Genomic DNA, 144,179 nt, shown 5'->3' on the forward strand with positions numbered 1-144,179 from the left:
TTTCACTTCATCCCTCAAAAACTGCATCTGTATGCCCCATTCAGAACGATTTCTTTTTTACATAACACATTACATATAATTGTAAGAAAATATGGATATGTATTAGCAATGATTATATTGATGTACATTTCTTGCTAGTTACAGAAGTGAACTAACTTGCTATTGTGATGGATTTTAGCAATTGGCGGTAACTAAACATGATCTTTAGTTTCCTATTATGGGAGGCTTTTTTAGATTGAACATATGGGGGGAAAATGTTAAATACCCTGGTCTAGTTAAAATATGAATTAACTATTCAGCTATTTTTGTCTTTTTATGGAAATGTGTATAGAGCGACTTTTGAATACAAGTTTTATATATTTATGTAAATTATGTTTTTTAGTCTGTAGCCATTTTATGTTTGGCAGAATGCAGATACTGACATTTGAAAGCTACCAAAAATTAATTGAGAGAGTCATAATGAATGTATCATTTAAGAGTGAAGATGAATAAACTATTAAATGTGTAAAAGGGGGATGAATGTCTCATCTATTTTCCCATACTACTAGTCGCATACAACAACTTTTTTGTAGCACAGCTATAGGTGGATTCGGCTTGTAGGTTCACAAATTAAATGAGAGTTGAACAAATTTCCAATAGGCAGTTGGGTCCTTAAAATACACACTAAGACAATTGGTCCCATTATAATTGTTTATACTGAGATCCAGGAGAGGTATTTGGAATACTTTCTTCCCCTGACTATTCCTATGCACTGTTTACAGAACAATTTATGTTAATGTTTTCTGAAAGGATTTGATAATATATTCATATTATATTTCTGAAGAATAGATTTGCTGCGTTCCTCACCCTGGCATCTGCAGTTGTCACAAATGCAAATGATTGAATTAGAAATTTGCAGTCGTTATCACCCAGCTGCTGAGAGGTTAGGGTAGCCTCAGCATACATTAAAACAGACCAGGACCTGGCGCTTTAGCTACTCTTTTAAGACAGAGATACATTTCTTTACCAGCTAGAATAGCTGTGTGCATGTATCACTTTAAGAACAATGTAAAATGTGACCAATCTTTTGGTAAATTCCATTTCCCAAGTCACTTCTTCAATGAAACAGTACAGGTACTAGGAAAGTAGGTATAAAGTAAGCCAGGGCCAACACTGGGGCTGCTGTAGAGAATGTGTGCAGTTGTTACGTGTGGCTTTAATGTTCATGTTCCCAAACACCAGTCTTTTCACAATGCCAGTAGAGAATTTGCTGCCACTTTTCTGCCTTACTCTAGGTTGCTTTATGCATGCATGGGCCTTGAAGGATAGTTTGTGATTGTCTAATAGTTGGCAAACATAAGAGCAGAGATAATGCAGAGGTAACTCTCTCATCCCATACTTATTTTGAGCCAAGGTTAAAATGCTTTACTCAAAATACATTATGCAGAACAAAACACTGTATGCAAATTTTGCTAGTTTTACATAAACATGGTTGGCCTATGTGTTTTATCTTGATGTTTTGGGTTTCTCCTGCAGTAGAAAGTTGTGCATAAATGAATGGCAGAGGTGTCTTTTCAAATAATAATAATGAACTGGCAGCGGTGGGGGGAGAACAGGAGTATCCGAGAAGGCAAATACAGCCATATTTCTTGAAGGAGGAACAGGTAGCAAAGCAAGGCACAGAAGCTCAATCCAGTCTTAACTGTAGAGCAGCATTCCCAACCTGGGGTCCCCAGATGGTGTTGGACTACAACTCCCATCACCCTCAAGCAGCATGCCCATTGGTCAGGGATGATGGGAGCTGTAGTCTAACAGCATCTGGGGACCCCAGGTTGGGAAAGGCTGCTGTAGAGCCTCTTGTGGACTGAGCATGCATGCTTTCAAATACCTCTCTACAACTATGGAAGCTAAACTTGAGTAGAGAAACCAACAACAACCTCAAAAGCTAAGATTTTTCAAGAATCCAAGTTCTTCACAGATGCATATACCAGATTATACATGCTTGTGATCAAGACAAGAAGACAAGACATTAGTTATTGTTTTCACTAAATGCTGTTCCTGAGCAATGTGAAACATCACTACAGGAAGCTAATTCACATAAAACAGTATTTCTGAAGAAAAAATCTTGTTCAGATTTGATAGCACTGTGAGCCCCATGTGAATTTTCAGCTGCCTTTAATGTTGAAAGAAAAGGTTCTTAGCATATTTGAGGAATAAGGCCACATTCAAATATATGGCTTTGTCTCATTTTACACATTGAGAATAGTTTTGGTTTAACTTTTGGCAATTGTAACTTCCAGTAATATGCCTTGATCAGCTGGAGTTATAAAATTATCTTCAGACAATCCTATATAAGAAATCTTATACTACTGTTTATTTTATAGTGTGGAATTAATACAATCCTTGGACTCTCTGCACTATCAGACATACATAAAGCTATACCTGTCAAATAACAGCAAATGTGACAATACATCAGTGCTTTGAGATGCATACATGTTCTGGATCAGAGCACAAGTCATCTTTTTAGAGTACTGTTACGCACACATTGCTGGAAATTGGGTTTTACTTCATGCAGACATCATACCTGCTATGGAACACTGAAAATAAATTAGCATTTACACTTTTAAAAAGCAAACCCATTATTCAGCCACTTCTATACAATATAATGTGGACCATTATAGTAATAAACAGGCAATTTAAAAGATGCTCACATTTAAGGGAATGGCCATTCAGAGAATACACATACAGTATTCTTTATTCATGAATACATTTATCATTTTTCTGGGCCAGGTTGGAATTATCTGAGTCGACACAAAAATAGTTTTGGGAGTGGTTTCATATGGAGGGCTGTTAAGGTAAAAAAAAAAAAAAAGGGGGGCCTCTTTTCATCAGCACATATTCAGATGTTAATAGCAAACTTCTTATTAATGGCATAAAATCCACAGTTATAAAATGATTTTTAAGACTGAAACCTAGTTTATGAGAAGAATTCCCTAAAATGCACTTACAAGGCAACAGCTTATTAATTGACTGACAAGGTTCTGTTAAGCTGCAGGTGAGCTGTCCAATAGCAAGTGGCTTCTTTACTCCAGAGGTAGCACTTGGTATTTAACTTCTCACTCCTCTCTAATGTCAATGCAGCAAATCTGAGGTGGCCACTTTGTAACCCTGTAACTATTGTGTACAGCTGTGGTGCCCTCCAAACAGAAATAGTTTGCTTCAGAGAATCGGGGTGTGGGGGGGTCATCTTGTAGGCCATCTTATCCAACCCCCAATCCAGAGATAGAGGATCCCCAACAGGTGGCTGTCCAGCCTCCACCTGAAGACCTCCAGTGAGGAAGAGCTTCCCTAGGTAATTTGTTCCACCGTCAAACTGTTCTTAGCATTAAGATGTTTCTCCTAACGTTCAATCAAAATCTACCATCCTGTAACTTAAGCCCATGAGATCCTGCCCTGCTCTCTGAGGTAGCAGAGAACAAGCCTTTCCCCTCTTTTGTGTGACAGCCTTTCAGGTATTTGAAGAGTGCTATCGGTCTTCTCTTCTCCTAGCTAAACATAACCAGTTCCTTAAGCATGTCCTCACAGGACTTGTTTTCCATACTTCTGACCATCTTTGTTGCCCTCCTCTGAACCCATTCCAGTTTGTCTACGTGGTGCCCAGAACTGGACACAATACTCTGGACAAGGTCTGTAAAGTACGGAACAAATTAGAACTATTTCTTTCTGTGTCTTGGTAACACTGGTTCTGTTAATGTAAGCTAAAACTGCATTAGCTTATTTTGCTGCCACATCACACTGCTAACTCATGTTCAGCGTGGGATCAACTACAATCCTGAGATCTTTTTCACATGTACTACTGGCAAGCCAGATACTTGTACTTGTGCATTTGATTATTATTTTTGCCTAAATGCAGAACTTTGCATTTTTCTCTGTTGAATTTCATTTTAGCCCATTTTACAGTGTCATCAATTTGAATTATCATTTGCTAATGAAAATATAATGGAGAATTTTGTCAAATGCTTCCCTGAAACTAAGATAAATTATGTCTGTAACATTCCCATAATCCATTAAGCTAATAACCCAATCAAAAAGAGAGATAAGATTAGTCCTGCAGGATTTATTCTTGACAAATCCAAGCTGGCATCCACTAATCACTGCATTGTTCTCAAAATGGTTACAGACTAACTGCTTTATAATTTGTTTTAATATTTTCTCCAGTATTGAAGTCAGACTGACTGGTTTGTAGTTTCCTAGATTCTTCTTCCCTCTCGGTCCCCTTTTTGGGATAGCACTTGCCTGTCTCCAGTTTTGTGGCACCTCAGTCATCCTTCAGCGGTGTTCAGAAAAAGTCCATAAATAAAATGGCCTCTCACTTTCCATTTGGATGCTGGAGCCTGTTATGGGAAAAGCCCCCAACATATCTAATGGGTTCAAATATTGCAGCCACCATGCAGCAGCCACCAAAAACACCTTCTATATCATGGCTCTGAATGCAGAAACTGAAAAGTTTGTAAACAACTTACTACATTGGCTGAGATTGATAACATGATGCCATTTGTATACAGCCACTTGCCTGGTTGTGTCTGGTAAATAAGAAACTGTCCAAGTGAGGAGGCAAAGCTTTTCCCTTCTCTCTTTTCTGTCCTTTCCACTTTAGGTACAAATTATTAGCAAAAGTCTATGGGGATAGGCAAGCAAGCATACATTTTTCTAATAACTTTTGTGAATGTATTTGTAAAGCTGGCATAAACGTTCATGCTAGCACTAGCTGCAAGATGTCATTATACAAGATGTCATTATAAATGGAAAGAACATAAGAGAATATAAGCACGCTTTCAAGCAGTGATAATACAGGTGACCAAGTTGCCTGACCAAGTTGCATCCAAGATGCAAAGATGGCCTCATTCAAAGAAAGCACCAGTGTCAGATTCTGAGCAGCCCCAAGGGGAGTCTTAAGAGATGCCACTGCATAAACACTCAGAAGGGGAAATCAACAATCTAGCTAAATTACTATTCAAACATATCCCAGTGTCTAATGACTGCTTTATTGTTCAACAGAGTGCCAGTTCAGACTTTGATCGCTGTGCTAAAATTTTACATATGGTGGGAGATAGACGTGGCTCTCTGGATTGCTCCTATCAGCCACTGCATGTGAGAAGTAACATGTGACATGCACACGCACACATATGTCACACAGATAGCCCAATTTCTGCTTTCCTTCCAGGCCTTTTTGTAGATGAAAGGATCATGGAATTTGGTTGAATCATAAGTAAGAGCGTCACATATCTTTTTACATGTGGTGGCAGGTACATGTGGTTCTGAGACCAAGCTCATCCCATGTAGGAAATTACTGCATTTGTCAGTATCTGAATTGGTGACATCTATGATGTAACCCTGTAATGTAATCCTTTGTTATAAAACAAAACTCTAATTACGAAAACAAATGTTTGCACATCTTACCCCAATTCTTCTACATAGTAAGCAATGGGAACTTTGTATTTGGCTTCCATTCTGTAACTCATACTAAAATTATTAAGACTCTGTAAGGTTACATCTGTTTCATATGAAAGTACAATTAAGCAATTATTACTTAGTATCTGTATTATGCAGCAACTCCCATATCTCTATCAAACACCATGACAGACATGATAAGTGGCTTACTGTTCCCACAGATAAAAGCAGTGACCATACTTCATACCTAAACAGGGGAACAGTAAAACAAGAAATCCATCTTATGAACTGTGTGGTGACAATTCTTGCACTATAGTGCAACATTTCATAAGAGTGAAAAGTGTTCTCTCGAATGCACTGGAAATAACAGCCCAAATATCAAGCAATTCCCCTTCTCAAATATTCTTTGCCTCAGACATGAAGACAAAATGAGTAGGGGAAAGGGGAAAAAATACTGCGAGAGCCCTTAACAGGTTCATCTTCGATTAACTGTCAGTGAGGTAAGGCCCCTTGAAAATGATTCTCTCAACCATCAGTTAACTGAACTAGATAATATGCGACATGCTTTATATAGAGGTAAGTCAAACTGAAAGCCGTTTACTTCATCATAACAGCTTAGGAGTTGACTATATATTAGAGGGAAAATATTACAATTCATACCCAAACAGAAGGAGAAATAATGAATGTTTGCAGCTGCAATGCTTCTGTATTTAAAGAAAAACCTGGGCAGGCTTTGCATGGGTTCCATACTGATGTGGTCTTAACTTAAGTCTTTTATCTCCTGCTGTCAGAATGCTGTTCACTGAGGCTGAAGATTGTGGAGGGAGAACAAGGCAGCATGTAAGTAGATGAATGCTGTGTTTGGCAGAATTTACTTTTGACAGCGCTCAGAGCGTTACTGTCCAATACACCCTGCTTCACCCTGCTTCTGAGATACACACCCTGTACCTTTCCAGTGGAGACAGTTTGGAGTTCGCAGCACCATGACTCCCCTTGCCTTTTGCTCTTCCTTCAGAGAGACAAGTTTATACAGTGATAAGGACTTAGTTCTGGTACAGCCATGAACAAGCCACCTATCAGGCTTTCGCTGTAGAGAGTAGCTAGAAAAAATCACTGTGTGTGCAGTAAAAAGACATCTCTGATAGGTCTAGTGGATGAATCTAGTTAATCACATTAAAAAGTCCAAAAATGCACACAAAAATTCAGAAAAAATCTCCAAAATCCCAAATAGGCATCTTTGGAACCAATAGTGCAAAGTCGTTTTGCTGATCTATTTTGTCCTACTGCAGTTAAAGATCATTATCTTCAAGTCTTTCCTAAGATAGTTGATCTGCAAAGTAGAAACATGAGAATAGTAAAAAGAGAGAAAAAAACATTGTGGCATAGAGTTATTCAGAATTAGTTTGGCCACATTCCCTATTTCTGCACTGAGCAGATGGTTGGCTATACCTGATGCCCCAGTGAGGTAACAGGAGTCAAGGAGAAACTCATCCCAGAGGTAAGAAGAAATGGTGTAAGCCCAACTTCAGGAGAAGATATCATACTAGGTGACTTCTTAACTGATCAAACCTTAATGAAACCTTTCAGTTTTCATATTACCTTTTTCCTACATATATTATTTTGACACATTATCAAATAGTTCGGACACACACATACATGCAACGTCCAGTCATTTCCCTCCATGTGCCTTATAGTCTGTGGCCCAGACTAAAAATCAGTATGAAGTAAGGTGGCAAAAACTTCATTATGATTTTTTGAAAGGTGTATGTCTCTGGATTGTATTTTCATTTGACAGCCCATTCTGACTTGTTGCTTAAGCTTTTTATGATGTCATCAAGATGGCTGAAGCCATCTTTTTCTAACTTTTCTAATTTAAGCTGTAACATGTAAACTAAGAGTCTGGTTTAAAATTTTAAAACTGCTTTGGAAAGCTAATGAATTCTCTTACAAATAACTAATTGTAATAATGACTTTATCTGTTACTGTTTTCATGGTACAAGCCATATATCAAGAAAAAGTTAAATTTTCCCTCATTTTTATACAGTTTACTGCATATGACATGTTTCCTGATCCCGATATGCACCTAAAGGGTAATAATCAATTGTATGGTACTATTTTACCTTTCCAACAAGCCATAGCTTGAGCACATCGATTTTGATATGCCATAGTTAGACACATGTGAGCATATCCACGTTTCATGTAATTTTCCCCAACGTGTGGATAACAGATAACTTTGTGTTATTGCAAAGAAACATCTAGTAGTTTTATGAGTTCAGCAACTGTTCAATATGCATGCTTTTATTTACAAATGTTACAGTGTTAAAATTTCCCAACTAATAACATTGAATCTTTAATTTAATATTAATGTTTGTCACCACTGCAGTCATCTTCTGAGTTGTTCCTCAAGTTTATTTGCAAAGTCTGCATCTGTTTTCATGGTTGCTACATAACTGTAGTTTACAAACAGCAGTGCAAGCAAGTCCACTGGATAGGCATGAGCAGTAGGCGCTGGTGGTTCATGCATCCACTCAATTACAAAACTGCCATCTCTGTCTGCCACCTGCCCATAATCATTTCATACTCCCAACTTCTAGTGATTGATACAGCTCTCTGCATGCAAAAGCTTGCCATGTCAGAAGAAGGTGTTGCACCTCCATTCAATATTTATATGTCATATGCAATAAACTGTAGAAAAATGAGGGGAAATCTAACTTTTTTCTTGATCTATATCTTGTGCCACAAAAATGGTAACAGATAAGGTCATGATTACAATTAGTTATTTGTAAGAGAATTCATTAGCTTTCCAAAGCAGTTTTAAAATTTTAAACCAGACTCTTGGTTCACATGTTATTGGGCAGTATAGAAGTAAATAAATAAATAAAATGTTACAGGTAAAATTAGAAAAGTTAGAAAAAGATGGCTTTAGCCATCTTGATGACATCATAAAAAACTTAAGCGACCAGTCAGAATAGGCTATCACATGAAAATACAATCCAGAGACATACACCTTTCAAAAAATCATAATGAAGCTTTGCCACCTTACTTGATACCTATTTGACAATTTTCAGCTCTTGGCCCATGGACTATAAGGGACCCCAGAAACTCCAGGGATATACCCCCATATGATCACTGGTAGTTTGATGGAAGTAAAAACAAAAATGTTCCTGAGAGCGTCAGAGACTTGATTCAAAATTCCTGAATCCAACCAGTGCCGACTGTGTGCTGGGCCACTAGTGTACTTTTATTTATTAAAAAAAAATTTAAACCAGCCTTCATCTTTGTGGATACTGAGGCTGTGTACAATAAACATGAACAAAACAAACCATACAAAACAAAAATACACAATAAAAAACAGTAAAACAAAATCCCCCACTTGAAATGCCTGTACAAATACAAAAGTTTTGACCTGGCTCTGAAAATATTGCAAAGTTGGCATCAGTCATACCTCTATGGGAAAGGTATTTCACAATTGGGGCACTACCACAGAGAAAGCTCTCTTTATAATTGTCACATGACCTATTTCCCCTAACAAGGATACTTGGAGAAGAGCCTCTCCTGAAGATCTCCTTCAGGTATTTGGGTCCTAAGCCACTGAAGACTTTAAAGAGAAGCACATGCACCTTGAATGGGGCTCAGAAGGCAATAGGGAGCCAGTTCAGCTCCTTCAGATTCAATGTAATATGGTTCTATCTGGCCATCACAATTAAAGTTCTGGTAACTGGGCGGTCTTCAAGGGTAGCCCCGTGTATAATACATTACAGTAATCTAATCAGGAGGTTTAACAGAGTATAGATCACTGTGGCCAGACTATTCCTGTCTGGGAATGATCACAGCTGGCAAACCAGGTGAAGCTGGTAAAGGAGACTCCGAGCCACATAGGCTACCTGGGCATCAAGTGACAAAAATGGATCGAGGAGTACCCCGAAGCTACGTGTCTGCTCTTTCAGGGGGAGTGCAACCCCATCTAGAACAGACTGCACACTCATTTCTAGGACATGAGAACCACCTACCCCCAGAGCCTCCATCTTGTCAGGATTCAAGTTCAGTTTACTGGCCCTCCTCTAACCCAGTACCAAATCCAGACACAGGTTCAGCACCTGTACAGCCTCATCTTATTCAGATAAGAGAAAGAGAGTTGAGCATCATCAGCATACTGATGACACTTCACTCCAAACACTATGATGACTTTGCTCAGTGATTTCTTATAGACGTTAAAAAGCATGGGTGATAAGATAGAACTTTGGATGACGCCAGAACAGAAATGCCATGGAGTTGAGTAGAAACACCCCCACTGCTATCTTCTGAATCCAATCCTGAAGGTAGGAACAAAACACCATTATCACCATGCCCCCTACATCCGACCAACAGAGCCAGTCCAGCAAGATAACATGGTCGATGGTATCAAAACCACCGAGAGGTCAAAGAGCACCAACTGGATTATGAACCCACTGTCCCTCTCCTGACAGAGGTCATCCATCAGGACAACCAACGCAGTTTCAGTACCAAACTTGAGCTTGATCCCATATTGAAACGGGTCTAGATAATCCTCTTTTTCCAAAAGTGGCTGGAGTTGAACCTCCTTGAGTACCTTGCCCCCAAAGTGGATATTGGCAACTGGGGAATTGTTGGTACAATCTCCCAGGTCCAAAGAGGATTTCTTAAGACGTGGTCACACAACTGCCTCCTTCAAGACAGCTGGCACCGCTCCCTTTCCTAAAGAAGCATTAATTACCTCTTGGACCCACCCAAACTCTTTCTGGTAGCACTATGCAACCTCTTCCTACACTCCATCTTAAGACTATGACCAATGCAGAAATTATGACTTTAACATCAAGCCAGCTTCTCCTTCCTTCCCCACTGCTTTGCTTAACATCCAGCCTGATGAAGAGTTTTGGAGAACTTGAAAGCTTGTTCGCTATTTTGTGACATTTTGGTTGTAATGTGCTGCCTTCCTGTGGATTTGAAAATGTTTCTTATGGGTCAACATGGCTGCCTTGCTTTTTCTGAGATTGTAAGTGGTTTTTCCAAGAACTAGCTTTGGCTACTGAACAGCATTGAAATGTAGTAAGCAAGCAAATATTTAAATAAAATCCCACTACATATCCAGATGCATTTCATTTGTTAAGCAATCATTTCTTCTGGGTTCACTTGTAAATCACCCTTCCAGGACCATCCCGCTGTTCTGTGAGTCTTTTGCCACCTAGATCTATCACTGCCTTGAACATCAGAATCCCCCAGAGTTCCTCTTTCCCTCCAGAGTTCTCTCTCCCTGCTGAGTCTCCCTATGGCCCTTCCAGTGTGCTCTTTGTTAGTTTTGTTGGCTGACATTCTGCCTGATTAGCCTTTGGAACTCCTAGCTGGCTGCCCACTCTTGCACCCCACTTTCATCCGGTTCTACCTGAAAAAGCCTTGGTGTGGCTAAGGACAGCTTCTGCTTTCTATCCTTTGGGATTTATCCTGATGCCTTGGATCCCTGCACCCTCCTTCTGTGTTTGGACAGAGCATAAAAGGAAGTATAGATACATTTCTCTCCCTCTTTAAGTTTTTTTCTAACTGCTTGTCAAACTGCAACCCCCCCCCACTCCCCACTCTTCAATTGCTATTTTGTTATATTTTCCTCATTAAGACTCAATTTTCTGGGAAAGCTCTGATCCTATCAATGTTGCTCTCCCAAGTACATTATGTGAGCACTTCACTACCTAGACTATGTAATCCTAAATTACTTCTGTATCCCAAGCAAGCGTAGTAATGAAAGTGTTATCATGCTACCATTACACATGTGTGTGTATAGTTTGATCCTTACACTTCCATGTAATTTTCAGCCAAGCTTTTGGTTACTATGGAAAAGACAGGAAGCGGCAATGTTCTTCAGCATTGTACCTGCCGCATCTACACCCATATGCAACCACTTCCCACTGTGGGAAATCCTGACTCAGCAGAAATGAATGAATACCTCAAGGTTTTCCACCTCTCTTTTTCAGTTTGGTTTTCTGGACTTTCACTTTCATAGGAAGCCAGATACAAACCTAAAAGAAAAAGAAAAACAACACTGGTTATTGAAACAGTCTCAGTAGCCCATGTGTTAGTATTCTAAGAGAACAAAAAGAGATTTAAAAAACCACAGGTTGCAATCCTATAGAGTCATAGGATTTATCAGATCTCCTCCTCCAAGGGTAGAGAAAGATGTCTGCCCTTGGAGGGGAAGATTTGACCTCAGATGCCCCCTTCCTACCCCCCTTGGAAACCACCACAGCCTTACCTCTCCTACAGCAGAGCTCTGATGCTGGGGTGGGGGGAGGAAGTGTGGCAGGGCTGGGCCAGCGGGTATTCTGGAATAAGTTGTGGATTCACAGCATCCACACCTCGCCTGGCTCCCAGATATACCCCAAACAGGCTCCTGATCTATGCTAGCCCTGGAGCTTTTGTTCATAAAAACAAAAGAAAAAACCTGCTGGGGTGGAAACAAAACAGCAGAACTGCTGCTTCTCCCTTCTTGGACTCTAACAGCAGATCTCACAACATGCACTTTGCTGTTCTGAAGGATCCTGAGCAGTGCCAGAGCTATCCTGTTCTTGTTCCCTTCCTATCAGGCTTGCTATAATTCTTTATTCGTTAGTTTTGACAGCTGTTCCTTGAGTATAATTCTCCTTGCTACATTATAAATTCATGTGTGGTCAATGAAGTCCCAGCTATTGGATGAGATTAATGTAGATGAGTTTTAAAGACTGCTCTTTAAAAATCAAAAGTTCAAAAACAAACCAAAAGTCAGTCAAACCTATGGGCATGTGTAGGCAAAGCTAACAAATTCAGCCCTTACCTCTGACATGATGATAATAGGATAGGACTGAATTAACCCATTATAAAATGGTACAGAGAAACATGACACACTGGATGGGTAGGAAGAGAAATCAGACAGGAACTCATTTGCAAAGGGGAGTGATTAATTTCATGATGAAAGAACTACATCGAAAGGCTCCCTCCCCGCTTCAAGCACAGTTTAAAAGATAAATATCTCTCTGCTGAGAGCCGTGCTTTTTCCCTGCCTGCAGACATCACAAACTTGACTTGTTCTGTCTCAGAATGCTTTCAGCTGCAGCATGACCAACATTTATGACAGCCCCTTCATAGTATGGCTATCAGGCCAATTCCTCTCTGGGTAGCACAGGGATGATTTTTTACAAGAACATGCCTGGTTCAAAAGTTATTGAAAAGATAAAGGCTCAAATAATCACTATAGCAACCTTTTGTAGACAATGTCAGTGTGTGCAAGGTCAGATTCTGAAAAGCACATTTTCAATCAATAATGATGGAATAATGACAATTGTGTACCAATACAGCATTTGTCAAAACAGGATTTTCTTACCGTCTTCACTAAAGATGGGTGCAGTATGTAAATAATGGATGATGTTATCATCTCGTTCAAATGGACATTCTACTTGTTTCCATGTTATAAATTCTCCTACTTGTTTAGCTAGTTCCAGGAATTTCTACAGAGATTTTAAAAAGAAACATCTAGGTAAAAGGAAATCGTATATCATTGAAACTATTTCTGTGGCTCCAATACTCCTCAAACAAGTTAACTATTGTATGTATGTATGTATGTATGTATGTATTGCATTTCTATACAGCCCAATAGCTGAAGCTCTCTGGGCAGTTCAGAAAAATTAAAACCAGAAGAACAGCATAGAGATCCAGTGTGGTATAGTGGCAAGAGTGTTAGACTAGGAGCTGGGAGATCTGGGTTCTAGTCCCCACTCGGCCATGGAAGCTCACTGGGTGACTTTGGGCCAGTCACACACTCTCAGCCCAACCCACCTCACAGGGTTGTTGTTGTGAGGATAAAATGGAGAGGAGGAGGATAATGTAAGCCGCCTTGGGTTCCTTGCAAGAGGAAAAAAGGCGGGGTATAAATGCAATAAATAAATAAATAAAACAATATAAAATATAAAAGCTTAAAATGACAGTATACAAGTACAACCAAAATAAAACCTACAGCAATGCAGAGATTTAAAATACTGTAACAGATTTAAAACAGCAGAGCTAAATGACTAAAATGCTAAAATGCTAAAAAGGTCTTTACCTGGTGCCAGAAAGAGTACAACATAGGCACCAGGCAAACCTCTCCAGGGAGCTTGTTCCACAATTGGGGTGCCACAGCAGAAAGGGCCCTCTTTGTGGTGGCCACCAGCCTCACTTCCTTTGGCAGGGGTTCCTGGTTAATGGATCTGATATATTATTTAAAAAGGTATATGTGTGTATGTATAATTTTTTCAGTTCCGCTTTCCCTATGTTTCTGGAATATGCCAATGGAAATAAAGTTGGAATGGGATATATTAGTTTTTAGCTATAACAAAATCCTCAGATCTCAGCTCACAATACATAGGCTATGCTTTTGCTCTGACGCTATTTTGATAGCCTTTTTTATGCATATCACTGACTAACATTAAATACATGATACATGTATAAATGTATTATTACATCAACATACTGAGAAAACTATATAATAACTTAATTAATACAGACTTACTACTATCTTATTCAATTAGCAATTATTACATCTATGGGGTAAAAAACAAATGTACCATTAGCAGAAGAAAATGACTACACTAGCAGAACTCCACTGCCTTTTCCTGTTGCTCAAGTCCTAGCAGACCACTTTGTGAACCTAAGACTCACAAGCGGTTGCACAAGTGGAACCCCTTGCACATAGCTCAGAACTTGGTTTCTGCTAGCACAATGTCATTTATGCTAGTGGAATGACACCATTAGCTAGAACCCTATATTTTCAACCTATACGCTGTCCCCATCTTCTCTACAATTGCACATCTTACAGTGCAATCCTATGTATGCCTACTCAAAATTAAATCCCATTGTGTTCAGTGGGACTTACTCTGAGGTAATTTATCTGGAAGTATGATTCACTGAATTCAGTGGGACTTACTTATGAGTAGACATGGCTAAGATTGCACTGCCAGTTTTCTTAATATAGTAACAATCTCTGTTTTTATTAAAACATCAAATAGTCATAGGTATAGCTATAATAAAAATCATACTTTGACATAAAGAAATATAAATACTATCAGCAGTCATAGAAGCTAACCATAAGTAGTCATATTTAAATTGTCATTAATAAATCAAAAATAGACATAGTCAAATAGTAAAAACAAAGTCATATTTAAACAGTCAGAAAAATGCCGTAAATATTCATGAATAATCACACAGAAAAGAATAAATACCAGCAAATTTCCCTGATGCTATTAAACTGAGTAAAGTGCCTGTCATTTAAACACAACACTTGGAATTTAAAATTACTGCAGCTTCAGTAGTGAGTATGGATGAAATATTTTATCCCCCAAATGGCTATATCTGTAAAACAGAATTAAAAATATCTAATAAACATGTAAATGAAAGCATAAAGGCACATCCTCATTTCTTGTTCTTATTCTCAAATGGGTGATACAAACAGATTCTCCCTCCTCAGAGCCAATTTGCACAGGAGCCTGTGGATCGAGACTGTGTACAGGTTCCTAGGGCAGCTATAGCAGCTGCCATCTCTGAAAGTTTCTGTAGCAGGGCAGAGAGCTCCATCCTAGCCTCTCTGCAGTGTCACCACTGCTGGTACTCATCTCATAACCCTCTTCAGCACTGGTTGGCTTCTTCAGGGAGCAGAGAGAAGGAACACAGAAGTTGCTGTGACTTTTCTTTATTGCAACTTCCTCGTCTCCACTGCCTGAAGAAATCAGGTGCCGCTAAAGAGGGTGAGTAGGCATAGGGTAGTAATGGCTGTGCTGCTGCTAAGAGGGCTGGGATACAAAGAACCCTGCTGATGAGCAGAAAACACTTTAGCATGGTGGGAGTAAATATTTTTGCTTCTGACTCCATCCCCTTGTATCACATCAAATCCTTCTCCACAGGGTCTCTTGACCTTCAGAAGAGGGCTTTCAGGTAGTTTGAGGGGTTGTTGTGGGAAGGGTGCTGGGAAAAGCCCTGGTGTACATGTAATGTTTTGCACATGACCTTTTAGATCCTGGCCTTTGAAACTGAAAAGAATTTATCAACTCATTTCTCTTAAAAAGTTCTGCTGGCATTTACTTTTGAGGAAATCCTGGGAAATGATCCTTTTTTGTTTGGCCATGGTCTTTGTTACATCACACTGAAACCTAAGCACAAAGAACTCATCAGCCATGAACTTGATAAAGATGCTTGCTGTCCTTACTTCAAAGTTGACATGTCCATTTGGAAGACGGTTAGCACATCCTTCATTTAAAAAGTAAATATCTTTGATCAGTAGGCTGAAGAAGGGGATCACAATCTGTGAAGAGAATGACATAACTATTATCTTTGCAGTTCTGTTATGCATGACAGAACAGCTCATTCACAAGAAGAAAAGAGAGATTAACTTTTCAATGTACAATACCCTAATGAAGCAACACTAATACTAGCTAGGCCTAGAGGAGGTGGAATATAAGAGATAACTTTAACAGCCTATAAAATAACTGCAACGCTGAACAGATTTTCCCTGTGCACTGCATACTGGCAAGCTAATTCCACAAAGATTAAACATATTGTAAGGTTTCAGTTATTACCTGTTCATATTTCAGTGGCACTCATTTTTAAGCAATGATAAGTCTTTTTGTCAATAGGAACATTTTCAAAAGCAAACTGATTAACTTTCAACAGTCTACAGCTGGACAGGAACAAGCCAAAAAATACAATAAGGTTGTGACATGCTACAGACATGGTAAAGTGAACATTAACATTTAAACTCAAACAAGCAAACATAGTGAAGTGACTGAAAGATGATAATTTATGTTGCAAAGTTAGTGGATGTTTCATACAGACCACCTGATGTAAATACCACAAACATCAAATGAAGCAACACTTATTTACTCTGGGTATCTTGTCTTATACCATGTACTGTTTCATCTTTTGGGGATTGTGAACTGTTCCATTAAGCTTATAACCTACCAGTTCTGGGGCTCAGTCCATGTAGAAACAAACAAAATTCCAACAGATGCAGGAGAATAATGTAAAGATCTAAGTAATACAAATCCCAGTCGAATTCACAACACATTTTGAGCATCAAGCTCTTCATCAGGGCACAGACAAAGCTAACAACCAGCGCTGCTTCTTTAGAAGAATAACCCTGGGAGGCCCAGAAGGCACTACTGACAATTATTGCTTTACAAACTAGATGCCCAAACTGCAATCATATATATGGTATTCTGAAGCAGTACTTATTTCCAGATAACCCAAAGATACCAGGAATGTGCTGCTGAGGCAGGGGATGATTTTGTGCTACACCATGGGCAGCAAAAATGTCTTGGCCAGCCTTAACTTTGCCCAAAATGTCTCTTATCTCTTCTACAAATACTTCTCCAAATAAAAACAAAAATGGAATTTATTTTCTGCTATGTTATGTTCGTAATCTGAAAGGCATATATAATGCCTATTCCTGTGCTACTGCCTTCACACTAGACCAGCCTTCCCCCATGTGGTGCCCTCCAGACTACAACTCCCAGCATTCCTGACTATTGGCCATGTTATCTGGGGCTGATGGGAGTTGAAGTCCAAAACATCTGGAGGGTACCATGTTGGGAAGGCTGCACTGAACACTGTTCTTGGATTAGGTAAGCCTGACAGTGGTCCCCAGAAGCAATATTCACCCCATTATAGCTTCACCTGTACTGTAGCTTGCAAGAGTCATCTATGGCAAGCTCCTCTTCAGCCATAATGCCTTGTATTGTTGTATGCAATACAACACTTTGTATTGTATTTTGAAGATTACAATTCATCTGGATAGCAAGTTCCTGTCTCTTCTACAGGAGCTATATTTTCCATTGAAGTGAGAATGAATATGTCAGGTTGGCATAACTGTCAAGTATATTCTCTGGTCTTTTTGTAAATGAACAACTATAACCTGCTAAGTACACACCGAGGTACTGCAGCTTTGAGGAAAAGTAAGGCTCTGGGAAAGAGTGACCAAAAAAGTAGTAATTTGATTTGGCACCGAATGTCCTCAAGTTATTGATGGTACTTTTGTGCTGAGCAGTATGCTAAGCATCCAAAAAAAGATGAGAGAGAGAAAATCCCAGGAGGGGATTTGCCCTTTCTGATCCTACAGCATTCAGGAGGATGCAGGACAGGAGTGAGTAAGTGTTTGATAAGTTGATAGTGTATCAGCTGCTTTTCTCCAGTCATCATCCCCTATCATAAATCCAACTGTAACCTTAAAAAAAATAGTCCAAATGTGGTGCCACAAGTTACAGAGCTGTAACAAGGTATAATTATCTGTGCTTCTTCACATACAAATTGCAGCATGGGTGGCAATAATCCACACTGAAACCCTGGCATAAATGCTGGTTATAGCAGCATCCATTTCAATGGGTGCTCAGAGCTGCAAGTGAACATGTCAGTCAGTCCCAGTGACCCTTTTGACCCTATTTGCACTTGTGCCTAGGGGTATGTGCAATTGTCCACAGGAACAGGAGCCTCTGAAGAATATATATAGTACCCTGAAAGCCATATCTTCCTATGGCCTCTGCATCATCAAATAACTAAGTAGGATGATTGGAACAACCACTGCACTGGCGTACCCTGCTGTCTTGTGCTGGCACAGCAAGGTGGGTTGGTGCAACTATGCTTGACATAGTGTTAAAGAACATGAGAACATCCTGTGGGTGTCCATTTTGCTACAATTATACTGGTGTAAATGCTTCTGCAGGGCTTCCAAGCACACACTGGTGGTATTAATCTAGCTATGGACAGGATCCTCCTACTTTTCCTAGACCGGGGTGGGCAATATGTGACCATCCAGATGTTGTTAGACTGCAACTCCCATCATGACTTACATTAACTATGCTGGCTAGGGCTGATGGGAATTGTAATCCAACAATATCTGGAGGGCCATGAGTTGTCCACTCCTGTTCTTGACTCCTCACCCCAATTACTTTTTATCTCTACCAGACTCACTTCTGGTATTGGTTGGGAAATAAGTACCTGGAGGAAAGGCTGCAGGGCGGTAAGCTATACAGGTGGGGGCGATGGTTCTGTATTGCTTACCTCGATGCCCCTTTTGTTGCTTCTATCAGATTCCCCCCACTCTGCTTTCTTCACAATTGTGGCAGATCCAGTCCAAACAAACAATTCTGCCGCTGCCACAACTAGTTTGCACTTTTTATGATGCCATAAGATTTGGTGGGGATTCAGGATATATTGGCCCTGTTCAGATGCACATTGGGGAAGGGTGGTTAGGCTAAACCTGATGCCTAGTGGTTACTGCTAACCACTACAAGTGCTATTGCTACATGTTCAGGTAACCATGTTCCGCAATGTGGTTAGACTAGCCATTTCCTAACCACCCTCCCTCCCTCAGTCTTCTGGATGGGCAGCCATGCATCCCAACGACCGTTGCACTGTCGGCCATTTTGGTGCTTGGTGCTGCCAGCCATTGTGGTGCTCAGTGGTTCAGCAGCCTGCTGCCCCCTGTGCTGCGGCACACGGGCACATCCTGCAGCATGGATTCACATGGTCTGAGATCCGTCTTTCCTATAATTGCTGCTCACCACCGTAATCCATCCCTCTGACACACTGTGTATTTAAGCATCCCCTGCAGCACAAACAGACATGGTGGCCATCAGGGATCAGCTGCCATCGCTTCCGCTGACCATTTATGCCACTGCAGGTGCAGTGCCGGAGTCCATACTGCCTCTGCAGTTGCATTGTAGCAGGTGTCATTGCACCCAGAGGCACCTAACCGTGTCCACAGCATGCCCATAGTGGAGGAAGGCCAGGGCACAAGTGGCCATGAGCCGCAGTTCTATGCTTGCTTCTCTGCTGGCATGCAGTGGGCTGTTGCAGGCGCAGTGTATTGGCAGGCTCATGGCATCTGCATCATCTGCTGCTAGGCAGATCTCAACCACAGGGATCTACCACTCAGGCATGAGCGGCTACTCCTTCTTTGGCTGCACTTGCCATGGAGCTCTATGGCAGCTGTCAATTAACCATGGTGGCTGTTCAGACATCACACTAAGCCATGGTAGAGCCCACTAACCATCTTGCAGCAAGTGGTTAGTGAACGTGGTTAGTCCATGGTTAATAAACCACCATGGTTGGGACAGATGCCTGTTCAGATGTCACACTAAGCCAACATGGTTAGTTCAAAACTCCTAACCATCATGGCTTAGTGTGATGTCTGAAGAGGGCCACTGAGTTCTAATCCTTCCTTACCAGGAAGTCACTGCAGGCCACATTGGGTGAATATGGTTTGCTTGTAGCATACTACAGGATTCTATTTTGTCACCGATGCCAGTTAATATTTACATTAATCCACTAGGAGAGATTATCCAGAGATTTGGAGCGGGATTGTTATCCATATGCTGATGATACCCAACTCTATTTTTATGTTTACATCCAATTGAGATGTAGTCCTGTAAGCCCTGAAGCAGTGCCTGAAGGCTAAAAAGGGACTGGAGCAATGCTAAGAAACTGATGACAGAGGTCAAGGATCCATGTGATCTAGGGGAAGTAGGTGAACATATTCCAGGAAATAATAGCAAGTTCGTGACGTGGGAGAACCCCTGGTCCTAGAACCTCAAGTGGCAGCAATGGACAAGAGTGTTTTCTATTAATTGCACCTGACAGTCTGGACAACAAGGGCATGACAATTGCCATTCACATCTCAGTAACCTCAGTGATTGACTATTGCAATGTGATCTACATAAGACTGTCCTTGAATAAGGTTCAGAAGTTTCAGCTAGTGAAAATGTAGCTCATTCCTAATGGGGTGCGTGTGTTACTGACTGGAAAGCATATAAAACAAGTTCTGTTGGTCGTACTGGATGCCTGGGTTCTAGGCGCAATTTAAACTTTAAATTATAAGACACTGGTCATATGCTACAAAGCTCTATTGAGCCTTGACCCAGCAGATATTACAGATTAATTATCTCACATACATTTTCATATACACTCCTCTCAATGGGAGAAGCACTGCTAGAAGTATCATTGCCCTGTGGGTTCCTTCTTGGTGATGACCCGGCAGCTATGGATTCCCTTTTGAAAAGACACCTTCCTAAACTCCACCGCTTTGGTCACTTGGAAAGCAAGTGCAAATTCTCTGCTTAGTCAAGTATTTTTAATTAATTTCAGTAGCCTTTTTGTTAATTTTTTTTTATTGTTGTATTTGTCAAGACATTTAACGGTATTTGTAGTGTTTTATATTGCATTTTACGGTCATTGTATAAAGGTGCTGTAGGCTTCCCTGTTCTGGAAGGAAAGGGGAGGTACAAGACCTAAAAATATATATAAAAATTGGAATGGCTTTTCAGAGATAGTGCATTTGGTTCTAGCCCTTTCTGCAAGTAGATTGAGACTTTTCTGTTTTTATTGCTAGTTCTTATATTTGGTTTGCTGCCACTACTTTTTGTTGCTGGATTTTAAAAATCTCTATTTTATTTGGATTGTCTTCAATTGTTGCATTGTTCTCTTGATTTTATTATACTGCAAACTAATTCCACATCCTTGTAAAATATAAATTCGTATCTACTGACTTCCCGTAAGAATTCGGACTGTTGCCTATGCTCTGGTAACCTCCAAGTTAGATTACTGCAATGTGCTCTATGTGGGGCTGCCTTTGAAGACAGTTCGGAAGCTGCAGCTCGTGCAAAATGCAGCGGCCAGATTGATAACGGGGACCCGAAGGTCCGAACATATAAGACCAACTCTGGCCCGCTTGCACTGGCTGCCTATATGCTTCCGAGCTCAATTCAAGGTGCTGGCTTTAACGTATAAAGCCCTACAGGTCTAGGTCTACAATACCTGATGCACGCCTCTCCCAAAATGAGGTCCGCCTGGCACCAACACTGTTATCTTTTCGGTGCCAGGTTAAGACCTATCTCTTTTCCCAGGCATTTGGCAGCACATGATGACATTTATAGGTTCTGGATGTGTCTTTAGTTATGACTGACAATTCAAAGTTGTTTTTAGTTATATGTTGTTCGTGTATATTGTCTGTGTGCCTTTTTATGTAAATGGCTTTTAAACCTTTTATACTGCATTTAATGTTTTAACTTCTTTAAACCACCCAGAGAGCTTCAGCTATGGGGCAGTATAGAAATGTAATAAATAACAACAACAACAACAACAACTCCACTTGATCCCAGTAAGTTTCTGAGTTCAGTGCAAAGTACTGGTCTTTAAAGCCCTACATGGCCTAGGACCCAAATACTGGTTGAATCAAATTCTCCTGCATCAGTCTGCCCATCCATCGAGATAATCTTCTGAGGTCTTTCTCTGGGTGCTCCCACCATCTGAAGTGTGACTGATGGCGACTGTAGAAAGCACTTTTTCAGTGGTGACTCCTCACTTTTGGAATGTCCTTTTCAGGGGCATCTGACCAGAGCCTTCTTTACTGTTGTTTAGGCTCTAGGCAAAAATGTTTGTGTTCCTAGGCTTTCAAGAACTGGTAATGATAGCATTTTAAACTTGGAACAGTTGTTATTTTACTGACTGCTTGAAGGGCTGTTGCTGTTTTATATGTTGTTTTAGTTTGTATATTGTATATTATTATTTTCTTTTTTAACTGTACTTTTATTGTTTCTAACTACTTTGTTAGCAATGCTGGGAACATAAATGCATGTCCTGCACTGAGCAGGGGGTTGGACTCGATGGCCTTGTAGGCCCCTTCCAACCCTACTATTCTATGATTCTATGAAGATGCAGAATATAAATTATGTCAATAACAAATAAATTTAGTAAATAATAACAAGAAGAATACAATACTGTCGACGAATGTACCCTAGCCTCCAAAGAGTACAGAGTGCCAATATGCATTGACAGATCATTGCTTTGGCTTCTCTGTTCAGCTTCTCTTCTTCTACACTGCCCTAAATTAAATTCTCCACACAGTTAACTTTGTGATAACAGTCCATTGGAATGCATGACACATTGAGTGTGTAGTCTACTGTTTGAATGTGCTAAGAATTTGCAAGTCAAATCAGATAGTCAATTAACGTCTTAGGATATTCATCTCCTTCACGTGCCTGAAAAATTCTATTTCATCATGTAATATACACTTCCATTCAAACAGCAGATACTGTGTGTGTGTGTGTGTGTGTGTGTGTGTGATTCCTAGAGCAATTCACAACTCAAAAATCTCAAAGCTGAGGGTTTTTTTTAACTTTTGAAAAAGACATATTTAGCCACTGCCCAACCTAATAAATGAATATGACAAAATTCACCTCTTTCTTCAAGCTGTAAAAAATATATATCCCCAACACTATATTATAAATATATTTCAAAAAAACAAGAACAGAACTTTGGTATAAGATCAGCAATGGATGCCATGGCCCTTTAAATGAGTAGAGATCACATTTCTTTGAATTTTATCCAGGGTTAGTAAAAAATATTACCATATTGTATATATTTTAGGAAGTAGTAAAATTAAGACTTGGAGATTGGAAATTACTAGCTTTAGTGGGCTGTGGGATTTGAAAGCACATAACTATGATTAGATTGTGGGCTGGTTGTATAAATACATTCCCAACAACTATCATGTTATGCATTCAGATAAAGTAGGAAGTAGTCTTTATCTCTTATAAAATAAATTTCTATCCAACTATTAACCTTCTGTCACCCTTGGTCTTAAAGAGATACTTCTCTGTTCCGTGTAATCAGCACAGGAAATGAGATTGAGCAGCAAGGCTTGCATATCTATACCTAAGCAGCAGACTGCATAAGCATTTTAAAAGTATCCACTTCTCCTTCAAGTGCATGTGGGTTTATTATATCAATTTCCCTGCTCTTCCCACTAGTCATCATCTCACCATGAAGCAGGAGCTCTGAGTTCAGGCCAGTGGAAAAGATCCCTGCTAGCTTTTCCCCATGCAGCTGAAGCAGCCAATAAGCCAAATTTTGATCCTGCATTATTGCAAAATCTTCATTTTGGAACCGCACCACATTTCAACTGGTGCGAGATCCAAATCCGTCCTGCTTCCTCCAATCAATGAATATTTCTTTGTATGTGACACATTTGAATCAGGTATTTGTAGTAATTTGGCTCTGCTGAGCCTATAGAGCATTCCTCAGTTTAGGAAAAAAATATTTCCTAGTAGAGATAAAATTAGAATAAGTAACATGGGGGAGCAAGTACAGAACCACAGAACATTAGGGTTGGAAAGGACCTTGGAGGTCATCTAGTACAACCTGTTACTCCATGCAGGAATCTTGCAACTACAGCATCCCTGACAGAAGGCTGTCCAGCTTCTGCTTAAAGGAGAGTCCACCATCTTCCAAGGCAGTTAACGGTTTCACTGTCAAATAACTCTTACTGTTAGGACATTTCTCCTAAGTATGGCCTGGCCATCATGCAACAGGATTCTACAGCACAGCTAATACGGTCCTACTAAAAAGTTCACAAATATGATAAATTTTCATGGTACTTATTTTCACCAATACACTGGTAAGGATGTTCTTGTTTAATGGTAGACTATGGAATTATCTGATATTTAACTCTTTGGGGGAGAACTACTTAGAACACGAAAAAACAATTTCTTCTTAATGTTAATATAATTATAAAACTATATCATCTTGAAGGAACAAGCAGTGCTATTTTTAGGTGCATGGCTCTCAGTGAGAGTATTGCAGTTATGCGACCATTATGTTCACACATCTTTTATTTAAGGGACCAGGAGTCCTATTTCACCACATCCAACAGGCCTAAGGCAAACATATAGGATTCTTCAGTTTCGCTCATTCATCATTAATCCCCCTGGTGGATATCAGGTTGTATCCAGCAGTGTCATTCTGCTAGTACAAAGATTCTACGGCTTGCAGAAACTCCATTTTCATCCTTGCACAAGTGTCAGATCCAATACTTTGGTTCCACACAAGCTGTTGCACAAGACATTCTGCAAGCTGTTCTGCAATTCATGCCACAAAGTATGCTGTTCTACACGCTGGTCCACAAGGCATTCCACAACTAATTACGATTTAATTAGGCTAGGTGTTGCTTGTGCTAGTTGTTGGGCTAGCAGTTGTGCAACCACTAGCAGAACAGTACAAACTCTTGTGATTTTTCCACTAGCATTATTGGCTATATCCCAGTGATTGTTCATATGAAGCTGCCTTATACCGAGTCAGACCACTGGGTCAATCTAGTCCAGTACGGTCTACTCCGATGGGCAGCAGTGCTCCATGGTCTTCCAGGTACAGGTTTTTCTCAGCCCTGCTACCTGTGTTCTCTGAAAATGTTAGGGACAGAACCTTGTTCATGCAAAACATAAGCTCCATCATGGTTCATTCCAGGGATTGCGAGATCAACACTCAGCAGCCTGAACAGCTGGCTTCCTATTCTGAGCACAGGACTGCCCTACATAGAAAAATTGTATTTTACTGTTCTCTGGAACAGCCCCTCTCACACTTGGAGTACTACTGCGCTGGACATGGTGTGTATCCAAAGGCAGAACTAGCCAAGCAAAGAAGCCAACAGTGATCTCAAACACTGGTTATCTCTTTCTCAGTCTTCTAAATAAGCACTGTACAGGAGCGGAGAGACTGTAGTATGGAGGATATATTATAGTGGCTTCATTGTAAAGGTTCAGAGTGAACTACATTCTAGGATTTACAGTTTCTGAGGTCCCAGATTAGAATGCTTTTGTATAGGTCCCAGTAGGGTGGTAACCCTCAGTGTGTTCTTAGATTTGCTAGACCACTTGTGCCAAAGCTGTTGCAGAGGAGCCAAGGTTTCCCCTGAGACAAACCTGAAAACTTCCAACACCATATTCTGTCTTTTATTTTTTTTTCCTCCGAGCTCCTTATGTCAATTATACTGCATCCAAAAGAACACAACCACATTAAATGGCAAGTGACAGCAGGTGTGCTCTGGGGATAGAATGAAGACATAAATCAAGTAGCAACATGGTTAAGGAAAGCATTTATGGTATTTCTTCTTCACTCTCTCTGTGTGTATGTATGCAATATATGTATATTATGTATATTTACACACACACACACACACACACAGAATGAAGCTGGAAAGGTGATTAAACCTCCATCTGATACACTGATTTACCACTTGCGAAGATCAAGGCACAAATTGTGAATGTTCTCTTTTATAAGAATTAATGGTAGAGCTAGGCCAAAGTTTTGTGGTTTCAATTATTTGCATGGAAACATGTACATTTAACAAGGTAGAACTGTTCATCAAATTACTAGGCAAATTATAAAGGGCAAAAGGGATTTTAAAGGCTTTTTCAGGTGACTAATTTTCCAGCTTCTACATAAGTAAGCTCTAAAGAGAGAAACCTGAAGAAAGTGCCCAGACTTGGGGGTGACCTAGGCCAAAAGGGTCATAACAGGGAAAGTTCCTGGCTGACCCAGCTGGTTTATATGCCATAAATACACTTTCCCAGTGCAGGGGTGGGTAACACATGGCTGATGTGCCACATCCTGCCTCTGTGGTTGTTTGTGCGGGGGCCCTGCACCTACTGCCCCTGCTGAACTTCCACCCCCGAGTGCCTTGTTTCCTTGCAAAACTGCTGCATTTTTTGCAGCAGCAGCAATTTCAGCAGTGTGGCCGCCAGTGGGTTCTGGGGAGGCAATGAGGCCCCCTGACCCACAGAAGTTGCCCACCTTTGCACTAGTACATGTAATTTTCTGGAGCCCACCCCCACCCATAATCAGATGGAGGGGAGGGCTAGCTCAGTTGACTGAGCATGCTCCTTTTGAGCTAGCTTGGGGACTGCACAGCTTACTCTTTTCAGAGCTGGGAAGCTTTGGAGCTGGCTCAAGGACTCCTCAGCCCAAACCTAGGCACAGGCTTCAACATTTTTAGTTGCCATTCTCACCAGAGTAAGTGTGCCACCACTATCTCACAACTATGACAAGTCCCAGTTGTCTGCCCAGCCTTGGAGCTGCAGAGATGGGTAGGGATCACCCTGGCAACTGCACAGTGATCCCCGCCCTCCAGCTCCAAGGCTGGGAGTAGTTTCGTCACTGTTGCTAAGGTGACTGGAACACCCTGGCAACACAGGGCCAAACTGGCAAGACCCAGCCTACTCCAGAGTGGGAGAGGGTGTTGAGAAGCGTCCATGGCTGCTGCTCGCCTATGGTGCATGGAGCGCCTTGGCCAAGTGGCAGCCATATAGGGAAGCTCTGCGTCTCCCTTTTCTAAAGAAAAGGGGGCTTCCTTCATTGCAGCCAGAGTGCCTTGGCTGCATGGTGGCCAAAACAAAAAGAGGAGGGCAGGAACAAGTAATCACAATTGTTGGCTTAGCTATTAAGGCCAGCCAAAGACTGTGAACCCCTGGCAGTATACAACCATGTGACAGCAATGACATATATTAAAAATGGGCAAAAATATGAACACAATTAAGGTAGAGCTGAAAACAATAAATATTGATAATGAGGAGTTGTCTTTTAGCTAAGTGAAGAAATGAAACTGTGAGTGGTTTCATTAATATCAGTGGTATCGAACTATAGATAATTACTGATGTATGTATAGTAATATGTACACCACTGGAGATATATGATCATGAAAACACACATCCATCACAATTGTTATAAACCTGATTAATAACTAATGAGGTATAGAACCTACACGCTTCCAGTGTGCATGCTGTGTTGTTGTAACTCCTCTCAGTAAATGGTTGTGGCATATTAAGCCTTGGATTCAGTAGTTGGTGTGGAACAGCCAACTCTTCCTCAACATTTCCCATAACATGCTAAATTACAACAATTTGCCTCCCATTCTGGGATGATGAAAAGATTAACAACTGTGAAACAACCCAATATCTGGTGGGAAATATCTGCCCTACCAAATCCACACATATGATACAATTACGTGGTGATCTAGAGGCTTTTCCCCACCATCTGTGACTCAGATGGACACTAATCAGACATCATTAACAACATTCAAAAACCAGTGGCAGAATATTTCACCTCCCAGGACACTTAAGACGGCCATTCTTGAACAGGAACTTCAAAGACAGATTGCAACATGAAACAAGTGAACTTCAATTCATCAAGTGGTTCAACTCTATCTCTTATGGCTTGAATAGGGACACTACATGTGTTAATCAGCTCACCATTGCAAGGATGGCTGCATTATTATCATCCAACAACTCTTTTGTGAACGGCTACTGTTAATAAGGTAATTACCACTGTAATTTTTCTGCATTTCAATTGACTCTTACCTTGCTGTTTACAGCTCCCTCCCACCCCCATGTGAATATACACTGGTAACTCAGGAAACATTTCATGCATCTGATGAAGAGGACTGTAGTCCATGAAAGCTTAAAACAGATGTGTTAGTCTTTAAGGTGCCACAAGCCTCTTTTTCCTATAACAAATTAACATGCCTGCCCTCTGAAAATTGCAGGGGCCAGGCAGGGGGAGGTCCATGGTACTGCTGCTTCAATACTAAAGACCCAGTGTGGTGTGGTGATTAGAGTGCTGGACTAGGATTGGGGACACCCAGGTTCAGGACCCTGTTCAATCACAGGTGAATTTGTACAGCCACTGTCTCTAAGCCTAACCTACCTTATAGGGTTGTTGTGAGGATAAAATGGGTGATGAACCATATACAGTGCTGCCTTGAGCTCCATGGAGGAAAGGCAGCATATAAAGCAACAGCAGCAACAAAAACAACAACAATACCTTTTCCCTGTTACTGTGTGCTGTTAGAGAACGGTGGGCAGCTCCCCTCAGTGCAGTTCTGTAGTTATAAAAATTACCAGTAGGGTCCATTTGATGCTAGAGCAGGGAGGAAAAAGAACCATGTATAAGTTTTCAGATCAGAAAATGGTGTGATTACTTTTGCATCACCAACTTGATTTAAAGGAAACAGAGTAAATGATACAGATGAATGGTAGAGAATACTACTCAGCATTTCCTTTTCAGGTCTATTACTTGCTTCCAGCTCTTCTTCTCTTTAGCCCAATCAGTCTATAATATTTATGTGAAGATAAAATCCTTCTGTTTTACAAGGGTGCTTCTAAAGATGTTTCAAGATCAGGGGTAGGCAATGTGGTGCCCATGGGCACCAGTGTGCCCCTGGACACCTGCTAAGGTGTCCACTAAGACATTCTACTAAGACATTCTACTAGTTACAACTGATAGATCAAAGCATGGGGAAGGGACCCTCCCTAGAGTACCTAGAAGCTAGGAGAGATTCTTCTGAAGGCCTTGACAAACAGATGGCCCAGGCTCAGTCTCTGCCACCGCCCTCCACCGTCAGAACTCAAGTTTTTGAGGAAGAGGAGGAAGAGGGGCGTGACTCAAGAGATGCTAGGGTGCGTCACAAAGCTAAGCAGGAAACGTTAGGGGCAAGGCTCAGATGCTCCACCTGGATAGCCACTCTTAGAAGCCAACGTAGGAGGGAGCCACCCTAAGGGAGGGTCATTACTGCAAAGCAAGCTTGGCTGTGAGGTTCATATCCAAACTGCTGGCGAATTCTCTATGCTCTGGTTCGTCTCCTCTACTTAGAGATTGTTGATTAGTTGTTTAGGGCCTGGGGCAGTCTGAGAGCTTCTTTGAATCTGCATTTGTAGAGAGGCTAGTCTCTAGCAAAATAAAGTCATATTAGCTTGAAGCTTTGTCTATTGTGGTGTTGATCGCGAAGGGAAAGGACAATCCATTTCTGACACCTATGCACCTACCACCCTACATAGTCATCTCACTTCCTAAGTGAGGAGTATAGCTGTTGCCAAAGAGGAAACATCCAGACAGACCTTTTAAATAATGGTCACAAAGATGGCAGCCCCTTGGACACAGCACATTGAAAAGCAATGCCAGCCTGAAACTAAAGCTCTATACAGGGACTATAGATGGGTAAGGATAATAACTCGTCTGGTAATATCCCTCAAGTCTGCCCTATCTATCAATGGGAGCTTGATCGTAACTTGGCCAGCACACAGGCTTACAGCAACCATCTAGCACTACAGTTTCTGGAGTGCAGAGCAATGGTGGGATTTCCAAGCACATACAGTGGTGTCATCGTGTAATTGCAACAAACACTTGTACATATGTGTCTGTGTGTGAGTGCCTATGCATGTGAGATGCATACTTGCCCTAGAGTGAGAATTTGTCACACTGCTAATCTCCAGAAAGAATTGAAACTTATCATGCTACGGATGTGTCTGGACAGAGGAACACTTTGGCAGCGCACCCAGTTTTTCAAGGAATAGCCCATTTGTACCAAAACAAGCAAAGGAATGAGCCAAGAAGGAACCATGGAAGTGGTACAATATTCATATCATATGTACATAGTAGTACTGAAGTGAGAAACATAGTTGCCATTTAACCTTGGTGCAGCTCTTGGATATGATCCCCTGGGAGTGCCCTAAAGAGGAAATGTTTTGCCTGGCAAACATTATTATTACAGGGAGCATCAGCAATGAGCTTTGAAATTTGATTCCAAGCAAACATGCACATTTTCCAATTGTGGCCAGACTACCGCAGGATATTCTGATGTGCTATTTTCCCTACTGGCAGAATTTAGGCACTCTGATTGCCCAGAACCATTTGGCCCTTGACTACGAATATTCAGTCTGAATAAATGTACAACAAATGCTAGTAGCAAATAGATAATTCTCAACATTTTACCTCAAGAATAAAAAATTTGGCTGTTTTCACTTTTGACCAGGTCTTCTTTAACCTGGATACAGGACTCATGTTCATACCAGCTGGAGAAAAAGAAGAATAGGGAAGACCATTAGGAAACAGAATCCCCTTTACATATCCATAATATCAGAAACAAATTACGCCAGCACACTTACATATGATTGCCATCAGCGAGTTAAAATTCCCTATGTTAAAGCACTCGCGAGCAACATCAATAAAGAACTCAATGACTTGTGCTCTCTGCTTCTTTTTTGCAGGCTGTAAATAAACAGACAGATAAAACAGCCACGGAAGACAGGTTTAAAAAACTGTGTGAAATGTCAGAGCTTGATGCCAGAGGTGCCCTATTCTACAGCTCAATCAATCGATTTCAGAACAGCTACAAAATTTCATTCAAGCAGTTTGATTGATGACACTCACTGCTGGCAGCTTCCAGAATCAAAGTTCCCATTAAAGAAAGTGACCAAAAACCTATTATACCTTAAAACATTTCTTCAAGCACTGACCCAACATGGACAGATAAACCTGTACTTTAAAGACTATTAATTCCAGGGATATTATGTCCAACTAGTTGTCAATAAAATGACAATGACAATGACTGTAATTTTTCTTGGACTTGATGCCAATGCCTGGAACTTTTTCTGGACTTGATGTTAAGGGAGAAGACTAAAGACCCCCATCTTGAAACTAGCTGTAAATTACTGGGGAACTTCCGTTTGCATTTGCTCAACACTCATCCTCTTATTTGTGATAACAAAGGAACTAAAAATCAGAATGATTGAATCATGAAAGAGATTTAGCTGGAAAATACCCACCGCCAATTCTGTCCCAGACAATAGGCCCTTCCAGATGCTCCAGATCAGCCTTCCACAACCTGGTGCCCTCCAGATGTTTTGGCCTACAACTCCCAGCATTCCTGACCATTGGTCATGCTGGCTGGGGCTGATGGGAGTTATAGTCTAAAGCATCTGCAGAGCACCAGAAAGGCTGCTCTAGAAGAACTGCAAATGGCACATCATCTTTGGGCAAGTGGCCTCAGCAACAGAATGGCTATCCTGAACTTTTTCAGCTAGGTCATTTCATCTAGCAACTGGGATAGGGAAGTCCTAGAATTAATTGAGAGCAAACTCTGGAAAGGTTGAGTTCCTTTTCACCTCAAAGTCTGTCTGTTCTTTAAAAAATACCTCTATCTGTCTTGCCTTAAGATTAGAATTAGAAAGATTTTAAAGCCACACCATAAGAAGTTAGAATTTCTTTTCTTTAGTTCCTGAACTTGTTTCAGAGGCTAAGAATGAAAACAGACATATGATAAGAACTCACAGTGGATCCCACTACCATGGTGCAGGTCCAGTTTCCTCCCAATTTTACAGTGTGAATGACAGACAATCATACCAGAAAATCAAACACTGGTTTCCCCCTTTCCCTATGTTTCAGGTGGGTTGATCATCCTGTCTTTAATTTTTAAAGCACTGCATAAAAGCTTATTGCTGATTCCTTGCCTTACGATAGTAACAAAAAACAAAATGGTCTTTTTTTTTAAGTGAGGGAGGGGGATGAGGAAGGGTGGTTTCTTGGCAACATCAAACACACCAACAAATCAGTGCTGTGTACCACTCACTTCTGTGGCAACCCCCCGCCCCAACTCAAGCCTAGAGAACAAAGGTACATTTGAACTGAAGGCAGGCAAGCTGCTTCCTAATCAACCCCCACTGCTCTAAAAATGCTGTATCTGTCTTTACCTTAAATACTATGAAATTGTTCATGAGAATCTATTTCTCTTGTGGAATTTATAATTTAAAAGCCAGTTTTGGTCCACACGAGGGTGAGTATTAGGATGGGGGTGGGGAAGCGAAGGGCAGGGGAGACCCAGGGTGTCTCTACATTAGCAAAACCCCTGCAAAAATCCCGCATCCTTACCAGGGCTATCTGCTTTCAGTTGCTTTGCAAGATTAGGAGAGGCTCCTTATACCACAGATACATGGTTTGAATTGAGGGAGCACCTCCCTCCCTCCCTGGCATGTGTGCACAGGAGCTGGGGAAGTCTTGTTTTCATCGCTTAACTTGTGCTGTACTGTTTCCTCACAGCCCCCAGGAAAGCTACAACTTACTTCTGTGTAGACGTAAGATTGTGCTGTGCAAGCCCCACTGAACTTAATGGGATGCTCTGAATCAACAGAGGACGTTGATTCTGAGCTTGGTGAGGTGGGGGATCAGATCTGTCTCCCTTTGTTGCAGGGAGGCATTTTGCTCAAGCATTTAGATGGCAGACACATGGTTTGAATCAAGGAAAGTTCTTCCTCAGCAACTTCATAGCACTACACTGGCATTTCACACTGCTAATATCCCGCACTTTTTTCTTATCTCTTTTTGAAAGCGGGATAAATGGGAAAAGGCATGGGAGACATCCTGGAGCTTGATGACATCATGTAAAGGACCCGCAAACTTCCGTGAGTGGCCAATCACGAGCGTGCAATAAATCACTCTTATAGAGTCAAACCCAGAGAGAATGTGATGTTGGCTGCCTGGAGAATCATTTGCTTGGGCCTTAGGCAGTAGAAGCAGGCCTCCCCTCAGTTGGCAAGCTTCCTATTTTAGGGTGCCATTAGCCAGCGCAATGCCTCAACACTCCAGGTTTGGAGAGCCACCAGCTCACACAGCACTCACTCCAATTTGAGGGGCCATCCATTCACACAGCGTCTCCCCCCACAAGGTGCCACTGTTTGCACGTGGCACCAAACACCTCCTGTGGTGCCACTCATTCAGGTGGCTGCCTTTGCACATGCCCTCACCCCCAATCTGAGGGGCCAATTCACCACACAGAGCTCCTCCCACCATCTCAAAGGGACTGACAATAAAGGTTAAATAATTATAAGAATTATAATCCAAGGCTATAATCAGTGCTGGAGTACATGATGTCAGGTTGGATCTGAGCCCATTGTCAGGAGTGCCCTAGCTGCCTCTTGCAGTCCCCACCAATAGCCAACTCAGGCCACAGACGATGAGGATTCTTTCCGACACTTTATTCCTTTATTACTTCATGACTCTTTCTGATACTAATCACTAGCGACAAAACAAGGAACAGCACTGGGGAAAGATAGCAGAGTACCCTAAGCTCCAGGTAAGGCAGTTGGTCCCCGTTTGAAGGAGAACCACGGGAAGACCCTGAACTTATGGGCTAGGGAGAGATCCTCCCTCTTTCCCTTGGGTCCTCAGGATGCGACCGTCGCTTGCATGCCAAACGAGCGCTACGCTGCCTTTCTGCGTCCTCCATCTGTCGTCGCTCCCTGTGTCTGCGCCGAGCGTCCAGCAAGCCCCCCTCCAGCGCTCTCTCACTGCCAGGGTCACTATCTATCCCAGGAATGCTGGCAGGAGGAATCTCTGCCAGCTGCTGTGCTTGTGAGAGATAAGCGAGCTCCTCTCCCACGGATTGCTGTTCCTCCTCAGAATCAGAACTGCTCTGGGGCTCTATTGGCTCAGTTTCCACCCTGACACCCATGGAGTCCCAAAGTAGCTCTGATTCTGAGGAGGAGATAGAATCCGTGGGAGAGGAACCCCCTCAGGTTTCAGAGGCGCAGCTGGAGGGGGAGCCCCCCCCGCTTACATTTCTGGGAGCGATACTGACCCTAGCATGGAAAGGGAGGGACAACTTAAGCTTTTAGATGTGAGGTGCAGGCGCAGGCTCAAGTGAGAAGTTGTGAGAGCTGAGCTGAGGCACTCAGTCCATTGTGCTCGACATCAGCAGCTCCGCCCCGAGGCCCCATGGGAAAGGGGGAGAATTTCCCCTCCTACTCCTTAGGTTCAGAGACTTGCTGCGCTTTTCTCCAAACGGAGACCAACTGACGTCCTAATCCTTAGAAACCCCCTGGTAGGCTGTTCCTTTGTATTTCCTCTGAGTCTCAGGCAATTAGCATCTGTAAGCCTCATTAGGTTGAATGGAAATAAAGCTTTGGAAAGCAGCCCTTTTGTCTGACTGTTGATTCTGGCTATTGGAGGGCTCAGAAGACTACAGGGGCATTCCTGACACGTGCCTGGCATGCAGATGGTCCCAGGTTCAATCTCTGGCATTTCCAGATAGGGCTGAGAAATAATTCTGCCTGAAATTCTGGAGAGCTGCTGCCCATTTTGGGCCCATGGGCACATTTGACATTTTGAAAAAATATCCTGGGCACAGCCACAAATTGCTGTGGGAGGCATCGCTAATCTAAAATGTTGGGAGTGCCCTCACCCCAGATTCTGCCCCTTGTTTTGTCCCACCCCTCTGGATTCACTGCAGACAATACTGAACTAGATGGACCATTGGTATAATCCAGCTTCCTATGTGCCTCCTTTTTGCCAACCACAAACAAGCCTCTCCCTTTCTTGTACGATGGATCTCCTGTCCAACAGGAGCTGCAACTGGTCAAAATTCCACACCAAAATTACTGCTCTATCATTGCATCATAGAATCACAGGATAGTAGCGTTGGAAGGGGCCTATAAGAACCTATGTTTGTTATTTACTACAGTTCTTCTGCGAAAAGTGTACAAACTTAAAGCTTTTTCTTTTTAAAAAAAAGGTGCCAGTGTGACCAATACGGTTAATCAAGGAAAAATAAATCCTCCGATGTGTTTATTACCAAATGGTCTCATAGTGGCACAATCAGGCAGGTGGAATAACATGGAATAACATATTTGACTTACCATGCAAATTTCCGTTGCTACAAGATAGCAGAGTCTATTGAACCATTTTACATAGGCCTCAAGGTTACTAGTCTTCTTCTGTTCACTGAAGCAAGGCTGGAAAACAAAAACCTGAAGTGGCACATAAACTAGACTTTGCTTGGCTTTAAAAAAAATAACCACATCAACTATAATATAACATATATTTCTGTGGAAGCGTGTGCATGTGTGCATCTGTGTGCACGCACACACACACAGGATGGACAGGGCATGTGGGACTGAGTTTTAAATGTCATCGGGTGGGTAGAAGCAGATGTGCTGGGTTTAACAGCGTACAACCCTTTCTGCAAATCAAATCAGTGCATGATGAACAGTTTGCCAAAAGCAATTGCTCACAAGGCAATTTATTCCACTCCACACTCACTACGATATTAACAGCCAGGATACTGCAGTATGCAAAGAGCAACAAGAATCTGGAGAAAATAAAATCAGACAAGCATGCTTTTCCACATAATATGTATTTAGTTTATGCCTTTGACTCCAGGAGTTCCCAGAGTTCGGCAAATGCAATTGCCTATGGTTTTCTCTTGTATGAAACAAAATTTCTGATTAGGATGGGGAGGAAGATAGCAAAACAAAATATAATGCAGTGTAGTACAAAATATTATTTGCCTAAAAATTATTTCCTTCACATGCTCTTGTCTTTGAGAGAATATCTTCACTACTGATCTCTTTATCCCTGACCTATTTCTGTTTCATTGGCTGCTGTGAAGCAAGTCACTCAGATGGCAAAATTCGTCAGAAAATGTCATTCTTGTGACATGTACTCTTTAGGCTGTGGTTTCTAGGCAATTGCATGGGACTGAGAGCTCCCAGCTCTCCTTGAAGATCAATTTTAGTCTGGTGACCTACAGAGCAATCCTATACATGTCTGCTCAGAACTAAGCCCAACTGAGTTCAATGGAACTTACTCCCAGGTAAGTGTGTATGGGATTGCAGCCTTAATTCTCTAGATGATTTTTTTTAAGCACCTTGACCTTATGATAATCTTCCTGAAAGGGCACATGGCTCTGAATTTCTTTAAATGCTTTTTTATATCAGCAGCCAGTAGGAGGTAGTTAATTTTTATTTCATTAATGTGACAATTTCCAATTTAGGGCCTTTGGATAAGATGGGTAAGCGGGGAGTTCAATGAAGAGGAAAATTTTATGCTGGGGAAAGGGGGGCTCTCATGAGTGGAATAATATGGGGAAAGGATATTGTTTGGGATTGTCGGTTTTCACAGTATTTGCAAATATATCTGTATCGCAGAAAATGTATCCTAAGGCTAATGAAGATTAAAGGGGGACATAGGGACTTGCATGATTAGAGAATTCATGTGAAGCCAGAGTACTTTTAAAATGTAAGCAGCCTGGAGCCTATGCAATATGATGGGATGTAAATTAAATAATTATCAGTCTCCCAGTTCCCTCGGTGCATGGCAGCCTAGGTCTAGGCCTAGAACAAGGCCTAGGTCACTCTGACCTCACGCTGCTCCAGCTCATTCTGAGCCAGTCATGTGCACACACTGACATGTTCCAGGAGTGGGTTGAGTTTAAACATGTTGCTGTAAGCCATCCAAAACATGGGCTAGCAATATCAGAAAGATGTGCCCTGTCTGTGGCAGGAGGACACAAGTGGCCAGCTTAATATGGGCTGAAGCAGCTGAGAGCTATCATACACTAGGCTTTCTTTGTAGGTTTTGTTTGCCAAGAAGGTTTGGAGAATATTGCAGGAGAATAACACAGGATGGTTCCCCTGTTCCACTGTACTTATGAACACACTTATGTGAGGGCTGCAGAGTGCCTCTCTACCTAACCTGGCCCACAAATGTAGCGAGGAATGGCTAGCAGCCACTGCCAGCAGTGCCCTTATTTGGAGCTGATCTTCCTCCTTGGCAGGTCTACAGGCAGCCTTCACATATAATGCCAACATTTCCTTCTTTGCTCCCAATCATGTCAATATGTAGCCAATGTAGATATGTGACATCACGTTCACAATGCGATCCTTCATTGGCTGGGAGCATGTACATTCTCGGTGTCATGGAAGGAAGTTTCAGGGAACATTTTGGACCTCTTTAAAGCACATCTTTTGCCATCAAAATGTCTGCAGGTGAACATTCGGTACGGTCTTATTCAAAACACAGCATTTGCACTTACGTACATTGGTATCACAGTATGGAGACACATACACCTTTTTGGAGGTTTCCACTAACAACAATATCCTGGTAACCAGTGGTGACATTTCTTCTCAACATTTCAAAACAATGTGTAAAGAGACAGTAAGGAAGCTACTAGGCTGGCTGGAGTGACCTCCCTGTTGTCTATTAGAATACAAATGTTTTGTGAATAGCATGGATGGTTTCCATGAGTGCATAGAGGCCTCTAGATTTTACTCTACAAGCCACTAGAGCAGTCTTGGCCATGCTGGGTGGGAATTATGGGAGTTGTAGTCCAACACATCTGGATGGCACCAGGTTGGGAAAAGCTACACTACAGTGATAATTTATTCAAAAACAGAAGTTTTCCATTGCATCCTTGGCTGGTGATAACAATTCTTTTTACTCCTTTGCTTACTGAACAGGTATATCACACAGCAAAACTCTAACATCTAATGAATGTAACAACACACTAACTCTTACTTATGTGAAACAATCCATATTAGTATTTTCCAGTTGCGAAAGTGGGTTTCGGTTCTGTTGATACCTCTTTTCAGTTCAGTCCCTGGATTTCGCACACCCTGTTCTATTCTGTTATCTCCAACTCATATTTCCCCGCGTTGTCCTTAATTACTCCTTGCACTTTTCTCCCCTTGCAGTGGTTTTTTTTTTTTAAATCCAAGTGTATTGAATTCTACAGGGCATGTAGAATTCTACAAGCTTTTAGGCATCTATTAACACAGCACTCAACATCTCTCTCTTTTCCTTGTTTTCTGGGGAAAAAAACTTTGTTGATTTATCCAATTCAATTTCACCCCAGACAGATTTGTTTTGTTTCAACCAACATTTACTTCTACATCTTCATTTCATCATCTCAAATATTCTTCAGGGAAGCAATCCTATGGCCCCTGGAAAGAGTCTTCAGGGGGGGGATAGGATAATTCAGAATCCGTGCTCTCCGCCCCCTCCCCCTTGCAGCCGGCGGGGAGAGAACCTTGGAAGCTGCTTCTCTAAGATCACAATGGTGACCTTGGAGAGGGGATAAAGGTGGCGTGCCAGTGGGAGGGGAGGGGACTGGGGAAGCTGGGATACAATATCTCCCCAGGTCTCCCAGCCTCCTTTCCCTCCTGCTCCAATGCACCCCAGGTAGATGGGTGAAAAAGCAGAGCAGGAGGAGTGCACAGGCAAAGATCGCCTCCGCCATTCCTCCCACTCTGCATAGGATGCCAATAAACCTCCAAGATCGGAGGCTGACAGCCATAGGACTGTGCCCTTAATTTTATTTAGTCGCTAAGGCCAGCTACTTTCTGTGGAGTGCACATGGACACACACATCTTGGGTATTGCAGTCCAAGTGCCCAATTCTGGTAAGTGCTAAACTAGCAAATGGTGATGATGATGACAATGATCATCATCACCATCAGTTATCTGTATGCTGCACTTTGAGCACGGCAAAATCATGCTCAACGTGGCTTACAGCAACATTAAAAAACGAAGCATGAACATGAAGCTTTGCATGGGAGGAAGGTTGTGCCGGTGCAGATTTGCAACTTGTGCCATTGCACAGCAACGTAGATAGGCCCATCCTGTGCTCACATTATTTGTGACAGTGATAGCTGCTATCACCAGATGCAGTAACAGGTAAACAAAATACCATTATGCAACCAAAATAGGTAGAAAGAATATGGCCAAGCTGAGATAGGGAAAAGGTTAACCCACACACCTTTTGACTGCTATAGGATAAGTTATATTAGCACAGCCCTTTACATCTAATATATTTTAGCACTCTGTTGTAATCAGATGGTGATAGGTAGGCATCATAGCAGGCATCTGACATGCAACAGTAGCTGTGTTGATGCAATGCACTACTACTGTCTCTCTGTATATTGTATGATCCAGATGTAAGTTATTAGGTGCTGAGACAGTATGTAAATTGTAATTCTACTGTAATTAAACCAGTCTACTGGTTTAAGTATAAGGCAGGCTGGTATCTTATTTCATTAGCATTTTATACACACACACAAAATGCCCAAAGCAACAGTAAAATAACAGTGAAAAGTAACAACGGGGTTTAAGCATGGGATTACTGAAGGAGGCAGCTTGTCAAGTCTCGTTGAACTTTCATTGAGCCCAAATCCTTGAAACAACCTATACACAGTACTTAGGCACAAATCTATGATTCATTAACACTTGCAATTGATTCCACTGGGGTATAACATACAGAAGAGCCAAAGGGCCACATCAGCCAATATTACCTACAAGCTCTATGATCACTAGTCTCATTTAGGCACTAATAGCCTAACAAGCTAAACCCACAAATATCCTCACTAGTTATCAAAATGGCCCAATTTACTCATAAACAACTTCCCTGTGGAGCCTTATGTGTCTGTAATTTCATGGAAAAAGCAGGCCTCTTTATCTGAGCCTCTGTCAGTATTCCAATGGCTCTTGGAACACATATGAGGTTGTGTTGGATTACTTTAAAGCCTGTGGACAATTCTGAGAGAATGGTTGTAAAAAACCCCACCACTGAAACAGCAGTAATACAAATAATCTCCTATGAGATTGTCCTGAAAATGCATGGATGAAAACGCAACACAGATTCTTAACCTGTTCAGAACAGGCTTGTCACTGCAACCCTTAGGGTATGGACTGGTTCACATGTCAATTCAAGCCAGGGTTCCAGAGGAGCCTTGGCTGGTGAGGTTGAGCAGCATGTTTGGGCATGCTGACCAATTGCTCCTGCTTGGCTCCTCCTGCAAGGGGGAGCTGCTAAATCGGGGGTGGGCAACAGATTTTGAAGGGGGGGCGGCTGAATGTCCACTGCACCTAGCCTTCCATCGGCTGGATGATATAACAAGGCATGGCCATGCCCCTTGAAGTCACGGGGCACCGCCACTTTCCGTAACACCACAGGGCATTGTAATGCCCCATAATGCCATCATTCCCCACCACTGGGGAAGCTTCATCTGTACTGTGGCTGGGGCCCCTTCACCCCTACCGTGTCCTCCCTGATGGGGGGAAGGTGTGGCATGGGCGAAGCCATCCCAACTGAAGCCATGGCTGGAGCACTCCAGCAGCATCCTCAGCTGGGGCTGCTTTGCCACTTTACCTACACTGTGTCTTCCTCAGGGTGGGAAGGTGCTGCTTGCTAAAGGGAATTCCCCTGTTTCCTATGATCATTGAGCGGAGATAACAGAGGGATCCCCCTCCCTATTCCTCTGGTAGCCTCCAGAGGCTTGGGGTGGGGTGGGGATGAGAATCCCCATTATCTCCAGGGGGTGGGGCCTGTGGAGGGAGCCAAAGCCTCCACAGGCCGGAAGAGGAACATCTGTGGCTGGATTAGGTCCATGGGTCAGAGGCTCCTTCCCTTGGGCTGAACAAACCACGGACCCTCCATCTGTGTCTTGTTTATTGTGATGTCTGAACCAGGAATTCTGGTCTCTCCCCAAACACGCCAGAGTCATAAGCCAGCAACAAACCATGGCTTATGAATCTGGCTTCTTTGGGGAGCGACAAGCCAGAATCCCCAGTTCAGATGTCACAATAACCCTCCTATTTTTGTGGTCACAGCAGTTATTCTAGACAGAAAAGGCTTATGGTGTTCTCAATAAGAGCCTCGTGTGGCGCAGAGTGGTAGGCGGCAGTATTGCAACCGAAACTCTCCCCACGACCTGAGTTCGATCTGTAGGGATGGGGGAGAATTTCTCCCCGAAACTTCAGGGGGCCGAGTGCCAACGCATTCGGTCCTCCGAAGGTTCGGGGAGAAATTTTCCACCACCCCCCCCAGGATGGGACTTACCTTTCACGAATGTCGCTCCCGGCGGCGGGTCCCGGCGGCAGTTCGGCAGGTCTTTGTCAGGGGCGGGGGCAGCAGCCGGTCTTTTGACCGGCTGCCGCCATTACAAGAAAAGTAAAAAAAAAAACAACGCCCCCGTGATAGGCTACGTAACGATTAACGTAGCCTATCACGGCTAGATCTGCAAAGTCAGCCGTGATAGGCTACGTAAATCGTCACGTAGCCTATCACGGGTGACTTTAAAAAAAAAAAAAAAGCGCGTACGCAAATGGCGGCCCCCATAGGGAGCCGCCATTCGCGTTCCTTATTTGGTCGCTGTAGTCTACGTAAATCTTTATGTAGACTACGGCGAAAATAAGGGCAACACAAATAGCATTTGTGCCTCCCCCACACCGCAAAGCAAGCTGCGAGACCAGGTAAGTGACTTTCGTACATCCCTAGATCCCAGCGGAAGCCGGGTCTCGGGTAGCCGGCTCAGGTCGACTCAGCCTTCCATCTTTCCGAGGCTGGTAAAATGAGTACCCAGCTTGCTGGGGGAAAGGTAGTCACGACTGGGGAAGGCAATGGCAAACCACCCCGCTACAGTCTGCCATGAAAACGCCAGTGCAAGCGGCATCCATCTAGGGGTCAGTAATGACCCGGTGCTTGCACAGTTCTCAATAAAGGCAAAAGCCATGCATGAAGCAACTCCACTGTTCCTGAAACTATCCATGGACTTTAGAGGAGAGAGTTTTTTGTCCTGTTCATCTGTCTGTTCCCAAAATTCCCTTGCTGTTCTGATTTGAATGTCATTAACAAGGGTTCCTCACATAGTATATGGTCATTGAGTCTCCTGGGTTCTGAAAGCTGGTTAGGCTGGCACAGTCTGCCCTCGCTGTCATTTATAGGATCAATTCCACCTGCCAAAAGCACCTGCCACTTTTTTGTCTGACCCTGCCTCTGTAGAACAGGGAGGGAAGTTCAGCTGACAAACAATTTTCAACCTGACCAGTTTAATACCTTTGCACTTCTCTGCCTGCCTGACAAAATTCAGCTTTGGAAGTGAAATTCTATTGCAAGCTGCAACCTATCTAAGTTGAAGCAAATTCAGGGAAAGGTTGGTAGCCTATTAACAACACAGAAAGAAAACAAAGCTGACTTGGAAGGTGAGTGCATGATTTTCATTAAAAGGTATAATCATGTTTCAATTTAATGCATTTTAAATGGCATATAGCTAGATTGGGGGGGGGGGTTTACAACAAACAAACATTAAACTCCAAACTATGGGGTTTCTAGGTTATCACTTAGAGATCTATACTGAACTTTACATTTCTCAACTCAGCAGGAGATGAGGTAGCTGACTGCTATACTTCTCCCCTATTCCTTTCCCCCATCGCAGTCCTATTTTCTGCTACCATTCCTGTCTGCTGTACTGATCAGCATTCCAGGATGTGCTTCAGAAGCAGTTGGGGAGAGGGGAAGATGACAAGCCAATAGGAGGAAGGGAAGCATCAAGGCATTTAAAGGCATTTCAAGTACACAGTAAACAACTTGGGACCAGGATACCTGAAGTCACTAAGGTGATCGGAGGGCTTGCTACTGGTGGTTCCACGTGGACCTATGGCCCGAATGGTGTCCATCAGGAGAAGAGCCTTCAGCCTTTCTTTGGAACTCCCTACCCCTGGAGGTCAGGCAGGCACCAACACTGTGTTGTTTCCAGTGCCTCCTGAAAACAGCACTGTTCCAGGAGGCACTCCTTAATTGACCAGTGATGGTTTCTACTGTTCTGTTTTTTAAAAAGCATAATTTTAAGGTGGTGTTTTAATCTTTTTATTCTTTTACTGTTTTATCTTTTGTGTTCACCGCTCCAAAATCTGTTTTGGATATGGAACAGTATTGTAAATAAATAATTAATAATACTTATCTTGGGTTTGCAGCCAGGAGCCCTAATAATCTACAAAGGTAGCCCCCCCCCCCAATTATTGGAAGTCAACAAAAGAAAAATGCAGTTTTTCTCCCAGAGCCAGAATAAATAATGCAGCAACTAAGCACCCTAATTCTGTTCCAGCTGTATAACGAGCAAATGCACACCATGCTCCTGTTTGAAATTCCAGGGGGAAATGGCTGGCAGATGTTGCAAGACATACTGCTACTTTTGAGCTGTTCATTTATTGGTGCAGCTTCTGCTGAGCCAGAAGAGTTCTCAAGAAGAACTGAAAAGAGAAAAGTTCCCTGTTCCCGTCTACCATTGCCCCAGGTATTCAGAATAATACCTTCAACTTGCCTTTTTATGTGATATATCTGATCAACATGATTTGCTCTCCACTGGAAACTTCAGCAGCAATGTTGCATTTAAGAAGTTTCCTTTCAAGTATTTCAAACTCATTGCACCAACTTTATGGATTCAGAGTTTGAGAAATAGTTTTCTTTTTAACACATGTGTCTTGATGACTCATGCTAGTCACATGCCAAAACCTTCTTTTGAAGAATTATTTGTGTACCAATAGTGCACGAAGCAATAGATTCTCCTGTTTTTACTCCCACAGATGCTAATGGATCTGTTAGCCTTGACGTTAACAAGAGTGGAACTGAGTGCACAGGCAGTGGTTCATTCTCCCTCTACTGGAACTGCAGCACAGAATAAGATATGCACCCTCTAATTACCAGTATGAATCATGCTTTTCTTTTTATTCCAGTGCTTATGGATACACAGTTTTGCACTCAAGAGGTGCACATCGGGGACATCTGAAATGCAAAGGAACATAAGGCAGGAGATGGCTTGCCAGGCTCATTTCATTATGTACACAATCCCCACATCACACCACAGAGGGGACACCACAGCTTCATACAACTATAAACACATATTCTACAGCCTTCCCTATGTAGGTATAAATCCGCTCAGATGTGCACTGTCCCTTTTGTGACTGCAACCACCATGCAGCCTGTTCTTTGAATTGCTCATCCGGACTGAGTAAGGTAATAGGAGGCAGGGAGGGAGAGAGATAAGATTGCTCATCATACCTTTGTGCTTTCCAAAGGATCTTTATGGACAAATGCCTGAACAAATTCTTCAGGGCCAATGTGACTCAGTCTTTCCTTTTTCAAGAGATAAAGTGAGAATTAAGGTGTCATCGACCAACTCTGAAAATCACTTGTATCAGTTATTTGTTTTGCACTGCTTAAAATATCACCATTTGGATTTAGCAACAGATTTAAAAAGCAATTTATTAAGCCACTCGTCAGTTGATTAGCTTTTCCTGTTGGAGGGAGCAATCCTATGGCCACTAGACACTGTCTAGAGGGCCATAGGATTTTTTCAGTTTCTGGGAACTGAGGTTGGAGCCAGGGCTCTGACTGTGGTTCCCAGAAACCACACTCCCTGCCCCATCCCCCACTCCCTTGTAGCTGACACTGTTCTCTCTGTGCTGGTTATGTCTCTGCGCTCAGAAATGGAGTGCAGATACGGAGAAAAGGGGGTGGTCCTGGGGGCGGGGAGAGAGGAAGAGACTGTGGAAATTGTGTTATGCAGCTTCCTATGCGCTGTGCAGCCTCCTTCCCTCCCCCTCCCCAAAGCAGCAGCTAGACACCCAAGATTGGCCATCTAGCCAAAAATGTAGGGTGGCCGGAGCACAGAGGCGAGGAGTGCCTCTGTGCTACAGCCATCCTGCACTGGATACTCGGCAGCCTCAGACTTTGGAGGCTGCTGACTAGAATCATAGAATCATAGAATATTTTCGGTTGACTATCTCAACAGGACTGCATCCTTAATCTCCATAAGTGATTACTGATGGACTAGGCTGAATTAAGGCATGGGCTAACTGAGCTGCAGCCCAGGGTTCACAGGGGGTACATCTGCATTCTAGGCCTACCTCCAAAATGTGCATGCACTGATTCCATCCCAAGCAGGCACAAGATGGTGATTTGAAGCGGGCCATATGTTCAGATGCTTATTGCAACAGTTTTGCCATCTTGCCATAGTGAAGTGGAAACTATGTTGCTAGTGGCAAGCATGAATGGACTCAGTTGGCTCAAATATGATATGAAGATTTCATGTTTGGAATATATTCCAAAACTCTCAGCAGAATTTTTCTGGAAAATAGCTTCCTACATAATTAAAAAAAGAATGGAAAAAGTATTGTTTTCTACTTACCAGTTCAACATGTGTTAGCTGTTGGGCCAAAGTATAGGGATCACTGCAGACACTCAACATTTCTCTTTGAATGGATGGAGGTTTACTTTTAAAAGCAACCACCTTGTCTGAGACAGTGGCATTGATCTTGACTATCCCTTCTTGGCCATGGTTAAGAGTTGCAAGCTTCTGATTCAGAGTTTGCAGAAGCTGATTCATCTTTTTCCAATAGGCCTAAAAGTGAGGAAAACACATTTAAAAAGAAAACAAAAAAACATTACAAACCGTAAGCTGGAAAAAATAAAATAGTTTTCAATGGATGTTTATATTCAAGAAATAATCAGTAGTGGGTTAAAATCTTATTATCAACCAAACTATTCTAGAATATCCATTCAGCTTAATTATAGCTCCACCCTAAACTCAATCCTTTGGCTCTACCACAAGTCTGGCATCCAGCCAGAGCATGTGAGCATCTGTGCTAAATGTCAGCTCAGCCCACTGACCACAATATAGGTTCCACATGTGTCAACACTGAGGCAGGAGAAAAAATCAGCAGCAATTGTCTTTCCCTTCTTATTTGGCGCTGGAGGTGGGGGAAGGGTTGCTGCAAGGTATGGCCCTCTTTTTTACTGTAGTGCGGGGGGGGGGAGCAGAATATGTTGCAGAAGAAGCACAAGCTTAATATTACTTTCCCTAATCTGAACTAGTTACTTGTGAAAGACTGTACTTATTAAAATAGATGATAAAGCCAATCCTATTAATATCCACACACACACACATCCCAATCCTATTCATATCCACACACACACACATCCCAATCCTATTCATATCCACACACACAAATCAATATTCCAGTTTCAAATATTTGTATTTATAAAGGCCCCTGCAATGTTGGCTTCACAATCACAACCATTTTTGAAGTATATACTGCTTATTGTGTTCATCTGTTTCAGAGAGATACAGAAAAGTAAATGTTGCAAGGGTAAATGCTGCATACGTTCAAGGAATGAACATATATACCAGCAATACCAGTTGTTATTATCACCTCTCTGAAATTAATCTCTGTAACAGATATTGACCATAATCAGTTCCTCCAATTGTAATTGGTGGTATACCACCCCATGGTAACCTTACTACTGTGTGTGTCAGGTATATTAAAGATGCCCTCAGTTATGGATCTGGGAGCATAATTGTGACCAATGAAGAAACACATCACAGGTAGTATAGTGTTAAGTCACCTGTAGTGGAATGTTGTTATGGGGCATCTCTACACCAGCCTAAAATCCTGCATTTAAAACGGGGCTTTCTGCTTCTGTTTTAAATGCAGGATCACAATGACTCCCTTTTTCATGTGCTTCCTTTCCCCCCTCCCCTATGCCCCTCTTTCTCCCCATATCTGAGTCTTCCATTATCTTTCATTGATCTCGCTCCTCTTCTTGCTGCTTTAACTCTTTTGAGGAGGGAACTGAAGTGGAACACAATGGGGTAATTTGATAGCTCATTATCTGTGATCTATTTAAAAATGGAGAAAAGGGCATTTAGCGCAGAAGACGCCCTGGAGGGTCACGGCGTCATGTAAAGAGCCCGCAAACGTCCATGAAGGAGCAATCTTGATCGCAGGATAAAAGCTCCATGTGACGAAAGCCATGATGTTGGTCTGGTGCAGCAGTTGGTACATTCCATCCCAAGTACTTATTTTCTGAAGAAGCAAAATGTAAGAAAACTGCAGTCCTAAACACAATTAATTGGAACTACTGAAATCAATATGCCTTCCTAGATGTGTTGACTAACAGAGTATAAGGATTGGGTAGGAACCCTGTTCTGACTAGACTGATTGTTGATTAAAAAAATATTACAGTATTTTCTTGCAGGTAACATTTTAGGAGGTTTAATGACAATTATAGTTATCTAGACTAAAGAAAGAAGTGAAATATTTGTGGTTTGGAAATAACCCCGTCTACATTGTTAGTATCAAAAGATGAGCGTGCACACATGCACACACACGTACACTGTTTTCAACTCCTCCATATGTAGTCACCTTCCTGTCAAAGGGAACCACTCTGATCTGCCTTCTAGTTTTGTTTTTCCGCCATCTGCAATGTGTTACATAATGCTAGTAACACACCTATTGTTGCTAGCCTGCAATGGAAGTCCATGTCAGAGAAGATGCAGAACTGAGAATATTTACCATGCCAACAGCACAATCCCATACATATCTATTAAGAACTTAGCCTCATTTATTTCAGTGAGACTTATTCCCTGGTAACTGCATCTAGGATTGCAGTTTAAATGCTAATTTGAAATAGTGCTGATAAGGGGATTTGCATCATGGCAGCATGCTAATCATCTTTTGTATTTAGGTTAAGCCAATAGCAGAATCTGAACTGTATTTAAAAAAGAAACGGAATGGACCTTCTTCTTGGCCTATAAAGATAGGGCTGTAAATTATGGGAGGGACTGTCTTGAGGGATTATTTAATAAAGGCCTGGCTATGAACATTTACAGCCTCTATTAACCATAAGGTTTTGAAGGGCATTTAACAAGGTTTGACAGTTTGAGGGGAAAGTGCTGATAAGAGAACTCTCGCCTGGATCTCTGCTTCAAACAACTATGCTTTGAGCCTCCTGCTAATCTGGACAGAAGCCACTGTAGAGTAGTGAAGTTTGCAGCAAGGAAGTTGACAGCTGGGTCAATACAACTAGTGAGGCAGGTCAGAGACACACAGAGCATCCGTGGTCTATGTCGTACAGCCACACACTGGGTATACCGCAGTAGACATTATGTAGCTATGCATTGCTGATCGTCTGGGTGACTGGAAAAGAATGACTGTGGAGAACACATCACTCTGGCAAGAAGAGGCAATGGAGCTGGCAAGCATCAGAGCTCAGCTTGAAGTTATGTCCACAAGGCAATTTCCCTACTGGAAACATGGTGAAGACTCCTATTCACCCACAAGGCTAGGAAGCACTTACCCGTAAAGACAGCTTGTCATGAGCGGAGCTCTCCACAAGAGCAGCAAGTAACCTACATTTGAGTTGCTAGGTCCAGCTCAAAAATCCTTTCTAGTAATTTGTTCCATCTAGGGCTCCTCTCCCCTGAGTTGGCTCAGGGGAAAGGGAACATCTGTCCTCCTCACTTCCCTCAGGTTGGATTGTGTGGCTGTATCCAGGTAGGCCAAATTAAGACACTGGGTGGGTCCTTTTCATAACTGGGGAAAAGAGGTCTTATCATAGAAAAAAAACACTTAGGGATATTATTGTATGAAGTGGTATATAAGTACTAATAAATAAATGAAGTGCACGCCCACAGAAGATGGAGACATGGCTACATAATATCGCCCATGAATAGGCAAAAACAAAGGTATAATCTTAAAGGTGCACAAGGATTCTTTTTTACATTAAGAAAGCTCACAAAAGTTAATGCTGGAGTACTGTGGCTAAGCACAACCATTCTATATTTAACAGATGTAATGTATATTCTTGCATATTTTTCCATCTTCCTTGTCCAACTAGTAACACCAGGGCCGGCCTATCATGAGGCAAACTGAGGTGCCCACATTAGGCGGTGGAGCAGCAAATTGCACCACTTCCCCCCGCCCCCGCCTCTCCAGCGGGTGGTCTGAAGAGCTCTGCCAGCCGCTCTCCTGCCATGGCATTTGCCACAGTAAGAGAGTGGCTGGTGGGGCTCTCTGCAGCAGCTGCCCACCCTATTTCCCTTGCATTGCATGGCCCTCCGCTCGGCTTTGGTGCTGCAGGGTTCCAGCAAGCCAGCTGAGCTCTCGCAAGACCAGGCCAGGAAGCGGTGTGCAAAACATGTTCTCACCTCAGGTGGCGAGACACCTTGGGCCAGGGCTGATAACATCCAAATGACCATACAGTTTTAATCTGTAATATTTGTTTAAAAACACACAACAAACCTTTGCTGGTACATATCTGAAAAAGTCACATGGAATCCTATTCCTTTTAAAAACATCTAGTATGGAAACCAAATAGTAATATTACTTTAATATTTAACCGAAACATTTCACTCTTGAGCAGAAACACATTAAGGAAGATGGCAAGCCGCAGCAGGTGGCTTAGGAATTCAGATTTTAATTAAGCCTTCTCTTTCAAAATGCAAATCACAACTCTTGGCAAAAGAAATGCTTCTCAGTATGCTACATACCTTTGTAAACACTGCAAGGAGTCTCGAGAAACTGGGTGGAAAAAGGATGGGAGAATACTGCTGGAAGGAAATCATCCCAAAGTCCTCTCAGTGAGGGAGATAATGGATCTGATGACCTTAGAACTCTTTGCACATTAGATTTGGTCTGCACTTTTTTCTTCAAACAAGCACAAACCCCACTGTGGACGAAACAGTGGCTCTTTCATGTTTCACTTTCAAAAGATAACTGCATAAATAGGACCTTATAAGTTATTCCTTCAATTAATTGCTGATTTTGATCAGGGAGACTGGCTTGTAATTTGGGAGGGGGCCTCACCACCAACTAATATAGGCTGTGTCTATGCAGAACTCCATCCCAGGCTGTTTCTCCAGTTAAAGGCAGTGGGAGCATAGTCTAAATGTTGACAAATTCTTGAACCAAATTCTCTCCATGGAGCAAATAAGCAGATATGTTTTTACTCATAAGTAGGGGTGGCTGAGAATTTCTCCCCGAATCTTCAGGAGGCTGAGCGCCATTGCAAAAAAAAAACTAAAGTAAAAAAACAAATAAACACTCGTGATAGGCTACGTAACGATTTACGTAGCCTATCACAGCTAGATTTCCAAAGTCAGCCGTGATAGGCTACGTAAATCGTCACGTAGCCTATCACGGGTGACTTTGCGGGGGGGGGGGGAAGCGCGTACACAAATAGCGGCGCCCATGGGGCGCCGCCATCTGCATTCCTTAGTTTGGCACGTCTAGTCTACATAAAGATTTACGTAGACTACAGTGAAAATAAGGGCACGCTATTTGCGTTGCCCTTATTTTCACCGTAGTCTACGTAAATCTTTACGTAGACTAGACGTGCCAAAATAAGGAACGCAAATGGCGGCGCCCCATGGGCGCCGCCATTTGCATACGTGCTTCCCCCCCCCAAAGTCAGCCGTGATAGGCTACGTGACGATTTACGTAGCCTATCATGGCGGACTTTGGAAATCTAGCCGTGATAGGCTACTAGGGGTAGACGAAAGTCACTTACCTGTCCTCCAAGTTTTTCGCGGTGGGGGGGAGGCGCTTCGCTGCTCCCCCCACGAAGTTCAGGCCGGGGGGGGGAGGCTTCCCGCCTCGCCCGGCCGAAATTCAGGCCGGGGGGGAGGCTTCCCACCTCACCCGGCCAAAATTCAGGCCGGGGAGGAGGCGCCTCGCCTCACCCGGCCGCGAACTAAAAAGTTTTTTTTTAAAAAAAACATGCCCCCGTGATAGGCTACGTGACGATTAACGTAGCCTATCACGGCTAGATCTGCAAAGTCAGCCGTGATAGGCTACGTTAATCGTCACGTAGCCTATCACAGGTGACTTAAAAAAGAAAAGAGCGCGTACGCTAATGGCGGCCCCCATAGGGAGCCGCCATTCCCGTTCCTTATTTGGTCGCTGTAGTCTACGTAAATCTTTACGTAGACTACAGCGACCAAATAAGGAACGGGAATGGCGGCTCCCTATGGGGTCCGCCATTATCCGTACGCGCTTTTTTTTTTTAAAGAAACCCATGATAGGCTACGTGACGATTTACGTAGCCTATCACGGCTGACTTTGCAAATCTAGCCGTGATAGGCTACGTTTATCGTCACGTAGCCTATCACGGGGGTGTTTTTGTTTTTTTTTCTTTGATTGGAATGGTGGCGGCGGCGGCAGCTGGTCGAAAGACCAGCTGCCGCTCCCGCCCCGCATGAAGACCCGCCGAACCGCCGGCCGGACCCGCCGCCAGGAGAGACATTCGCCAAAGGTAAGTCCCGTCCCGGGGGGGGGGTGCGGGGTGCGGGGGGGTGCGGAGAATTTCTCCCCGAAACTTGTTTGGGGGGCCGAACACGTTGGCACTCGGCCCCCCGAAGTTTCGGGGAGAAATTCTCCGCCATCCCTATAGGCTACGTAAATCGTCACGTAGCCTGTCACAGGGTCTTTTTTTTTTACTTTTTGTTTCGCGGCCAGGGAGACGGGGCGCTTCTCCCCGGCCTGAATTTCGGCTGGGCGAGGCAGGGCGCCTCCCCCCCCGGCCTGAATTTCGGCCGGGCGAGGCGGGACGCCTCCCCCCCTCGCCTGAACTTCGGGGGGAGAAGCGAAGCACCTCCCCCCCACCGCGAAGCCAAGCTGCGAAAAGGTAAGTGACTTTCGTACATCCCTACTCGTAAGTCTTCCACCCTGCTTCAGTATGAAATACACAAAATGCTTGAATTAAATATTTTGAACTAAGTGTTCATGTTTTTTATCCGGGTTTCTTTCCTCTCAAATAACTCCCAGCTGATATGTTTTTGGCAGCTTGGACATTTTGCTCCTTTTGATCTCTAACAATTATCCCTGTATCCTCTCTTTGTTCAGATTGCCAGATACTGGAGTAAACTTGTTTAACAGTTGGCAGCCATGGCCATCTGGAAACACAAAAAAGCACCCACAGAGGAAGCTCTTTTTCTGAGATGTCCAGCCTCTTATATTCAAATATAAACCACTCTCCAGCCATATGGACTGCCTGATGATCAACCAAATAGATAAGGAGAGGCTTGCTGCAGGCACTCAATGTATTTTTAAAGAACTTGTACCCAACAGCAATACTTCCTTCCACCATCACCACTGATATCCACCCAAGCTTAGAGATGGTTCAGACCTAATGCCAACCCACACCATTACGTGAAGAAGCAATGAGGAGCCTTGGGTTCATGAGTTTTCTCTTCTCTCCCCATCCTCCTCCCCTCACATTCTCTCATGTGTATTGATTCCCCTCCATTGATCCTGGTTTGAGGCAAACTATAGGCTCTCATTTCAAACAAAGCAGGTTCAGAAACCATCATTTAATATTTGCCATGGCTTGGTAATCCATTGAGTCAGGCGGGCTAGAGAGAAACCAGAAGAAACCAGTGCAGACACAGTGCTGGCTTCCTGCAAGTTTATGGCTTATAAACAAGAAGTTGAGAAATGTGCCTCCTTCTTTTCCTCTTTGACTTGCCCCCTTCCTTCCTTTGTCTCAAATATTCACAAATGTTTGCTTCAGGTGGGGGAAGCACCCAGGAAAAGGGTTAAACCTAACTCACTCCCTGACAGTTCAGCCCCTCCATAGAAGGCAATTGTAAATAATTTAAACAGACAGAGATGCATTCACACATCTCAGTTATCATGTGTATTCTGGCCCCAAGATTTCACATTACATGTGCACCAGTACACGTCATGGTTAACATAAACCGATATTTAGCCATGTTTGCAAACTCACTTCAAACCATGGTTTCAATCTGTGGTTTTCATGGGAACCTTATGTGCATTAACCATGGTTTGTGCAGGTACACAGTGAACAAAAAGCCATGATTAAACAAAGAAGGGGGGTGGGGAAAGAATTCAAACTGGAAAAGCAACTACGGAGGCAGGAAAAGCATGCATTCCTGAAGGTTGGTTCCTGATTTGCAAACCATGGGCTGCCGGCAGCCAGTATTTACACCTTAAAAGGCCCTACAAGAACTGTAGATAATGTAAATATTACTTCTGGTGTTTTAATATTGTTATACCCAGAAGAAGAATAGGAAAGCCAGATCCATATCTATCATCCAAGGTTTTTCTTTCTTTTAAGCAAGGTGGGATCTTCATGACAATGGAATGAGAAGCATGTTGTAGTATTATCCAGATTTTCATGGAATCAACTTTAGTCTGATGAAGCAAGAAAAGCCAAGCGTACTGTACCTTAAAAATCTGCTTTTCATGGGTCACACAGCGCTTGAAAGCAACATACTTCTGGGTTGGGTGGGGGAGTAGAACTGAACATCAGGACACTGGCAGGTGCTGCTCAACCAAAGAGAGAAATCTGTTTCCCACCCCTGTCCAGTCTCCCCCCGGCTACCCCATTATTACCCCCAACAGCATCTGATAGATCCCCATGACAGCATCCCACCAGTGCAATTTCGCCCCATTCCAGCCAACAGCCAGGGAGCTAGCGCTCCTTTTCCAGGGAGAAAATACAGCAATCTAGCTGCTTCATCCATTCTCAGGCTGCAGCCGCTATTGCCTGCTTTCCCCCCATTGAGAATCAGTTGCACCCTTTTCCCATTGAGAAAATTGGAGCCGCGCTGTTTCAAGTACTAGCTATCTAGCGTGAGGAGATGGGCAGCAGTGGGAGCCTGCAGCCCCGGTATTTCACTTTATACATATAGTGATACAGTGAAAACTAAAGGATGCAGGCAAGGGAGGAGAGGAGGCCAGCAGAGGCAGCAGCAGTAGCACTAGCAGAAAGAGGCAACTCCAGCCAGCCCTCTCCCTCTGTGCAGAGAAGTAGAGAAAGTAACACAAGCATCAGAGAAGTGCATAATCATGGCTCTCAACAGGGAGAAACTGGGAAATGGAGGCCAGTCAGTCCCACTGGTGAAAAGTAGGGGTGCACGAAAGTCACTTACCTGGTCTCGCAGCTTTTCGCGGTGGGGGGGAGGCGCTTCGCTGCTCTCCCCGCGAAGTTCAGGCCGGGGGGGAGAGGCTTCCCGCCTCGCCCGGCCGAAATTCAGGCTGGGGGGGAGGCTTCCCGCCCCGCCCAGCCGAAATTCAGGCCGGGGAGGAGGCGCCTCGCCTCGCCCGGCCGCGAAATAAAAAGTTAAAAAAAAAAAACGCCCCCGTGATAGGCTACGTGACGATTAACGTAGCCTATCACAGCTAGATCTGCAAAGTCAGCCGTGATAGGCTATGTTAATCGTCACGTAGCCTATCACGGGTGACTTTAAAAAAAAAAAGCGCGTACGGCTAATGGCGGCCCCCATAGGGGGCCGCCATTCGCGTTCCTTATTTGGTCGCTGTAGTCTACGTAAATCTTTACGTAGACTACGGCAAAAATAAGGGCAACGCAAATAGTGTTGCCCTTATTTTCGCCGTAGTCTACGTAATCTTTACGTAGACTACAGCGACCAAATAAGGAACGCGAATGGCGGCTCCCTATGGGGGCCGCCATTTGCGTACGCGCTTTTTTTTTTTTAAAGTCACCCGTGATAGGCTACGTGACGATTAACATAGCCTATCACGGCTGACTTTGCAGATCTAGCCGTGATAGGCTACGTAAATCGTTACGTAGCCTATCACGGGGCTTTTTTTTTTTTTTACTTTTCTTTTGAAGTTCGCGGCCGGGAAGACGGGGCGCTTCTCCCCGGCCTGAATTTCGGCCGGGCGAGGCGGGAAGCCTCCCCCCCCCGGCCTGAACTTCGGGGGGAGAAGCGAAGCGCCTCCCCCCACCACGAAGCAAGCTGCGAGACCAGGTAAGTGACTTTCGTACATCCCTACATATTAGCTGAAGAACAAATTGCGTTTTCCTAGAAACAAAAAAATTAGCAGGTAAGGCTGCAATTCTATACCTGGGAGTAGGCCCAATGAAATCATTTGGACTTTCTTTTGAGTAGACATGCAAAGGATTGAACTGTAAGGCTGCAGGCCTAGGCACATGTACCTAGGAGTAGGGCCCATTCACCACTGTGGGACCTACTTCTGAGTAAACATGTATAAGACTGTGCTGTAAGTCCTAGCAAAATGCAGTACCTTCAAAACCAGAGGGTGACCTTGAGGGAAGACATCTGGACTGAGGGGGAAAGGTACACATTTATTACATAATCAAACAACAGATCCAAAGTTTGGGATCGGTGAAAGGAAGGCCCTTTTCAGTTCTACTGTATGAACAGCATCCCAACTAGGGATGTCAGAGAATTCCACGACGGATCTCGGTGAGGCCGAATGCCAGTGCATTCGGCCCCCCGAAATCCATCGCAGAACGGTCTGCTACCCCCCGCCCCCCGCGGACCCCCCCCCGGGACAAGACATACCTGGGGCGGATGTTTCGGACAGCGGCGGCTCCGGCGGCAGCTTTGGCGGCGGCAGCTGGTCTTCCGACTGGCTGCCGCCGCTGCCATTTGCAGTCTGTGTGGGTTCCCCCCCCCCATAGATGTGATAGGCTACGTAAAGACTTACGTAGCCTATCACGTCTGGGTAAAAAAAAAAAAGAATGCATATGCAAATGGTGGCGGCTATGGCCGCCGCCATTTGCGTTCCTTATTTTTCGCCATCTTAGTCTACGTAAATATTACTAAGACGAAGACAAGAAAGGGTAAAGTAAATAGTGCCCAGTACGCTATTTGTGTTCCTCTTTCTTCCTTCATCTTAGTCTACGTAAATATTTACATAGACTAAGACAGAGAAAAATAAGGAACGCAAATGGTGGCGGCCGTAGGCGCCGCCATTTGCGTACACTTTTTTCTTTTTTTTAACCCAGAGCCCTCCACGGCCGGAAATCCGGCTGCAGACGGCCCTGGCCTGGGCCTGGCTGGCTGCTCCATGGAGCCGACGCGGAGCACAGCCGGCCATCGAGGATTCCGGAGGGGAGGACCGGATCGCCTCCCCCCCGTCGAGGATTCCGGGGGGAGGAATGGAACGCCCCCCCACACCATGAACAGAATCCGCAAAAAGGTAAGTCACTTTCGTACATCCCTAATCCCAATAGAGTCTTCACCCCAAGCCATCAAGGAGTGTTTATGGCAGCAAATTTGGTGGCAGCAGCCCCACCCTGCAAAAATGGCCGTGGGCCCCCACCTGTAATGTACATATATATTTCTTTTACTGGGATGGGAAGACAGCTAGAGCTAAAAGTGCTTACAGGAGAGGAGTTACCTCTTTTTCATCCTGTGAAAACAGTGGTAGTAACAGAAAGAGGAGTCAGTGAGAGCCAGGGCAGAGCAGTGCATAAAGAAAACTGGATGTGAGCTGGGTTCAAGTCCTACCTCTGCTATGGACTCATTGTGTGGCTTTTGGCAAGCCTTTGCTCTTCATCTGCAAAATGGAAATAAAAATTACTTACCTTGCAGAGCTGTTTTAAGAACAAATAAAAATAGTAACGTGCTTTGCAATTTTAAGAAATAATTGCTATATAAATGATTCATAGGATTCCACCTTATTAAGGAGTTCTTAATAATGAAATTTTCTGTGTAGCCTCATTAACTGCCAGCCGAACCAGTTCAGCGGTGCCAATCATCCTATAGCCACATCAGGGTCTCAAAATCCAGACGGCCATCCTGCAGCCAATGGAATTGAATTTCCCTCTGTTCCCATGGTTACCCCAGAGTGATTAAAGAGATGCAAATCAACGTTTGGCTTTTTTGTCATCGTTCTTATGAGTTCTGTGCCATTATCGATTCTGCACTTTCCGAATTAACTTCAGTGTCAAACACACAGGAATGTCAAATCTCAAGAGCAGCCCATCTGCATAACCATGCTGCCCTTTCTTCATCCCACTGCTGCTTCTACTAGGGCAACACTAGGTAAGTCAGTGGGTGGAGGGTTTCGATGGAGATAAGCAGGCAAAAAAATAGGTGGGTGGGAGAAGGTTGGATGAAAACTGGACCCTCTTGCACCCAATGACATTGTTGCACCCCAGTGACCATCACAGGAGCTCCAAGAAAAAACTGGTACACCATCCAGGCAGGGAGGGGGGATCTTCACAACAACAGAATGAGAAGCGCGTTGGAGTATTACCCGGATTTTCATGGAATCGGCTTTGGTCCGTCAGGGACACAGGAAGGAAGATAAGGGGAGTGTAGTGTACCTTTAACATCTGGCTTTCAAAGTTTGAAAGGAACATACTTCCGGGTGGGGTGCAGGGAGTAGAACTGAATGTCATCAAACTGGCAGGGGCTGCTCAACCAGTGAGAGAGACTTGTTTCACACCCCTCTCCAGGCCCCCTCTTCTACTACATTATGGAGAGCAACTAGTTTTCCCTGTCTGTGCAGATTTCCCTGAAGAAACTGAAATCCCCAGTTCCCCAGTGCAGCATATGAAGGTTTCTGAGAGTTCTCCCCCACCCCAATTTCCCTGCACCCCGCAATCTGCTGCAGTTATTGCTCCCGCCCCGCTTTTCCCCATGTGTGCACTTCTGCCCATTGCTTCCAACCCCCCTTCCAACCCCCCCCTTTCTCCTTCTCCCTGCTTTCAATGAGAAGCTCCCATAAACCCAAAAGATCATTACTGCGATAAAGTGATAAAGCAGAGAAGGGACTTTACATAACAACAGAGAAACTAATGAACATCAAAGAAAACAACATCTTAATAGCGATTCAAGACAGCATTGGAGAAGCGAAAGAGCACTTTAGGGCGAGTTAGTAAAGTTAGCGTTTAACCCTTTCACTGCAGGGGAACGAGATTTATTTCTTACTTCTGAATAACATGCATAGAAATGGGGGGGTATGTTAAAGATTAAAAGCAGGCTAGCTAAGGTGAATGAGTGTCTCCACTACTGAGGTAATATGAGGGGTTGCTGCTGCGCTCCTGGGGATTTTCTCAATGGGAAAAACTACTTCCACTGGGGAAACAAGAGGCAATGGGGCCTCCCACCCCCTTGACCACATCACTGCCAGGTCACAGAGGCACACGCAGGATGTAATGCAATGGGGTGGGGAGGACATGGCACACTGTGGTAAATCCGCCAGGGAGCCACTTTCAGTAAAAAAGTGAAGTCAAAAGAGTTTCAGAAAATGCAGCTTTTCAAGAAGGAAGCGGCTGGTTGATAGCAGACTAGTGATGACATCATCTGTGACAAAGGAATTCAGACTTCTTTAATTTTGCACTAAATTGCTTATTAAGACAGCCCTGAGGCCTGATTGGGCTCAAAATCAACCCAAGCTATTTTCCAAGTTTAGGGAGAAACGGTTCAGTTTTCTGAGCCTAGTTCGGAACAGTTCAGTTTTCCGAGCCTAGTTTTACAAGCCTGACCAGGGAAGTTCACCCCATTGTTACAATTATATGGGCTGGGATACACCTAGAACAAAGCAACTAGTTCCATGTGGCCACAGGAGCTTTGGGCTTGTGTTTCTTGAACAGCAGTCTCTCATGCTGCATGGCAAACCACTTGTGAAACTGAAGAGAGTTTTGAATGCAGTTTGTGATATGGCATGGGTAATCTTCTGTTCCACAAAAACAAAAAACACCCCTTCTTGCTGAACATGTCCAAGTGCTTGGGCGCAATGAAAGTAGCTCTTTGGATCCTGGCCATGCCCTTGGCCCCAATCAGAACATAGCTCCCATGTGTTCCAGCTTGTTATTTAGAATCTGTGTCACTTTTAAGCTCCTCCTCCTTGAAAGCTGCACAGCTCAGTTTCCACTATTTGCTACCTGACTGATTAGAATGAATCTAAAATGATTCTGGCCTCCACTGGCAGCTTCATGGTTGCTTCAAATGCTTATAACCTAAAAAGTTAACATGCCACAAAACGAGCTAAAGTCTGGGACCACTGATTCTGCAATCTTTCATGTAAAACATGGGAGTATTTGTCAACCTGAATTAAATGAGAGAGCCAGTGTGGTGTAGTGGCAAGAGTGTTGGACTGGGATCCGGGAGATCCGGGTTCTAGTCCCCACTCAGCTATGGAAGCTCACTGGGTGACTTTGGGCCAATCACATACTCTCAGCCCAACCTACCTCACAGGGTTGTTGTTGTAAGGATAAAATGGAGGGGAGGATAATGTAAGCTGCCTTGGGTTCCTTGCAAGAGGAAAAAAGGCAGGATATAAATGCAATAAAAAATAATAAATAAATGTGATGTGCGTGCACAAGGGTTTTCCAGGATTTCTGGTTATTCATAATGAAAAACCAGTAAGGTCAAAACAATGAGGTCTGGCTTTGCTAACCAAAATGGCAAAGTAAAGAAGGATAAAAAGGGGAGCATATGAGAAATTACAAAAGGAAGTAAAAAAGAGCAGAACCAGGTGTTCACAGAGGGCAGGATCCGATGGGGTGCTTATGCCCTTGCCGATTCTTTTCTGCTCCACTGATTCCCTTCTGCAAGCGAGGGATCCCACCAATTCCACTGTGCAAGCAGGACCCACCATTTATGCAAGATCTAGTGCTTCCTAGGGGGAGCCCTAAAATGGGTGGAAACACTCATTTCTGGAAGGAGGCAGATTGGCGAAGCTCCCTTATGCGAGCTCCAACGACCTGCCTCATTTTAGAAATGAGTGTTTCCACTTGTTTCGAGTTGCCCCAGAAGGACTAAATTGCCACTGCACAATTTCTACCCATAGGTTCTAGTTCCACCCCCTTAAGCCACAGAGAACAAGGCTGATCCATCTTCTGCGTGACAGTCACTATAATGCCTCCCCTTAATCTTCTCCAGGTTCAAGATACCCGGCTCTTTCAATCTCTCCTCCCACAACTTGGTTTCCGGAACTTCCACCATCCTGATCATCTTCCTCTGGACATGCTCCAAAAGTTTCCCTGCATTAAAATAAAGCCTATCAAGTAGAAAATTAGCATAAAACAGTGAGAGGGCTGGCCCAGAACCTTTCTTCCCGATGTGCTCACTGTTGCTTGCAGGGTATCTTTACATAGCGAATAACCAAAAAATGGTACTGTCCACTCTACCATGACAGTGTCCTACTATTGCATCCTTGTGCATGTGTAGACTTGACTAAGAAGAAGCAACTGGAAAGCAGAAAGCACCTTCTCTAAAATTAACTTTATTTCTGTATTTCCCCAATAAAAATGATTTTCCTGCAAAATGAGCTGGAACAGCCTTTAAAATCTATGACCCAAGCCTGAGATTTTCAGTGGGACTTGAGAGATGGCCACATCAACAATGACTGATAACCATTGCTTAAGGCACACAAGAGAGCGGTGCTTTCTAGGGTGCAGAATTACGTGATCTAGAAACATTTATTTTTAAAATGGAACTTTTTATTTCCAGTTTTTCAAATTCTACACAAATATGTTGGGTCACTTGCGTGAATTTGTAGTTGCCAAGCATGACCAGGCAACTGCTTTCTTACATGCTAGCTGACAGATAAAACAGAACATTATTTGGTGGAAATAAAAAGAAAAGGCCTGACCCATTTTCAGAAAAAGTAATTTGGAATTTGATTAGAGAAGAATTTGGGACCAGCAGTGAAGGTCATTGTTAATGACAAAAAACTGACTGAGCAACTCTTGGTGATGCAAATTCTCAAAATGTGTTTAAATGTACCACCCTCACTCACCTCATCACATGGAGCTATCCTTTGGATAATGTCTTTCAAACAACCAATCATCTTTTCTTCCTGGAAATCATATGGAAATGTTTCTGTCCATTCCGTCAATAACTGTAGAATTTTGGGCCCAAATTTCCTGATCCGTGCCTGAAATTAGAAATAAAATATTAATGGATGGCTATCAGCAGGAAAATTCACAGTTAAATATGTATTTTCTCTCTCTCTCTCTCTCTCTCTATAAATAAATAATGCATTTCCTCTAAAAATATGTACCTCTAAGGGTACAATCATATGTATGTTTAGGCAGAAAAAAGTCCTACAACTCCCAGCATTCCCCAGTCAGCATGGCTGACTGGGAAATGCTGGGAGTTATAGGACTTTTTTCTGTCTAAACATACATAATTGCTCCCTAAATGTATTTTCTCTCCAAATATACATTTTAAAATGCCTTTTGATACTTTTTTGAACCCAGAACTGCATTGGAACATTTGGAGGGTGTGAAATCAGATAGTTAGTTATGTTCGAACTGCATATTAGCCCAGGAAGTGTGGTTAGTGTGAACTGGAGTTTGCCATGACTGAATTTCTCACACATCCCTATCTTAGATATTCCTAACGTCTGGTTGTATCTTCTTCCATTTTGTACAGCTACAATGTATTCTGAAACTGTTTATTTCTGAACCTAACAAGATCATTGCTGCAGTAAATCACTTCAATTTCCCCCGTTCTCTGCTTCTAATACACTTGGAGTCAGAACATCTGTACAGTATTTCATAGCAGGATATGCCAGTTTCTAAATATTTTAGGAGCAATATAAGCAACCTATTTTGAAACAGCACATGCATTCAGTATTTTAATAGAAACCCTGGATGAGAATGGAGAGCTTTCTTGCTTTAGCCTCTGGACTAAATGCACCCTCTAATCAAACAAAATTATATTGTGTGCATTGAAGCTTCCTGCTTTTTCCACAAAACTGGTCAAAATGCCTATTTTAGCATTTGGCCAAAACAGGTTTTAAAGCAGTGCAACTTTCATATACAGTAGTCAAAAGCCTGTGAAAATGTCGTGTGTGCTACTGAGGTGGTGGTGTCAGCGGGTCCTACATTCCCTCCCACTATTACCCTTGTCCCTCCTCTTACTCCTTTGTCCATTCAGGACTGATGAAGACTTGGTTAGGAGAGAGAAGCATTGACAATACATTTCATGTGCCTTTGCTCCCCACTCTCCCAAATTAGGTCCTGGCTGGTGGACACAGGTCTGCTGTTTCTGTATCCCTATGTGCATAGTATGACAGAGCATGTCAAAGAGGGAGAATATCTGTGACTAGCTATTTAGTAGTAAATGCCTTCCTTATGAAGGATTGTATACTGCAAGGATCTCTGGAGAGGTGCAGGATGACTCTGGGTGCCCTAAGAGTCTTTAGTCACTGACAGCAAAGCAAAGGCCCTTGGTCTGCATTGACAGTGAAGGGCAGGTTCTATCCTCACTACTATGTGCAGCATGCCTATGGAAAGATAAGTTATCAGACTGCATATTTTGTGTGAGGCCTTGCTGGAATAAACCTGGAATAAACTTGTGCCCTGCCCTTTGGACCCCACTTGCTGAAAATCAAGCCTTCTCCCATCTGCACACCCCTTCTTGGTCACACTAGAGTGACAAAATGTTTTGGTGGGTAGCTAATGAAAAAAAAAAATCTTGAAATAGCCACATATCTGACTGAGTCATCCTATAAGTTTGTAATTCATATGCTCATACATTTTTAATGTTTATTTATTTAATTTTAATTATTGTTATATCTTATCAATTTTTTTTAAAGTGCATATATATGTATTTGTAAGCGGAGCGGGAGGTAAATGAGGGATGGAGGGGGAGAGGAAATATGGATTGTTCATGTATAAAACGCTGACAATCTTTCAATAAAATGTTAGCAAGAACAAGGAAAAAATTAACATCACAATCTGGTGTTGGTTATACGAATATTTCTGGGTACATTTAGTGCTTAACTATGGACTATTTTTACAAGATTTGAAAGCTGAGCCAATGCTGTACACTATCACTCTTAGTGCCGGTCTTTATCTTCAGTAACAGAATTGCCATATGAGGGATGAATAATCTTCTCCCTTCCACCACTCTCGGCTTTAAAAATAAATGTATCTGCCATCCAAGCACTGCTGACATTCTAATGGAAGATGTGGCAGTGGTAGATGGGCTAATATGTTCTAACCTAGCTTCCAGAATGTGTTTGTACATTTTTTTGAAGCACTACCTTGGCACCTACAGAAACAGAAGATGTGAAGAGAAGTACTTTGGGGTGTCCATGCTGTGTCCTCCATAATTCAACAGGGGGAGTAGGTATTGCTGAAAACCTTAATAGTGCATCCTATAATATTAAGGTTGAATGGAAAAAGGAAGTAAGACAATAGCAACATGATTTTCCTTCATTGTGTTAGGCAATCATAACCTAACAAAGACACGAACACATTTTTGTATGTGCTGGATATAAAGCAGTGTTTCCCAGTAGATATATATATATATACCATACAGGCATTGGAACGTTAATGGGCAATTGCATTCTGCTACGGAGAGTTGACAGGAATAAGAAAACCTGAAGAGAGTGGTTAGAAACTGTACCTAAGGCAAAGAGGAAATGCATTAAGCAAAACAGAGAGATAGTGCTGCACTGACATCTGCTCTTGACAGTGTATAGTTTAAATCCTACGTCCTGGCACCCTGAAGGTTTCAGCAGAGCCTTCAAGAAATGAAGGGAAATCACCTGGGAAAATTGAGACAGGCTGGAAAAAGAAGGTAGAAGGGAATTTGAAGTGACTGCTACACCCGGTGCCTGGAGCTTTGCTCTGGGGCACTGATGTTATATTAGAATGCAACTATGCCACACACACAGCGTCAACAATTACCTTCCACCCCCCAAGAGAATGGATGCACACAGATGGCAAGGAATCAAAAGGGGAATCAGAGAGAGAAAGAGAGTGTAAAATCAGAAGCTTTCTCCAGTCTACTCTGTGTCCTGGCTAAGGCTGGGCTCTCGGGGAAGCAGCCAGTCAATCAGGCCCTCATGTAGGCTCTGACAGAAAGAAGCTACATCTGGCAAGGCCAGGGTCATGTTCAGTCAGTAAACAAAAGCACAGCAAGGCAGAGACTCCTGGCACCTCAGACAGTGCGCTGCAGGAGCTTTACACTGGGGTTGCTCCTCATGGAAAGATCTGCTGTTCCAGCAAGGAACAAGCAAAACTGAGGGCTTCAGTAGGCCAGTCAGCAGGGTCTCCCAGAAGCTGCAGCCTTAAAGTGGCCACGCTCCTTTCTGTGGTCTTAAACTCCTACATGGCTGAGTGATCTAAGTGGCTTTAGGACAGTCATTCTTGGAGGCTGTGATCGATAAGAGTCCTTGGGTGTGGGGGATGTGTCAGGGGTTCCTGAGGGCCCTCCCTGGAGTATGGTGACCAGTATCTCCTAGGGCTCAGAGTCCTCTTTTGGATGATGCTGAGCCTCCAGACCTGGGGCCATGACATTCTAGCACTGTCATCCCTTTGCAAATGCTAATCAGCTATCCCCAACAAACCCTTCTACCACCAAAAGTACTAACCTTATCCAGCACTGGGTCATCCAGTTGTTGCTGCTCGATGCACTTGTGACAAACCCTGGACAGAAGCTCATGAGGCTCAATGAAGAGTCTTGAGCTCAGCAGGAATGTAAAGATATAGGCCTTCTGGGAAAGAGAAACAGGCAATAGTATCTGATGATAACTGGACAGGAAGGGAAGTATGTTAGATAATTTCTCAAATGAAGCCCATGGCAAGGCTGTGCAAGGCAGAGAGCCTTCCGATGACTTATACTGAAAGGGGGTACAGCCTTACACATGTACAAGATATATAGCTTTACTATAATCACTGCTGTCCATGCTGCATGTGTCATAAGAATGCAATAAGAGCCCTGCTGGATCAGACTAGTACACCCTTTCTCAGAGTGGCCACAAGAAGGACATGAGCCACGGTCATTCTTCAGAAACTGGTATTCAGAAGCACGCTGCCTCTGATTCTGGCATTAGTATGTAGCGACCATGACTAGTAGCCATTGACTGCCTTATTCTCCCAAGTTATTTAAGCTGGTCACCACATCTTGTGACAGCAAGTTCCATGGTGCTCTGTGAATAATGGTTTATTTATTTATTTATTCATTCATTTATTCATTCATTTCATTTCTATACCGCCCAATAGCCGAAGCTCTCTGGGCGGTTCACAAAAATTAAAAACAAACCGCACACAATAAAACAATTTAAAATATATAGAACATTAAAACCACAATATAACAATACAACCACAATAAAACCTAGCAGCAGTGCAGGAGTTTAAAATACAGATTTAAAACAGCAAAGCTAAAAGTTTAGAAAGCTAAAATGCTAAAATGCCTGGGAAAATAAAAAGGTCTTCACCTGGCGCCGAAAGGAATACAATGTAGGTGCCAGGCGAACCTCACTAGGGAGCTCATTCCACAGCCGGGGTGCCACAGCAGAAAAAGCCCTCCTCCTAGTAGCCACTCGCTTCACTTCCTTTGGCAGGGGCTCACGGAGGAGGGCCACTGAGGATGATCTTAAGGCCCGGGCAGGCACATATGGGAGGAGGCAATCCTTCAGGTAACCTGGCCCCAAGCCGTTAAGGGCTTTAAATGTTAATACCAGCACTTTGAATCGGGCCTGGAAATGGACTGGCAGCCAGTGCAGCTGAAAAAGTACTGTCATAATATGAGCTCGCTGGCCAGTCCCTGTTAACAATCTTGCTGCCCTATTTTGGACCAGCTGAAGTTTCTGGACCGTTTTCAAAGGCAGCCCCACGTATAACACATTGCAGTAATCCAGACGAGAAGTTATCAGAGCATGGATAACTGTAGCTAGGCTATCTCTGTCCAGATAAGGGCGTAGTTGGTATACCAGCCTAAGCTGATAAAAAGTGCTCTGTGCCACTGAGTTCACCTGTGCCTCAAGTGGCAGTTCTGGATCCAAGAGCACCTCCAAACTACAAACGTGATCCTTTAGGGGGAGTACAACCCCCTCCAGAACAGGTTGAATATCACCTAGCCGGGCAGACGAACCACCCACTAAGAGTACCTCCGTCTTGTCTGGATTGAGTTTCAGTCCAGTTTATTTATAAACCAAAATAAAATGGTTTATTTTGTTTGACCTGAATGTCCTGCTAATCACCTTCATTGGATGACTTTGGGTTCTAGAACTATGAAAGAGGGGGGAAAAGTTATCTCTAGTGGCTTCCTCCACATCCCACAGCCCCAAATGTTGTAACCTTTCCATGTAGGGGAGTTACTCCAGCCACAGGATCATTTTGGTTGTCCTTTTCTGCACCCTTTCCAGCTCTACAATATCCTTTTTGAGATGCACCAACCAGAATTGTACACAGTATTTGAAGTGAGGTTGCATGTAGGTTTGTATAAAGTTATGTATAGGAACACAGCCTATGTGTTTGCATTAAATATATTCGAAAGTGGTTAAGGCTGCAATCCTGTACAGTGGAGATCGCCAACCTGGTGCCCTTCAACTCCGGTCACATCCAGCCAGCATACCCAATAGTCAGGAATCCTGGGACCTGTAGTCTAAAACATCTGGAGGGCACCATGCTGGAGAAGGCTGCTATACACACTCACTTAGCAGTATGTCCCATTGAACTCAGTGGGATTTACTTTCAAGTAAACATAAGTAGAACTGAGCTGTTAACCATGTAACTTTTGCTGATTTATGCCCATGAGGACAAAGTCGATATCACTACAGCCAATGGAACTGCACCTATGCAAAATGAGCAGCAGTCATCACAGCCAGCCTCTTAATATCATCATATTAACTGTGTGATATGGAGAAAAAATGATAAGAATGAACATCTTCTTCATAACCAACAAACAGGCATACAAATTAAATAACTTTGTCAGATTTGTAGAGATGCCATTTTTTCACACTTTGTTCACAGGGCAAAAGTAAGCTATACATATATAAAACAATGAATATACAATAGATACATATCTTGTTCATGCATGCAGGTCCATGTTCATGTGTGCAGGCTGCCAAAGATGTCAAAATTTGCTGAACTTTACATTTACTGGCTTTGCATTAGTTTGGCCAGCACATTTATCTCCAGTCTGCACTGTCAAGCTTTTTAAAAATAGCCACTCTTTTCATGAGTTAAGGCTGCAAACTTGATTGCTCACTTCCTTTAAAGTAAACAATTGTTTCCAAGCCAATGTTTTTAGGGCTGAGGGCTACAGAAACTCACTAATGACTTACTTTAAGCCTACTAGATGTGTTAACAAAAGCCAGGTTTTGGAGCTACTTAAAATTAAAGAGATATCATCAGCATATTGATGATACCACAGGCCAGATGTCTGGGTACCCTTCCCTGGTGCTTTCACATAGATACTAAACAGTATATGGGACAAGATGGAGCCCTGTGGGACACCTTAGGCTAATGGTGATGGAATCAAGCAATATCTTCAGAGACCTGCTCTTTAGGCAGGACTGCAACCACCATAAAATGATCTGCCTAACCCCAACCAAGAAAAGTGATCCAGAATAATACCATGTTCAATAGTACTGAAAGCTGATGAGAGGTCCAGAAGAAACATGGGCATCCCCACCCTACCCAGTTTCCAGCTTAGGTCATCCACCTGGGCGACTAAGGGTGCCTCAGTTCCAAAACTGGGTTAGAAACCAGGCTGAGCTGGATACAGATTAAGCACCATCATCCATAAAAACCTGGAGGTGAGTCACACATTCAAACAGCTTGCTCAGAAATAGTTTATTGAATACTGGTCCATAGCTGTCCAACATATAGTGGTCCAAATAGGCTTTTCCCCCAAATAAAGGTCTAACCACTGCTTCTTTGAACCATGACCTCTTTCAAAGAGGCATTATTTTCCCTCCCACAGTTGCTTTATTCAGGCTTGATGGATAAGGATCAAGAGTACAAGTGTTCACACCCTCAGGCTTCGTAAGCTGAAAAGAATGCATAGCAGGACAAGCGGCTGCCATAAGTACATCAATGTGGAGTCCAGGCTGTGACTTTATCTGCAAAGTGTCTTCCAAATTGGTCACAGTGGGCTAGTGAGTGAATATCTGTCTCCTCCCAGCAACCAAGACACTCAGTTTGGCCTAGCCCTGCTGGCCATGATTCACCATGAGTTTATGTCCTGGCACTTCAAAGCCACAAAGCCTTGACAGGCTCAGGAACCTGAGAGCATCATATCAACTGCCTGGGCAATTTTCCCATTCAAGAAGTTGGCCAGCCACAGTTACAGAAAAATCCCCTAGAGCCACTAGAGCCATTCATCCAGTATTGAACCATTCTAATAGGCCTAAACCAGGGAGCAGTCTGTCCAATACAAGGGAAGTACAGTATGTTTCCTCACCCCCAGATGACTATCAATCCTATGCAGTACAAACTACCAAATTAAAGGTATATCCTACATACTGAGAAATACCCTGGCTGTCGTGGAGACCATGAAACCTTGAGCCACCCCAGACAAGGGACTCTCAGCATAAATCTTGAAGTCCCCCCAAAATTAACAGCGTAGGAGATATCAACACCACTCCTGAAACGACTCCTGTCAGCTCAGGCATGGAGACTGTTAGGCACTGGAGCAGATGGTACACCAAGAGAATCCCAATTCTGTCTTGTACTCCCAACATAAGGTACAAACAGTCAAAATGTTGGACAAGGTACCGATTATCTGTATGGGCTCTCTTTAAGGATGTTATGTCATGCTATATTCTGAAGAATTCTTATGCCCTGTTACAAACTGGTTTTCTGCTTTGACTAAGGCAGCGATGGGCAACCAGTGGCCCTCCAGATGTTTTTCCTACAATTCCCACCATGCCTCAATATTGGCTATGTTGGTTAGGGCTGATGGGAGTTGTAGGCAAAAATATCTGGAGGGCTGCAAGTTGCCCATCCCAGGACTAAGGGAATGGCTCTCATTCAGATAGGCTAGAAGAATATCATCAGCTGTTGGATGTTTAGCTAATTTACTACCTGTTGTCTCATAAGAACATAAGAACAGCCATGCTGGATCAGGCCAAGGGTCCATCTAGTCCAGCATTCTGTTCACACAGTGGCCCACCAGCTGTCGACCAGGAACCCATAAGTAGGGCATGACTGCAACAGCATCCTCCCGCCCATGTTCCCCAGCAACTGGAGTACATAGGCTCACTGCCTCTGATACTGGAGGTAGCACATATCCATCAAGACTAGTAGAAAGCACTACTCTCTGCTTTCTGTTCTTTAACCACTTACTGATCCATAAGAGGGAGCTCTCTTGGCAGCACCTTCCTTTAGTTTAGGTCTGTGTCTCCTGGGGACAAGGCACTATTTTTAAAGTGCTCCATCCGGGGCTACACCACCAGTTTGTCACCATGAACTTTGTGTCTTATAATCTTATTTAAAAGCTTAAGAGTCACAAGCAATGCACTTGTCTCACAGAACTTTCCACAGAATAACAGGACTTAGAGCAATGTGAAAATATTACACTCTCCTTTAATTGTTTGAAAAGAAACCTCTTTAATTTAAAAAAATGCAGACTGTTTGCAAAAAGTGATGATCCAGTTCATCAAAGTGAAGTAGCAGCTTACATTAAGAAAGGACTTACCTCAGGGTAGTAGTCAGCTGTAGGTATAAGATGTTGGATTAAAGCATCGAGAGATGCTGAAGTAAGGTTTCCATCTTGAAAGATCAGCCCTCCTTCATCATCTTCTTTGGATGGATGGAGATGATGAGGGCTGAAGCCACAGGGAGTAAACATGCTGGTAGAGCTCAACGTTTGGGGCATGCCGTTCTGTAACAAAGGCAGAGCAAGATCTTAATGTAAAAAGAGATCAATCGGAGCTATGACCACAAACGGTAACATTGCCTGACAGTGAATGAAGCTAAGGAAAGATCTGTATTTGCAAAACCTCCCAGGATACATTTGGAAGTGGAGCTGGCTTTTTCCTCATCTGCTGTAGGAATCTAGCTGCCTGAGTTTAGTTCTGAACATAAGGAGAAAAAATGGGCTTGGGAGGAGATGGCTATTAAGGGTAGCAAATTCCCTCCTTTCCTCACTATGTATTTCTACTCAGAGCATTAGAATATGTTCAGATTTGGTGATGTCAAGACCATGTTAAAAACTCAATTCCCTCTCTTGGTGTAGATCCTACAGATTATTGTATAAATTGAAAGATGCCAGGATCGGATTGCTATTTATTTATTACTTATTTACTGGCAACTAAGAACACTCAAATATAAGCTAAAATACAAAATTATAATTAGAACACAGAAGTAAATCAGTCCAAAATGCATAAATAAAAAAGAAATAATTAGCACTTGCCTTTTAAAACCTACTTCAGCAAACCCCGTAAAAGCCAAAAGCCTGCCTGAATAAAAACATATTTGCCTACTGGCAGAAGGACAACAAAGAAAGAGTTAGCTTGGGCTCCCTTGGCAAGGAGTTCCCATGCCTGGGAGCAGCCACTCTGTCATGTGAGAGAAGGCCCTCTCTCACGTTCTTGCCAAATGTTCCTCTAATGGTGACAAGACAGGGTCCCAGGGCATAGTCTGAAGGCACATGAGGCAGCCACCTTGCTGAAGCTAAGCAGGTCTGGGTCTTGTCAGTGCATGGAGGGGAGACCACCTGGGAACCACATGTAGTCAGCTTGAGTTCCATGATGGAAGAAAGGTGGGATACAAATGTAATAAATAAAATAAAAATAAAGACAGGCAGAAGAGCCTTTTGTAAGGATCTTAAAAACTAGTCAGGCTCATATAGGAGAGTACATTCTTTCAAGTAAGCCTGTCCCAAATCATGTAGCACTCTATAGGTCAGAACCCGCATTTTGGATTGTGCCTGGAAATGGACCAATAGCCAGTGAAACTGTTATAACAAGCAAGTCACACACTCCCTATAAACCAGCTCTGGTGAATAGTCTGGCTGCTGTTTTTTCAAGATGTTACAGTAGTCCAAAAAGGATGTAACTAAGGCGTGTGTCACTGTGGTCAAATTTGGCATCTCCAGGAATGGGCATATTGGTGCACTAGCCTTAGCTGTGCAAACACACTACTGGCCACTTTCAGAACTTGACATCCAGCTTAAGGGCTGAATTCAGGAGTACTCCCAAACTGCAAAACGGAGTCTTCAAGGGGTGTGTGACTCAATTCAACATAGGCTGAATCCCTATTCCCTAATCTGTCTTGTGACGGACACAGGGCACCTCTGTCTTGTCTGGATTAAGTTTCCATTTGTTTGCTCTCATTCAGTCTATTACTGACATCAGACACTGATTTAGAACTCTGGACAGCTTCCTTGGATTTAAATAGAAAGAAGAGACAGAGTTGGGTGTCATCAGTATACTGGTGGCACCAAATCCCAAAACTCTGGCCGTCCTCTCTCAATGGTTTCATGTATATGCTAAATAGCAAAAAGGACAAGATGGAACCCTGATGGAAACCATGGGTCATTTCATTGAACAGGAGTCCCCAACTCCACCTTCTGAAAATACTAAGAAGGACTGGAACCATTGTAAAATGGTGCCTCCAAGGCCAATACTGTCCAGGTGGTCCAGAAGGATACTATGGTTGATGGTACTGAATGTCAGGAGCACCCTAGCTACCTCTTACAGTCTACTCCAATAGCCAACTCAAGACACAGACAAAAGGATTCTTTTCAAGGCTTTAATCCTTTTACAACTTAATGACTCTTTCAGATGCTAATCACCAGCGACTAAGCAAGGAACAGCACTGGGGAAAGATAGCAGAGTAGCCTGTGCTCCAGGTTAGGCAGTTGGTCCCCGTTTGAAGGAGAATCATGGGGAGACCCTGAACTTATGGGCTAGGGAGAGATCCTCCTTCTTTCCCTTGGGTCCTCGGGACGCGACCGTTGTTCGTGCGCCAAACGAGCACTACGCCTCCTTTCTGTGCCCTCCATCTGTCATCGCTCCCTGCATCGGTGTCGATCGTCCAGCAAGCCCCCCTCCAGCACTCTCTCGCTGCCAGGGTCACTATCTATCCCAGGAATGCTGGCAGAAGGAATCTCTGCCAGCTGCTCTGCTTGTGAGAGATGAGCGGGCTCCTCTCCCATGGATTGCTGTTCCTCCTCAGAATCAGAACTGCTCTGGGATTCTATCGGCTCAGTTTCCACCCTGACAGTGAAAACCACTGAGAGGTCCAGCAGAAACAATAGAGACCCTGTGCAGTTCCTGCACCATTTGTCCATCAAGATGACCAAAACAGTCTCTGTCCCATAACCAGGTCAAGCCAGACAGAAATGTTTCTATAATCCACCTTAATCAGAAGCACCTGGAGCTGAGATGCCACCACTTGCACCAGCACCTTGCCCAAGTATTGAATAATGGAGACTGCACAGAAATGATTGAATGTGGTGAGGTTCTGGTTTTATTTAAAAACAACAACAACAACCAAAGGTCTCATCATTGCCTTTAAGGCATGATGGAATCACACCCTGTTGTAAAGAGGCATTCACTGTTACCCTAACCCACTTGGCCAGTCTCTCCCTCCCCAGTTGCTTTTTTAAGCCAGGGAATGCTAGGGCCAAGTACATATGTGGGAGGTCTCACCTCTCCCAGAATCTTGTTCACATGCTTGGGCTGTACAAATTGAAAACTGGACAAACAGAGGCCAAAGTTACATCAACTGGACCTGTACCAACAATGACATCCAAGTTGGCACAGATACATGCGATTTTATCTGCAAATTGTTGTGCAAATTGGTCCCAATGGGCTATTGACTGATCTATGTTGTCTTCTCATGGCACAACATGTAATAGGCTTTTGATCACCTGAAAAAGCACTGTCGATCACTGCAGATGCAACGGTGATTCAGAAGAAATCACCCTTAACGGCTTGGGGCCAGGTTACCTGAAGGATCGCCTCCTCCCATATGTGCCTGCCCGGACCTTAAGATCATCATCAGCGGCCCTTCTCCGTGAGCCCCTGCCAAAGGAAGTGAGGCAGGTGGCTACTACGAGGAGGGCTTTTTCTGCTGTGGCACCCCGGCTCTGGAATGAGCTCCCTAGTGAGGTTTGCCTGGCACCTACATTGTATTCCTTTCTGCGCCAGGTGAAGACCTTTTTATTTTCCCAGGCATTTTAGCATTTTAGCTTTCTAAATTTTTATCTTTGCTGTTTTAAATCTGTATTTTAAACTCTTGCACTGCTGCTAGGTCTTATTGTGGTTGTATTGTTATATTGTGGTTTTAATGTTCTGTATATTTTAAATTGTTTTATTGTGTGTTGCTTGGATTTAATTTTTGTGAACCGCCCAGAGAGCTTCGGCTATTGGGTGGTATAGAAATGAAATAAATAAAATAAATAAATAATAATAAATAAATAAATAAATAAATAAGGATTTCTTCACCACCATCATCACTGCCATAGATTAGTCCTTCAAATGGGTTCTAGCCCATACTTGATTGGACTTGTTTCAAGTTTTCCACCAAAGTCACTCTAGCTGTCATCCCACTTGTTTCATCAGCAAAGCTCCAAAAAAAACCAAGGAGTTTGTTTAGGTCTATTTAGTAGGAAAGGGTGCTCAGGAATGATAGTGTCAACTGCCTGGGCCATTTTCCCATTCCAGAGATCAACCAAGACTTTGACAGAATTGCCTGCTGAGGAGACAGGAAAACTCCCAAGAGCCATCAGGGAACCATTCAGATTCCATACTATTGTTTACCTGATGGCCAGTATGTTTTCTTCAGGAACAAAAATTGTGTAATGTAACCTAAGTACAACCCTGCCTGAGGACTCTCCTTTCCTTCTCTGTCTTGGCCGAGGAGGCACCCTGTAAGAGCTGTGCCAGGAAGCTGCATATAATCCTATTAATAAACCAGTCTGACATCTGTGTGGAGTCTGAATTCAGCAGTGAAGGCAGTTAAAACAATTTGAGGACTGAAGTGATTATATGTCAATGCCTTTCGAGACTAAAATGCTAAGGCTTCTTCTCTTACTTTGGGGAAAAGGAGTTAAGACAGCATGCTGCACCATTGAGTTTACACCTGAAAAGACTGGGTTCAAATCCCACCTCAGGTATGGATCACTGCTTCTCCCTCTCACTCAGCTTTAGTTCTCCTTCTGTCAAAAGGCAATAACTAGTGACTTGCTTGGTATAGTTTTTTGAGAGCAAACAAGCACTGTGCAAAGTAAATATGCACTATAAGATGATGATAACGATGATACATTAGTTAGGGGCTTTCCATGGATTGCCAAGATAAGTAGCCATCTGAGACTGAGATAGCAAGAGAAAGCTTAAAAAAAAAAAAACCTATCGCAGATGTTACCAAACAGATTTCCCTGGGCCTATCACAGAGAGAGGAGAAATTCCCACAATAGGGTGGGTTGCCAGGGCAGTTACAGCACAACCCAGCTTCTTAAATGTCAAGGGAACATTCTTCTGCCATCACTGTTGGCTCTCTTCCTACTTCCAGTAAGGGCCTGAACACAGAAGCAGACTGGCCGCTGTGCTATTAGTAGTAGCTGGCACCCCTTACTTGCTGTGGTCCTCATAATTGTTCCAGACCTATTATTTTCATGTACCCAGTGCACTAAAGCGCAGTCTGTGGTCACGAGGTAGGCCGCATACTCTTCAGCACTAGTGCACTGTAGTGGTTAGCACTGGATTAGGACTGGGAAGATTCAGGTTCAAATCTCCACTCAGCCATGATGCTCACCGGATCACCTTGGGCCAGTCATACTCTTTCAACCTGGCCTACCTCATAAGGTTGTTGTAAGGACACAATGGAGGGGGGAGAACTATGTATGCTGCCTTAAGTTCATTGGAGGAAAGGCAGGATATAAATATAGTAAGCAAACAAATAAATACTGGTGCCCTTTTTTCATACAATCATTTTTTAGGGTTCAAAAGGCAACAAAGGTCAAGCACAGAGGTATACAGTGATGATTGAAATCCAGAAAATAACTTGAAGGAAGAAAAATCCTAATATTGGGGGGGGGGGGTTAAAAGCTGACAATGGAAAAGAAGAGCTTCATTCTATGCAGTTCTTACCACTTTGCTCACGCATATTAGAATGATCTACAGTTCCAATCAACATATTTTTCACTTTTCACATTTTTCACAGAAGGAAAGCCAGATTATGCAATGGAACAGCCATTCTGAGGCACAATGCTAGCATTTAGTAAAAAGGCACCAACTCTGACATTCCCTTAGATTTGGACCACTGGCTAACATTTGCCAGGTCACAGACCACAGTTTAAACCATGAACAAAGGGGGGAGGGGAAGAGATTGTTTCACTTGGGCTTGTCTGAGGATGTCAGTGCACTGAATCCAAACTATGTGGGAGTTGAGGCTCCATCAACAGAATTCTCATTACCTCATCGTATAAGCAGAAGGCCACTACTCAGAATGTATGCAGTTTGGTCTGTGTCACTCTTACACTTCTCTCCAAAAAAAGCTATAATAATATGGTCAGTGCTGGCTGCCTCATGGATCACCAGCTACTAAAAAAGAAACAGCCTTAGCCTGATTAAAAACCAAAATAGACTATACAGGCAGGCTTGTTCTTAATTTCAAAGGACAAACTGCTCATTAACTGTAATTGAACTTGTATTACTCGAGCAAGGACAGAACCCATAGCAGTGGTATCTTGTTTTAAATGGGGCACAGTGTATTTACTCATAAGGATCTTTCCAATCTCAGATAATTGTTACTTTTGTATGTTATATTAAATTCAGTGAACATACTGTATTAAAACTAGAAATATGGCCAAATCCCATTTCTTATTTCCAGCATTCCCCAGCATGTTAATGTTTTGTTTCTATGGCAATAATCCCAGTAAAGATGACTGTATACAATGAGGAACACATATCTCAGATACAGGAGCTATCACACCCAGAGGTTTTTGATGTGTGTGTGTATGTGTGCGCACACACATGTGTGTGTGTGTTTAACAGTTTTAAAATGTATAATTTGAATGGCACATACTTTCTCCATTGCAAAGTGCAGAATTCTGTGTCATACTTTATACCATACCATTTAATTCCTCCCTGTCAACCCCACTGTGCCACTAGCTAATAGAAATGTAATTAAGTACAGGAGTTCCTGAACATCAGCCATTTATTTATAACATAAGTTTAACAATTGTTGTTGTCAATTTGAAAGCAAAACATTCTTGAAGTCACACCTGTAGGTTGTGAAGCACACTGAGGAAACAGGTTATGTCTAGTGTTGTCAGAAGAACCAATCTCCTAGGGATGGCGGAGAATTCCGCCACGGATTTAGGGATGGAGGAGAATTTCTCCACGAATCTCCGGGAGGCCGAATGCCAACGCATTCGGCCCCCCAAAATTGGTGGAGAAACGGTCCGCCACCCCCCTGCCACCCCCCGGAATGGGACTTACCTTTGGCGAATGTCCCTGGCGCTGGCGGCTCCCGGCAGCGGTTCGGTGGTGGCGGCCGGTCTTCCGACCGGCTGCCACCGCCGCCATTTCCCAGTAAAAAACAACAACAACAACAAACGTGATAGGCTACGTAAAGATTTACGTAGCCTATCATGGCTAGATTTTCAAAAAACACTGTGATAGGCTACATAAATCCTTACGTAGCCTATCATGGCTGACTTTGGAGGGAAAAAAAAAAAGCGTGTATGCAAATGGCGGCGCCCATGGGCGCCGCCATTTGCATTCCTTATTTGGGCACGTGTAGTCTACGTAAACATTTACGTAGACTACAGCGAAAAAAAGGGCAACACAAATAGCATTGCCCTTATTTTCGCCGTAGTCTACGTAAATGTCCACGTAGACTAAAGGTAAAAGGTAAAGGTGTCCCCAACCAGTCGTGTCCGACTCTAGGGTGCGGTGCTCATCCCCGTTTCTAAGCCGAAGAGCCAGCGCTGTCCGAAGACGCTTCCGTAGTCATGTGGCCGGCATGACTGAACACCGAGGTGCACGGAACGCTGTCACCTTTCCTGCCAAAGCAGTACCTATTTATCTACTTGCAATTTCTTGCTTTCGAACTGCTAGGTTGGCAGAAGCTGGGACTGAAGACGGGAGCTCACTCTGTCATGCAGCACTCGGGTCTCGAACTGCTGACCTGCCGACCTTCCAGTCTGCAGTTCAGCGTCTTAACCACTAAGCCACCGCGGCCCACTAAGACTACACGTGCCCAAATAAGGAACGCAAATGGCGGTGCCCATGGGCGCCGCCATTTGCGTACGCGCTTTTTTTTTCCTCCAAAGTCAACCGTGATAGGCTACATAAGGATTTAAGGCTGACTGAGGGCTTAAGATAAGGCTGACTGCAGGGACGCAAACGGCGGCGGCTACAGCCGCCGCCATTTGCATCCCGGCAGAAGACGAGATTTGCGGCCAGAGGGATGGGGTGCCTCCCCCCCGGCCAGAATTTTGGCCGGAGGGACGGGGCGTCTCCCCCCCAGCCAGAATTTCAGCGGGGAGGGATGGGGCGCCTCCCACCCCGCCCAGAATTTCGGGGGAAGGGACGGAGCGCCTCCCCCCCACCGCGAAGCAAGCTGCAGGATAAGGTAAGGGACTTTTGTCCATCCCTACACGGATTCCAGTGAGAATCCATGGCGGAACGGCCTCCTGCCCCCCTGTTCCCCTGCGGAATCCCCCCAGGATGGCACTTACCTGGGGCAGAATTGGCGGCGGTGGCAGCGGCTCGTGCGGAGGCGGCTCCGACGGCGGCTGGTCTCCTGGCTGGCCGCGGCAGGGCTGCTGCCGCCGCCATTGCCATCCTTGGACTGTGATAGGCTACGTAAGAATTTACGTAGCCTATCATGGCTAACCTCAAAAAAAAAACCACACACGCAGCGTACACAAATGGCGGCAGCTATGGCAGCCATTTGGCACCATTTCCGTTCCCTGTTTTTTGCCAATTTATCTTACATAAATATTTACGTAAGATAAAACGGTGAAAAAAAAGGGGAACGCAAATAGCATAGTGGACGCTATTTGTGTTCCTTTATTTTTCGCCGTTCTAGCCTAAGTAAACATTATTTGCAAATTGGGTGAAAGTGGAAGCACATGCAATTTAGAAAGTATTACCTAACATTTGATGTAAATTGGGTCTATTGCTATTTTTGTGAGGATTTGCTTTTTTCTGCAAGAAGTCTGTTCTCTCAGGCATTTGGCAGCATATAAGGAGTCTCTTTGATTATCTCTGGATGATTGTTTTAAATTGTTTTAGATAAATGTTGTTGAATGAATGAATGAATGAATGAATGAATATTTAAACACATAGGGCACAATTCAGTCACACCTGGGCCAGTAGGACTTTTGACTTTTTAAAAAAGCATGTCCAGTTGATCACAAACAGCTTTGTAACTTCCCCAAGAGTTATGAAATGGCTTATCACATGGCCTATTTTGACTTGTGTAGCACATTAATTGAGAGAGCGAGCTTCTGTAAGTGAAGAAATCCCTAATTCAGCTTAGAAACACCATTTAAGTCAAGTATAAATGCCTTGGGAAACCAGGTGCATTTGGCCTCAGTCTATTATATGTAAGTACTTGCCCATCATACAGAGCTGTTGTACAGATCAATGGGATAACGTGAAACACAACTCTAAAGCTCCAATTGGACACACAGAGGTAGTTGCATAGTTTGGGATTGTGACTACAGCTAGAGAATTCTGTTGCAAAAGAATGTTACATTGGTTTGTCTTAATTCACTTTGCTATACTTCCAAATACAGTGGTGGTATTATCTCTGAACACACACATACACACACTGGAGTTGAAAACTAGCAAGTGGTAGTTTTCCTACTATTATCATAGCACTTCTAATTCATTCATTCATTCATTCATTCATTCATCTGTTGCATTTATTTGCATCTCACCCATCTTCCAAGAAATTCAGGGCAACATCAAATTATCCCATTTTAACTCCAGACTGACCCTGTGTGAGATACATTAGAACAACCTTCGCCAACTTGGTACCCTCCAGATGTGTTGGACTACAGGACCAGTGGCCATGCTGGCTGAGGATTGTGGGAGTTGTAGTCCAACATTTCTGGAAGGCACACGATTGAGGAAGGCTGGGCTGTTTATTTATTTGTAATATTTATATACTGCTATGTATAATAAAATCCCTGAGCAGTACACACATAAATATTAAAATCACATTTAAAATACACTATTAAAAACACAACATTAAAAACAATTCCAAGTACATTAAAAGCAATACAAGAAACAGTAAAATGGAGCAGCATAATTAATTTAATTACAGCCCAGAGAAAGCCTGAGTGGACAAATGTGTTTTCAGGTGGCGTTTGAAATATGCCACGTTTTCTGCCTCCCGAACTGCACAAGGGAGGGTTTTCGAAAGCGTGAGTGCAGCTACCAAGAATGCCCACCATCGGGGTATTGCATGGCGACATTCTGTTAGCTTTGGAATGACCAGCAAGGCCTCCTGTGATGATCATAAAGGTCGCCTGCGTACGTATAAGGGAAGGCAGTGTGCTAGGCATTCTGGTCTCCAGTTGTTTAAGGCTTTGTATGACAATAACATAATCTTGTAAGTGGCCTGGTGGCTTATAGGCAGTCAGTGCAGTTCTTTTAACACAGATGTTACATGAGCATAGCTGGGTGTCCCCATGAGTACCCTAGTTACTGTATTCTGTGCTAGCTGCAACTTTTGAACCATGTACAAGGGCAGCCCCACATAGAGAGCATTGCAGTAGTCTAACTGTGAGGTTACCAGTGCATGGATCACCATGGCTAGGCCATCCTTATCCAGGAAGGGGCATAGTTGGCATATCAACTGAAGTTGATACTGGAGGCCCAGGTGGCCTCATCCATTAACAAAGTTGGGCCTAGGAGCACCCCCAACCTATAGATCTGCTCCTTCAGAGGGACTGTAACACCATCCAGAACAGGGAAAACTCCAATTCCCAGACCTGGGAACTGCCAGCCCATAGGGTCTCTGTCTTATTGGGATTCAGCTTGTTCATTGGCCCTCATCGAAGCCATAGCTGCATCCAGGCACTGGTTCAGAACATGTACGGCCTCTCTTGATTCAGATGTCACAGAGAAATAGAGCTGGGTATCATCAGCATGCTGGTGACACCTTGCCCCAAATCTCGTGATGACCGCTCTCACTGGGGTAGAAGCAGTGACTTCCTCAAGGCCACCCAGTGAGGTTTATAGCTGAGCAGGGATTTGAATTCAGTTCTCTCTATCCAACACACTATCTGATCCACTACACTGAGAATACACAAAGCCTTAATATATAACAGATGTATGTACAATTGTAGATAGGCAATTCTTTTACAGTTAGAGTGCCAGCCTATCATAAATGGACCTGGAAACTTTGTTTTGAGGGATGCGTTATTTCCCTAGTAATGAGATACAATGGTGTGTTCGATTTTATCCTAGTAAAATACACAAATAATAGAGAAAATCAGTGGTTTCCTAGAAGGGAAGGTTATGTTGCATACCTTAGAAAACAAAATCCTATTTCTCAAAATAGTGCAAGTCTAGGGTTGGGGGGGGGGTGTTTTGTTTTTGCTTGCATTCATAGGAACAGCACAAAGGAATCAGTAATATAACTTCATCTCTTATTCTTCTTAGTTCCTATTTCACATTCATTGTATTTGTTATTTTCATTTAAATTACAACTTAACTCTGATGTCTTCAATGGCCAGTGGCTAATACCAATAAAACTGACTTGAAATTATCTCTGCTGTAAAATCTTTTTGTTTCTTTCTCTGCAAGTTCTACATGTTTCATTATACAGCCACTGGATGACAATGTAGAATAGCACAATTATAAATGTTCACGCAGCTGTTAAAGTGCTTCTAGAGAAAATGCCGCACTTTCCCTGATCTTAAAAAAAAGAGCCAGAGAGTAAAGGTCATAAAGCACGGGAGAGGCCCCAGACGTTGATGACGTCATGTAAAAGACCCACAAACTTTCATGAGTGACCAATCATGAGCACATGATAAAAGTCTTATATAGAGAAGCCCTATATCAATATATTGCTTTGAGACATTATATATTCTGCCCATCCACCCCCTCCTAGAGAACCTAAGACTTCACTGCCAATGAAATATAAACATGAACTCAAAGAACAGTGGTTCTCGACCATGGCTCCTCAGATATTGTTTGACTACAACTCCCATTATCCCTGACCACTGGCCTTGCTAGCTGGGGATGGTGGGAATTGTAGTCAAACATTATCTGATTACCCAAGATTGGGAACCATTGTATACAGCCAAATAATATAGGCAATGCCATCTCCAACAGCTGTTCGGTGAAGAATAATCCTGGCAGAAACTCTGAGGATGTCAGGATGAGGGAGAGATGATATCACAAGTGGCTTCATGGAACAGAGGAAGACAATCTAAGCTCGAAACAAGCTGCAGGTGTGCGGGGTGGAATGAGTGACATGTTCAGTGAAGGAGAGTTTAGAAATGAAAAGATGCTGTTTCAATTATCCATAGTTATACCATGGGAAAGAGCCATTCCTTGATCAGTGTTACAATTCTGTTCTGTGGAGTATGTGTGAACAAGACATCTGGCCTCACTGGTGTCTCCTTCTGCTAAAAGGGATATCAGTGTGCCTTCCCCGTTACAGGAAACCACCCATGCAAGAGGCCCTTCTCACAGAGCGAAAATGTGCTGCAGTTCATCACTGACGGACATTTAGTGTGCACAGAAATAGCTGAAAAGCTTTATCTATGAAAATCATTCAAAGCCATTTTCTTGCAACTTTGCTGAATCTACAGCTGTTGTGAAGATTCAAGCAAGGCACTTACATAGGTGAGCTCTATCTTGCTTGAATGCTTGCAAGCAGGATCATGGAGAGCATAGCCCCACTTAACCTGCTCACAGCATTGGAGGTGAGCATTTGAGAGAAAATTTTGGGTCTAGCTTCACAAGCCAGAAAGTTTAAAAGCCCACCCTTTCCTTTTGTGATTCAGGGGCAGCACAGAAACAATTTTATTCCACAATCCTATTTGCAGACACATGTATAGCATTCCAAGTTAACCCCTGAGAGAAAAGCCTGAGTATCAAAGAGAAAAACTGCTACTAAGCTCTATGGGACTTCATTTCAGGGCGATCAACTAAAGTTTGGGATAAGTTATCTAGCAGCGATAATATCACACTGGGAATATTTAGCCCTAAGGTGGTCTTCAATTCTCAAGTCCAAAGAGCTTGACAATAGAAGACTTGCCAGGATGGTTTACACCAGGAGTAGGCAGAAGGTAGCTCTCCAAATGTTTTGGACTGGTTGGACTCTCAGAAGTCCCTGCCAGTATGGCCAATGGGCAGGAATGTTGGGAGTTGAAGTCTAAAACATCTGGAGGTCTACCTTCTGTCTACCCCTGGTTTACACACATTGAAAATGCATGACTTGCAGTGAGATTCATCAAAAGCTCCAACAAACCTAACTGATGTTAATAGCTCTCACTGTGCAATCCTACGCATGTCTACTTAGAAGTAGGTATGGGTGTGAAATTCATTTCAGTTTGTTTTTGACCAGAATGTATCCAATTTGCACCTCCCAGAACCAAATGCAGACCTTAATGCAATGCAGTCCATACATTTCCCAGTTTGCAATGAGACTCACACAATAAAAATGTGTCTGAAAAATGTGTACATTTGAGAAATGTGCATGAACGTGCTTTAGTCAATGGGAGAAAAAATATGTACATTTCAAAAATTTGCACAAATTTGGGAAATGTGCACAAAGAAACATGCATATGTTTGCGCTGACACCCCCCCCCCCCAAAGTTCACAATCTGATATGGACACAAGTTGGAATGTGCTTTGAGGTGGAAATTAGGGAACTTCAGCAAGCTTGTGTTTTGCTGATACACATATCCCTGCTCAATGAGGCTTGGTAAGTATGCATAAAATTGTAGTCTCATTATCTTCTCATGACTCAGAAGGTAGAATGATCTTACTTTTTATGGTCAGGGCAGAGCATAAATATTTAAAAGATTGAGATAAATGGATGGCTTTTTTAAAGTATTGCACCGAGTAACTACACAGTGATGGAATTGTTATGATTTTGGCACAATAATCCTCTGAAAGTGACATGGAGTGAAAATAGCTCATTTTGTTACTGATACTTCCTAACTTTTGGCTAAATACATCCTGGCATAGTTGTACTTTTTGACAGCACATTATTTCTTCCTCATCATTTCTTTCCTTCATCAGTTCCTTCTGGAATTGTGACTGTTTGTTACCTATACATTTTGTCTGGGAATTCATTCCATCTCCCAATAAAATATGTTTTATTACTGTAAACTCTTTTTGAATTATTGCTGAGAATAAAACAGCTGTTTCTGTTTACTTATAGCTCCTATGTTATCAGCGTCTCATGCATCGATTTGTAGAGCAGTTGAGAACAGCATGAATATGAAGCCTGTTCTCCTATTTTTAACAAGTTGCCTATTTAAGATATCTGGTACAGACAGTCATTAGTTGCTGTCAAATTATCTGCAGTGCAGGCACTGATGAGAACCCAGCTGTGATGGTGTGAAGACCTTATCTTAAAAACACCAGATAATCCATGTCCTCTACAAGAAGAATTAGTCTGGAAACACACTTGACTCCTCCAGGTGCATGGAAAGCGAGAATGCTGCTGTGAATCTTCCCGTTCTATTAATAAGAAATAAGAGCCTGAAAGAGTCATGTTCTATATATTTATGGATCTCTGTCTGTATAATTGCCATGTACATGAACTCCTACTCATTCAAGCTGCCTCTGCCAACGTTCAGCAAGTTCTCCTCTTCTGCTGCAGCCTCCTTTGCCACCCCCTAGCTTTTCCTGAGGGTTCCCTGTCTCTCAGGGTCAAACTACACGTATTTATGTATTTGCTTATTTCATTTATTTCCCACCCTTTTCCCCTCTTGCAAGGAACCTAAGGCAGCTTACACAGTTCTCCTCTCCATTCTATCCTCAAAACAACCCTCTGAGGTAGGTTAGGCTGAGAGTCAGTGACTGGTTCAAAGTCACCCAATGAGCTTAGTGGCCGAGTGGGGACTCGAACCCAGATCTCCTGAGTTCCAGTTCAGCACTCTAACCACAACACCATACTGGCTCCTCCCCTCCGAGAGAGTGCTGGTCCCAACCCGAATTGGGGCCACACGAACTTACTATTGAGTAAGAAAGCAAGAGGGCGGTCAGCTACATGCTACATTTACATGCAGTTTGACTCTCAGCGGAGGCTTTTCGTGGATGCTGAGGGCTGCAGTGGGGCGGAGGCAGCAAAAAAGTCCTCTGTGCCTGAGGCCTTCTGCTTGCATAACTTTGGATATACCTGAGCCAGTTTAGTTTTTTAAAATTTTATCTCTTACTTTCTTCTCATGGGAGAAAAAAGTTCACTAGTCTTTTATGAAACTAGAATATCTATGCCATGCCTTCTGTACTCTCTGCTTGCCAGAGCCCTTGTTATAAATCACTTTCAAGCAGGTTTACAAAACTGTTATGTATTTGATGCTGAAGCTGGTGGCAGCTGTTGCTTTCTTTTCACCTTTTCAACAGGCCATAAAACATTCAATTTACAGCCTGCAAAGTTGTCAAATTGCACAAACAACATCCTTTCAATTGCAATAAAGAACCTGAGGATGCCCAAACAAGCAGAATAATCAAACCACATGACGTATTAATTCATGTGAATCACAAAGAAAGACAAAAAGCATAGGAAGATCAGGGAGAAAGGAACAAAATATGTTTACTGCCAAACTAACATTGTGGTAATCTGTAGACTCAGAGATTCTTTCCTGCTAATTCCTCATGTTGGCTTTCCATTTTAACTTTCTATTTCGCTCAGTGTGAACAGATAAGACTAGTGAAACTGGATTATCCAGCATTGAAAAGTCTCCTTTAAGGGGTCATCTTTGTTATGAATCACTAGCAGTGTAATCCTATACATCTCCACTCAATGGCTTTTTAAAATTTTTAGCAAATGAGGCAATACAGAAACGTTAATAATAAATAATAACATAAATAAAAGTAAACCCCATTGAGTTCACTTACTGTCAGGTAAGAGTGCATAAGATGGTAGACAAAGTCTTTTGCCCCTTCAAAAGCTGTATATGGTGTAATGCAGCCTTCCCCAACCTGGTGCCCTCCAGATGTGTTTGACTGCAACTCCCATGATTTCCAACCAGCATCTCCATCCTCTAGGAATTATGGGAGTTTCAGCCCAACACATCTGGAGGGCACCAGGATGGGAAAGGCTGCTGTAATGTTTGGCATCAGTCATATTTTAAATCATCAGTCATATTTTAAACATTCTGGGTCACAACCTTGTTTTGCATCAGAAGCTGAGTTTTACAACCAAAAGGGCTGTTCTTCACATGGTTTATAGGGATCAAAGTGAAAATTACTTTTAGATAAATTTGTTGCAAAGGAAAAAGCAGGGGAAACAGTGGGAGAGATGAGCAGACATGAATCTTTACAGGTCTATTTATTTTATTAACTTGAAGACATGAAAAGAGTAAAAACAGTCAACATATGGCTTGGGATGTCTGAGAAATCTGCAATGGACTCAAACAAGCTCAGACATGTATGAATCTGACCTGCAGATTCTGCAACAGACAGGCTTTTCCCGAGTCACATGGATTCTGCGGACTTGAGGACTGGTTTGGGGAGGGGGTTGCTTTCTGGAATTTTACGCAAATTTAATCGTAGAAAAATACGTAAAATAAAAAAATACTGGCCAAAAATGCTCATTTCCCTCATAGGCTAAAGCATGAAAACACACATGGGGAAGGGGGATTTGCACATTTCTGTTAAGTGCAAATTTGTTTGCAGAAATTTGGAAAATTGGAAAAAATCTGATTTCTTCAGTGTGTGGACAATGGAACGAAAGACACCTGACAATCTACAAAATCCAGTCATAATGGATTTTACAAAATCCATAAAACCCTATATAGGGATAAGAAATATTGAGTAGCATTTGTTTTTAAATAACAGATAATGTTGACTGGTGGTTCCTGAAATGATCAAAATGTGTGTGTGTGTGGCATGGGGGAGATCAACAAGTATGCGAATACCAGCGAAAAAATGGATCTGGATATTTTGCTTCACTTAGGGTTGCCAACTTCAGCAAAGGAGATCGTTATCTTGTCGTGGTGCTGGAGCTTGAGCACCTCAATGACGTCATCAGCTAAACCATGAAGGGACACCCAAGACGGGAAGGTCATGGCAGAGAGGTCAGACTAAATACGATCCCTGGGGAAGGAAACAGCAACCCACCCCAGTATTCTTGCCATGAAAACTAAATGGATCAGTACAACCAGAGATATGTCGGTATACCATCGGAAGATGGGACTCCCAGGTCGGAAGATGGTCAAAATGCTAAAAATCAGCCTATATCCCCATACCAAAAAAGGGAAGCACCAAAGAATGTTCAAACTATCAAACAGTGGCACTTATTTCACATGCCAGTAAGGTAATGCTCAAGATCTTGCAAGGTAGACTCCAGCAATTCATGGAACGAGAATTGCCAGATGTACAAGCTGGGTTTAGAAAAGGCAGAGGAACTAGAGACCAAATTGCCAATATCCTCTGGATAATGGAGAAAGCCAGGGAGTTTCAGAAAAACATCTATTTCTGTTTTATTGACTATTCTAAAACCTTTGACTGTGTGGAACATAACAAATTGTGGCAAGTTCTTGGTGGTATGGGGATACCAAGTCATCTTGTCTGCCTCCTGAGGAATTTGTATAACGATCAAGTAGCAACGGTAAGAACAGACCATGGAACAACGGACTGGTTTAAGATTGGGAAAGGAGTACGGCAGGGTTGTATACTCTCAACCTACCTATTCAACCTGTATGCAGAACACATCATGCAACATGCTGGGCTTGATGAAGCCAAGGCTGGAGTTAAAATCGCTGGAAGAAACATTAACCATCTCAGATATGCAGATGATACCACTTTGATGGCTGAAAGCGAGGAGGAGCTGAGGAACCTCATGACGAAGGTGAAAGAAGAAAGTGCAAAAGCTGGGTTGCAGTTAAACCTAAAAAAAACCAAGCTTATGGCAACCAGCTTGATTGATAACTGGCAAACAGAGGGAGAAAATGTGGAGGCAGTGACAGACTTTGTATTTCTAGGAGCAAAGATTACTGCAGACGCTGACCGCAGCCAGGAAATCAGAAGACGTTTACTTCTTGGGAGGACAGCAATGACAAATCTTGATAAAATAGTGAAGAGCAGAGACATCACACTGACAACAAAAGTCCGCATAGTTAAAGCAATGGTCTTCCCCGTAGTAACCTATGGCTGCGAGAGGTGGACCATAAGGAAGGCTGAGCGAAGGAAGATAGATGCTTTTGAACCGTGGTGCTGGAGGAAAATTCTGAGAGTGCCTTGGACTGCAAGAAGATCAAACCAGTCCATACTCCAGGAAATAAAGCCAGACTGCTCACTTGAGGGAATGATCTTCAAGGCAAAACTGAAGTACTTTGGCCACATGATGAGAAGACAGGACACCCTGGAGACGATGCTGATGCTAGGGAAAGTGGAAGGCAAAAGGAAGAGGGGCCAACCAAGGGCGAGATGGATGGATGATATTCTGGAGGTGACGGACTTGACCTTGGGGGAGCTGGGGGTGGCAACGGGTGACAGGAAGCTCTGGCGTGGGCTGGTCCATGAAATCACAAAGAGTTGGAAGAGACTGACCGAATAAACAACAAAACAGGGTTGCGAAACTTTACTAGAAATTGCTGTCTGTCTTTCTACAGCAGGGTTGGAAACCTCGGGCCCTCCAGATGTTCTTGGACTACAATTTCCATAATCCTTGGCCACTGACCATGCTGGCTGGAGCTGATGGGATTTGGAGTCCAACAACATCTGGAGGACTACAGGTCTTCCACTCCTGCTCTAGCACTGAGGCAGCTGTGCCTCCCGTTCTGTGCTCCCACAATCCTTTTTCTCCCTTTCTTTTCCACCAGCAAAAAGGACTAGGATTTTGCCCCACAGTAGGTGAGGGGGGAGACAGTATGGGTAAAGGAACCAGTTAGGCAACAAGTGCCTGTCTCTTTTGAAAGTACCTCCAGCGTATCTGGCTGTAAACCCAGTAAGTCTGATCTAACACAAATGCAAGGCAGTCAAATGCAACAGAGACCTGGTTGACAAGGTTGTCAACCAGCCAAAATCCCAGGGGCTCAGTCATTGCCAGATGAGAGAAGCAAAAACTGTATTTCCATGGGCTGGGAGGAACCTTTAAATTTTTTTTAAAAGAAAACCTTTTAATTTAAAAAATGTATTGTGTGCCTGCCTGCGTGCCTACAAAGCATGTATGTACACTGGGGCAGCTGGCCCAAAAGTGTGTGTGTGTGTGCACACCCGCATATGTGAAGCACTAGCAGCAGCTCACATCTCCCTCTTCCATTTCCCTCCTTCTCCAGGCCCCATCGTTAGCCATGGCCGGAACCTGGTGGCTGCCTCATGTGCTCAAGGCCGAGAATGGAGGTGATGCCACTGAGGCTAGCACCTGGGTTGGCCCTGGACTGCTGGGCAGTACTTGTGAATATGGTGGGGCAAGGAGAAAACTTACTGCACTAGACTGGCAGGCTGGGTCTGCTCATTCAAGCTATTCACCCAGCATCGCCAAGCGTCCAAGACCACTGGTGCTGCCCAGTCAGGAAAGCCAGCCCTTGCTGACTGAAGAGCCCTGTGTTTGCCAGACTGGTGCCTGCCAACGCAGCCTGGGGCAGCATGCAGCAGCAACAGGAGCAGCAGCTTTTTCTGGTCCTGGGCTGGGCAGCAGTGAGGCAGTAAGCTGTGTGTGTGTGTGTGTGTGTGTGTGTGTGAGAGAGAGAGAGAGAGAGAGAGAGAGAGAGGATGTAAGACAGAGAATCTGGAGAGAAATGTGCAATGAGGACGTGTGTTCTAGATGCTTAATTCCTTAACCACATAATTCATATCGCAATGATCTGTGGTTACATTTGCTCGCTCCCCTAATGATCTGCCTTGCAAGGATTTTGAGTCCTCAGCTGTGGATTCACTGAATGTCTTTCAGAGTAGAGACAGCCTAGGTCTTTGGCCTCTATAAAATGTGTTAACATCTTCTACGTGCTCAGTCTCTTAAAAATATGCTGCATGTGTGCATATTATATAGCTGGTTTGTAGTGTAGTCTAGGCTCAACTGCTTGAGCGATGCACTTTTAGTTCTTGCTTTGCCCTTGTGATACAAAGACGATCTGTGTTGTTTATTAAGGATGGACTGTTTAAAATTATCTGTGCTGGCCTGGGATCATATCTGGATGTATTGCTTCATGGCAGATCGCTTTGTGAGCAGGTGGAATAGATGGAGACTTCCAATCAACATACTGTTTTCTGTGAGCTTTGCCCCAAGAAGTATACACTCTTCCCTACAGTCCTCCTAAGCCCCTGCTCCTTGTCCTCACAAGGCTCTGCCTCCAACACTAGAATTTTATCTTTCAGCTGGAATCCTGAAGCTTTAATACTAGTGCAGAAGAGAGGATTTTGGCAGATGCTGTTTTTCTCACCCTCGTAGCACTCCAACAGCCTTCCCCAACCTGATGACCTCTAGATGTGTCGGACAACAACACATCTGGACCACATCTAGACTACAACACATCTGGGCCATGCTGGCAGGGGATTAGATGAGATGTAGTCAACACCTTGGGAAGCACAAGGTTAGTAGTAGTAGTAGCAGCATTACATTTACATCCCACCTTTTTTCCTCTTGCAAGGAAGCCAAAGTGGCTTATAAGGTCCTCCTCCTCTTCTCTATTTTATCCTCGCAACAACCCTGTGAGGTGGGTTGGGCTGAGAGAGTCAGTGACTGGGCCATAGTCATCCAGTGAGCTTCATGGCTGAGTGGGGACTAGAACCTAGATCTCCTGAGTCCCAGCTCAGCACTCTATCCACTAAACCATACTGGTTGGGAAAGGCTGCACTGCACTACAACATGACAAGCCACACCTGTCTAAATTCCTTCTTCTATATATATCTATTAAAGTTAGAGAAGCCCTCCTCCATCAAGCTGCCCTACAGACCTTAAAAGTTTATTAAAGGTTTGTTTCAGAACAAAGTAAAGGTCAAATGACTTGGATTAATAAGGACTTCTAGATTAATTTCACTGAGTCTTAAATTAGTCTTATTTTAGGGTAATCCTTGTTGTATTCCTTCAGATATTTACTTGTAGTTGTTTGGGTTTTTAATAAATATTTAACAAACAAAACATTTGCTGGCTATTCCCAGAGGTTTACTTGTTCAAAAAATCCTGAAATCTTTATGCCCTGAAAGATGCCCAGTGCAAAGACAACAGTGTTACATTAAAATCAGTCGCCAACATGCTGTTTGCAAAAGCAGTCACCTTCCTGGCAGGATGCTTTTGTTTATGCCCATGTCTGTAAATTTTGTTTGATAGGGAAAAATGAGTTACTGATTAGCATGAACTTGGGAGACACTCCCAAGCAGAATATAAATCAGAAATGGGAAAATGCATGGCCAATTACATTAAACACCAATCAAAATTCCATCCAGGCAACAGTTCTCCCGAGCCTTTAATCTGTTATTCCCACGTTTTAAAAAAGCCTATCTTTTTATGTTAACATCAGCAATAAAAAGATCTTCAATAAGCATCAGAGTGTCTAAATTATTTGATCTTAAAATGTTGTCACTGATTAGAATTAAGCTGTATGAAAGGCAATTACTGTAGAGTGACATAATGCCAAACCAAATTAAGTTGTTATCATGGCCTCATGTTTGCAAGACCAATGTCATCATATTTGCTCAGGCCAGCTCTGCTGGGAGGATGAGTTAGGGCCAAACTACATGTTACAATTATTTTTGTGATTTATTTTCCCTTCACCAATGTTTTGGTTTTGTCTTTTAAATGAAAAGGATTTGAAATACAAAGCTGTGTTTTTAATTGGTTTTGTATGCAAATAGTTTTTATATTATGTTTTATATTGTACTTTATGGTTTTAATCTTTTGTAAACCAACAAGAGAGCTTTGGCTATTGGGCAGTTTAGAATATAAATATTAATGTTAGGCTTTAAGATAAAGTGGAAGACCAGTGAGAGGAAAGGCTGCTCAACTCTTTCCTTGTCAGCTATTTCCCTAATGAAAAGCACACACACCCCCCGTTCTTTCCCAGCTGTGAAGGGAAAAGTTATGGGGTTCCTGTATCCTTTTTCCCATGAGGAGAAAAACAGCTGGATGATGGCTGAGCAACTTTGGTTGGAAAAACAACAGGCAAGAACCTTCCTTTATTCTGGGTTCTTACGCTTGAACAAGTGCTAGGCCCTGGGAGCTGGCTGTCAACCCAGGTGGGTCAGAAGCAGATGTGTAGTCCAAAACAGATGAGGGTTGAGTTCCAGAGCAGTGGACAACCATCAGTGAGGCCAGTGGCAGGTGCACCGTCAAAGTCAGTCAGGCGTCAAGATCCAAGGAAGCAAACGGGAAAGGAAGGAGCAGGTGCTTTAGCAGTGTGCTCACACCAGAGACAACTTGCATCACACCAAGGACCAAGCTAGGGCTTTATGGGGCCTGGTGGGCCAGGATAGGTCCTTGGGGTCAGCTGAGTTGGTGCTTAGGGAAGCTGGCACTGTGGTCTAGGTGGTGCCCTCTAAGCCCAGTGTTCAGTTTACAGGCCTGTGATAGAAACAGAGTGCTGGTGGCACAGGAGTCATGGGGCCACAGCCTGACTGCTGGAAGTCCTGATTCCAGACCCCCACCCCCCACACCTGATACCAGCCTTCTGCAGCCTCCAAAATATCTGGAGAGCACCAGGCTGGGGAAGGCTGCTTTATACAATCTTCCACTCACAACTGCTTTGTATAAAAATAAATAAATAACACTGAAAATTCATGCACTAGTTTAACCTTTAAAGTTCAAACAGGAGTTCATCAACAGCACAGTTGATTCAAGGAAAAAAGGAAAACAGAGGGATAATATCACAACACAATCCTATGCATGTTTACTTGGAATTAAAGTCTCATTGAATATCACGTCACTTCCTCTCAGGAAAGTGTGCATAGGTTTGCAATCTTAGACTTAAAATACTGTCTCCTTACAAGAGCACTTGTAATCATAACATGGAATACAGAATTTCCAGCACTCCTGATTGTCACAGTAGGATGGAACTGAAAGGCAGGATTTTTCTGTGTGGGCATAGTTTGGTAAGGATTTGGGGGTGCAGAGAACAGGTAAAGAAGCTTATATTTTTTCTCCAAGACCAGAGCCTGAAAGGCCAGAAGAGAGAGTTAAAATTGATGGAAGGTGTGGAAGATGTCCATTTCTGGCAGATCCTAACCATGTTTCCTCTTGAATTCGTTCCACTGGTGTTATTAGAAATTACATCCGAATAAGTATCTATTGATTCAATTATCATTAAGCCTGCCAGTTTAAGACCAGGGCTAAGGCTATTCCATGTGGGCTAAAGCTCCACAAAACCAGGAAATTGGACACTTAGGTTGATGCTTTAACAGATGTGTCCCTTGATCAGTCATGATGTTGTGCAATGTCACAAATTGTGCTTACTTACAATTTACCCTCCATGCACCCACAGTTTCCCTTGGTCTTTCAGGTCCAAATCCAGATGGGGAGGATAGAGTGCCTGGGAACAGTAAAGATGTGCCATGTTGTCCTGGTCCTATATTACTTTATGAAGCATCTGAGCCTTACGGTACTACAAGAAGAATCTCTCTTGCGAGCTGGGCTATGCCTTGTCATTAACCCTTCATTAACCAGAGTCTGTTTCATGCACTTTAACACAAACCCATACAAGTATTAGCACTGACACAGTTCTGATAAAAATGCCTTGCAGTATTTCAAACTTATAGAATATTTATTTATTTATTTATTTAATCAATCAATCAATCAATCGCCCATCTGGCTGGTCACCCAGCCACTCTGGGTGATGTACACCAATAAAAACAGTTCAAAACAATAAAATTCAACATTAAAAACATCACATTTCTAAAATTACCCTAACCCACCCCAAATGCCTGCCTGAACAACCACGTTTTTAATGCGTGGCGGAAGCTCATTAAAGAGGGGGCATGGCGGAGTTCCCTAGGGAGGGAGTTCCACAGAGTGGGGGCCACCACAGAAAAGGCCCTCTCCCTTGTCCTCACCAACCTAGCTGTCCTGGCTGATGGGACAGAGAGAAGGCCATCTGAGGCTGATCTTGATGAGTGACCTATCTGGTGTTGCTGGAGGCGCTCCTTGAGATAGGCTAGGCCAGAACCATATAGGGTTTTAAAGGTCAAAACCAACACCTTGAATTTGGCCCAGAAAACAACTGGTAACCAGTGCACCTCCTTCAGCACTAGAGTGATGTGATCTCGCCAGTGGCTGCCTTTAATCAGGCGAGCCGCCGCGTTCTGTACCAGCTGCAGCTTCCGAACCGTCTTCAAGGGTAATCTCATGTGGAGCGCATTACAGTAGTCTAAACAAGAGGAGACCAGGGCATGTACTACCGATGGGAGCAGATGGTCGGGAAGGAAGGGACGCAGCCGCCGTATCAGATGGAGTTGGTACAGTGCTGTCCGGCTCACAGGTGACACCTGAGTAGGGATGGCGGAGAATTTCTCCCCGAAACTTCGGGGGGCAGAGCGCCAACGTGTTCGGCCCCCCAAACAAGTTTCGGGGAGAAATCCTCCGAACCCCCCCCGCCCCCCGCACCCCCCCCCGGGACGGGACTTACCTTCGCCAAATGTCCCTCCCGGCGGCGGGTCCGGCCGGCGGTTCGGCGGGTGTTCGAGCGGGGTGGGAGTGGCAGCCGGTCTTTCGACCGGCTGCCACCGCCGCCATTGCAATAAAAGAAAAGAAAAAAACAACGCCCCCTGATAGGCTACGTGACGATTAACGTAGCCTATCACGGCTAGATTTGCAAAGTCAGCCGTGATAGGCTACGTCAATCGTCACGTAGCCTATCACGGGTGACTTTAAAAAAAAAAAAAAGCGCGTACGGATAATGGCGGCCCCCATAGGGAGCCGCCATTCCCGTTCCTTATTTGGTCGCTGTAGTCTACGTAAAGATTTACGTAGACTACAGCGACCAAATAAGGAACGCGAATGGCGGCTCCCTATGGGGGCCGCCATTAGCGTATGTGCTTTTTTTTTTTAAAGTCACCCGTGATAGGCTACGTGACAATTGACGTAGCCTATCATGGCTGACTTTGCAGATCTAGCCGTGATAGGCTACGTTAATCGTCACGTAGCCTATCAGGGGGCGTTGTTTTTTTTTTTTTAAACTTTCGCATTCACGGCCGGGTGAGGCGGGAAGCCTCCTCCCCGGCCTGAACTTCGCGGGGGGAGCAGCGAAGCGCCTCCCCCCCACCGCGAACATCCTTCGAGGACAGGTAAGGGACTTTCATCCACCCCTACACCTGAGACTCCATGGACAACTGGGAGTCTAAGAAGACCCCCAGGATGCGGACCTGGTCTTTCAAGGGTAGCCGTACGTAGGAGTGTACGAAAGTCACTTACCTGGTCTCGCAGCTTGCTTCACGGTGGGGGAGAGGCGCTTCGCTGCTCCCCCCGAAGTTCAGGCGGGGGGGGGAGGCTTCCCACCTCGCCCGGCCGAAATTCAGGCCGGGGAGGAGGCGCCTCGCCTCGCCCGGTCATGAAATAAAAAGTAAAAAAAAAAAAAACGCCCCCGTGATAGGCTACGTGACGATTTACGTAGCCTGTCACGGCTAGATCTGCAAAGTCAGCCATGATAGGCTACGTCAATCGTCACGTAGCCTATCACAGGTGACTTAATTTTTTTTTTAAAAAAAGCGCGTCGCAAATGGCGGCCCCCATAGGGAGCCGCCATTCGCGTTCCTTATTTGGTCGCTGTAGTCTACGTAAATCTTTACGTAGACTACGGCGAAAATAAGGGCAACGCAAATAGCGTTGCCCTTATTTTCGCCGTAGTCTACGTAATCAAAAGACCGGCTGCCACCCCCACCCCTGTCGAAGCCCTGCCAAACCGCCGCTGCGACCCGCCACCGGGAGCGACATTCGGGAAAGGTAAGTCCCATACTGGGGGGGGCAGGGGGGCGGAGAATTTCTCCCCGAAACTACTTCGGGGGGCCGAATACGTTGGCACTCGGCCCCCCGAAGTTTCGGCGAGAAATTCTCTGACACCCCTAGCCGTACCCCATTCAACACCAGGTCAACATCCCCCAAACTCCTCTTGTCTCCACCAAAAGTACCTCGGTCTTGTCAGGGTTCAGCTTCAGCTTATATCTCCCCATCCAGCCACTCACCGTCTCCAGACATTTGGACAGGGATTCTACAGCCAACCTTGGTGAAGATTTGAACAAGAGGTAGAGCTGCGTGTCATCCGCATACTGATGACACCGCACCCCAAACCTCCTGATGATAGCCCCCAGCGGCTTCACATAGATGTTAAATAGCATCGGGGAAAGGATGTAACCCTGTGGCACCCCACAAGTGAGCGGCCATGGGTCCGACACCTCCTCTCTCAGTGCTACCCTCTGGTACCTGCTGGAGAGGAAGGACCGGAACCACCATAATACAGTGTCTCCAATGCCCAACCCTTCCAGGCGGTCCAGGTGGATACCGTGGTCAACGGTATCAAAAGCCACTGAGAGGTTGAGGAGAACAAGGAAGGAGATTCGCCCCTATCCAGAATTATATAGAATAATTCTGATACACACCCACCCACACCACTAGAAGGATACGTGTGTGTAAATGGATAGATATGTCCCTCTATGTTCAGAAAGGCTTATTTATGAGTAACCCTGCACTGGGTTCCAGCATACCCTTTTTGCTTCTCTCCTTCTCACCACTGATGATCTCTCTGTCAGGCAGAGTGATGCTCTCAGCCCTCAGAATTACCTCAGCTTATCTTAGTTTATTGTTTTCTGTTCCCTCCCTCCCTTCCCCCCCCCCACACACACTGTCAGAATGATGACAGGAGGACTGCACTGGGCACGCTTAAATCTCAGGGAGGCTTCCATGAATAGAGGAGGTAACAAGAATGGCGAGGGAGAGGACTGGAGCTAGCAAACTCACTCTGCTACCCCTCTTGTGTGTAGAGCTTACATATGGGAATGACTGAATAGGGCTAGATTCTCATGATCATCTTAATAAGCATACACAGAGCATGAATGAACATTCAGTGTAATGTGTGAATATCCCTAGTGTGAGACACAGTCCTTGCATGTCCTTTTTCTTCCATACAGAAAAGAACAACAGGGATTGGGCCCCTCACACTCTATTTCTACCTTCAGAAAAGTCAGCACATGGGCCCCAATCCCCATGCTTCCTTTATCCGCCACATAAAAAGGAAGAGCAGGGATCGGGGCCCTTGTGCTACATTTCTGCTTTCAGAGGTGATGTGAGGCCCTGATCCTTCTGCTTCTCCCACCTGTGCATCCCTTCCCTTTTTAGAGATAGATAACTGCCAGAAATTTGTTTTAATACAGTATAAGTCAGAAGTAAATTGGCAGAAACAAGCACAATCTCCGTGGCACCAAAAAACATGGGGATATCAGAATCACTCTCTGGATAGCTTGGTATTAGTCCTGACACATCACTGCTCATCTGAATGAGGGCCAAGTCAACACAATGCTTTTGGAATCATAATTGTGAATGCACAAACTTTTTTTTAATGCAACTTGAGACCTCACATGCTTGCCTTCTTGGCTAAAACAATCCCTGACAAGCATCATCCTTCACTTATTTGGCCAAAGTACAAAAAGCTATAAAAATGTATATCAAATAATTAGCTTGTGCAACTTTCAGACCCTACTGATTGCTTCTCACACAGTTTCACGATACTGTCACAGTTAGGCAGTTTTTACAGAAAGCTGCATGTCACAATACTTCACACAAAAACATTTCCATTTATTAGCACTTCCTGTTGCCTGTATCCAGATAAAAAAATCAGAGTATGCATTTGAAAACTGTCTTCCTTGCTTCTGTCAGAGAGACTTAAGGAATAATACATCACCTACACCCATCTAGAATTAACAGCCATGCACACAATGCCGGTGAAAAGTGTGCTTGGCCTTGCATATTTCTGCATGCACACAAGCGCATGCACACTCACACACACAGATGTAAAGGCATTTTTCAGAGATGGTTGCATATATTTCAAGGGCTTTTCAGTAAATAAAGATACAGGTGAGAGGAGGAAAGGAATCTTTTATCATGTATAAATATTTATAACCAATCAACAACAACACAAGCAGAGCCAGAGGCAGCCAGTCAACTTGCCACTATGGGTAATTGAACCACAGTGTAATTAATAATATTAAGTACCACCAGATCACTGAATAAACACTTTATGACTGCGATGTGAAAAATTGGTGAACTTCATTTATTCCCTGGATTGGTTCCCTAAATAGATGAATATATGATGATTTACAGACAGTCTTCCAGGTGCAATACAAAGAAATAGAGGTTAAGACAGGAAGAACATCTCCTTAATAATCTGTAGCATGGCAAGCTGATTCACACACTACCTTCTTCATAAGGGAATGGATGGGGCCAGGCTCAAAACTGCTGGAGTTGTATGCTTCAAGAAGGGAATCGAGTTTCTTTTTTTCTGACAGCTATTTCAGGCGGCACTGAACTTGATTCTATACATTCTCTCCTTAAAAGGGACATACAGTGCAATCCTATACATATTTACTGAGAAGTAAACCCCACTGAGTTCAATGGACTTACTCCAAGGTAAGTTTGTATAGGATTGCAGCTATATTCTATTATAAGGGGACAGAAGTCAACAATTAAAAGTGCATGCCAGCTCAGAAGTAAGCCTCCTGTCACTCAGTGAAATTTATTCCCAGGTAAATGTGTATAGCATCATAGCTTGAGACTGCAGGAGGGAATTTATCCTAATCCAAGTTTCTTTCACACTTCATTCTCTCTTTTTTCTGTCTTTGGGAAACATTTCTCCCCAGAAGGTAGAAGGAAAGGAAAAAGCAGAGGCAAGACATACAAAAACATACAGGGATTGAGGACCTTGTCTTCAGATTGCAGTTGTTAAAGGAAAGTACCTGAGACTAATTCCTGCCATTAAAATGGTAGAGTCAGAAGGGGGTTAATAAGGATTTAATGGTGACAGACTTGTTTGTTTAAATCTGTGGCTGCCCTGCCCCAATCCTATACAAAGCAGTCTGAGATTCCAACCCTGTTCCTCCCATGATTATCCAGGGCCATGAGGGTGGGCTAGCTAGGCAATCCCTGGACACCAAGCAGAAGGGGGTGCCAAGCTAAGCTTGGTGACAGTGGTTTGTTTAGTAGATTAGGGGCCATAGGATTGCTCCCTTAGGTAGTTAGTACCCAAACAACTTGAAGAACTTTGAAGGGAAAAAAGTTAAAGACACTTAGGATACAATCTTATGCATGATTAGACAGACAAAAGTCCCACAACTCCCCGCATTCCCCATCTAGCCATGGTGGCTGGGGAATTCTGCCAGTTGTAGGACATTTTTCTGTCTAAACATGCATAAGACTGTGTCCCAAGTGTTTTTAACTTTTTTCCCCTTCAAAGTTCTTCAGGTTGTTTGGGTACTAACTACCTATGGGAGCAATCCTATGGCTCCTAGATATTGTCTGAGGGGCCACATGATACCAGGGACTGCCCCCTCCACAGTGAGACAGCATTCCGACCTCACAAGGAGGAGTCGGAGATCTGCCCCACTCCCTCTCGCGGCTGGTGTGGAAAGAACCGCATTGGCTGATCTCCAAGGTCAGAAAAGCAACCTTGGAAAGGGGGAAAAGGGGGCATCTTGGTGGGAGGAGAGGGAAGGGGACTGGAGAGGCGAGGATATGGGCTATCCTGCATCTTCTTCAGCCCCCTTTCCTCCCCCTCTCAAGCACCATTGCTTGACGGGCAAAAAAGTGAAAAATTTTACTAGTGAAATTTGTCTAGTGAAAAATTCAGGCAGGAAGACCAGGAGGCCAAGATCACTTCCACCACTCCTCCTACCCTGTATTGGAGGATCAGACGCCTCCGAGTTTGGGACATCTGATCATCAAGGGCCAATCAATAGGATTCCGCCCAAAATGAACTTCTATGAATTAGATTTAAAGTATCTGTTTTTTCCAATTTCTAGTCTGTGGTATTTCATTCTAAATAAAAATCAGCAGAACATGGCTTTACTTTGAAGCAACATTACCAAGATTATCCATATTGCAAATGCTATAAACACTATGAGGTCTATAATTTATTTATTTATTTATTTATCTATTTTTACAAAAGAAAGCTGTAAGTTGATGGGGGACATTGAAGGCACTCCTTGCCCTGAGTTTACCATCTTCCCTGGTCTGCTGTGCAGCTAAATTAGAATTCTCTGGCTAGACCAAGCAGAATAGAAGGGTAGGTGACAAAGTTGAGAGACCTGGAAGGGCGGGGGGGGGGGGACCACCTGCAGCTTTGCTTGCTGTCTTGGAGCATTTAAGAATGTTGCACCAAAATTAGCCACTTCTCCATGGGATCGTTACAGAATTGGAGCCATTTTTTCTTTCGTATTTTCAATTATAAGCAACTTTTGCACTTGAGAATCCTAATGGTATGAATTACTAATGTAACTATTCCTTCTGTGCCTTATTCCTTCTGCACTTTCCAAAGGATTCTGCAATACTTTAATCATGCAGAATTGCCTTCCTCCTTACATTCCCAGCTGCTATATATCTATAGCTATATATTCACTGCTTTGACTCAGGACAGACCATATTATTTGAATCTGCCCAACCATGTGGAATCTCATGGCATTTCTATGCAATTCTCACTTAGGGGAGTGACCAACTGGACACATTAAAAAGTATCATGTGGATTACCGCTGATGGTATGGATGGATGAGGGAAGGTGGACTCCTCCTTCTCCCTTTCTCTCCCGTTCATCTGAAGGGAGCTTAGAGATATATTCCAACCTCTCTTCCGGTTCAAGAAATGTGTAAGCAGCAAAGAAATTAGATCAGTGGCTGGGGGAGAAGGGTTTCAGCTACCAATTGCCAACCCCCTATTCTAGGGTAACAAAACCCACAAGGAATCTGCTACTGCCGTAATAGTAATAGTACAATAATAATAATAATAATAACAACGGTGAGGACCTTGAGGCTGTAATCCTAAATACATAGCCCCATTGGGCATAGTGGGATTTCCTTCTGAGTAAACATAGAAAACAAAAAGAAGACACAAACAGAAATTGCAAATTGTAAATAAAACCAAAAAGCTACAAATGCCCCCAAAGAAAGCATAATGGATCAATTACTGGTCTACTATTCGCAAGCTAAAATGATCCCCTCCCCCCGACACACAAAAAACCCAAGAAGGAAAAAGTGAAACAGCAAATAAGAGCCATAGTATCTAAAATCTATAGCCATGTGAGCAGAAACATTATTTTAAGCACCCCCCACAAATTTGAAAGGGCTCAAAAACTGCTGCATTACAGACAGATCAAAGAAGATACACAAATGGGAAACAGTGGCAGCTTCATACAAACTTGACATAAATGCAGCATGACTTTAAATTTAAATTTTAAAGGATGGCTTCAAAAAATTTGTATGGTAAACCCACAGCTATACTCATTTCAAATCATTGAAGCTGAAACTTTAAAAGAACAGATGAATTTTAAATAGCTTTCTTGCCTTATCACTGGCAAGTTGCTGCTCACTGGAGAGCCTGCCAAGTGAGTCTAAGTGTTAGTTGTTCTTTTTCATATTTTACTGTTTGTTGTAGAATGACTGAATTATAGAGTCAGAATGGATCAAAACGCCAGCTATGCTGCCTGCTTCCAGGCTGGATGTCCATGAAACTTTCCATCCAAGTGATTCTTGTATACAGGAGCTTGTCTGTGTAAACCTGCCAGCTCTACTAATGGTGGTGGGGCAGATTTTAGGGAGAGTGGGGCAAGAGTAAGCAATGTCTGAATGTCCTCTCTTGGATGCACCCAAGGTTATGTTGCAAAGAACCAGTGCATTTTAAAAGTGCTTGGGTAAAATTCAATAATAGACACATTTAAATGAATGGACTTTGGTTAGGCAGGTCTAACTTGAGCCCCATTCATTTCAATGGGTCTACTCTAAGTAGGACTTACAATGGATTGTCTCCTTAGTTGTGATTATTTTCCTTGTTATGTCTCCTTATAGCTACACTATTAGGAGGCATCAAAGGGATTTGTGTTTTTGGCATGCATACCTAGTAAAATGAGGTGGGAGTTGTTGCTCCTTCCCTGAATAGTGAAGGGGGGATGGGATGGTGGCATTACACTGACAAAATGCTGCATACAGTCTGTCTCCAACTATCTGTTCTCTGCCTTTGCGTTCCCTGAAGGAACTGAATACTGTTTAGGATTCACAGTCATCATAACCAAAACAAATTGCTTCCTTGGCTTTCACTTTTCCTTTTAACTACTCCCTTAGAAATCTGCTAAATTTTCTTAGGGTTCAGGAGAGCTGAAATGCTGTACCACAGATTAACAAAAGCTAAACTTTTTTGGTTTGCCAAGAAATACTTCCAAAGGAGGACTAAGTACCTGCAAATGCTCCCTCAAGACAAATGTGATAAATAAGATCTGCATTTTGGAGACTATGGCTAGAGGCTTCCCCTCCTTCCAGACTTAGTCTTCCAGAGCAGTGTCTCCTGCTCCATTCCCATGCCAGCAGTCTTGCCCAATCTCATCCTCTGCAGCAAAATTAGGGTCCTTATGGCCATAGCAGGCAGGGGGAGGAAGTTGGGCAAAAGGACCAGCAGAGGACTGGAATACATGTGGTGTCTTGGAGCACTGGAGGACCTTGCAAACCCATTCATAAGGCAGCACTGCACCAAAGAAGTGGCATTCTGGAAGTTACACATGGTGCTGATATTTCCACCTTTATATCCATTTGCTCTAGAGCTGGAAGGGATACAGTCTCGCACACAGTTTACAACTGCAGCCCTCTTTAGCACAGGACTGCATTCTGGAAATGTCTCCTCCTCCCCCTCCTCTCAGGCTTAGAGCTCCTAGATAAAGGGTTGGGAAGGTAGGAAGAATACAATGTAAAACCAGCAATGTGCAGGGCTTGCTTGCTTGCTTGCTTGCTTCCTTCCTTCCTTCCCACCCATCCTGGTCTGATCAGTTTGGGGGAGGGTTTGAGGCAAAGGAAGCCATTCTAGGCAGGGAATACAGGGAACGCTTGGTTCAAGTATGGGAGAGATAAGTCATAGGAGCTAAAAGGAAGCAAGGGAGCTTGCCGCTTGCCAAGTGCCTGGAACTGCTGTGAAGAGTCTGGGACTGGACACAGGGAGCTGTCCAGTAAGACCCATGGAGCTGTCCATTTGCAAGTTAAGGAGCCTGGTGCTGAGCAACAGGATTTTATGTTGCATTAGCAGCAGTCAGATATTATGGTTGGCTGCTAATTGTCTCCCTGGCCTGCATGTTCCTGGAGCAACTCAGAGGGGGCACTTCTGTAAATACTTAGGCTTTTTATTTCCTAGATCTATACTCCCTTGTGGATCTTCCAAACAGCAAGATGTGTATTTCTCCTCCTGGAAGTTGTCTCAACCCAAGCCCTTTGCCCTCATGACAGCCCCTTCAAAATTCAGCCCTGTGATAAACAAGATGTGCATTCTGACAAAGTACGTTGCCAGGACTCTTGGAATGTGAAATAGGTTCCTATGGAAGCATGAGGAAATGCAAACACTCCCCTGCCATCCCATGCAGCCCAGCAATTGTGATTGCTTCACTGGAGCACAAGAGAGAGTGCTGAGTTTTATTCGGTGGAAGGAACCACTTGTTGCATCAACTCATTGAAATCAGTGGGACTTCAGTTAGTCCTGCTTAACACAAGTCTCACTGATTTCAATCAGTCTATTCTAAGTATGACTAGGTTTGGATCCAACCCATGGTATTTATGTACTATCCCTTCATATAAACACAGTAGGCTGACCATACGTACCGTTTTAAATGGGACAGTACCGTTTTTTTCATATTTCCCGACCATCCCATTGTTTTAATATAAATGTCAATTTTGTCCCGTTTTTAATTTTTTGTAAAAAAAACTGAATGCGTTTATCATAAGGCTCTATGCTAAACAATGTGTGCAGTAAAACTACTAGTGTGACGAAAGAGGAAGTCCCATTTACTTTATCCAGCCAGGGCCAGGCTTCTTGAGCTAGCGGCGATCAGATGCCGGCCCCTTGCTTGTCTGCAGTGGCGGGGGATTCAAGAGGCAGTCGCTAAGCCCCATGCAGCATGTGGGAGCCAGGAGGGTGAGTCTTACTGTTATTTCTACCATCATTCCGCCCATATTCTTTGTGCCCTACATTCAGTTTGATTTGGACTTTTCAGACTGATATTTCAGTTCAACAGGCTGTTAGCTATTTTTTTTTATTACAGCAGAACTCTCTGGTGGGACATTAGCATATACCGGCTTGTGATAGCAGTCAGGGTGTTCATTCCTTTTTTTTATTTTTGGTGTATGTTTATGATTGTTTGCAGTCTGGCCACTGCAGTCCTGCATTAGAGTGTTCAGTGTGGTATGCCATACAGATTTGTTTACTGCTCATGTGATATTTTGTAAGTACTTTATATATGTATATTTATGAGTGTTTTTTTGTGTATATGCAATAAATTAGTGTTATTCATTTGCACCCCTTTCCATGTTCTTTTGCAGTGAGTTTAGGTTGTTTTTTAGGTCTCTTATAGCCTGAGAGACCACAAAGGGAGCTGCAGTTGTTTTGTTATATTGTGGTTTTATTATTTTTTCATGAAGACAGAATATTACATAACCCTGTCCCATTTTTGTCATCCCAATATCCCATTTTTGTCTCAAGGAAATATGGTCAGCCTAAAACACAGGGACAACTCACATGCTATAATAAGACTTCTGAAGTGACTAATCCTAAAGTAATAACAACTCCTATTAGTCTGGGCTGATTCACAAATGCTTAGTCTGTACAATGGGACTGAGGTCATTCATGAACTCTTCCACCCTGTACATGATGTATAACATATGACAAGAGATGCTGTTATTCCCCTGTCCTTTTCTAAGGTAAATGACTGTGAGAATTGAGCATGTACACATAATGTCGTATGTGGGATGGGAGGGTGTGTGGTCAGGCCAACTGCCCCACCACATCTCCTATACTGCTGGGATTCAGAATGTGTAAACTGTCCATTTGTCATAAATGTTACAGATAAGTTAAATCACCTGTTATCTGTACTCGACCACCAAATTAAGTGGTGCCTATCCAATCTATGCAACTGCTCTGAGAAGCTGTTAAATGCCTTTGCCATTTTTTCAAACAGCCTTCTGCAAGATGTTCCTATATTGATATCAGCAGAACCTGCACATCAAGCCCATATTATTTTCAGATAACATGAGCCTCTTTTCTTCCCTCTCTCTTCCTCCCCTGAAATGTAGATTTCTTGTATTACTCTTTCCTTTGAAAACTGCCTCTTGCAGTAGGTAATGACAAACTCTTGGACAGCGTGCATGAATGTTGGAAGTGCAAATAATCTGGAAAACATCAAATAAACGTTTAAGACGTGAAAGCGAAGTGGTAGTTGCCAGAGGTCCAAAACAGGAATTAAATGTGGGTCGTGGATCTGAAATGGTTGAAGATTACTGCTGTAACAAATATGCACCTCTTACATTAGGCACATTGGCACAAACTAATTTTGTACAGCAAGGGCTGCTTCAAACATTATGCATGGGAAGCACTCTTCTACATGGAAAGGAAGACATATAGAATTAACAAGTAGTGCTGGATGCTTGCCACTGAAAGGTGGATCGTATGCACTCAGCAGTCAATGTTAATTACACCACCTTCCTTCCTTTCACTGAACCTACCACATACCTGAATTCCCATTCCCAGCCTTGCCTGTTCAGCTGGTTTCTGTCAAGGCTTGGTATTGCTTTGCCTTTTGCTAGGTGCTGATTCTTTCCTAGGCCCGTGTAGCGGAAATGCATGCTCCATTGTATTTCAAGGAGTTGATGGTGCACCAGTTCTCTTGCCCATGTTTAGAGGGCTGTTTGGTCCTACTTATGGAGTTGGATGCTTTTTCATTAGTTCTCAGAGAATCACTTGTTGATGCTGTATTCACGGTTGTAGATAAGGCCTTTGGCAAGATGACAAGGCCAGCCGAGAGCAGAGATGAGAGCTAACTGTGCTGAGATGGCTGGCTGCCTGCCAATTGTTGAGGCTGGTTCTTTTCCATTCTACAAGAACATCTGAAGTAATGGAACCATGCCCAGAATGAGAGAGATCAAGGAGATAGTATGATTTCCTAGGACCCTCCCAAGGCAGAACCTCACCATAGGCCAAGCCAGTGCTATGGGCCAGGCCACTGGAGCCGTTCATCACTGCTCTCACCTGATTTGGGGATCTGATAAGAATTTGGGGTTCCTGGTGACTGATGGAATGTATGCTTTATGTTCTGAATATTTTGTTTTGCTTTTTCTTGCTTTATTAGCCTACTTTAGCTAAATAAACTTCTTTCCTTCAGCCATTGGTGTGTTCATTGCCTCTGAATATCCATAAAGAACCGTTTATTTATTTTATTTATTTATTGCATTTATATCCTGCTTTTTTCCTCTTGCAAGGAACCCAAGGCAGCTTACATTATCCTCCTCCTCTCCATTTTATCCTCACAACAACAACCCTGTGAGGTAGGTTGGGCTGAGAGTCTGTGACTGGCCCAAAGTCACCCAGTGAGCTTCCATGGCCAAGTGGGAACTAGAACCCGGATCTCCCGCTCCCAGTCTGTCACTCTTACCACTACACTACGTTGCGTATTGACAAAATAATTCACAGAACAACCCAGTTCTGTAAAGGATCTGGTACTAGATCCTGTGACCTTCCTGCTCCACAATCTGGATTTGCTAGTTCCACTCCTGTCAAGGGATATGTGACAACAATGAAGACTCCTGCAAGGCTGTTTGCATTCTCTTAATAAACATTTAGCTGCTCCAGGTATATTGATTTAGATTTGACTGACTTCTGTTTTTCTTCTGTTACACTCAGGTGCCTTAGCTTTGTTTCTCAACATGTGACTGTACAGTATATGAAACATGCCTGATTTATAGGATAGAGATGGTAGAGATTACCTGAATCAGGTTTTAACTTCCCATCCACCATCCAAGTTAAATGCTTATGGTCTGAGAAAAAGTTTTCTTTTTCAATGAAAATATCATTTTAAAAACTGCACTAAAGAACCACCAATAGCCCATATGCATTCAGCTGTTAGAATATATTAATTAGAATATGCTGTCAGAATCACTTCTTTAAAATCTGAGGCAAATATAGCAATTAATGAGTTCTACCCTCACGCACACAGGTGCCAAGAAGCTACAATAATGGCAAAACATTTCTGTCTAGCAATGTAAGAGTGATGTTTCAGTCTAGGTGATATAAATCAAGGAAAACCAAAGTCCATTTGAACATGCCTTGGAAGGGTATTGTTGGTGCATTCTCATTTTTATTGCACAATGTGGTACATGATACTTAGAAGACATTCCTATCATTTCCAATGGAGCCTATTTCCAAGCAAGTGGGCATGAGACAATGCTTCAGAATATACGCAACAGCAAATAAATGTATCAGGCAGGCTGCACCAGCGTATCATGGTGCTTATGTTTAAAGCAGACAGATTACAGAGCCAGCATATTGCAGTAGGTCACTGTTGATGTACTAAGAGCAGCCAATATTGCCAGATGCCTCAGAGCATAAAGTTCTGAGGAGGTACCAAAAGGGGCATGACGGTAGGTGAGTCACTTGCCAACATCCTAAAGGTGTTTGGGTCACCACAAGCAAGTACTGCTGCAAAGCTACATGCAATTCTATATGTACAAGTGGGACTGCAAACGAAATGCAGGGTAGTGAGATGCACAAACCCCAGTTGCCTCACATAGGTTGCTGCCATAGTTATATCAGCCTGGGCCATATATTTATATTATTTACTTCAGGAGTACATTAATATCCATACACGTTCCTTATTTGGTCGCTGTAGTCTACGTAAATCTTTACGTAGACTACAGTGACCAAATAAGGAATGGGAATGGCGGCTCCCTATGGGGGCCGCCATTATCCGTACGCGCTTTTTTTTTTTTTTTTAAAGTCACCCGTGATAGGCTACGTGACAATTTACATAGCCTATCACGGCTGACTTTGCAAATCTAGCCGTGATAGGCTACGTTAATCGTCACGTAGCCTATCACGGGGGCATTTTTTTTTTCTTTGATTGGAATGGCGGCGGCGGCAGCCAGTCAAAAGACCGGCTGCTGCTCCCGCCCCGGATGAACACCCGCCGAACCGCCGGCCGGACCCACCGCCGGGAGGGACATTCGCCAAAGGTAAGTCCCGTCCTGGGAGGGGTGCGGGGGGCGAGGGGGGCGGAGAATTTCTCCCCAAAACTTGTTCGGGGGGCCGAACACGTTGGCGCTCGGCCCCCCGAAGTTTCGGGGAGAAATTCTCCACCATCCCTAGAGGCGAGGCGGCTAGAACGCAGGTGGAGGAAAACTCGTGCTGAGTCTGACCGAACACAAGTAAGAGCTCACTATTGAGCCTACTCTGTGGCGGTGAGGATGGCAAAGAGACAGTTCTTTCCCACCAGCATTGCATCTTCTCAGTGTCATCCAGCGGAGATTTTCCAAGTGGTTCGCAGCCTGTTACATGCTTGGCCAGGGAGAGAGACAGTGGAACCCTTGGTGGCACGCTGTGATGAGTTTGCAAGGCACTTTGAAGATAAAGTTGCTCAGATTCATCTTGAATTGGACACCACGATTAATGCAGTCCCATTGGTAGAGGCGTTCAGAGCACTGTCGGGTCCAGTTTTATTGGGTGAGTTTCAGTTATTGAGGCCTGAGGATGCGGACAAGGTGCTTGGCCAAGTCCGATCGGCTACTTGTGTGCTTGACCTTTGCCCTTCATGGCTTATTAAATCAAACAAGGAGGGGATGACCGGATGGGTCCAGGAGGTTGTAAATTCCTCCTTGAGAGAGGGAGTGCTGCCTGCCGCTTTAAAAGAGGTGGTAATTAGACCACACCTGAAAAAGCCTAACCTGGACCCAGAGGATATTAACAATTATAGGCCAGTGGCCAACATCCCCTTCCTGGGCAAGGTACTTGAGCGGGTGGTTATAAAACAGCTCCAGGCACTCTTGAATGAAACAGATTATCTAGATCCATTTCAATCGGGCTTCAGGCCTGGTTTTGGAACAGAAACTGCCTTGGTCACCCCGTGGGATGACCTCTGCTGGGAGAGGGACAGGGGGAGTGCGACCCTGTTGATTCTCTTGGACCTCTCAGCAGCTTTCGATACCATCGACCATGGTATCCTTCTGGATAGGTTTCTGGGTTGGGAGTTGGAGGCACTGCACTGCAGTGGTTCCGCTCCTACTTGGATGGCCGATTCCAGAAGGTGGTGCTGGGGGATTATTGCTCTGTGCCATGGCAATTGTGCCACGGGGTTCCACAGGGCTCTGTTTTATCCCCCATGCTGTTTAACATCTACATGAAACCTCTGGGGGAGGTTATCTGGAGGTGTGGGCTGAGGTGCCATCAATATGCAGATGACACCCAGCTCTACCTCTCTTTCTCATCAAGCCCAGGTGAGGCAGTGGCTGTTCTGAATCAGTGTCGGGGCACAGTAATGGACTGGATGAGGGCCAATAAATTGAAACTCAATCCAGACAAGACGGAGGTACTGTTAGTGGGTAGTTCATCTGCCCAGCTAGGTGATATTCAACCTGTTCTGGAGGGGGTTGCACTCCCCCTAAAGGATCAGGTTCGTAGTTTGGGGGTGCTCTTGGCCAGAACTCAGAGAACTGTCACTTGAGGCACAGGTGAACTCAGTGGCATGGAGCACTTTTTATCAGCTTAGGCTAGTATACCAACTATGGCCTTATCTGGACAGACTGCAGAGATAGCCTAGCTACAGTTATCCATGCTCTGATAACTTCTCATCTGGATTACTGCAATGCGTTATACGTGGGGCTGCCTTTGAAAACGGTCTGGAAACTTCAGCTGGTCCAAAATAGGGCAGCAAGATTGTTAACAGGGACTGGCCAGCGAACTCATATTACACCAGTACTTTTTCAGCTGCACTGGCTGCCGGTCCATTTCCGGGCCCAATTCAAAGTGCTGGTATTAACATTTAAACACCTTAACGGCTTGGGGCCAGGTTATCTGAAGGATCGCCTCCTCCCATATGTGCCTGCCTGGACCTTAACATCATCCTCAGCGGCCTTTCTCTATGAGCCCCTGCCAAAGGAAGTGAGGCGGGTGGCTACTAGGAGGAGGGTTTTTTCTGCTGTGGCACCCCGGCTGTGGAATGATGTCCCAAGCGAGATTCGCCTAGCACCTACACTGCATTCTTTCCAGCACCAGGTGAAGACCTTTTTATTTTCCCAGGCATTTTAGCATTCTAGACTTTTAGTTTTGCTGTTTTAAATCTGTATTTTAAATCCCTGCATTGCTGCTAGGTTTTATTCTGGTTGTATTGTTGTGCTGTGGTTCTAATGTTCTATATATTTTAAATTGTTTTATTGTTTGCCATTTGGTTTTAAGTTTTGTGAACCACCCAGAGTGCTTTGGCTATTGGACGGTATAGAAATGAAATGAATGAATGAATAATAGCAGAAACATCAGGGAAAACTTTGGGGAAACACCCCTTGACCAGGGTCAGTGAGGTCATGGCCAGGTGAAAGACACACCCCTGGGCAGGGCCTGGAGGGGTTGAGCATTGGAGATACAGTATTGCAGTGGTTCCGGTCCTTCCTCTACGGCAGGTACCAGAGGGTAGCACTGGGAGAGGAGGTTTCAGACCCGTGGCCACTCACTTGTGGGGTGCCACAGGGTTCCATCCTTTCCCCGATGCTATTTAACATCTATGTGAAGCCTCTGGGGGCTATCATCAGGAGGTTTGGGGTGTGGTGTCATCAGTATGCGGATGATATGCAGCTCTACCTCTCATTCAAATCTTCACCAAGGTTGGCCGTAGAATCCCTGTCCAAATGTCTGGAGACAGTGTGTGGCTGGATGGGGAGGAATAAGCTGAAGCTGAACCCTGACAAGACCGAGGTACTTTTGGTGGAAGACAAGAGGAGTTTGGGGGATGTTGACCTGGTGTTGAATGGGGTACGGCTACCCTTGAAAGACCAGGTCTGCAGCCTGGGGGTCATTTTGGACTCCCAGCTTTCCATGGAGGCTCAGGTGTCAGCTGTGAGACGGACAGCGCTGTACCAACTCCATCTGATATGGCGGCTGCATCCCTTCCTTCCCGACCATCTGCTCCCATCGGTAGTACATGCCCTGGTCTCCTCTCGTTTAGACTACTGTAATGTGCTCTACATGGGGTTACCCTTGAAGATGGTTCGGAAGCTGCAGCTGGTACAGAACGCGGCAGCTCACCTAATTAAAGGCAGCCGCCGGCAAGATCACATCACTCCAGTACTGAAGGAGGTGCACTGGTTACCAGTTCTTTTCCGGGCCAAATTCAAGGTGTTGGTTTTGACCTTTAAAACCCTATATGGTTCTGGCCCAGCCTATCTTAAGGAGCGCCTCCAGCAACACCAGACAGGCTGCTTAACAAGGTCAGCCTCGGATGGCCTTCTCTCTGTCCCATCAGCCAGGACAGCTAGACTGGTGGGGACGAGGGAGAGGGCCTTTTCTGTGGTGGCCCCCACTCTGTGGAACTCCCTCCCTAAGGAACTCCGTCATGCCCCCTCTTTAATGAGCTTCTGCCATGCATTAAAAACGTGGTTGTTCAGGCAGGCATTTGGGGTGGGTTAGGGTATTTTAGTAAATGTTTTTATTGTAGGATTTTATTGTTTTAACTGTTTTATTATATGTTGTACATCGCCCAGAGTGGCTGGGTGACCAGCCAGATGGGCGATTAATAAATTTAATAAATAAAAATCATGCTGGAGTAAATGCTGAGGGCGGTGCTCACCACAACAGAAGCAGAGACAAGCTGAATTAAGGAAAACAATCGGATTAAGAGTAGTCTCAGAAGAACCGTTTTTTCTGCAATAAGCTCCGGGGTGGCTGTGGGATGGCTATGATGTCATGTATCCCTAATGACTGCCAAATGCAGCCAGCTCAGAGTAAATCGCTCATGGAAACACCACCATGGTGACTTAATTGTTCCCATTCCTTTGCCGTGCAAGTGCCAAAATACTGCATGTGTACCGACGCAGTTTTGGCTCCGTTGAGACCCTCTTCCCTCTAGTAACATCTTTGTCTAATAAAAAAACAACAACCAATGTCCTAGTCAATTGGTGCAATTGTTTTTATTTTATTGTATGCATTTTAACTTATTGCCTTTATAGTAAGCTGCCCTGGCAACCTGATTATAGAGTAGCCTATAAAATCAGGGAAATTAAGAAAAGATATACTAGTTGTATGCTTTTATAAGTCCATGCTGCACCAGCTACAGACTGAATCACATGCTCATTAAACCCACAGTGGAGCAGGTGCGCGACTGACCCAACACACTGGCTGACCAGACTAGCTGACTCGCTTTCAGAAGCTGTGGCAGTGATTTGTGAACTGATGAACTGATCAAATAACTGTGCTTACTTCACATCCAGTAACACTCAACTTGCCTTACAGAAAAGTTGATGTTGGTAGACTTGATTCCAGCATTCAATGGAACAAACTGGGTTTGCCAAGCAAATTTGCCAATTCCTGACCACAACAGAGCTCCTATGTTTTTAAACCTTGTGGAACATACACTGTCTTTCTCACAAATATATTCTTTTCCTAACACCAGAGTGACAACTGACACCATAATTGCTGCATTCTATCCACGCAGTTGTTAAAGGGATTCAGTTTTGGCCACCCAACTTGCTGATGGAACTCTTGTTGCCTGCATCAGCTACAAGGGAACATAAAACATTGGATCACTTTAGAATGAATTCATTCTTATAGGGGTTTGCAGGCCTAGAATGTATGTGAAACTTAGTTGTAAGTACTTTGTTCATAACAAAACCTTCCCTAGGGCCTATGTCACTGGTTAGCAGCTAGATTTCTTGGAAGGCCACTTTGTAAATGTAGTCAGCATACAAGGACAAGGTCCCACTCCATGTGCCCCTCTTGCTACTTCTTTTAATCATCTCTCTTGCCCCAAGGTTGGCATCTGGTGGGGGCAAACAGTATCCTTCCAGGTAGATTTAGCCCAAGGACCTCTATTTCCTGATCTCTAGTTTGTTTACTTTAATCAAGCAACTTCATGTTAACCCAGACATACATATAAAGCAAGTGGAGCATTAAATGGTGCTGAAATACTCAGAGAACGCTCAATATTTCTCAGGCTAATTTCCTCTGAATGGTATCATAAATATGCTTGATAAAGCATGGCTCAGTGTTCAGGCCAATTTTGGATCTATACCTGATATATTTATCCGTGGTATTCTTTGTCATCTGAAGTGGCTAGAAAGCATTGGCTTATCACTGCTAAATTATTAGCTTGGGGCATTGGCTTGGTTGTTGTGTTTATCAACAGTTTCCACTGCTTATTGTAGATGAGTCACCCACAATACATCATCATCACAAGCCATGATTGCAATTTACACTCATCACTGAAAAAGCAGAGGCAGTTCTGAACCTTCTTCAATCATTTCATGCTGTCAAAAGCCCAAAGTAGGTTTCTTCCTCTTCATAGAGATGAGTTACATCTTTTTTCCTAAAAGGAACTCTACTATAGTTCTTAAGCAAACTGTTTCTGACTAGGCTGATTTCCTCCCACAGACTGTGGCTTTTGTGTGTACAGTTGAAGCCCCACTGTAATGATCGATTACAAAGAATCCTGTTATTCATATTCACCCTCCACCCCACATTTGCCTTAATATCAAATAAAAATAGCTCAGTTACGTCTGAGACCATTTTGGGCCCATTGGATTCCTGCTTACATCATGGAGAGTGCAATGGGATCTAAATATCTCATCCCAACTTCTTGTTAGTTCAAAACCACCTGTGACTACCCAACTGCCTTACCTGCTGCAGCAATGGTGGCACTGTTAGTGGTTGCTTCTGCTTCATTCTCCTTCCTCCGGCATATGGATCACAACTAAAACAGTCAACTGGTGCCAGGGATGATGGGAAGTATGTTTTTCCCAGGGTCCCCGATAGGCACCCTGGGAAAATACATTTCCCAGGCTTCTTGGCAACAGGAATGCTGATGTAACAGCACTCCAAGCACCAGAAGGGGAAAGGGTAAAATGAGAGAGAGACTGAGAGAAATTTCCATACCTCTCCCTACTGTTTCCACCATCGCCAGCACAGCAACTGCAGGCAAATAAATGGGAGAGAGAATGGGAGACAGAGTGGGGAGTACTTCTCTAGTTAGAATTGCAAGCCAAGCCAGAAAACAGCTAGTAGTGTCGGGGAAGCAGGGAGCCTGGTGAGGAATACTGGTGCATTTTATGGGGGTGTCAAATTTGCATTCTGAACTGGGCAGTTATGAAGTTTGGTGACATTGGTACTCCCAGCGTATTACTTTGTGATATCAAAAGTATGACAACAAAATATATATTCCATGAAGCTTTCTTCAGCTTTTCTTTCTGAGCCTCAAGAAGGTTATTTCCCAGCACAAGAGCGCATCTTTCCCTGGGTAGAAGCCCAAAGGAAAAAGAAATCCAAGCTCATCTGCATATACAGATGCCCCTGACAAGCTGACTGATACGTGCAGAGCAACCTGCCTACCGTTTAGGGATGTCAGAGAATTTCTCCACGAATCTCGGGGAGGCCGAATGCCAACGCATTCGGCCCCCCAAAATTGGCGGTGAAATTCTCCGCCCCCCCGCCCCCCCGGGATGGGACTTACCTCCCTCGAATGTCCCTCTCGGTGGTGGGTCCCGGTGGCGTTTCGGCGGCGTTTCGGCAGGGGCGGCAGCCGGTCTTCCGACCGGCTGCCGCTGCCGCCATTACAAAGTGAATTAAAAAAAAAAACCACACCCGTGATAGGCTACGTAAATCACTACGTAGCCTATCACGGGTGTGGTTGTTTTTTTTAATTAACTTTTTTATTTTGCGGCCGGGGAGACGGGGCGCTTCTCCCCGGCCTGAATTTCGGCCGGGCGAGGCGGGGCAGGGCGCTTCCCCCCCCCGGCCTGAACTTCGGGGGGAGAACCGAAGCGCCTCCCCCCCACCACGAAGCAAGCTGCGGGACCAGGTAAGTGACTTTCGTACATCCCTACTACCGTTACAAGGACATGTGTATTCTGCCAAAAGATATCTTCAAATTTAATGCCTGCTCTGCTGATACTTTGCTGAATGAATCAATCTGCTACAATTATTATTTGCTACCTTCTGCAACACAACAAATTGAAAATCATGAAGAAGTATGGAAGAGGCTTTGGTGGGGGAAAATAAGGGACATTGCAAAGCACACATTCTAGGGCGTGTCCTAACTCTTCTGACAGCTATTTTTTAGGAGAAAAGTTCTCACCTGAATCAGCTAAGCTGCCCAAAAGACTTTCTACTAGAAAGATGTCCTAAAGGAGCATCTACTTCATGCCCTTCCAAAACCCTCAGAGGGGGCTGATTAGAGGTTAAGTAGAAAAACAGGATATAAATAATACACAGTGTTGTTGTGAGGATAAAATGGAGAGGAGGTGGATTATGTACGCCGCCTTGGGTTCCTTAAAGAGGAAAAAAGATGGGATATAAATGTAATAAATAATAAATTAAATAATAAATAAGTTGAAGGGGATGGCAGAGCCCAAAAATAAGTTAATGAGCAGGATGAATTTCCAGTCAGCAGTGCTGCATAGTAGCTGGAGCGTTGGGACTGCAAGTGGGAAACCCAGGTTCAAATCAGGGCTCAGAATCAGAAAAAGCGGGTCCCCCATAGTAAACTGTATCAAAGATGTTCCTTGAAAATGAGAATGAATACAAATACAGAGAAACTCATCATATTACTGTATATTACATTAACAAATAATATCTGTAGCATAGTAAAAGCAAAAAACCCCCATACGATTCTTCATAAATCAAGAAAGAAATCCCAGTTCAGCCACAAAGCTACTGGGTGTATTTGGATAAGTTCATATTTCTCAGGCCAACCTACCTCACAGGGTTATGAGGCTGAACTACTGCCCTGAGTATTTTGAGAAGGAAAGGCATGAGACAAAACTAACAAATAAATAATAGAGGCAACTTGCCTACCAAAGTTTTCTATAGGTAACGATGGGTTTGAGCAACCTAAAAATGTAAGATTAACAGCACAATCCTATGCATGTGCACTTAGAAGTAAATCCCACTGATTTCAATAAGGCTTACTCCTAGCTAAGTGGCTATATAGGATTGTAGCCTTAGTAACTAAACCTGAAAGTAAGTCCCACTGAACTTAATGGGGCTTACTTCTGAGTAGAGATTACAAGATTCCACTGCACATTCCCTAAGTAAATGAGTACAGTTCTTAGGGTAGGTGTGAGACTCTTCTAGATCAGTTTTCATATGGCCCATGATTGAGCCAAGGGATGAGGAACGTGCATAACAGCCCCTTCCCAATTTGCTTAAAGAAGGTAGCATGCAATCACACTCAGGTGGCACCTAAGCTGACCAGACAGAAAAGAATAGACTTCTTTGCCTTCCTTGCCTGTCTAAACATGATGCTAAACATGTCACTTAAAGTTGGATCTTTGATTTTTTAGAAAAAGTTAACAGCTTCTCCAGGACCTCCCCATTTTTGTAGGGAACATGGCATGAGAGGAGAGGCATTAACACATTCTTCCCCCATTGTGGTCCTGAAGAAAATAACCTCCCCTGAAGTGCCTATTAGCCCCTTGGAGGAAAGCTCCCATTGCTGCCAAACAGAGCTTCCCCTGTGAGGGTTAATAGCAGCTGGGCAGGGGGGGATTTTGTCAGGACCATGACAGAGAAAGAAAGCCCTCTCACAGTCTGTGCACACCTCCCCATTCACCCTGGTCCTAAGATTGCTCTCTCCGGGGCTACATGTTGTTTATTTGGTCAGTCGCTTCCGACTCTTCGTGATTTCATGGACCAGCCCATGCCAGAGCTTCCTGTCACCCGTCGCCACCCCCAGCTCCCCCAAGGTCAAGTCTGTCACCTCCAGAATATCATCCATCCACCTTGCCCTTGGTTTGGCCCCTCTTCCTTTGGCCTTCCACTTTCCCTAGCATCAGCATCGTCTCCAGGGTATCCTGTCTTCTCATTATGTGGCCAAAGTACTTCAGTTTTGCCTTGAAGATCATTCCCTCAAGTGAGCAGTCTGGCTTTATTTCCTGGAGTATGGACTGGTTTGATCTTCTTGCAGTCCAAGGCACTCTCAGAATTTTCTTCGAACACCACAGTTCAAAAGCATCTATCTTCCTTCGCTCAGCCTTCCTTATGGTCCAGCTCTTGCAGCCATAGGTTACTACAGGGAATATCATTGCTTTAACTATTAAAAGATAAAAGATGCACCTCCAGTTGATACAATTAGCATTACATCTCATTTGTCACTCAGAAATTTAAGAATGCAGTCAACAGAGTAAACAGGTACTAGTTCTCAGGATCCAGAATTACTAAACCATTTTGAGTCTTCTCTCTCAATCTTTCTCTGTCTACTGTGAGGTGTCATGTCACATGGGCATTCGTAACTCATACCTGCTAGGATTTGACAAGGCCCTCATATGTAGGAATGTATCAATGGGTTGTTTGAATTTTCCTCGTGTCCTGGAAGATTGAATGTGATGAAATTAAGCTTCTAACATGCCACTGGAGGGGTGGCAAAAGTTTCCTTCTCTAAAATGAAATCTTGGGCTTCGCCAACCTGTGCTATATTATGCATGTTGAACAAAACCCTTCAGCTCCACTCTGCATTAGCATGCTGCAACACAACTTTCTCTTGCCGCCTCAGAGAACAGCCTCTGCTTTACATAAATCTTTCATGAAATGCTCTGCCTCAAGCACTAGTGCCCTAGTACAAAAGGAAGCATTGAAGGAAAACATTCACCTCCAAAAACACAGTCAGTTCTACAGATAGTAAATGTAATGTTTATGTGCTGTGTATTCACAGATTCCCAAGACTTGCATTAAAGAGAAACAACACCATTAACAGATATGAGACATTGGGAATAATTGTAAGGCCTTTTTGGGTAGGGACAGAAAAGTGATTTAGAAGGCTGTGTATGTTAATACATAGGACACAAGAATAAAGTTTCCGATGTGTGTCAAGCCAAACACGTGCAGGACAGGCATCTTCAGAATGAGTGCTTTCCTGGACTACTGTGCCAATACAATTGCCTATCTGGATTGAGGGAAGGTATTTCCGAGAATATTCGTGCTGGAAATTCTGAACACACCCATACCTACCCTTTCTTCATGCTATGATGCTACACCAGGGTTACACAACTTTAGATCTCCCCAACCCAAATGCAGATCACTAGCTACATATTTAGACATGTCAGGTGCTTTGCAATCCCAGGCAGGCAAAGCAACAAAAACAAGGTTTGCCCAGTTCCTGGTGGGCCACCACACATGGCTGATGGGCTGCATTTGGTTTCATGGACCACAAGTTATGTGGATGTTTTCAAAGCAGTTGGTCTAATTCTCAAAATCCTTGTATCAATCGCCTGTCTCAATGACAACAAGGGTACAGCATCAATCACTCAGCAGGTGTGGATAATCAGAGCCAAAAGAATTTTCAAGCATTTTCTGTTACATTTAACAGAAAAAATTATTCATTCATTTGTTTGTTTATTTAAAATGTCTCTATCTTGACTTTCCTCAGCAGAGTTCAGGGCAGATAACAACAATAAAATTAAAAGAACTATACTAGAACAAATTTAAAAAGCAGAATAAAAAGGAAGGTAATAAGAGCAGCTTTCACAAGGAATTTCATCAACACAGCTTCTAGGAAGTTGAAGCAATTCATTCCAAAAGCTCAAAACACATATTGCTCACAGGCCTCCCTAAAAAGGAAGGTTTTAAAACAGAATAACAGAAAGTCATTAAGATGAGGCAAGCCATGCCTTCCTTGGGAGAGAGTTCTGGAGCCACTAAAAAAGGCCCTCTCCCTTGTCCTGGCTAGATGCATTTCTGGGGATGCTCAGTTGAGACTTGCAAGAGGACCTCCACAGAAGATATCTGTAGGTGGGTAGGTTCTTATGGGAGAAGTCAATCCTGGTCCCAAACTGTGAGTGCTTTAAAAGTCATGACCAGCACCTTGAATCAGGCCCAGAAGCAAACTGGAAGCCCGTATAGTTGTTTCGATAAGGAAGTTGCATGTTTCCAATAGGCTGCCCTTCTAAGCAGCCTGGCCACTGTATATAGATGTAAAGAGCACTGAGACATCTTAACTATCATGGAATCATAGAATAGCAGGGTTGGAAGGGCTATAAGACCATTGAGTCCAACCCCCTGCTCAATGCAGGAATCCAAGTCAGAGCTTCCCTGACAGATGGCTGTCCAGCTTCACCTTGAATGTCTCCACTGTGAGAGAGCCCACCACCTCTCTGGTGGGCTCTCTTCTCCACTGTGAGAAGATCCCACTGATAAGCACTCTTTGAGTCCGATTCTGTAGCCAACTGTGGATCCACCTGATAGTTGATTCATCTAGCCCACTTTGAGCTAGTTTGCTCATCAGGATATCATGGGGCACTTTGTCGAAAGCTTTGCTGAAGTTGAGGTATATTATGTCCACAGCATTCCCTGAAACAGTGAAGTTTCAGTTATTGTTAAACTACCTGGACCCTAACCTCATCTTCTGGGGCTGTTCTCTGGGTGCCCTCACTAAATGAGGTGAGGTGGGTGGCTACTAATGATACCCTAGTTGTGGAATCCTGGTGCTTAGTTTGTCATTTTTCATCATCAGATGAAGACCTTTTTATTCCTCAAGGCTTTTAACCCAGTTTTAACTAATATGTTAGTGCTTTTTAATGGCTTGCACTGCTGTTGCCCTATGCTGTTGGTTTTACTTTGATTTTATTCTGCAGCTGTTTTAGTTTGTGTTAGATTTTACATTATGTTTTATTTGGGGGGGGGTGTATTTTATGGTTTTACCTCTATTTTGTAAACCACTCAGAGAGCTCCAGCTATTGGGTGCTATAGAAATGTAGTAAGTAAGTAGTTAAATAAACAGGTAGGTAGGTAGGTAGATAGTGCTGCCATATGAACTACTCAAATAAGCACAGTCAGTAAATAGCTGAACCTTAACCATGTAAGATTTATTTAAGAAAAACAAAATGAAGTCACAGTGAAAATGAAAGAAACACGAAACAGCATCCTGACTAATATACTGCCCCAAGTTAGATACTGCAGAATAGACTTCTAAAATGACAAAGATAGCCTATAGTTGCAAACATGATATTTAGAGAGCAAACCTCTTCACTGCAAATTGGGGTACAAATGGAAACATTCCAAAAACTTTTGTTCTCTGAAATCGTGTTTATGTATAACTCATAACTGACTGTATAGCCACGTTAGGAACCCTCTTCTTTTATAAGAGCAAAAGCCTTAGATTCAGAGTAGTATCAGAATCTCAGGCGGGATAAATTTGTTAGTTTGATTTGAAATCATCCATCTAACTATGAGGTAATCCATATGTCGATGGGTACAAGTAAATGCTTTTAGGAATGTTTGCAGGAATTGATTAGTTCAATCAGTCAGTGTTGTCAGCCTGATGGACAGGACGACGTATCCTGAAGTTCAAAGGAAAAATATTCACAATGGATGCAAGTGATTTTAGTGTATGATGGCTGGCTGTATCTGAAATTCCTAACCTACCTAAAGCAGGGTTATGAGGAAAAATGGCTGCAAGCTTGCTATGACAACATCGTTATTTTTTATTATTTATATATGTCCTGTACAATGTCAAGGCACAATGACAAGAAGCCTTCAACCATAATGACATGATGTGGTAAATTCCATGGAACATAGGAACATACGAAGCTAGCTTATACGGAGTCAGAACAATGGTCCATCTAGCTCAGTATTGTTGACACTGACTGGCAGCAGCTCTCAAGAGTTTCAGGCAGGAATCTTTCCAAGCCGTACCTGGAGATGCCAGGGATTGAACCTGCAACCTTCTGCAGGCAAAGCATGAGCTCTACCACTGAGCCATGGCCCCTCCCTTCCCTTCCATCTGCCACTTAGCTACCCAACTAGCTTACTCTAAAATTCTCTCTTTCTGTACATTCCGGTACACACCTCCTTCTCTCTTATATATCACTCTCTGTGCTCTCTCTCTCTCTCTCTCTCTCTCTCTCTTTGTTTCTCTCTCCCCGCCCCAACTCCATATCTCTCCCCCACTATATTCCCTGACATCATTTGTGATGAGGCTTCACTGCTATAATTACAATATATAAGATATCTATATCTATCTATTCTGTCCAAATGGATCATTATGCAACATGGTCCCAGGACTTAAGTTAGCATGCAAGACTGTGCTTCAGAAGTAGCTGTTACGAACAAACCAGCAGGAAGCAATGTTATTAAGCAGAAAAGGAGAGAGAATGTGTGGAACTGACCTGGAAATTATAAATGGAAGACAAGGGGCAAACATGAGCGATAGGGCATCAACATTAGCATAGTTACCTAAATAATGGGCACCACGAACAAGGCTTGTTAGATTACGAACTGCTATCTCTTACTCAGGCAGTGGCTTTGCAGACCGGCTGTCTGATGATTAATCTCAAGCCGGTCTAACAGCAGTGAAGGAAATACATGGAAACAAGCTACTTTAGTTTTTCATCACGTAGGATTGTACATCAAACAGTAGAAATGTGAAGTCCTCCTGACTACAGCAAAGGCTTCCCAAGTGAAACTAGATCTTATCGCCAAATAATCCATTGCAGTTAGGAAAAACGCACACATATTCTTTGAATACAGAGCATCTTTTATTTCAAAGTGTAAGTCACCCTGGCGCCCTCCAGATGTATTGGACTACAACTCCCAGTATCCTCTAGCTGGCTGGTGCATGATGGGGATTGTAATCCAACACATCTGGAGGGCACCAGGCTGGGGAAGGCTGGTATAAGTCAATGGCAAAGGGCTCTATTAACATTGTTACTATTGGATATCAGATCCAAAAAGTAGGAATGCAGGGACATTATTTTTCCACAAGTTTGTTATATTTGGAATGTCTCCCTCTCTTGTAAAAATTAATTATTCTGCAGGGTTTTTTTATGGTCTGATTCTTTAAATGAATTCATTGGAAGAGTTTTCTTAGTAGTTATTAATACTATTATTGCATCATCTTATGTATATGCTATTTTACAAATCTATTCCTTTATTTATTACATTTATATCCCACTTTTCCTCCAAGGAGCTCAACATCTATTTTAACCTTACAAGAAACCTATGAAGTAAATTCAGCAGAGAACTGGCCCATGGCTATCTCGTAAGCTCTGTCAATTCTGAAGTGAGCATTCAGGTGGCAAGCCTCATTGAACACAATGGGAGTTACTTCTGAGTAACATTAAGTGGTTTGTGCTGGGAAGCACAGGGATGGGAAATACAGGGACAGGAAACAAACTTTGACCAGGGTCATGGTGAAAGGCACACCCCTGGGCAGGGCTAGCATACCCGAGGTAAATGTGGGGGTTGGGGCACACAACAACTATACTGTGGAGAACCCGACTTAAGGAAAATAATCGGACTTAAAGTAGTCTCAGGAAATTTGGTTTTTCCATGAAAAGCTCCAGAGTGGCTGTGGGATGGCCCTAAACGACCTCGAAACAGAGCCAGCAAATCGACCATGGAGACACTGCCCTGGTCTCTGTCCTGACTGTAAAGTCTTGAATATAGGCACAAGGGAAACAACAGAGAAAGGGGAAAGGAGATGGGGTGAACAGGGAAAGAATGCACAATTACACCAGGGGTGGGCAACTTGTGGCCCCCCCAGATATTTTGGCCTACAACTCCCATCATGTCTCACTATTGCCTATATTGGCTACCGTTGATGGGAGCTGTAGGTCAAAACATCTGGAGGGCCACAAATTGCCCACCCCTAAATTACACCTACTTAGTCTTAGTTGCAGTAGGGTGGGGGTAAGCAACATGGTGCCCATGGGCTCCAATGCACCTCTGGATACTTTGTTGGTGCCCACTGAAGTGCCCTACCACTCCCACTTTTTTTTTAATTAACAAATTTTCTTACCAGCAGCTAGGATTATTTCAGAGCAAAGTGAACCATCTTCATTTCCCATGAATTCCTCTGAGCCATACATGGGATTCTTAGGAAATGAAGATGGTGGGTGGCTGCAAGCCAATGCTTTCCTCTGTCGCACAGCCATCCGCCACGAAAGAGGAGGGAACAAGGAAAAAAAGGACTTCTGTCTGGTAAACTGGGGATGGCTAGGGACAGCGGGGGGGGGGGGGGCTAAGAACCAGCAGCAAACCAGCTGGGCATCGGGGGTCAGGGAAACCAGCAGGCAGCCAACGGGTTGAGGGGAGAGAGAGCAATGGGGGCTGGGGAGAAATTGGGGGGGTTGTTGGGAAGGATTTGTGCTGATATGTCTGAATGGATGGGGGCTGCATGGGTGTGAGAAAGAGAGAGGGGGAGTGAAAGGATTTGGGGGGGATTTTGGAGGGATCCTGAAAAAAGTGTGAGTAGGGTGTGGGGACTGGGGTGCAGTCTACAGTCCGCTAAGGAAAAATAAAACACAGCCCTGCAGACACTCCAAGGGGAAGCTCTGAGTTAACCCGACCACAAGCAAGTAAGACAAGGTAGAGATCAGAACTATTGCTGGGGCAATGAAGGGGCAAGAACATGTCTGTGATCATTCATTTCAGTTTAAAACCAGGCCTATCTATCTATCTATCTAAAATTATTCCTAGGCTGTCTTTAAGGGTGAAACCCTCTCCAGATGGCATACAAGATAAAAACCACACCAAGTGTATACAGTAAAACGTCCAGGAAAACATGTTTCAATATAAATCCATTAAAACAGAGATTGCCACAGTTAAAATCATTAAAAACTAAACAGGCCTGAGGAACTGCACATCTATTTGTCTAAAAACCCATATCAGAATCCATTACCACTTCACTCAGCTCTCCTCCTGCAATTCATTTAAAGCCTTTGGTAAGTTGGTGATATTCTGCTTTTGGTTTGAGCCTTCTCTATAGAAAGCATCAATCATTTATCAGTGGTTGACAGAATACAGGCAGGATTTGGCTCAAGAGGATTTCTCACTTCAGTTGAATCAATAGGACTGTTACAACAAGAGGCTTTTGAACTAGGCAACCCAGAATTGCGTATGCAAATATGGACGAGGGAGGTTCTGGATGTAGCCACTGGGAAGTTTTCCATTGCCTCTGTAGGATTACCTTAGGATTACCAAATGTTTTGTATTTAACAGCTGCATTCATTTAATTCTTTATGGACACTGGAAAATGTTCTGAACACTGGCCTAGTGATGGAGTAATGGAGATGTCTGCACATGTTAATACATGGCTATTTGGTAAGCAGCTCTAGACTCAGTTTTGCTAATTCTGTGACTGTGCAGAACTACTGGCAGGATTATTAAGCATATGGCCAGTAGCATGAGTGGCCTCTGCCCCATTACCCACGTAAGTGTGGGGCTGGTAGGTGGCTGGGGAGGGCTTTGACATGTATACACATGTGATTTTAAAATATAAGTGACTGTACAGGTTCAAGGGTTTCACTGATATTTCCCTATTAAGTAGGGAATGCCATGTATGAATCACACCCAAAGAGAATCCATTTGTCACCTCCCAAGGACCAGCTGCTCCTTGGAACAAATGCCACTTTAATGACAACAGTTGTCATAATCTTCTCACTCACAACCATCTAAAATTACTTTAAATATATGCATTCTTCTGTGCATGTGCACATCAAAATCTAAGTGCCATGTAGGAAGACTGAGCCTCCTCTCTCAAATGACTAGACTTCACCATTAATATTAGAATTCCATTTGTTATTATCTGCAAATATAACAGTTCTTGCATCAATGCATTACTAAAAATGGTGAATGTATCTTTAAAAGAAGGGCCAGGGCATTTATTCAAAAGTTTTGCTACCAAATACTCACATTTATTTTGACAATTATGAGGACCAGAAAGTTACCTTAAAAAAATATCAAAATATATAGTACCTGATGCCTTGTCAGCAAGGAAAATGTGCATAGGTGACACAATAAGGAAATGAGCCATGAAATGTGTAAATGGCAAGAAAGGTAATATCTTTGTTTAGGATTCAAATTAGATTCTTTGGAAATTCACAGTCAGATATTTCTTAAATAGGTCAGAAATGCATTCAGCACATATAATTGTCATCCGACAGTACAAAACGCATCAGTGGCAGAAGCCAGGAGGAAGCTGATCGGTAGGAGGAGAGCTGCAGTCACGTTTCATAGTCTCAGTTTCAAAGTTTTTGTCATGGATGACTCCCAGAGGAAACAGGCAGCAGAGATACATGAGGGTTTGCATATTCCACGTCCAACAGAAGAGCTTGCATCTTAGAAAGGATTACTGTCTAGCATAAGGTCACAATGTGTTAAGTACTTTAGTAACAGCGGGAAGGGGGAATAAATATACGTTTTGAAATGGACAGCATTTGCTACCAGACGGGGAACCCCGCCCAACCATTCAATGCAAATAATGCACAACAAATACTAATATTCAATTTAAAAGCATATTAATGGGGAAAACAGTGGATTAATTACCAGTTCGGAACATAAGGTAAGGATAGTTAGCCTGAGGCTCATGCTTAGACTACCTTTCCAGAATGGGTTGCTTTGTTGAAGCTACATAGATAAAATCCCCAACACCCAAGTACAATAAACATTCTATAGTGCCATGCAAGACAATGGGTAACCACAGGGCAAGGACTATTTGAAATCTTGGGGAACAATAAAGACAGCAGAGGAATAATTTATTTAAGGACAATATTGAAACTAGCAAGGTTCACTAGAATAACTAGATCATTTGAACAGAAGAGTTACATTTTATTGGACATAATGAACAACAACACAAAAGTTCTCTTAAGAAGGTGTCCTGCTTTCAAGCTGATGGCTTCACTTAGGGGGTCAGTAGTGAATCTAAGATGCAGTGATGTAACTTGCGCTGGGCTACCTAAACTCTGCATTAGCTGCATAGTCCTCTGTGTGCCACAAACAAACAAAACCAAGACTGAGAAAAAATTGATTGCTAAAACTGATACCTACTTAGGGCATAAAAGTAGCTCTGTTCAAATGCTCCAAGATAGAAGATCCGCCACTACCACGTATTAACGGTGCTGATTTAGCACATTTGATACCTGCCACTCATATGGTGGCCCTGATAAACTCCGCGGGGACCCCTGCTGGTCCAAATGGCAGACTGGGAGATGAGTAAACACAACATGGGCAACAGCCCAAACAGGGATTGCGACAGGTTTGCTGCACATGCCTTGTTCTCACCAGGCTATGAGGTAGGCCAGAGGAGGGACTCAGCTTGATCAGAAGTCAACACTGCCTCTAATGGTGGGAAGCAGGTTCTCAGAAGTAGGTGCAGGTTCCGCAGGACCCAAGAGAAGGGGATTAACCCCAGAGAAGGCAGTTGCTGCTTCGACAATGGCCAGAGCCCAAATGAGGGCTCATTCCCTTTGAGGTGGTAAACCTCTGTCTGGACTCTACCACTTCAAGGGCAGGCGAAGGTTCAAATGACTGATGGCATTTTAAAAAAATACAAAAAGTCCTTGCACATAGTAAACTAGCATATCAGGGAAAAGGCTAAGGTCGAACTTGTCTCCTATTTTTCTATGAGGAAGGTATTGTTTTGTAGGGAGAAGCATTCAGTCATGTCAGCCCCTGCCTACAGTGGTACAGCCCTGACTCTGGTTGATCACTTTAGTGAGAAGCAGACTAGAGCTTTCAGTAGTGATGCTGAGCTAGTGGCAGCTTCCCCCCCCCCCTCCCGGGCAAACAGGAGCTTGTGGTGGGAGCAATTTTCATTGGGACTGCAGTGTGTGGCATTAATCCCTCTCCTTCCTCATGCTAATGATCGTAATTCTGATTGCCATGTGACTGCATTGTTTTTTAAAAGCCTGAAAGCAAGCAAACCCGTTTGATAGTAATCAGGAAGCCATATTTTGCTTTTTAAAACACTGGGGCATAAGCACTGACAGAAAAATGTCAAGTATTGCTGCATTTAAGTTTTAGCTAATCTCTCTTTATCTAAAGTTGGGAATGTTCTGAAATACAGCTAAACACAACTAGGCAAAAAAGGCAACATCTGAGTCACAAATGACATTACTTAAATGTCAGAAATCTGAAACAATCCTGACTTGCCTACTAGCTGTTGGTTCAATACTGTGTTGTATGCCTAACATATATGTGTGTGGCATTATCTGCAAATGTTGTTTGGTGCCAGCTAGCCTTAAGGCAACTCAGGGCACAATCCTATGCAGATAGGCGGCCGCCTCTGAACTCGGAGGTGACCGCCTATCCAATGCAGGGCAGCAGAAGCACGGACGGGATTGTTCCTTCCGCACTTCTCCTGCCCTGCATTTTCGGCAAGATAGCCAATTGTGGCTGTCTAGCTGCAGGAGGTCAGAGCAGGGGAGGAGGCTGCTGTACGACACATTGGATGTGTCGTACAGGCATTTCCACCCTCCCACCCCACAACGCCCTCCAGGAACGCCCCTTTTCGGCCGCTCCGCACTCCTCTTGCGAGTGCGGAGCACAGGGCTGTTCCGCACTGCCTCTGAGGCAGTGTGGAAGTGGGAGGAGGTCGGTTCTCCAGGAACCAGCCTCGGACAGCGGGCTCAGAGGTTGGTTCCCGGAAAACCTGATATCCTATGGCCATCTAGCCACTGTCTAGTAGCCATTGGATTGCCTCCCTCCAAGTGCCTGCCACAAAATTTTCCCTTTTGCATGTAGCAGTTTCTGTGTGCTCCAGTGCCTGCCATTTCTCACACCGCTTTCTCAAGAATAAAATGCAGAACCATAGGGCAATGTTAGGATCAGTCAGCAGACATGGCTGAGTGAATATCGAGTAGACCCAATCCTTCATTGCCGTATGGTTTACCTACACCATCGGACCCACACATTTTGCTTTGTGTGGGCAGCCTTCTCATGTTGTGGTCCTCTGTGCATGGTGGAAACAGGATCTTCATATTGTACCAATCAGTAATCCATAAGCAAAACATGAAAGTACAAAGAAAGATGGTCACACCACAGTACCACAGCTACTAACTCCGTACCACAGCCAACAGGCTGTGGTACGGAGTTAGGAGCTGTGGTACTGTGGTGTGACAGTTGAAAACAGACTTTCAGGCAAATACAGACTCTCCAGGTAATTACAACACTGAAGAAAATGGAAGGTGTGTTTATTTATCCAAGTATTTATAGCCTTGAAACAAGAGTGCAAAGCAGCTCCAGCTCTATGACAATATATACTCTCTTTAAGCCACTTTCCAAGGTTATACCATATTCTAATGTGGCTTTCCCCAAACCAGTGCCCTCCACATGTATTGGGCTACAAATCCCAGCATCTCCCAGCTAGCCATACTGGTTGGGGATGCTGGGAGTTGCAGTCCAACACATCTGGAGAATGCCAGGTTGGGGAAAGCTGTTCTAAAGTGATCAAGAGAGAGAACCCAGGATGGAGCTAAGAAAATAGAAGGCTTGATTCTGTTCTTTTTTTTTTAATGTTTTTATTAATTCCCACCCCCCAAAAAACAATTCATTACAATCAGAACAATTTTAAAGCAATGAATTATATTGGGGTTTATATCAGTAGTCCGCTTCATTTAGGGGACTGGTAGACTTGACAAATAATGATTTTGAAGCAGACTTATCAAGAGTCTGAATAATTTTGCGTGCCCTTCCATAGTGTTCCATGTGTGTTGGGTGGTTTCAGGGTGCTTTCTGTTTCCATACATAATAAAACAGTACCTGGTTTCTATAAAGTCATTAGGATCTTTATTCCCTTCTGTTGCTTTTCATTGTTTAATCAGTTTCTCTACTAAACCAATCTTCCAAATATCATTGTGCTAATATGTTGAGGGCACTATGTTTGATTTCCCAGACTAGCCTATGACCTGTGTCTGGCTGCCACTGCTAGGAAAGTGTGGACTTCCTTGTGTGGATTTTCTTTGTTTGGTCCATCAAAGTTTAAGAACCATCTTCAAAACCAGGTGAGCCTGGCTGGGGAAGACACTATGGGTTAAACATAAACAATCCAGAATTCGCAAGCCAACAACAAACCATGGCTTGTCTTCCTCTTTAACCAATAGTTAAATCATAGTTCAGAGTTTGCATGTAACAACAACCCATGATTCACAACAGCCCATACTCAACCCATACTTTGGATTGTTGTTACATGCAAACCAGGCCATAATGTCCAGTTGCATCTTTAAAGCAGCCTTCTCCAACCTGGTACCCTCCAGATGTATTGAAATGCAGCTCCCAGAATCCCTCAGCCAGCATAGCATAGCTGGCTGGGAGATTCTGGGAGTTGTAGTCCAACACATTTGAAGGGCACCAGTTGGGGAAGCCTGCTTTAAAGATTTAAGACTTGCTTCAGCTCCCTTTCCTCCTTCGCCAGACCCTAAAATCTAACAAGAACATTAGATGGACGTTTTGGTTAGCTTATTTGCAGCAGGAGAGTTTTTTTAAAAAAACAACAGCAAAAGCAGTTGTTCAGCATCATGAGATTCCAGTGCAGGGAATTAGGAGCTGTGGTACTATGGAAGGGCAGGGTTGCATGGATGGATCTCCAAGCCATTTTGGATGAAACTGATTATTTTGATCCATTCCACTCAGGTTTCAGGCCTGGTTATGGGACAGAAACAGCCTTTGGTGCTCTGGTTGATGACTTACGACAGGGAATGGATGGGGGGAGTGCAACCCTGTTGGTTCTTCTGGACCTCTCATCGGCTTTCAATACCATCGACCATGATATCCTTCTAGATTGTTTATCCGGACTGGGCTTGGGAGGCACAGTTTTAAAGTGGTTCCAGTCTTTTCTGGAAGAGCGGTCTCAGAAGGTGATGCTGGGGGACTTCAGTTCCACCCCATGGCCATTAGTCTGTGGCATGCTGCAAGGCTCTATCTTGTCCCCCATGCTTTTTAACTTCTACATGAAACCGCTGGGGGAAGTCATCAAAAGGTTGGGCTGAAATGTCTTCAGTATGCGGATGATACTCAGCTCTACCTCTCGTTTCCATCTGCACATCCCAGGAAGGCTGTGGAACTCTTGAACCAGTGTCTGGAGGCTATTTTGGGAGGGCAAACAGGCTGAAACTTAATCCAGACAAGACGGTGGTACTGTGGGTTGGGAAACCAACTACTTCAGACAGAGCTTTATAACTGGTCTCAGATGGGGTTGCACTCCCCCTGAAAAGCCAAATGCACAGACTGGCAGTCCTCCTGGACTCTGAGCTAACTGGGGAAGCCCAGGTGGCTGCAGTGTCCAGGAGTGCTTTTTACCAGCTTAGGCTGGTACACCAACTGCGGCCCTATCTGGAGAGGATGGACCTTGACTCAGTTATCCACATACTAGTCACGTCCAGGCTGGACTACTGTAATGTGCTACACATGGGGCTGACTTTGAAGATAGTTCAGAAACTCCAGCTTGTGCAGAATGCGGCCGCCTCAGTACTGGTGGGGGCAAAGCGATTCCATCACATAACACCTATACTGCGCCAGCTGCACTGGTTACTGGTGCGTTTCCAAGCCCAATTCAAAGTGCTGGTTTTGACCTTTAAAGCCTTAAATGGTTTGGAACCAAGTTACTTGAAGTACCGCCTTCACCCATATCAGGCTGCCCGCACTCTAAGATCACAAAGAGAGGCCCTTCTCATTTGCCCACCAGTGGGAGTAGTCAGGTGGGAGATCACATGTGAGAGAGCCTTCTCTGCAGTAGTCCCCGACCTTTGGAACAAGCTGCCATCAGAGGTCTGCCATGTTCCGTAATTGCAGACTTTTATGAAGGCCTTGAAAACAAAATATTTTACCTTGGCCTTCTGCTATTGTTGCCGTTACTGCTGTTAACATTGTTGCTGGTTTTATTGTTGGCTTTTATTGTTGTTTTTATTGTTTTATGTTTTTATCACTTTTAATAGTTTAACTGTTTTTATGTATTTTATTGCTGTAACCGCCTTGGGAGGGCTTCTGCCCTGAAAGGTGGCCAAGAAATATTTAAATAAATAAAAATAAATAAATGGCATGAATTCAGGTGCCAGAGGAAATCTTCAGGGGAGGGAGTACATAGCTTCCCCACTGATCACCAGCACTTTGATTTCTGGCCCTGTCAAGGCATCCAGGAGAAGGTGGAAGGAGCCACTGCATCCTGGGGCATCTGCCCATGCTTCTCTTAGGAGACATGCTTATACTCAGAGGACCACTACGCTAAGATCAGCCCAGATAAACATTCTCATTTCACATCTTGTTGCACTCAGATTTCGGGATGCTGCAGACTTTGAGGCACAAAGAATTATCCTCGCCATAGTGAGGTTGCATTGTCCCCACAATGTTCTGTGTGCTCAGATCCTGAAGCAATGCTTCTAAGCACGGGGTTAAGTCTGCATGCAATTTCATGAAAACCAACAAAAGCCAGTATTCCCAGCAATCATCAGGATGAAGCCAGCAATCCTCAGATACAGGAAACTGAGCCTTTCAATAGCTTTAACTGAATTTAAAGAGTGTTGAATATCAAACACCTCCACTTACCTCTGCATGCACCAGGAATCCCTCTCCTAATTAACAGGTACTGCCTTTCATCTACAAAATGCTGTGCAAACAGTAATTAGGCTTTGCAATGCCTCTGACCATGAAAGAAGTGCTTATTAGTCCCATTATCCAGAAGGAGAAATTGAGTTTCCAAGTGTTGACATGATTAAGTTGCCCCAGGAGGAATCTAGCTCATAAAACATCCACGTGTAAAATGCTCCTGACCTGACTTCAGTAAGCACTACCTGTGTGGCCTTCTCTTCATGGCACATTATATAAAGCCCCCAGGTTCAATTCTTGTCATCTCCAAGTATGGCTAGAGAGCCAGCCAGTGTAGATAGGATAGTCTGACTCTGTATATGGCAGTTTCCTATGCGTGTGTATGTGTGGAGGGAGGGTAACCAAAGCCCAGCAGCTTTCTGCTGTTCCTTGGCACAGTTCACCTTCCTTGGCCTCACCCTGTTTTTTACCTCACTCCTCTGAAATTGCCAGGCCACCTAACCTCACATTTATGGCAGGAGCTGGGTCTGAAAACTGGGGAGCCCGGATCTCGCTTGTTTGTTCTGAGATTCTCCTACAGAGGTCACCCTTAAACTTCACCGTAATGGAAAACCACTGATCTGGTTGCTTGTATTTTGTGGGTCACATTTTCTGAGGTTACAGCAACCATGTGGGAAGCCACTTGAGAAGCTTCTAATTTAAAAGAGGACTCAATCTTGCGTTCTCCAGATGCAGCTGTCCTGGGTACATATGGGAAGCCAACAGAACGTTTCCGCATGGAAGCTGCTCTCCATGGTGGCTGCAATGTGTGAAAGCTGCTCAACCAATAGACTGCCTTTCAATTAGCTTCCCACATGGCCGCCACACTGTTAGAAGTGGTCTTGAGTAGTCATGTTTTGACAGACTGACATCTCATGGAGCATGTGAAAAGCTAACAATATCTATGGGAAATATTGTGACACACCCTCTTTTCCTAACCATGTGTGCTGCTCATTCTTTTGAATATAAACCATATGTGCAGAATTTTAAAGCTTAAACTGAAATGTGGCTTGCCTGTTCAGAAACACAAGCAGATGTGATGGAAACGTTAAAAGAAACCTCCAACTCCTCTGTATTTTCCTTGTAATTTTGAGCATAGTCCCACGTTCTGTTGTGCCTGGGTTGAGAGCTGACAGTTGCCAAACAAGATTGGAATGGGAATTACCTGGAGCAGGAGTCATCCAGCAGTGGAACAAGATAGCTGGGCAAGGATCTGAGACAGCTCCCAGGGAAATAAACAAAGGTTATTCAACCACTGGTCAGAAGAACCCAAACACTGCTCAGCTAAGAGGTAGGAAGTTGTAGACCGTTTTTTTCTGTCTAAACACGCACAGGATTGCACCCTAATAGTAGCAGGAGAAATGTCGACCTCTCAGAGGATTATTCAAGCATCATGAGTGATGACAGGAACTATATCCCACTCTCTGTTCAAAGTTTTCTTCAAATGCAAATCTAAATTTTCTGTCTAAATGTTCAGAAGTGCCGTGTAAACACTGAATTATATTTCTATTGATATTTTCAGATTCCTGTGGTTTCTCATTCATTTGTATTTTCAGGGGATACATAATGACATGGTGAACAGACAACTTTTTTGTTGGGCCATGCCCCGGAACATGCCAAGGCTCTGTGCAGATAATATTATTTCAAGCAATGGCCACCCTACTGCTGGCCTTCATGTGCCATACCACTAGCCAGGCAGATATAGGCTGATGCCATCACAACTGGCTTCAACTAACCAGCCAGACGGGTCCTGCCTATGTCTCCTCTTCCTTCTCCTTTTGATCTCCTGTGTTGGCATCTGGCAATAAACTATGTAGTTTATTCTCCTGACAGTTCCTCTGCATTTTCACACATAAGCCCTGTCTTAGGGCTTTCCTCTGGGGGGTTTTTGTAGCCAAATCCTGGATGGGACCCAAATTCAATACTGTCCTTGTCCCCTCTCTCCTCAACTATTACGTTTAACTGTTTGCTTTACATCACAGAATCATAGAATAGTAGGGTTGGAAGGGGCCTATAAGACCATCGAGTCCAACCTCCTGCTCAGTGCAGGAATCTAAGTCAAAGCATCCCTGACAGATGGCCATCCAGCTTCATCTTGAATGCCTCCAGCGTGGGAGAGCCCACCACCTCCCTAGGTCATTGGTTCCATTGTCGTATTGCTCTAACAGTCAGAAGCTTTTTCCTGATGTTCAGCTGGAATCTGGCTTTCTGTAACTTGAGCCCATTATTCCGTGTCCTGCATTCTGGGATGATCGAGAAGAGATCCTGGCCTTGCTCTCTGTGACAACCTTCCAAGTATTCGAAGAGTGCTATCCTATCTCCCCTCAGTCTTCTCTTCCCAAGGCCAAACATGACCAGTTCTTTCAGTCTGTCTTCATAGGGCTTTGTTTCCAGTCCCCTGATCATCTTCGTTGCCCTCCTCTGAACGCTCTCCAGTTTGTCTGCATCCTTCTTAAAGTGTGCATTTGGTTTCTTTTTCCTAGGTGCAGAACCTCATATGCCAACTGCCTCACCCTTGAACAGTTTTGAGGATTACTTGATGGAAGCATCCTTAGAACAGCCATATTCTAAACTCTAATACAGTGCTCTGCCATTATGGGGGACTTCTAGACTTTTCAAGACTAGTGGCGTGTTTTGTCCCAGTTTTTATTTTTCTGCATATCTAAGTTGTGTGCACTTTCATATATGCCCTGGACCAAATCTGTGTAACACTGGTAAGTGTATTATCATGCCCACATTGCCCTTAGTATACTTTACTAGTATATAAGAAAATATTTAATAGTAAAATTGAAAAACATTCTTCTTAGCCAGCATTTTGTGCTAATAAGCCCCACAGGGTAATTATGCATTCTGGTGTTGTTGTTGTTGTTAAAACAACTTTTCCTATCAAAGCAGTCTTATTCAAATGAGCAATGTTCCTTATCAGATCAATATTAACAATACAAACAGAAAACTCGCTTCCGACTATGGCTTTAGAAAGGCATCATTTAAAACTGTGTATATATCAAGAAAACCTACAGGAATTAATGGACCACAAAGGAATGCTTGATTGCAGAAACAGTTTTATAAACATTACAGAGTTTATGTAAGGAAACATCATGCTAAAACAGTGAATTACTAAAAGGAACATATAACGCTCAGAATGAATTAATTATCCAAAACTTTAACTAACAGTGTTTAATTATTCCTAAGAGACTTTTAAAAAACCCTTTTGATAATTGCATTTGCTGAATTTGATTCAACACAACTCAAAATCTTTTCAGCAGCAAATGATTAAGGAAATTTAGCTTTAAAGAACAATAAAATGTGGTAGTTTTAAAATCTCCTTTAATAGTCCCTCTTCATTAAAATGCACAGATGTAAACATCATGCCACTGATACACCAGAGTACCTGCATTTATCCAAACACAGAGGGATAAATCAAAAGGGAATATAATCTTAGTTTTCCACTCATGCATCCCCTGGTCATCATGTTGTAATATAACGTAGTGTGATTTTTAGACAGATAGACTTATTTGGACTAATGATCCCCCATGTACCAACATTTTTGGGAGAAAGGACTAAATAGAACAATGATCTCACAGTTTGTTCAAGTGAGCATAAAGTCAAGGAAATTAGACTGTTTGAGCCTCTGCAAAGTTAACGACAACAACTCTCAACTCTCAATGTGTCATACCTGAGGATGCCACACTAAAAGAGCAAGCTCATAGCAACATTATTCATAATACAGGGAAGGGGACTTGGCAGATTTGACCAAAACCCATTCCTCCAGTCTGTTTTGTGGACCACAAACCACGCACAATATAAAGGAAGGAATGAGGTGTTACGTGCATGGGGAGGTAACTCGAGTCTGGATGTTACCATCGTAACTACCACAACTTTTCAGACCTTCCTGAAATTTGGCGGGCAATGATTTATGATCTACCAGCAAAATGTCTGTGGAACAGAAGCACGTGTATGTCCCATTGCCTTCTAGCACCACCAGATGTCATAACAAGAAGATGAGTACACAACCTCCACAGCATTCAACTGTGATCCAGCTGACCAGTGCATGTAGTGCACACACAAGCCAGCTGGAGAAGGAAGCTGCCTTTACCAGGTCAGGACACCAATCCATCTAGCCCAGGGATGAGGAATGCATCTCCCTCCAGATGTTGTTGGACTGCAACTCCCATCATCCCTCACCATGGGCTAGACTGGCTAGGGCTGACGGGGGCTGCAGTCCAACAACATCTGGAGGGCCACACAATCCCCACCCCAATCTTGTTCAGTATTGTCTGCTCTAACTGGAAGTTTCACTCCAGGTTCTTAGACCTTCCCCATCACATGCTGCCTAATCCTTTTGACTGGATGGCTCTGTGCTATGCCAGGGTCAGCAGCAGTATGCCTATGTGCTGGGGAAACATGGGCAGAAGGGTGCTGTTGCATTCGTGTCCTATTTGTAGGTTTCCCGTGGGCAGCTGGTTAGCTATCATGTGAACAGAATGCTGGACTAAATGGACCCTTGATCTGTTCCAGCATAGCTTTTCTTAAGTTCTTATAAAATGACCGAGACTGAACCTGTGGTCTGCTGCATTCAAAATATGTACCCTACCGCTGAGGTCTGGTACTCTCCAAACCTAGTAACGGCCTGTATTATATTCCAACCGGAGTGAACCATAACCAAGAGTTCAAGTGATTACAGAGATTAGATCTCCTCTTGGTCACTGGAAGGCCCAAGACTATTTCTATACGGCAAAACTACTGTCAGCTCAAACCCTTTGGTAGTGTGTAATTTGATAGTGGTATTTTAAGGCACAGGACATGCAACAAATTATCTTTGATGAAGAAAACCAATACAAAGGCACATGAGAAAAAGAATAATTAAACTGGCTAAACCTATTTCATTGGCAGGTAGACTTGCACTAAGGTAGGAAAAAAATGCACTTGAAAGTGCAGAAATCATGATCAGAAAGCAGCTGATTCTGAGCCTGGAGTTTCAAGCCACAGCATGATTGCAAACTGCAAAAACCAAGCTTGGTTCATAGACATTGATCCAAGAGCTGCCCTGGCAAGCCCTGCCTTTAATGTGAAAAGAAAGTTGATGATCGGAGGAAAGATGGCTTCCCTCCTCCTGCGACATGGTTCAGTTGAAGCCATGCAAAACACAACAGACGTTCAGATCCCCCCCTCCCCCCCAATACATTCCGAGACTGCATGAGACTTCAGGGGCTACTGGAATAAATGACATAAATCACCACTATACAAGGGAGGATTCTGGACAATCAGGATTCCATATGCACCCACATCAATATGACCACAGACTGATCCAAATGTGAGAATGGGGGAGAATGGCATGGCCACTGGGCACAATGGGGGCAGGGCAAGTCCATGCACCTCCATAACCTCCTCAAGTGTCCTTTGCTACCCGACGCAGAGAACAAGATGGTGTCCCCTTCCCAGTCCATGTACAGAAGGCAGCGGGGCTGACAGCTGAATCTTTTTTCACCAGTGGTGATGGGACAGTGTCCTCCACCACACCCGAAGCAGCCAGCTAGTTTCATGGCATTCACAGCTCTGTCCTACCAAACAGAGGGGAACAGCCAAGAGGCTGATACTGCTGCCCCCAGCACTGCTGCCTGAAGCAGTTGCCTCACTGCCTCATGAAGGGCCAACCCTGCTCTGAACCCTCCTGTAGTGACTGCAGATGGCAGGACTTGGGAAGAACCAACCTGGGCATCTCATTTTGAACATGTGAGGACAAGTCACCCACATAAATATGGTCCTCAAACGGAGTTTCATTCCAACTAATTAATTCCTCTACTATGCAATTAAACATTAGGTAAAGCACATAACATTTCCCCACCAAAGTAATTTCTTCAGATTCTTACTCCTACTTCACTTCTGTTGCATATATTCCCACATTTCTATTATTAATTATTATTATTAATTATTGCTATTATTAGCATAATCATGCTTTGTTTCCACTCCACTGCACTTTGTTGGGAGTGATTATTTCATTCTCTCTTGCAGAGCACCCATCTGTGTCTGCAGATACCAACAAGATATATGGTTAGTCCACATTCTCAAAAATGTAAATATTGCCACATTACGTATGGATCGCTGTTTGTTGCATATTTTGTGTGTTCTCCACAAATTTCATAAAAAACTGCACTGACAACATTTTCTGTGTTCTATAACTAGGATTCTCATGCAGAAGGATATCTTTGGAAAAGTATGTTTAGCCAGTGACTTTGTCCAGGGAGAACCAAAGTATTTACTCTGTATCTGGATTATTCAAACTGTCCATAGGTTCCCAATGGATGCTCAGAATTGATGAGGGTTCTGTCTTACCAAACCATGCAATCCTACACATGTCTACTCAGAGATGGAATTTATTCCCATGTAAATATGTATAGGATTGCAGCCTAAATTAACCATAACTACCACTGGGGGTATGTGAAGGCTGCCATTATAGGGGCATTGATTTCTCCCATTGATGGCTTTACCACAGGGGTGAAAAACCTCTGGCCCACAGGACACTCCAATCCAGCCCATGCAGCCTCTTGGGATTCCTCCAAGGGGTGGGGCTTAGACTCCAAGCCCTACCCCCTGGAGGAACCCCCTTCGGAGGGCTTCCTTCCCACTGCTATCTTCAGGTAGGCTGGCGAGAGGTGGTGGTGTTGAGATTTGGCCACATGAGGGACAGCGACCGCTCTCCCTGCGTGCGAGTGAGCCCCCATCTTTTTAGCAATGGGGGAAGGAGGAGAGGTAGGTGAAATGGCCGAGTCCCCTTTGCTCCTCCACTAGAGAAACAAAGGAAGCTCAGCCACTTCTCTTCAGCGTGCCCTGCCTTGCAGGAAGGAGGTGGGGCACATTGACCTAGTCTCTACTGCTCCTCATTAGAGGAGCGATAGGGACTAGTCCAGCTTGGCTTCCCTGTGGGCAGGGCTTCCCTAACTGAGAAAGCCCCCACACAGTGAAACCTGGTTCCCAGCCCAAGTACCAGGGGGAAGGTCCACCCCACACTTGGTCCAGGGAGCAAATGACGTCCATGTCCACCTGACATCATACAGCCCATGAAGGCTTGGGGGGGTATCATCTGGGCCCCCACCCAAAAGTAGTTCTGTACCCCTGCTTTACCACGGAGACCAGAGAGCATACAAGTGAATACAGCCATTGTAACATGAGGGTCAAACTCTTCTTGATGTTACATGGGTAGAAATAGGACATCTCATACACACCTCCTCCATATATTAGAGAGATTAACTACATTATTGCAGGTTGACATCAAAAGCAAGAATTTGCTCTAAAATGTATTTGATAAAATCATCAAGGTGTCAAATCTGACCAAATATCTGCCCCCAGATATTAATGTTCTTATTCCAACATTCCTATTTAAAGAACCACGATGCTCAGTTAAGAAAAAGAAGTTAACCTTAAATACAAAGCTTAGTGCTATCTGTCTTTCCCTAGACAATCATGCAACAACGATATGAAATTAGTATCAGCAAATTAATTCAACAAAAGCGCAGTAAGAAATGAAAGCATTTGAGCTGAAGTACTCAGTATACCTGAACACCTCCATTTCTACACAGGTATCCAACATGATGCCAATTCATTCACATTACATATAACAACTTTCCTGGCAGTATGCTTCCAGTATGCAGAGCCTAGGATTAAACTAAGCACTAAGAATACATGGCAGTTGTAGTGTTAATTACTATAGCTACATATGTGCTAATATGGTGAAGTTGATCCTGACAGAACAGCATGTAAAGAAGTCATACCATGTCAATCATTTATGGAAAAAATATGAAAAATAATTATTCATACTGAGATTACAATCAGAAGACCAGGAATTTAGGAGCATGTATCCAGATATTTCCATCCACCATGCACATATTTTCAAGATGTTCTCTAAAAAAAATTCACAATTATTCTATTGATTAATATCCTGTAAAATGTTAGATATATATTTAACTCTACCCAAACCCAATACATTGTTTTCTGATAACAGCTACATCAATTTAAATAACATTTTGTGTCTGGAAAATTACATCTGAACTGAGATTGTACATGTCATGATTTAGCTTGAGACAAATGTTTCAAAGCTGAATTATTAACTCTTTGTAACTGTAATCTACAGTAGAAACAGTGGCAGTATTTTGGTGAGAGCAACACTACAGGATATTCATCTAATGCTTCAGTAGCTAAGGGTGCAATCCTATATTGATTTGTTTAAACTATTCCTTGGCCACCTTTCAGGACAGAAGCCCTCCCCAGGCGGGTTACAGCAACAAAATACATAAAAACAGTTAAAAACAGTGTTATGGGAGAGAAAAAAGTCCTACAACGTCCGGTCCTACAATTCCAAGTATGGCTGGCTGGGGAATGCTGGGAGTTGCAGGACTTTTTTTCTGTCTAAACATGCATAGGATTGTGCCCTAAAAAGATCTTGTGCACATGAACTAAGACAGACAGTGATAAGTTACGGTGCAGGCCTATGTATGTCTACTCAGAAGTAAATCCCGCTGCATTCAATGAAATCTCTTCCCATGTAAGCGTGTATAGGATTAACCCTTTACAAATGTCATTTTCACGTGTATCTTGGTTGATGTCTCATTTTCCTCATAACCCAAGCTCTTGGATTTGCATACCTCACTAACACTCCTGTCCCAAACACATTATGTGGAAGCAAGTCCCTATGACTTCATTGTGTGTTTACTTCCACATAATGCTATTAGAATTACAGAGCCAAATAGGTGTTAGAGAATCAGGGAAATATGCAGGTATTGGTAAATATAAGCCTGTGCACACTTATCTCGTAGTAAAAGTGGATCTTATTCCAAATGTCAGACAGATAAATATGACAGAACTAAAGATCACAGCAGGGCTCTCTTACCTGACTGATGGTGCTGCAGCTTTATGAAATAAAGGATTATGCATTATATGAAATGGCAGCACTTCAAAATAAAGGATAGCCCTTAAAAGACAAGGTAGAGAGCGACTCTGCAACGTTTAATTCTACACAGCAATAAGAGTAGCAACCGAGTTCAGCAACGTGGAGATTGATTTGCACCCTCTTTGATTTAACTCAATTCAATACACATTACAGAGTTTCTGGTCACTTACACTTCAGACGGGGTTCCCACCACCTTTCCCGGAGAAAACATACGAGTTCAGCCTCCTTAATCTCAGATCGTCTCCCCGACCCCAAACCAGACTATAAATGCAAAACGACAACCCCTGTTGGTTGGCTTTTTTTTTCTAATTCACTTCAGGCTGCAAACCCCAAACGATGGGGAAGTGCATTATTAAATTAAAAGTTTGCCGTTGAGTAATGGCGGAAAGGCTAAACGGCCCAGGTTCCTAATCCTAAACACACCATCGCCTCGCTGAGGAGACAACCACCACGGTTTGGAGGTGCAGCGCCGCCGCACGCTACTGCCAGCGCCTGTGAGTGGCCGGCGATCAAACGTTTCGAGGCATGCGTGGCCAACCTAATGGCTCCTCGCCCATGCACTGCAAGGCGCCTCCACGACGCAAGCCAGGCACGGCCGTGCCATCCATGCGCCACGCCGCTCCTCTCCAAAGGGCGCCCACCCGCTCCTCAAACCGACGCAGCCTCCCGTCCGGCAAACACCTCCGCTGTCTTGTTAATCGAGGAGGAGGAGGACGACGAAGAGCGAGACGTCAGGAAAAAAGTCCTGAACCGTTTGCGGATGCTTGGCAGCAGAGTTTGGAAACGGCACTGCCCATGATGGTGTCCACAAGAGCGGAGGGGAAGGAACGTGCGCGCGTGTTTGGCTTAAAATAGCATATGTGCCATACACATACACAGACTTAGGTCACCCCCTTCCGCACCCGCGGCATGCAAATCTGGAAGATATCAAACGCAATTATAACAACAACAACGTACGCGTCCTCACCAGAGCTACGCACTCATCACTTCACGGTGCCAAGCCATCGAAGTCGAGAGTAGTCCCAGATTGGGTTAAAAATCTCGGGCAGACCCGCTGCTTGCAGCCCCCAGATCCCTCCTTCTTCTCTCCTGCCAGAAGCTCCGCCGCTCTCTTCGGGCGCCCGCCTTGCCCAGGGCTTATCGCCCCCGCTCCCACGGCGCTCACCGAGCAGCTGCTGCAAGAGGCTGCCGCGCTTCCCCGCTTGCGTGGGCGCCGCACCTCGCCAGTCCGAGAGGCTCGCAGCCCTCCGCGCGCGCGCGGCGGAGAAGCGCACAGCGCCGCCTGGTCGCCGCGCGCGGGAAGGCTCCGGACGAGCGCGGCCCCTCCCGCCTTTTAAGTATACCTCAGCTGAACTGGAGCCGAGCGCGCAGCTCGCCCGGGGCACGTGTTGCGTCGGAACCCGGCCGCCGCAGGCCGCCAATAGGGGAGGAGGGCGGCAGACAGGTGCAGGCCGCGCGAGGCAGGGGCTTCCAGTTGCCGGCTCTGCCGCCCCGCTTCCCCTCCCGCTCTGCCCCATTTACGCTGAGCGGTGGCTGCGTTTTGGGCGGCTCGCGCCTTTAGGGCAGGAGCTGACTGGATGCCTCGCCAAGCGCCTCTTGCCATCGTCGTCTCGTCTCTCGTGCGCGCAGTGGGGCGAGGGGAGGACCGTTTTGCTCGAGGCCTCTGTGCAGCTGCTGGTTTTCTTCTCGGAGAGTAGGAGGCTGGAATTAACGCAGATGAGCGGAAAGAAGAGAGAAGAGGAGTTTGGCCGCCTAGGACCGATTCAGCGCTGCATTTCCAATGGTTAAGCAAAGCATGCACTAGCTCCAGAAGGAACAAGCTACCGTCAGTAGTGCAGCTAGGTAATTTTAGACCCGCGGGGGATGGGGGGTGCTTTAGACAGCCATCTCTATTACTTCAGCCCTGAAGGACACAACATTTCTGTTCTCCCCATAACCACCCTCTTATGCTTTGTGTCTACGTGTCTGATAGGTTAGAAAAACAACAAAGCTGTTTGGCAACCTTGATTTTAAAATATAGTACCTTCACTAAAATTATATCATCATCATGATTACAGGAATAAAACGTGGTTTCCTTCTGCTGTCATCACCACCTGCTCCCCTCTGGATTGAGGGTCCCTGGACATTGGCCCCAAGTTTCAGGCCCAGCTGCACCATTGTTTGCAGTCTTTTAGTCCATTTATATCCCACATGAAAGGTGGTGTCCCACCCACCAGGTATTGACCAGACCTGTTTAGCTTTAGCAAGGCGGCTGCATCATGTGCCTGCAGACCATCTGGCTATATATAAGACCACTGAAGTCGGGCTTGTATATAATGTAATGGGACATGAATAAGCCAGCCTGGGATATGGGTGATAATGTATAACTGCCTGTTCTTTTGTGGTGAGAAGGCCTAAGGTTTACAGGGTGTATGTGCATGTGCATTGATTTTTAATCAATAAAAAACAGCCAGAACATAAATACAGTTAGCTTAATAGGTTAAAAGGTATTTACTTTTATTTAGAAAAATAATTTATTTTTAAATAAAATAGTAAAATAAACACCTATTGCTTCTCAGTTATTCCAGTGCCTTTGCATTCATTGGCCCATCCAAAATATTGGAACCAGGAGTAGGTTTGTGTCTTATTGAGCAATTTAGGGAGCAATCTTATGGTGCTAATCAGCGGCTAGATGGCCATAGGATATGTGGTTTTCCAGGTACCGACCTCGGAGTCCACGCTCTGAGGTTGGTTTACGCAGAACCGACCTTCTCCCCCTCCCGCGCTGCCTCGCAGGGAGTGCAGAATGGCTCCGCGCTCCCCACTTGGAAGAGGAGTGCAGAGCGGCGAAAACTGGGTGTTCCAGGGGGTGTTCTGGGTGGGGAAGGTGGAAATGCCGGTACGACACATCCTATGTGTCGTCCGGCAGCCTCCTCCCCCGCTCCGCAAATGCAGGGTAAAGGAAACATGGAGAGAACAATCCCCTCCATGCTTCTCCTGCCCTGCATTGGATAGGCGGTCGCCTATCCCCATAGGATTGCATCCTTAATTTCACAACTGAAAGACCATAGCCCGCTCTTTCTTTCTTTCTTTCTTTCTTTCTTTCCTTCCTACCTTTTTCTTTCTTTCCTTTTAAAGAAAACTTATAATTCAGGTTAGGGTAATATCCACAAGAGCACCATGCTCCCATAAGCTTCCTTGTGGCTATGGTCCTGCTCATATAACTTTGTACTCCCTTAGATCATCACATTTTGCAAGAAGGTGCAATAAGCTTTTAAAATGAAAAATGAGAAAATATAAATTGCTCAGGATCAAGGAACAAATTGCAGAATGGTAACTGTGTCTGTTCTAGCAAAACCAAGAAGTGTCCTATAACCTCTTTAAAAGCCTTAGCGGGAAGGAGCATGTCTTGGCTTAATTTAGACATAACATTAAAGAACATCCAGACCATAGCTGGAAAGACTGGGAATGTGCCATTGGCTTGTGTACTCTCCCTTTTGCCCAGATTCCATCTTTGCTTTCCCAGTTTGCCTAATCAAACTATCATTTGAAACCATGGGTTGAAGTAGGCTTGCAGGTGTTGATTTGGAGGCAATGTGGATTGGCGCCACTGCAAAATGTGGTTAGGCAAACCAGGAAGGGGGAATATGGAATTGCCATGTCCCAGGGAAGAGGAAGAGAGGATCTTCCAAGTCATGGTTTGAAGGATAAGGAATATGAATTTGGAACTGAGCCTTTATCACACAAGTGGGGAATCTCCATTCTACAGGCCAAATTCAGCCCACTAGTCCTACCTAGTCCTCAAAGGACTCAGGTGAGCCTATCTAGCCCTCCTTCCCTAAAGCCCCACCTAGAGTGTTTGGGGCATTTTGATTTTGAACAACAACTAAGGGGGACATGATAGAGGTTTATAATGTTATATAAAGTTATGGTGTGGAGAAAGTGTACAGAAAAAAATGACCAAATGCAAATTACACACACACACACACACACACACACACACACGAAACATATAAAATATTTACAAATTATTGAATTGAAATGGAATATAAAACTTCCTTTGCTCATAAATGGATATGTGTCTGAGTACATAAAATCTACTTGGCTGACCTATCAATCATATTATCTATAATAATGCCACAATTATGTAAGGCCCAATGTAGTTGAAGGGGGCAGGGGAGTATTTGCTGTGAAAGATCATATTCAATGAAAACTGCTTCACATTTAGAAGCACAATTGCCTGGAATCCTGCCTGCATTCCCCAATTGCTCATGGCATCCATACAAATTTAATCTGTTCCACCAGCAGTTGGGGAGTTCCTGATTTGCTGTTTTAATTTATTCTGTCCTTTTAAGTTGCTTGATGGTTTTATGGTGAGTATGAGTGATTGTGAGAAGAGAGATCAAAAGATCATATGCCTATCAGATTGAAACATTAATTTAAAATCCAACAGCAAGCCTATGAACTCCAGGATGACCTGATAATATAACTTTATCAAATAAATAAAATAATATCAAACTTGGAGAGAAAGGGCACAAAGATCAGCATTCTCAGTATCTACCGCACAGCTATGGAGCCACTTTTCTGTGGATGTTTGCCCATGCTAAACCCAGGAATTCTAGAGCCAGCTTGCTACACTTTATATTGACAATTGGAACTAAAGTAATAATGAGGTTGATTGTGGCTAGTTCAACACAGATACCAAATTATGGAAAGGCCTCTTGAAAATGAATCCATAGAGCAGCTGCTCCATTCAGTAAACTGTTCTTGTGCAGATGCAACAGAGAGCCACCTCTGCCACGCTATTCCCCCCTTCACACCCAATGGTGTATCAGTAAAGTCTGAAGTACAAGTGCTGATCATGATGGTCTCCACAGCCACACCCCCAAGGACAGTCCAAAAATGCCGGCAGCTGTGTTGATCCATATCAAGAAACCAATTCTAGCAGTTCTCATCTCCACCACAGGTCTTTTGTAAAGCTAATGGGTCTTAATTGTCCATTCAAGACCAGCCACAACAAAACACTTCACATTAAAACAGGAATAGCTCAGAACAATACATTGTGAGCTGTCCCCCAGCTACTGTGAGGATAAGGCAGCTCAGAGGAACAAGGAAGCCTCCTCAACGAACAGATGATGCCATTGTTGTTGTTCAGTCGTGTCCGACTCTTCGTGACCCCATGGACCATAGCATGCGAAGCCTTCCTGTCCTCCACTCTCTCCCGGAGTGTGCTCAAGTTCATACTCATTGCATTGGTGATGCTATCTAGCCATCTCATCCTCTGCCGTCCCCTTCTCCTTTTGCCTTCAATCTTTCCCAGCATCAGGGTCTTTTCCAGGGAGTTTTCTCTTCGCATTAGGTGGCCAGAATATTTGAGCTTCAGCTTCAGTATCTGTCCTTCCAATGCGCAGTCAGCGTTGATTTCCTTTAGGATTGACTGATTTGACCTCCTTGCAGTCCAGGGGACTCGTAAGAGTCTTCTCCAGCACCACAGTTCGAAAGCATCGATTCTTCGGCGCTCAGCCTTCCTTATAGTCCCACTCTCACAGCCATACGTTGCTACTGGGAAAACCATAGCTTTGATTATACGAACCTTTGTCAGCAAGGTGATATCTCTGCTTCTTACTATGCTGTCTAGGTTTGCCATAGCTTTCCTCCCCAGGAGCAAGCGTCTTTTAATTTCATGGCTACAGTCACTGTCTGCGGTGATCTT

General features: G+C 43.7%; 1 protein-coding gene across 1 annotated transcript; it reads right to left on the reverse strand.

The window, feature by feature from the left end:
* Positions 1-5,004: 5,004 nt before the first annotated feature.
* RASGEF1C (RasGEF domain family member 1C) lies at positions 5,005-68,797 on the reverse strand. Its single transcript, XM_084832424.1, has 13 exons — positions 68,618-68,797; positions 63,564-63,686; positions 59,973-60,110; positions 44,831-45,043; positions 43,702-43,776; positions 34,728-34,823; positions 30,204-30,306; positions 30,031-30,110; positions 28,084-28,179; positions 15,647-15,742; positions 12,794-12,917; positions 11,384-11,456; positions 5,005-6,760 (listed from the first exon to the last, which is right to left on the reverse strand). The coding sequence occupies exons 1-13, from the start codon at positions 68,795-68,797 to the stop codon at positions 6,736-6,738; spliced, it is 1,422 nt and encodes a 473-aa protein (XP_084688550.1). The 3' UTR covers positions 5,005-6,735.
* Positions 68,798-144,179: the final 75,382 nt, after the last annotated feature.

The sequence above is a fragment of the Heloderma suspectum genome, chromosome 2 (assembly GCF_057233095.1).
Source record: "Heloderma suspectum isolate Gila_16-S chromosome 2, 16-S_ref, whole genome shotgun sequence".
Classification (NCBI taxonomy): Eukaryota; Metazoa; Chordata; class Lepidosauria; order Squamata; family Helodermatidae; genus Heloderma; species Heloderma suspectum.

Bases quoted from the DNA above. Each gene is read 5' to 3' on its own strand.
- RASGEF1C (XM_084832424.1), bottom strand. From the start codon at position 68,797: ATGCCCCAAACGTTGAGCTCTACCAGCATGTTTACTCCCTGTGGCTTC. The intron at 60,111-63,563 runs GTTAGTACTTTT...TTCTAATTTCAG, and splicing joins ATGACCCAGTGCTGGATAAG to GCACGGATCAGGAAATTTGG. The intron at 11,457-12,793 runs GTAAGAAAATCC...TTTTTCTTTTAG, and splicing joins ACCCATCTTTAGTGAAGACG to GTTTGTATCTGGCTTCCTAT.